The 144179-nt window shown below is 38.1% G+C and overlaps 4 protein-coding genes across 5 annotated transcripts; 3 read left to right on the top strand and 1 right to left on the bottom strand.

Moving 5' to 3' along the window:
- The first annotated feature begins 1392 nt into the window (after positions 1-1392).
- Positions 1393-1749, top strand: LOC149821940 (uncharacterized). The gene has a single exon (XM_089980195.1). It carries the CDS (start codon positions 1393-1395, stop codon positions 1747-1749), a length of 357 nt encoding a protein of 118 aa, XP_089836321.1.
- An 18047-nt stretch (positions 1750-19796) lies between these two features.
- LOC149821939 (peroxisomal membrane protein PMP22-like) lies at positions 19797-27535 on the bottom strand. 2 transcript variants are annotated; one of them, XM_089980710.1, is made up of 7 exons: positions 27316-27535; positions 25345-25443; positions 22735-22836; positions 22443-22518; positions 21617-21687; positions 21434-21519; positions 19797-19992 (listed from the first exon to the last, which is right to left on the bottom strand). In XM_089980710.1, exons 1-7 carry the CDS (start codon positions 27385-27387, stop codon positions 19941-19943), a joined length of 558 nt encoding a protein of 185 aa, XP_089836836.1. In that variant the 5' UTR covers positions 27388-27535; the 3' UTR covers positions 19797-19940. The 2 variants fall into 2 exon arrangements, with proteins under 2 accessions (XP_089836836.1, XP_089836835.1); XM_089980709.1 differs by lacking the exon at positions 19797-19992 and having other exon boundaries at positions 20556-21519.
- Positions 27536-42347: 14812 nt separating this feature from the next.
- LOC149821938 (E3 ubiquitin-protein ligase PRT1-like) lies at positions 42348-98477 on the top strand. Its single transcript, XM_089980167.1, has 8 exons — positions 42348-42516; positions 43904-43932; positions 44039-44218; positions 93389-93445; positions 93782-93889; positions 94018-94215; positions 96745-96851; positions 97963-98477. Exons 1-8 carry the CDS (start codon positions 42368-42370, stop codon positions 98164-98166), a joined length of 1032 nt encoding a protein of 343 aa, XP_089836293.1. The 5' UTR covers positions 42348-42367; the 3' UTR covers positions 98167-98477.
- A 13142-nt stretch (positions 98478-111619) lies between these two features.
- On the top strand, positions 111620-115760 carry LOC149821937 (uncharacterized). Its single transcript, XM_089981196.1, has 5 exons — positions 111620-111680; positions 113189-113261; positions 113388-113485; positions 114626-114942; positions 115251-115760. The coding sequence occupies exons 2-5, from the start codon at positions 113253-113255 to the stop codon at positions 115685-115687; spliced, it is 861 nt and encodes a 286-aa protein (XP_089837322.1). The 5' UTR covers positions 111620-111680; positions 113189-113252; the 3' UTR covers positions 115688-115760.
- The last annotated feature ends 28419 nt before the right edge of the window (positions 115761-144179 follow it).

The raw sequence follows: 144179 nt of genomic DNA, 5'->3' as shown, positions 1-144179 counted from the left end.
ACATACAGATTTCGGGTTCAGGTCAGTCTGGGTGATAAACTGCGTGGCACCATTTCATGTCTGGTATGAAACAACACGAATCCAAATGAATCTGGGTTTACATTCATCCTACCAAAAAACTGACATGTTTTTTTCAATGAGTTTATATTTTGGACTTTGTCCAAACCCATGGGTCTATTACTATCCCATGGAGTCCGGTCTAATCGGTTCGAGACATCGGGTCAGGTTGGATATACCCCACCCAATTACACCCCTATTTCGAATTATTAATATGAACACAAAACAGTTTAGGAAACGTAATTGCGACCACGGAATTTGACTGTTAAGTTGAACATGGAGGTGGAGTGCGGTTCTACCTGGCAGAAGATCCGATCACCCATAACTGGGAGTGGACTTTGGACATGAACACAGGCTGGGTCCATAGATCCAGAGACTGGACTCCCAACAAATATTCAGTACATAGATGAAATAGAAACTATTCTTCTTTAACGCGTTGACTGTTGAATAGCGTTGGGGGCAAGTTTTGGACCAAACCTGCCTTGGATGTCAACTAGGGAGATCACCGGCTGGCTGAGCCAAGGGGATATTGGACCGAGTCAGCCAGGTCGAACTCGACCCGTTCTTGGCTAAGTAAATCTTAATTCGAACTTTAAGCAGTAACCTCGGACCTAAATTTTGAGTTTTTTTTAAATATAGGTTGATTCCAAATATAAATTTTTCATGGTGCTTTCAGATCCGATAAGAATAGGTCCGAAAAAATGTATTTGCATGCCAAATTTAATAAATAGATTGGATTTTATCCGAAACCAAACACAGTCTTACAAAAAATGTCCGATCGAATCTGAGTTCAAATCCGAATAGAGATCGATCATATAAGTTTGAATCTAAACCCAAAGAAAAAAAAAAGTCCCTTTTCTCGTCCTTTCTAGAAAAGCTGGGGACGCTCTCCGTAACATGCCGAAACCAAGAATTGCGCCCTAGTGGCATTATCGATATTTTTCATAACTTGGGGGGCGTTCCCTAAGTACCCTATCTATAAATACTTCAACTTCCCTCATTCTTTCAGTCCCCCTCATCCCATATTCGTGTGCGTCTCTCTCTCTCTCTCTCAGTCCCGGGGAAACTGTCGGCGATCTATTTTCCGGCAGAAATCTCGCCGTTTCCCGGCTGATTCCCCCGGAAATCTGACGCTCACCGCTGGATCCACGTCGCTGTCGCAACCTCCCATTTGTTTTCCTAGCGCTCTTCTGTTCTCTTTTTTTCTTTTTCTTTTTCTTTTTCTTTTTCATGCTCTCTTTTTTTTCTGTCATGTTTGGAGGGTGAGATTCTCTTATATTTCTCTTTTTAAACGGGTGATTGTACTGCTGACGTGTCGCGTGTTCACGGTTGACGATGTCCAACAACCACCACGTGGATGGGAGAGCGTCAAAGAGGAGGAAATTGAAGGACGGAGTTGACGCCCTGGCGTCAAGAAAGAGCGAGCCCAGCCAACCGGCGCCCAAGCTGAAGCCTTCGAAGCAGCCGACCAACCACCTCCTGGCGTGCTACATGGCCCACGAGTTCCTCTCTCACGGCACCCTCCTCGGCCGCAGGTTAGACCAGCTCGGAGCCGAGTTGAAGACCGAAGCCAAGCCGTACGCCCGCCAGGTCTACGCCGACGTGTCGAGCCTCCTCAAGGACGACGGCGTCCACCTCCTGGGGATCGTCAATCCGAGTCAGCTCGCCAGGTGGATTGTATCTGACACGTAGGACAACGCGAATGTGGCACTGGGATCCATACGAGCGCAAATGATGATGATGGCGATGCTGTGATGATGATGATGATGTTGTTGTTCATTATTAATATATTATGCTGACGATCAATCATCATTAACATAGTGATTATCATGCTGAGGTGCTCCCAAAATGTTGATGCTTGTCTTGGGTGGTGGAGACTGGTGACCGATCATTTCAGAATAGTTTCTAACCATGAAACGGGAGACTCGGCCAGTCGTATCGGAGAAGATGGGGTCTCGATTCGCCACCCGACCTGGCCGAGTCTTGACTCGCTACTCTCAGTTGATCTAATGGGGCTGGCTCTAACCGCTCTACCAAGTTGAGCTTCGATGTCTTTATGGGTTTTTTTTTATATTTACACAGAGAAATCACCCCAGGATCAGAAACCTAACTGCCCTGGCTTTGCTTGCTGTACTTACCATCATTGTCCGTGTAATACCTTGTCTTTATGGTTGCACATGCAGCTGCATCGTTTTTTTTGTTTTGTTTTTTGGCTTGGAACGTTAGACAAATGTGATGTGAAAGGTGGGCAGCTAGTAGTACCTTTCATTCTTCCATCGATTCAACTCATCGTAATTTCGTTTCTTTTTTTCTGATTTTTCCTGAATGCATTGATTAACTTGACGTGATTTCTACAATACTTAATCTCACTGCTCAAGTATGTGAAACCAACAAATTTTCTTTCTCACGGGATTTTGTCGCAATTATTGTCTTGATTTTAAGCGTAAAAGCGGATATATATTCGTTGGTGCAAGAAATATAATGTTATAGTTATAAAGAAATTAAGAACAAGAAAAGTGTTAGGTGATTGACCCAATGAAGCTGAGAGATCTTTTAAGGACTCATCAAACACGTGGAGGACTCTCTTCGTCCACAGGTTGGAGTCTCTCTCGGCCCTTTATAAATAGAGGTAAATAGAGGTGAGGTGTAATCCATAAGGTAATGAGTGAGAGTAACCCATAAGAGGTTAGCAGTGTCTGAAAGAGAGATGAAGATCTGAGAGTCAGTATGTCGTGAGGAAGAAGGCGAGAACCTTTGGATTTAGGTTTATTTTTTCTTCTGTATTTTCTCCAAATGTATAGTGAAGCCTTTTTATGTGCTCTTCTTATAGACGTAGGAGTTTGACTCCGAACTATTAAATATTGTGTTCTTTGTGGTTTGTTATTTTTTTTATTTGATTCACAAGTAAGCGTTGTCGAGCCGTGAGAGAGTGAGCAAAGCTTTCGCTAGTTGTCGTTTCACTGTGTGATGACACTGTTTGCAAAACAGAAAGGAACACCCGAATTAAAGTGTTTTGGTTCTGAGAACCTACATCCACGATGAAAGGTTCCTCACTCCTCTCATGAGGTTGTGCAGTCTTCCTTTAACGTCTATATAGGAGAGTTTACATGAAACAGGACAAATACAGAATTACAAGAAATGTTTACAAACAAGAGATAATCATAATCACCATAAAATTAGCAAGAATTATCTCTTTGATCTGAAAACTACCTTCCTAAGTTCAGTTGTTGCCTTCATTAGGTCGATCTTGTAGAGTCTTTTTTGGATTAGCTGTAATCTCGTCTGTTTCATCATTTGAGTATCCTGGATTTTGATCACAAGCCTCACATTCACATCCAATGGGTGTCTGTTCCTTAACATGCCCCCTCAAGCTTGAGGGTCTCCGGCGAATGTTGAGCTTGCCACGAAGATCCAAAAATCAGGCAGTAGCAAGTGGTTTGGTCATAATAATAGCTATTTGGTCCATTAAAGAAAGATAACGGATCACAAACTGTTGTATAGAGATCCGATCTCAAGTGGAGATCAATTTCTATGTACTTACTCTTGTTATGGAACACCAAATTAACAGAAAGGTAAGCTGCACTAGTGTTATCACACAATAAGATCGGTAGTTGAGCGAGGTGAATCAGAAGCTCATGAAGTAAAGGGCGTACCCAAAGAAGCTTAGCGGCAGCATTAGCAAGCGCACGATACTCGACTTCCGTGCTTAACTGCAAAATAGTTGCTAGTTTACAATCACTCCAAGAGATTAAGTTAGAACCTAGATAAACAACTTAACCTCCCATAGATTTACGGGCGTCACAGAGAAGGCAGCGAGAGTGAGAGAGCTGCATTTTTTAAGGAGAATACCATGATCCATAGTTGCTTTAAGATAACAAAGAATGTGTTTAACTGCACCCCAACGAGTAATAGTAGGCCAATGCATAAACTGACATATTTAATTAACGGAATAAGCCAAATCAGGTCTTGTCAACATCATTACAGAGTACCAATCTTTTGCGGATAAAGAGTAAATCAGGAAAAAGATCTCCATCATACAAAGAGAGCTTGGTGTTGGCTGCAAGAGGAGTGGAAATGGGTTTAACTCCCTCCATGTTTACCCGACATAATAAATCTAATATATATATATATATATATATATATATATATATATATATATATATATATATATATTTGTTGTGATTACAAGATGCCATTTTGGAATTAGAAGCACTTCAATGCTTAAAAACTAACACAACAGATCCCAAGTCTTTAAGGGGAAACTCTCGCCCAAAACAGAAATAACCTTGAACAAACTTTGGTGAGCTTCCTGTAATTATTAAATCATCAACATAGATCATGTTGTAAACTGTGTGGGGACCATGATGATATATAAACAGTGAGGTGTTTGTGGGAGAGCCAAAAAATTTTAAGACATTGGAACCAGCCCCAATACAGTGCTTGTCGGAGCTTGCATACATGATGTGGTCGAGCTATATGTCAACAAAGCCAGGTGACTGTTGCGTATACACATCCGCATTTAGGTAACCATATAAGAAAGCATTGTAAAGGTCTAGTTGACGAATTGACCATACAGAGGCAACAACAATAGTCAGCACGGCTCTAATTGTGGGAGGTTTGATGACTATAAGTTTCAAAGAAAAAAACATCGTCACTGTCCCATATCTTTGAACTTATGCTAATTGCTAGGACTTCTACGTGTGCAAACTTGAGTACCACCACCAAATATCATGTAAATGTTTTTAGAGGTCTATTAATGCTTAAACAAAAATGTCATAATAGATTAATTATATATATATATATCACTTATGTTTTTATAAAGATTATTTTTCAAAAAAATTTATTTTCATTCACTTCAAATTTTTATTTAAAAAAGTGGAAAGATTTTGCTAACAAAATTCTTTAAATTATCATTAAACTAGCTACCTCCTTCACCTCTTGTATTTTCTCACTGCCAGTGGAAAGCATATGAGAGCAAAACGTCAAGGCCAAATTAGGTAAAACATAGCAACTAAATTAATCACAGAAGAAACAGGTAGGTTTGGGAAACTGAGAAGTAGAGCTGGGAAAAGAGATGAGCTGCTAGTTGTTGGGCTCATGTCTGGCTCGTAAAATGCTTGTTAGAACTTGTGAAATAGGCTCAAGAGCTCGAGCATGAACAGCCAATGTTCATCTCCACTCAGCTCATATAGACTTGTTTATTACTAATAAATATATTTTTTATGTTATAGAATGAAGATGGTTGAAGTATTTGGCAAGCAAGCTATAAGTTTAGAGTTTCAATCCTATCTTGCTTAAAAGTTTTATTTTGCAAATGAGCTAGTTTGAGCTTGGTTTAGTAGGTTTAGGGTCTAAATTTTGTTCTTTTTTTAGGTTTAAAATTATAGTTTTCATAAATGAGCTTGCTCATGTACATCTCATTTAGCTCAGACTTTTCATGAGCTCAATATAGGCTAAGTCTCAACACAAAAAATGAGTCAAGCTTGAACACCCTTTGTTCCCTTCATTCAGCTCGTTTACCAGAGCTGCTCGTGTTTTGGTTTGTGAAGAGCTTGTTCAAAGTTATAAATAAGCTTGACAAGCCAAATATGAACAATAGGTGTTAGGCTCGGTTTGGCTTGTAAGGGAAGTCATTTGAATAATTTAGGTAGTCATGTGAATGAATTTGAGTTGAGTTCGACCCAATAATTATCAAGTAAAGTTTTTGGTTTAAATCCATTTTAGGGGTTTGGTTTGGTTTGGTTTTTTTCCTTCAATTAGCATAATATATGATCTCTGTTAGGGCTTTGGATTTTGATATATTTTTTTCTTTAATATAGCATAAATGTTTAATTAGGGTTTTAAGGATTTTTTTTTTGTGTGTGTGTGTTTTTCACTTAGCATTATGCATGACTCCATGAATGATAAGTGGTTGGTTTTAGTCAGAATATCAAGGATTCTGTTGGACTTTTTTAAAACAAATTATTAGTATAATTTATTAGTAACCATATTTTCATTTTTATTGTGTGTTTGTGATTAAGGGTGTCAACAGGTTGGATCTTGTTTGGTCATAGATGGATCTGAACATGGATGTAGCTTTGAGGTGCTGGTAACAGGTTCAGACCTGAGTCTGATGGATACACTATAAGAAAAAACACACCAGGTTATAAGGATTCTATGAACTGGTAAAGTAATACTTTTTATCTATTTCACATTAAGGAAACAAGGACCGGATCTGGGTTTGGTATGAAATTTCATAAAACTATACCTAGCTCTATATGCTAATCAGATCCTTAAGATTCAACCCAGATTCTAACTAGACCTTCTTCTTTGTCACCAAACCCTGACTCTGTAAGGTTTGGCACGGGTTGGGTTAGGGTCAAACCCGACTTATTGACACCCCTACTTGTGCAGTTGTTCCCACTCTAACTTAGATTCCTGGCTCTGCCCCTGGTTTGGACCATACCTTGTAAAGACTCTCCTCAATCTAAACTAAGTTTTGCAATCCGACGACACTGTAGTTGTAGGACTTACTGCACCCTAACTCCTTGTTCAAAGACTTGGCCAAGGTAACCAAGCGCAGGGGTGCAGAAGAGCAAAGTGTCAATGCTAAGTGGCGGGCCCCATCATCAAGATACAAACCTAGGACACAAAATGGGACCGAATTTTTTAATATGCAATTTATCAAATTATATTATTTAATGTTTTAATAAAAAAATAGCCCAAAAGTACTACTACATGTTTGAGCGTGTCATAGCGTGTCGCACAATGTGTCTACGTGTCACGGGAACTTTTTTTCTATAAAGAGAAAAAGTTAGGGGAGCAAATGGATTGCATTCGGTTGGACCTCCGACCCAAATTTGACACATTGCTCTATGATATGGACCTTTAGTTAAGATTCAATTATTCATTCAGAATGCGTTCTGAGTTGAATGATTGGTTTTCGGATTCAGCATAATTCTTGTTGGATTTGCATTTAATTCAGATTAAGTTCGATCACTTTGCACTTTTTAAATGTAATTGTTGGACTTTTTTTATTGGATCCAGTATTACTATGCATGCAGACCTGAATTCGACACTACTACATTGGATGTAGCTCTAACCTGGATTCAGAATCAGACTTTTTGACCAATATTCAAAATTGGGTTCAGTTTTACCATGTTCCTAGGGGTCCAAATGGATATGATACAAGACAGAACATGCCAGATCCTAATGACATCCAAGCGGTAGATCTAAATCTGAATTTAGATCTTAATCATATATGATGAGGCAGAATAAAAAACCGAAGCTGTAAAGAAGATTTCTATTGGATTTTAAATCCACTGAAAAACTTTATTTGATCGTTAACTTGTTCATGCTAAATCAATAAAAATATCAGAAATGAAACTTGATGTGAAAGCGTACCTGAATCTATTGGTGCGCCGATAGATCTTTCACGAGTATGATCTTCCAAAACCTCTATACGTGGTCTTGCCTTCTTCTCTAAACCTAATGAGAAATGGATAGTTTTATTTCTTGATCATGGGGAGGCAAAAGAGAACATCCACTATCTATGGTTTGGGGACCATAACCTAATTGTAACCACTTTATGGTCTTTTTCTAATTCAACCCATTATAAAATTGAAAATTGACATATGAGAGTACATGAGGTCTTTGTACATAATAAAACCATACTACATGAGATATGATATGGCTCAATCGCATGTGATCACTTTATATGTACCTTAACCTTAGATAGCATATAAAGTGTGATTAAACATATGTAGGCCCACACGATTTATCTAACAATCTCTCACTTGGGCCACATATGTCACCTTACAATCATGCATTATAACCTTATGAGTTCAAAAACATTGTCTTATTAGATGACATCTCTAACAATCCGGTATATTGATCATGTCAACATAGAACCAAAGCGGTCTTCATTATAAACATCACAATTAGACCCATCAATGATCACGTATATTGACATAACCAACAACATAGATCAAGTATGAATATGAAGCATAGAAATTACATATAATGTGATCCAAACATGCCTATTTTCAACTGATCCTGCCTTATTCTTTAGTGAGATTACAACAAATGAGTACAAAATGAAACTAAAACCTGAACTTTATACTGAAGTAGTAAAATGAAACTTTATTATATCATAAAATGTCCAAATATAAACTCCCACTAAACCAGCATATCATTAAATGATATAACACTCATTCAAGCAGTATGCTCGTGAAAGACCTTGGATAGTAAACCTTTGGTAAGGAGATCCGCAATCATGGAGTTTGTGCCAATATGCTCTATAGATATCTGATCATTTTGCACTTTTTCTTCAACAACAAGGAACTTGATGTCAATATGTTTTGACTTTGAGGAGCTCTAGTTATTATTGAAATATAGTACTGCCAAATTATTGTCACAAAACAACTTTAACGATCATTCAACATTATCCAAAATCTGCAACCCAATGACAAAATTGTATAATCATATTACATGATTGGATGCCTCATAACAGTTTATGAACTCTACTGCCATACTGAAAGAAGCAATGAGTGTCTGCTTGGGACTCTTCCAAGAAATAACTCCCCCGGCCAACAGAAAAACATAACCTAACGTGGATCTGCGACTGTCTTGGCATCCAGCAAAGTCAGAATCTGAATACTTAATTATCTCCAGCTGATCTGACTTCCTGTATGTGAGCATGTAACCTTTTGTTCTTTGCAAACTACCACATAACCCATTTGATTGCTTTTCAATGATTCATACCTGGGTTACTCAGATATCTGCCTAACATCCTAATAATGTATGTTATATCCAGATGTGTACACATTTGAGCATACATAAGACTCCTCACAACAGATGCATAAGAATCTTTTTCATGTCCTTAACTTCAAACTGGTGTTTGGAGTACTGAGTGAGACTAAACTTGTCTCCCTTAACACCTGGTTTACAATTCTTCATGCCAAATCTATCAAGAATCCTTTCGATATAGCTTTTTTGCGATAATCTAAGAATACCTCGAGAACGATCTCGATGTATCTGAATCCTTAATATAAAAGAGGTGTCACCAAAATCTTTTATTTCAAAATTTTTTGTCAGAAATCTCTTGGTTTTATGCAATATACCTATATCATTACTGGCAAGTAATATGTCATCGACATATAAAACCAAAAAAATATATTTACCCCCATTGAACTTATGGTATATGCATTCATCAACCATATTCATCTCAAAACCAAATAAGAGGACAGTTTGATGAAATTTATGATACCATTGACGGAAAGCCTGCTTAAGTCCATGGATAAATTTTTTTAATTCACAAATCATTTTCTTTGCATCGTCTGAAACAAAACATTCTAGTTACACCATATATAGTGTCTCATCATTGTCACCGTTAAGAAATGTAATCTTTACATCCATCTGATGTAGCTTCAAAACATAATGAGCTACAAGTGTCATCATAATTCTGAAAGAGCCTTTCGTTGAAACTAGAGAGAAAATCTTTGTATAGTCAATACCTACCGTTTGAGAACATCCTTTTGCAATAAGACGGGTTTTATATCTTTCCACATTATCCATTGAATCTCTCTTGGTTTTAAATATTCATTTGCAACCAATAAGCTTTACACATTAAGGTAATGGGACAATATCTCATACGTCATTGTCTTTCATAGATTTAATCTCATCATGCATGGCATCTATCCACTTTTGAGAGTTAGAACTCTGTATAGTTTAATGAAAGTTGATTGGATCATCTTCCCTTAAGCGAGTATCACCCTCATGTTCTTAGATAAAAACAATATAATCATTTGGAATTGCCCTTCTCCACTCTCTAGTAGATTTTCTTAGTGGCACTTGTTCTTGAGTTACTTAGGTGTTTCTTGAGGTTGTTGAGTTTGTACTTCAAGAATAAAAGCTTGATTTTGGATAGAGAGATCTAAAGCATTGCCTTATTCTGGATTTATTAGAACAATGTCAGAAATAGAAATCTGGTCATTGGCAACAACAATTGTAGGAAGAGAAGTAGATTCTTTTTCAAAAGCAATATCTTTTACCTTATCACTCCCCCCAAACTCAGCATCTCAAAGAGACAGGCGTTTTTTGTCTCAAAAAATGATTTATTCACATGGTCATAAAAAATTATAACCCCTAGATCTTTCAGAATACCCAACAAAATAGTAGTTAACCGTTCTTTAATCTAGTTTCTTTTCATGTGGCCTATAAGGTGTAGCCTCAGCTGGACATCACCAAATATGAAAATGCTTCATGTTAGGCTTTTTGTCTGTCCAGATTTCATATGGAGACTTGGTTACTTCTTTAGTTGGTACCTTGTTCAGTATATAAGCTACAGTTTTTAATGCCTCTCCGCAGAGGGGTTCTGGTAAGGTAGAATGGAAAATCATACTCCTTACCATATCATTTAAGGTCTTGTTTCGTTTCTCAACAACACCATTTATGCTAGAAGTGTCTGGCATGGTGTATTGAGGGACGATACTACATTCATCTAGGAATTTAGCAAAGGGCCCTAGATGTTGTTCACCTGATGATCCATCATATCTACCATAGTATTCACCACCATGGTTAGATCTGACGGCCTTAATCTTTTTGCCAAGTTGAGTTTCAACTTTAGCCTTAAATGATTTGAACACATCCAGGGATTAAGACTTTTCATGAATCAAAATATAGGTACCCATAATAAGAATAATCGTCTATGAATGTAATAAAATATTGTTGACTATTTAAAGAAGTCATAGAGAATGACCCATAAATATTTATACAAATTAGTTCTAAGACGTCTATTCTTCTTTCGGCACCTAATTTTCTTATGTTTGTTCGTTTCCCTTTTATACACTTAACACAAACCTGAAAGTCGGTGAAATCAAGATAATCAAGAATTTCACTTGTCACAAGCCTTTCAATTCTTTGTTTAGAAATATAACCTAAGTACTTGTGTCATAATAAAGTGAAATTCTCATTTGTTAATTTTTATTTTGTAATACGAGAACTAGAATGCAAGGTTTCAATATATGAGGCAACAATATTAAGTAAATATAGGTTATCAACCACAGATAAAGAACCGATCACAATAAGATTTGAATCAAAAAACAATTTAAATTGACTATTTCTAAATAAACAAGAATAACCAGATTTGTCTAATGAGAAAATAGAAACTAAATTATGTCTAAATGACTGTACAATATATGTTTCTTTCAAAGCTAAATAACTATCAGTCTTTAATAGCAACCTAAATGTCCTTATTGCCTCAACTTTAACTAATTTGTCATCTCCCACATAGATGAATCTTTCAGCATCAATTGACGTTTGGCAACGTAGGCAACCCTATATTGACATATTTATGTGAGTGGTAGCACCATAATCCATCCAACAAGTGTATTTGGGTACATAAGTTAAATTAAACTTAGAACAAACCAAAATACCTTTCTTTTCACGCCAAGCATGATATTTGGTATAATCCTTCTTTATGTGACCCTCCCCTTTGCAAAAGAAACAACTGAACTTTGGATCCTGATGTATCCTATGTTTCTTCTGCGATTGAGACAGCTTCCTTATTCTTATTCTTTTTCTTAAACTTGTTCTTAAAGGTTACTGCCAAGTGAACACTTTTTGTCTTTTCTTACTTCATCATTTCTTCTTCTTGCACACAATGAAAAATGAGTTCATTAAGAGTCCATTTATCCTTCTGGCAGTTATAACTTACCTTAAACTGACTGCATTGTACAGGAAGAGATATCAAAACTAAGTGCACGAGCAAGTCATCAGACAACTCTAACTTTAATGCATTTAGTTTTAAAGCAAGATGGAACATTTTCATAATGTACTCCCTAATGTTTCCTTTACCTTTATACCTCATTCAAACAAGATTCGAACAGAGAGTGTTTGTCGCAGTCTTTTCGTTTTTAGCAAAACACTTTTTGATTTTCTCAAGGAACTTCTTGGCATTAACCTCTTCAGACACAGTGCCCTTGAAGGTTTTCAGAATTTCACGTTTCATGATCATAAGACTCATGCAATTGGATCGATCTCACCGCTCATGGTTCCTTTTATTCTCAACAAAACTTCTATCTGTAAGAGTAGGTGGTTGATCATCTCGAAGTGCAAAATCCAGATTCATGCATCCGAGAATAATCATAACATCATCTTTTCAGTTTTTGAAGTTAGAATCATTCAAAATAGGGATCGAATTTATATTTGCAGATATTGTAGAAGCAGAGGTATTAACTGAATCAAGAACAAAACAAGCTCACAATTAACATACAAATTCATATACAATAACATAAACAAACATATTTAAATTTTGGTGAATTCCATCACAAGATACTCAGCACAACATTGACATTTAATCTTTGGACAGAAATGTCAACTTGTAAGTAGAATTTTCATCACAGTAATAAAACATAGACAATTAATCATGTCAAACTATGAGTATTTGACTCATTGTTCACATAAAAAACTTGATAATCATCCTATATTTATTACTGAAAAAATTATATATTTGGCATCGGCTAAATAGTAATCTTCCTTTGGGAAGATCATTATTCGCTTGAAACCTAAATATATAAACATCTCAATATTTCAAACAAGTTAATTTCCACAATAGAGGTTACTTTGGTAACATGTTTTAATCAACTCAATTAGAATATCAGACCCTTGTTTTGAAAATAATACCATAGTTTAAATATGTCAACACATGCATATGAACAAAAAGAAAACATGATCATAATTCATATAGGGTCAAAAAGTAACCGAAGTCGACCCTCTGAGAGGACCCAAAATGCATACTTAATGGCCCTAAATTCAATAATAAAAGTCCTTAAAAAAATATTATAAATTTCAAGGCACATGCAAGGGTCTGGCCCATGAGATCGTATCAAACTCATCGGCAGATCAAAACAGGCTTGACCCATGACAGATCAGATGCCAACACAACAACTGGGTATAGGGCATGGGCTAACGGGCCTGGTCTTACCAGGATCGACGTACAAACGCACCACCCAACCCGATTCAGTCCCCGCAACTTATTAGAGATCAAACTGGGTCAGTCGTTCCCCAAGGAAATCGAAGCCGGCCCGACCCCAACTAGAGGCTGAAACCGGCTTGAATTGCAAGTGGAGGCTGAACCCGACATGGCTAAGGTCGAACTGGTCCAAGGCTCGATCAACTGGAGGTCGAACTGGAACCAGGCCTAATGGTCGAATCCCTCAGCCGGCTGAATCGGTTGAATGTTGAACCGGCCCAAGTCACCAGATCGGCTGAAGCCCGATTCAGCCGTGTACAGCGATACACCCACTGAAAGTTGAGTTGCCCGGGTCACTGAATCGGCCCCCATTCGCGTAGCATCAGCTGAAAGCCAAGCCTGAACAACATCTTGACTACCGCCGACCCCAAAACGTCTGACGACAGCCGATCCATGCACTAAGTGCCACCAAAACTAATCCCTGCTATCGCCGACCACGAACCGCCGACCACGATGCCAGACTTTGCCTTGATTATCGCTGACTCACCTGGTCTGAATGGGTGTCCGTCGTTCGGCCATCTGAAAACAGGGAGAACCCTCAATCGTCCGGCGATCTGAGAACAAAGAAAACCCTCGACCGTCCAAAGATCTCAAAAGGGTTTACCCCTAGCCGACGACAATCTGACACAGACGATAAGGAGAACCGGATCCCCCCCGTCTGATGGTCTAAAAATACTACAAAAAAATGTCAATTAGCGACGGACATTTGCGACAAAAATAATTTGCCGCAATTTTGTGATGGATTAGCGAGAGAAAATTAGTCGTCCCTAAAATTAGAATTAGTTGTAGAATTTGCAATGAAAAAATTATGTCTCAAAATTCATCCCTAATTAGCGACGGCTTTGCGACGAAATGTAATCAAACTCAAACTCTGTCGTAACTTCGCGACGAATGAGCGGCAAAAAAATTTTGTCGCTACTTCGTTCTAATTCACGATGAATTTTGAGACAGAATTTTTTCATCGCTAAATCGTCGCTAATTTCTCCAGTAAAACCCTAATGTGAGCCCCTTTCTTTCCCTTTTTGTTTCATCCCTCGCACGTCGTCTGTCACCTCCTCCTTCCCTCACTCCTTCTCTCTCATCATCGTGTGCCACCGTCGATCACTGTCGTGTGCCATCGTCGCCTGTCACCTCCTTCTTCCCTCACTCCTCTCTCATCATTGTGTGCCACCGTCGACCACCGTCGTGTGCCATCGCCGCCTGTCGCCCGATTTCTCTCCATCACCTCCTCCTTATCTCACTCAATCTCTCTCGATGTCGTATGCCATTGCCGACCACCGCCGTGTGCCGACCTCCTCTTCTTCCTCCCCCTCCCTGAGTCCTCTCCTCACTTCCTTCCTTCCCAAACTGTAGGCCGCTGGAGCTACGCCATCGCTGACCTCCTCTTCTTCCTCCCCCTCCCTGAGTCCCGCCCAATCCGTCACAGGCCGACCATCGTCGCCGCCATCGCCGACCTCCGATCTCCTCTTTTCCTCCCCTATTTTCTTTTGTCCACCCTACACCACCGTTGTCGTTGAGACGCACTTCGTCTTCCTGACGAGTGTCGACCCGGAGGCCCTCTACTGTCGTGGTTCTCATCGGTCGGTACTGAATTCCCCATTGGTCCTTCTTTGTGTTTTTTTTTCTTTTGCTTTTTCTTTTCTGCCCTTGTTTGTGCGAGAATAGCAACGAGCGATCGTGTACCAGTCGAGCTCCATCCATCTCGCTGGGCCTCTGACCTGTATCTATCAATTGTGAAGGTCTTTTCAAGTGACGATAAGCTGGTCGTTGTGTGTGTGTGTAGTTGTAGCATTCTCTCCTTGTGAGAGGGACGAGTAGATCATTTGGTATTGTATTTTTTTGTATATTTGTGATTTATAAGTACGTAGCTGAGCTAATTGCATGATGCTTAGTGCTAAGCATCGCATGCGGCTAAAAATACAATGCAAAAAGAAATAAGAAAAAAATATAAAGGCAAAAGCAATGCAAATCGGGTAAATACCTGTGGTGAGTAAGTGATGCAAACGCATCACATGTTATTTATTTTCTTGGATGCAATACTTTCTTGTTCACACACCCACTTAGTTGTGGATATTTAGGACTACTTTGCTGGAGTTCGGAGATCATGCTGAGCATGATTTAAATGTATGAAAATAGAAGTGCTCTTATTTTTGTAGTTCGGAGTTCATGCTAGTCATAGTGGTAGTTAGCGAGATATTGGAGTGTGTTTACTGCAAGTACATATTTGACATTATTGTGATATGAATGATTGAATGTATTGCAATGTTTGACGTGATTGTATTCATGCTTGCATGAAGTTATTTTTGAATTAATTATGCCCTCCATGTGAAAGTGTATTATGAAAATATGTTGAAAGTGAATGTATCGTGTTTATGAATGTGATTTCATCTTTCTAAATATCTTTGTGATATATATATCTAATGATTTGATATATATATATATATATATATATATATATATATATATATATATATATATCAAATCATTATAAGCATGATTTCATCACTATGAAAGTTTTTTGACTGCCTTATAAGACATATAAGAATGATTTCATAACTATGAAAGTTTTTTGACTGCCTTATAACACATATATGCATGATTGAATTATTATAAAAGTTTTTTGATAACCTTAGAACACATATAAGAATAATGTCACCACTATGAAAGTTTTTTTACTGCCTTATAACACATATATGCATGATTGAATTACTATGAAAGTTTTTTAACAACCTTAGAACACATATAAGCATGATTTCATCACTATGAAAGTTTTTTGACCGCCTTAGAACACATATAAGCATGATTTCATTACTATGAAAGTTTTTTGACCGCCTTAGAACACATATAAGCATGATTTCATCACTATGAAAGTTTTTTGACTGCCTTAGAACACATATATGCATGATTGTGATACATAACACATTTATTTGACAACCTTATAAACCATATATGCATGCTTGAATCACTATGACATTTTTTTGACAACCTTAGAACACATATTTGCATGATTGAATCACTATAAATTTTTTTTGTCAGCCTTAGAACACATATCTGAATTATGTTAATGTTTTTCACTTTATTGCTAGTCTATGTGTCATTCAGCAATGTTACTTTGATTTCCTTAGATTAGGTGCATTGCATATAATTTATTTCATTATATTTTGTTTATCAATACTAACATTTCGATTCTCTTATAGGATGCTGGAGATTATCAACGTAGAAGAGCTGATGCAGGCATGGATGAAGGGGCAGATCGAGACAATGAAGAGGATGATGCTCCAAATCTTAGCGATAATTAGATTCATGTGTTGAATTTGTTGCACGTACTTGTTGTTTCAAACGAAACTCTTTGTATATATTCACTTGTAACTAATTAGTAGTTGACGAGGATTATAACAGGTTGTTAAATTTGTTTCACTTATAGCTTGTGCTAAATTTGTTTCACCTGCTTTGTTTATGCCTTTTTTATGTGTACTTTATTTTTTTTACACAAGTTATATAAATTGTATAACGAGAAATTTTTTCTCGATATTTATATTTCAAATAAAATTTTTTTTTTTAAATTTTGCGATGGATTAGCGACAGATATTTTTCGTCGCAAATGTAGCGACGAATTAGGGACGGATATTAATCTATCTCAAAAACTGAATCAGTCAATGTTTGCTACAAAATGTAATCTGTCACTAAGCCGTGGTTAATTGAGCGACAGAATTTAATGACAAAAATGTATCCATCATGAAATTTTAGCGACGGATATGTATCTGTCACAAAACCAAATCAGTCCTTATTTAACGACGGATCATGGCATTCGTTAATACATCGCGAATTAGCGACGGAAGTAGCGAAGATCAGTTATGTCGCTAATTAACGACCAGGAAATTGCGATGGATGCTATCCATCGTCAATCCATCGCTAAACGGATTTGTGACAGATTATCGACGGATAGTGTCTGTCGCTAATCCACAAATTTCTTGTTGTGAAAAAGAATAACCACTATATATGGTTTGAAGACCATAACTTAATTGCAATCACCTTATGGTCTATTTTCAATTCAACCCATCATAAAATTAAAAATTAACACATGAGGTTATTAACACATCACATAATAAAATCACTGTCATATGAGCTATCATATGGTCCAACCGTATCTGATCACTTTATATAGGCCTTAACTTTAGACAACATATAATGTGTGATTAAACATATGTAGGCTCACACGATTTATCTAACAATTTCTACATATGAAAAACTCATTTGGATTGGTCTTTGGTCCTAAAATATTGATCTAAACCCAATTGTGACCAAAAAATATTCTGACAGCACATATGAATATCCTATCTGAATGTACATATAGACTAGGGAAGCAAATGGGTCAAAGATATGACTCAGGTCCAACCCATATTTGACCCACATTTTCATTTTGAGATGATATATCTGAATCTGGTTCAGACATACAACAAATATACTTGGGTCTATGCATATCTAAATCAGAATCAGATAGCACTATATGGCCAAGTCCAGGACAGAATAAGGACTGCTCTGACTTGTGATCTTTTCCACTTTAGAATCAGTACCTCTTTTTGCAAGGTTCAGTACTAGTACTACAGAATCCCACTTTTTCGCTGGATTCAGCACCCAATATGAGATCTAAGTTGGATCTGGATCCAGAGCCAAACTCACTCTTGAACATTCAGATCTAGTGTGATATCTGACCCATTTCTATTGCTAATTGGGACACGGTTTAAGGATCTGAATCCAGCAATGGCATGTTGGATTCGGATTAGGTATCTGACTATATGCATATCCAGCCACCAGCAAGGGGGTCATGGAGTCAATGAGCCAGATGAGCCGACTGCCTTTCGGCTCGGCTCACGATGCCGCCAACACCGGGGTGTCAAAACCCCAACTTACCTGGATGCCGATATCCACGTGGCACCCATAATTCCTATTTGCACTCGCATCGTAACGCTTGCCACGTCATCAACAATTCAATCGAGGCACCCATAAGAGAGAATAAAAAAAAATAGAGATATGGAATAAAAGAACGTAAAACGGTAAAAAAGAATATCTTAGTGTGGAAGGAACAGGCGAGTCGGTCACCGGGCAGAAACTGGTACAACGGCCATGGATTTTGGCCAGAAATGTACGGCATGGAGTTTTTGGTCGCCGGAGAGGTAAAATGGGGCGGTCAGAGAGAGAGTACGAGTGAGGTTAGGTGAAAGAGCATTCAGTAACTAATGCCCACGTCCTCTGACTAAATAACGGAACATCCACCGTTTGATTGTCCGCAGGTATAGCCGCACGTGCTCAGTGAAATGGCCAAAATAAACCCCAAGACCCAACCCAGATATTTTAGATGAGGAAATGGGTTAGGGTTCGAGTACGAGTAAGGGGTCCAGGGATACAAACGGATCGGATTTGGCTTGACATTGGAACTCTCTAGATCCAGCCTCGTCAGATCTGGGAGCAAGCAATAATAGGCTCGGACTCGAAGTCGAAGGCATACAGAGGGACCTTTTTCCTGAGCCGAATCCAATGGTTATGGATGACATTTTCATCATTTAATGTGTTAGGTCTACATTGGAATTGGAATTGGATTTGGGTTTGGAAAACCCATATCTGCTACATTATTTATCTGATTTGATTGTGTTAGGTGGTTATCGTGTTTGGCCGGATGGATTTAATCAGGGCTGGAAAATGGACGGACCTTTATCCTTCAAATTTTGGCTTTTTTAAGTCCTGTGTACGAGCCCAAGCCCAAGCCCGAGCGCTGAGAAAGAGCCTACCTCGCCACGAGTGCAAGATAAGTTTGACTGTTGACATTGGATTCAATGTGATTGCACACTTTCAAGTGTGCTGCCACACCTGATCACCCACCATCTGCTGTTGGGTCTACAGCTGACAAGCTGTATCTCAAAGATGATGGGTGATCAGGTGCAGCAGCACAAGACTCATGCCAGTGGCTTATATGCCATGTTCATCTTTGATGGTGCACGTGGGCCCAGAATGCTGCATTCTTGTCAAGCATTAGGATAGAACGCAGACTGATATCCCTGGTCATGTACAATCAAAGGGGTCTCATGAGAAAAATTTCTACATCACCCGGCCAGACGCCATGCCCAAAGCCAATTAACAGCCTTAACTAGGCATGCACAATGAACTAAGCCGGCCTGAACCTGGTTAAGCTTGTCCGACCATTTAAATGAGCTGAGCTTAGAATGAGCTTACGAACCGGGCTGAGCTTGGCTCGATAATCGGCACGAGCCAAGCCTGAACACAGTGGTTCAGGCTCAATTCGAGCTTGAGCTGAGCCTACACATTAACCTTTTTAGATGAGCCGAGCTTGTACCAAACCTACTCACTAAAAAATAGACTAGGATTTTTCTGTATCGGTATCTGCCCCGAATCGTTTGGCCACCGATTCAGCTGTAGCCAATAGTTCTGTATCGGCCCAAAACTAATAAAAAAAATTTATTATGTATCAATCATAATGTGACACGTGTTAAAACCATTAAAATAATTTTAAAATACTATTAAAAACTATTTTTTGGTATTTTGTTATATTTATTAAAAAATAGCAGGTTCAGGTTTGCAGCTTATCGATTTTCTGCCGATACTGATAACATTAGACCATCAGACAACATCTTATCATGCAGTATCCAGTCTTTAAGATGAGCGTTTGATCTACCAGTGGAAGAACAGCCGCAATAATGACCTGTATCACAGGCTTCACACGAAGGCTTGCCCAAAACTCACCCCACCAATATTCAATCTGTCAGAGCAAGAGTTACCTTAAGTATTTTGAGTGGAAGACCGAGTGAGTAGATGAGACCGCCCAAACTTTCTCAGCTTCCTATGCAACTGTTCTTTGTCATGCTTGCTTGATGACCAGAGTCCTGGCACGCAGGTTTAGATATATTCCCCTGAAAATACATCACCAACATAAATGTTAGAGATGAACATGCAATTATCATATAAAAGATCAATATTATTGCATGATCCCTATGTTCAGTTCATAACGTGCATGCGTTAATAGATTCTTCAGGAACGTCTCAAACTCCCTCAACTCCATTAAGGGTTTCATCCAAGATGACGTCCAGTCTGCAGTTCGGGTTATTTGGCCTGATTCTGATATTTTTTGGAAAGACGATTGTCGGGTAGGACGATAGGACTTCTTGGGAAAGAAGGTTTCTGATTTCTGTGTATGGTGGCAAACACAACATACTATAGGGAGCGATGACATCTCATCGTCTTTCTCTCCCATTTTGTATTGCTCGTTTCTTCTAAAAAAGCAAAAAAAAAAGTCCATATATAAGCCTCTTATGTACAGAATTAGATTTCTTTTATGTATTTCATGATGATTCTGTGCACGATCCCAATTGGGGTGGTGAGTCTCAACGTTGGAGACATGATAGTGACCAAAAATACTGAGAACCTCATTGTAGGACCATCTTTTCACAAGTTTGGTCCTTGGGAAACATCATTCTAGAGGGGGGCTACAAAGAAACCCTCTTAAGGTAAGGCAATCTCTTTAAACGGTTGTGAGGTTGTAGCATGAAAGACAAATTTGGTCAGTACAATAAATGCATAAAAAAGATATGTCAAGGTGAAACTCAAGGTTGTATCCTATATCAAGGTCTGAAGCTGTCACAGTTTTGACCCGTAGATATGTCTGAATAGATGGGAAAACCAGATCAAGTCTTAGCTGACCCTGTCCGAGCAAGGGCAAGGGCAAGTAATTCATTGAATCAATTCTTCACTAGATCAGCCAAATTCTCTTGTTTGCAATATTCTCCCACTCATATTCTTTCCAGATTGAGACATGTATCAGACAAGTCTGCATAAGTCACCTGAGTCAACCAGGGCCGAGTCTCAACTTTTTACCGAGCAACCAAGCTTGGATAAATCTCCACAGCTCCACTGAAGTCTGACTCGGCAAATGCCGAGCCTTGATAGGGTATTCAAGCTACCAGAGAAACTGAATTGATCGCAATTTTGGCAGCCTTCCCAGATCCTACTCTTTCTGAATGACTGAAAATATGCTTAAACTAAAGTCTTCCTATTATTTCTCTTGCCTGGATAATTTCTAGGTCTGAATGGATAATCTACTGGTTCTTAACACTGCAAATTGCCAACTTTGCCTGTGAGAAGGAAAAAATTTGGCTGCCAACTTGCAAATCGGTCTGCCATCTTTTGGGAAAAAAGCTGGACAAATTTGTCACAACCTGCGCCCTGTTCATCTTTAAAATGGTCTTGGACTCTGTTATCTGACAGAATACCCACATAATGCAGTGGCCGTGTGTGCATTTATGAGAAAAGATCTGTGAGAAAGAAGGTGGAACACAAGATAAGAAGGGAACATACCAGCAGGATGCAACAAAGCTATGGAAGAGGACTCTGAACTGCAAAGGCATATACTGATAGTTTACCCAACCCACTATAGGCCAAAACTGCATATCATTCATTGGACAATCTTAAAAATCAACGATAATTCAATAGCGTCTGTGTTCAGAAAAAAGAATGCAAGACATTATCCTGTTTGCATACCCTCCATGCAGTCAATTGTACAGAAGGATAGTCTCCTTTAACTTTATTCTTCACCAAACTCCACGGTCTTCCTATGTTGCCAAAACAGAACAACTGAGCACAATCAGATCGTTAACATAAGATCTAGAAATCTTGGATAGTTTTCTAAAATCATATTACCCTCCAGCAGAAATCGAACTTGAAAGGAAAAGTCACGAGCAGATGAAACTCTAAGCCACTAAAATTGCCAATTGATTGTAATGATGAGAGGCGTCAAACAGGCTTAGCATGCATACTTGATTTAACCAGATGTTGAAGATGTGTATTTGAACAATTTACCCAATTTCGGTCTCAAAAAATAAATATTATCCCCAGAGCAAGAGCACGTGCTTCATTTATCTCAGTTCAAGAAATTTACAAATACTTGTTTGTAAGAAGCTGCAACTTGAAAAAAACTTAGACGAAGCTATGCCTAACTAATTTCATCCATGAAAATTTTGCAATATACAAGGATTCTAAGATGTTACAACTTTACGTTCCAGAGATCAATTTTCATGTCTTCACAGGGTTTGGCATAAAGGTTTTAGGATCTGTTTCTCAATTTCCAACCAGAAAAAAAAAAACCATGATGGCCAACCAAAACAGATCAAGATACAATCTATTGATTGTCATGGAAAGTTTAAAAATAGGACTGCTGTATAATTCATATTGGCAATGCAAGAAGCCATTTCCTTGTCTCATAATTGATTAGATGAGATCAGAGGAACACCAACCAAACAATGAATTGCATGCTCATTACTGTGAGTCTCTTTTGTAAACTGTTAGAACAATTAAAGCTACATCTCACCTTCAACGACCAAACCATAGTACATCATGAAGACAAAGTTGTTCCAAGGTGAAGAAGTTAACTGTTCCAATATCACCTAAAAAAGAGAAAAACTGCAAGCGTCATATTGAGAAAACTGAATGTATGAATACAACATCCAAACATTGAATGACTGTTATGCACATTTTCCCATGCTGATATAAACAACTAAAAAACCAAAGGAACTATCATAAAAATAGATAAGGGGAAAAAATATAATTAATAGGATTTAAGAATAATACTAACCTATTGCACAAGTGTATGACTTCCTTACCTTCTTAAGCACTGTTTTACTGTCTTTCTTCCCTTTGAAAATGGCATCCATCAGCTTGTGCAAAAAGTGCCCAAAAGGCCCTCCATATGCAAAGCCATAGAGCTGAGATTTCAGAAAGAAAGCTATGATTAAAAATATAACATAATGTGACTAAATGTGTTAAAGGTAGTGCATATGGTTGGCCAATCCAAATATACAACCAAGTAGCAATATATTCAACTCCATTAGAAATGGATAAGTCATGCTCACCATCTACATGGTTGTGCCCATAATGAATCAGGCATATGGTCAAGAAAATAGCACATCATCCAAAATGAGATATGTGGTGAGACATGGTACCACTGACCTAAGTGCTTTTGAAATGGACCACAACAAGATAGCGTTTAGCTGAGCTTAATGCAAGTTTTATGATGAAAAAAATATCAAAACTCTTCGAAAAGCTTGGCACTTTGGCGTTTGCCGTAACCTTCAGTTGCTGTTAGTTGCCATTCTGATCTTTTGTTGCTCGAGAAGTCCAGTTCGGAAATTTTTCAAAAGCTTTGCAAAGTATTAGTGATTATAGTAAATCCTAAAGACAATCTTGGTGCCGTTAATAGGCTTTTTATTTTTTGTTGATTTTTCATTTTAACTTCAATCCACAAGGCTACATCAGTCATTAACCATAGAAAAAAAACATGTCTCTCATTTTCAGATTGATTCCAAAACTTTGATCGATGTGTTAAAAGGAAACTTTTATTTTGTCACATTATACAATTACTAATATCCCCCAAATTTTCTCATTTATATTGTATTTTCATCCATTTTGTCTAGACATACATTGCACACATCATCCAAGCAACCTAAAGCACTGAACCAGTGAAGAGACAGTAGTAGAAGAATAGACAAGATTAAATTCAAACTGGAAAAAGGTGGATTCTTCTCCATAACTCTTACCTTCTTTCTTATGCAAATCATGTTTTTTTGCATGGGTATATATATATATATATATATATATATATATATACATGATTTGTGCTAAATATGGCACGGTGCTAAATGAAACATTTTATTGGATTTTCAGTATTTTTTTCGAAATTCTAAGGGCACAGATGTGTTCAGCATGAATGATTTACTAGAAATCGACACCTGGATCATGCATTTTGGATGAAAAAATGGTATTTGGAGCCTCAAAATTTTATGAAAATTATAGGCCGTTGATTTTTGAAACCTTATAAAAACCTATCCATGCATCGGAATCAAATCCTCTAAGAACTGATTCCTATAAAAACAAGCATATAGATTGGATCTGATCTGTATGGTCAGAATTTCAAAAAAACACAGAAATCCGATAAAATGTTTCATTTAACACCATGTCATATTTAGCATATATACATAAAGATAGAGAGAGACATGCATGCATGCACACATCAACTTTCCTTGCATAAAAAAGTGATGTGCAGCTGATAAACGGGCAATTGAATCAAGGCAGGTTGGATAAATCATTGAATTTACTAACCTGGATATTCTAGTTTAGTAGTTTTACATTCTATTGTTTACATCTATCATCTATAAAATGGTAGTTAAGCACAGTCATGTTCTTTTATTTGCATCTGCCCTCATACTCCACGTGCTTGAATTCACTCTTTCCCTTTCAGTTTCAGCTAGGAGTTCCAATACTGGCTGTGCAATTAATAACAAAAGAAAGAAAAGATTCACTCTTTCCCTTTCAGCTAGGAGTTCCAATCCTGATTGTGCAATTAATAAACAAAAGAAAGAAAAAGAATATATCACTATAGCAGGGCTTAGATAGCCCAACTGGTTAAAGAAACTGTTTTCTCCAAACTTGTGCAAAATAAAAGTATTGTTTTTCATAGCTTCCCATTTCAAAAAAATGCAGAGGCACCATTCCTGTTTCCCTTGTATGAGAAGCAATATTCCAATAGCCAGGTTAATTCAATAACATATAACAGAGTATTTACAAGCATAAACAACCTTACAAACACCATGTACCATATGCACACAATGAGATGTTCTGTGAAACTTTGTGTCATTCTACAAGCTTTGCCTGAAGCAATCAAATTGCATAGACGAAGGTAGTCTGGATTGGTCCTCAATAATATCAGCAAGAGTTTTTCATGAAAGAATTTAAAAATAAATGATTTTTTTGAGTAGCATCTCAGAAGAATCTCAGGGGCTAGTTAAAAGTAGAAAGAAAAAAGAAATAGAAAAGTCGAAAGCATTTTTGAGAAAATAAAAAATTTCAAGAAAATATATGATAAAATTGCAATATTAGTATGATAATCTGATTTGGATTTTTTAAATTTATCCTGATATTTTGATTATTTTTTAAAATGGAAAACAATAAGTTAAAATAAATGTTTGTCATTGTATGTGAGCATTAGACATGCACATGCACATGCATAGAGAGGAATGCTTGGAAGCAAAAAAGAAATAAAAGGGAAAAAAGAAACTGTAGGCTCAAGACAACCAGTCCTATCATATAAAGCATAATGTTGGACCCAGAAACCTCTGCTTAGTAAAACAGAAGGATATAGATTTCCAGAAAAAAATCATCGTATATATCATCATCTTGCATAACAATAAATCTTTGTAATAAATCACAAAGCATACCATTATAAGAAGCAACCTCCGCAGCTGAATCTTTTGAATTCCAGAAATCTTTTGTGCTATAGCATCACTGAATCCAGCCAAAATACCAGCCGTCACCGCCTATAAAAATACAAAGAAAAGATTACGTATACCAGGAAGTTGATATTACATATTTAACCAGAAAAAATCATCATATAACCGCATCCCCAACATATATTGCATGTGTACAAAGTAACCATGGTGTGACATCACCCAGTGAGTGGAATGCCATCCACAGCACGTACTCTGAGCACAAATTCATGCAAAATCTTGTAGAAGGAAATTCATTTAATCGTTTACTCTCATCAAAGATTCACCTTTTATCATATCCACATATTTTTTACAATTTTTTCATAGACAGTCCTATGAGCTTAATATCATATCTGTTCTTATCAGTTTGGCGTCTTTTCTGCACATAAAAATCCCAATAATCCAAATACCTGAGATATGTTTTAATAGTGATAACAATTACAATCATAAAAAGACCTCATTTCTTTCAGAAAAAAGCATCATATAAAAAGTCTTCTGCTTAGTAAAACACGAGGATATAGATTTCCAAAGAAATTCATCATATAACCACATACCCAACATATATTCTATATCTACAAAGTAACCATGCTGTGACATCACTCAGTGAATGGACTGTCATCCACAGCACATACACTCCTAAATTCATGCAAAATCTTGCAGAAGGAAATCCATATAATCTTTTACTCTCATCAAAGACTAACTTTTTATCATATCTGCATGTTTTTACAAATTTTTTGACAATTATACGAGCTTAATATCGTATCTGTCTTATTAGTTTGACTGGCATCATATCTGCATACAAAAATCCGTTTCCACAATAATCCAAATATGTAAAATAAGTTTTTAACTTTTAATAATTATATATGATTAGAATCGTAAAAAGTCCTCTTTCTGTCAGAAAACAGAACAAAGTAAAAATACTTTTAGCAAATGAGGTTCCTGTCTGAAATAAGGAAAATGCAGCTATAACTAGTGGTTTTGACTTCTGTTTCATAGAAAATCATAGATATTAGATCCTCTGATGTCCCTATTTGATCTTTTATGCCTGTCCATTAATGATCGATTGCAATAATAGACTATAACAGTGATACTTTCAGGGTGGGAAACAGGGATTGGCCAAAAAATGGAGACGAGCTGGCCTCTATCCCTGCCGAGACCTAATACGATTTTTTTGTTTACAAAAAATCCTTAAAAGTTAAAAATTGAGATAGAAAATAAAACAAAAACTAGCAACGATCATTTTCTGTTATCCTTTTTTTTTTAAGAATTTCTATTTTCCTATTTCATTTTGACTCATTTTTTGTTATCCACAATGATCCGAATAAATAGATGATAAATAGTGGGAAATTTTTTTGCATGATCAGAACAAATATGAGATTGCAAAGAAATGTGCTGGAAACCAGTCAGGATTAACTTTCCGCTTGAGTGGATAAAAATCGGACTTCTTCACGTAATTAGAACCGTCCACATCATAAAAGAAACAAACAAAGCCGCAGCTAACTTTATTTCGCTTTATTAGTCCAGTTTCCACTTTCTCGAATGATCGAGGAAAAAGGAAAGGGCTATAGTGGCGAGCTTTTAAGAGTAAACTAAGAAAACACAGAATTGCGAGAAAAAACAGCAGAATCCAGAGCATGAGTATCCATCTGCTCTCGAAAGTACCTACAGTAATCCTTTCTATGTAATCTCAATCATTTCCATAAGTAAGAGATAAACTAGGAAAACTATGACCAAATAAGGCCATTTTGCAGTGATCCAACTCGATTTCGGTCGATTTTTCAACTTCCTGAGCGATCGGAGAGTGTACGAAGAATAAAATCGCCATAATCGCGAGAAAACAGAGAGAGAGAGGGAGAGGGAGATTGAACGAAATATAGATCAAATTGCAGCAAGAATCGGAGGAAATCGCGGTCAAGACCTGACCTTCGTTCTGAGAGGATGCGCCTGCAACTGGATCAAGTATTTCCTCCATGTTTCCTTCGCGATCTCAGACATCTCCCTCTCTCCCTAGGGTTTTCCAAAGGGTAATTTCGGAATTAGAGGAGCGGGAGAAGGGAAAGAAGGAGGAAAGAGTACGGAGGAGAGACTCCACGGCTCGGCGGGAGAAGACGGAGACTTTTACTTCCGCTCTTACCGGCAACCCCACTGTCGGTATTTAAAAAGGTCACGTAAATTACCAAATTCTCCTCTTATTGTTTGCTTTATTTACTTAAATAGTACTCAGCCACATTGGTTGACCTGAACTCCAGTTTGGAGTTTGGACTCGGGTTTCGGATGTATGATACCGGTTTTGGTTCTAAACTCAGTTTGGACTTTGGATTCAGTTATAGTAAAGCATAAAACAACAAGAACATGCACAAAAGCATGAAATGCTACAATATATTAGACATAAGAAAAGCTTGAACTTTTAAGCTTAAAACAACAAAGAAGGAGAGCCCTTATTTATAGGAGATTACATTGGAAACCTAGGAGGGGCTCCAATGTAATCGTTGGAGCCCCTCTAACAATCACAAATGTGACTGTTGGAGGGGTCCAACGTCTACATTAGGCTCCCCAAGGTGAAATAAAATAAAAAAAAGAATAAAATAAAATAAAATAAATTGTAATCATATTTCAAATAGAATATGCATAAAATATGAAATTATAGAAATACCATTTTTGGGTATTATATGCTATATATATATACATATATATATATATATACAACAAAATTAGGATTACATTTTAACACCCTCCCCCCCCCCAAACTTACGGTGTGATGACTGCAAGTGTGCCAAGAAGGAAATGAAATCTAGGCGAACAAAGTGTCTTAGTGAAGAAGTCAGCCAGTTGGTACTCAGACGTCACGTACAGGAGATCAATAACCTTTTTCAAGTATTCTTCCCTGACATAGTGGCAGTCTATCTCGATATGCTTCGTGCGCTCATGAAAAGTGTGATTCTTGGCAATATATATTGCATTTTTATTGTCGCAACATAACTTTGTTGGCTCTTTAATACAAACTCTCATATCTTCTAGAAGACGTTGAATGCATACAATTCTTATGGTTGTATATGTCATGGCTCTATATTCAGCTTCAGTGGAAGATAGAGAAACTTTTTGTTGCTTTTCATACTTCCAAAAGACCAATGATTCTCCTAAAAAGACACAAAAACTAGTGGTTGAGTGACGATTATTAGGGTCACCTCCCCAATCAGAGTCAGTATAAGCAATTAAATTTAACTCTGAAAATGAGGACAAAAATACTTTCTTATTTGCAGTTCCCTTTAAGTATCTGATGATGCGAAGAACTGCACTCATGTGAACCGATGTAGGGGCATGTTGGAACTGACTCGGAATGTGGATCACATGTGATATATTGGATCTGGTGATGCTAAGATACATTAGTGAGCCTACCAGTTGCTTGTAAGGAGTAGGATCTGTCAGAGAAATCTTGTCATCCATCTTCATTTTTTAGCCTACTATTTCAAGAGTTTCACAACTTTTGTCATCTGAGATTCTTGATCTATCAATAATCTCACAAGCAAGTTTAGTTTGAGATAAAAAATAATCACGTTGAGAGTAAGCAACCTCAATTCTCAAGAAATATGTCAGAAAACCTAGGTCTGGCATTTCAAAGTTTGAAGTCAATACGGATTTAATGTTCTTGACTCCTTTGACATCATCACCTGTTATTAACATGTCATCAACATATAATAATAATATAACAATACCTGCATCGGATTTTCTGGTAAATAATGCAGTATCTGTATAACATGAAGAAAAAATATTTTCTAACATTACATTGTTAAATCTGTCATGGCAGGCTTTGGGAGCCTATTTCAATCTATAAAGAGCTTTCTGAAAATGACGAACTTTATCTTTAGAAATTTTCATACTTGGTGGAGCATCTATATAAACTTCTTCATTAAGGTCACCATTTAAAAAAACATTTTTAACATTCATTTAAAAATTATTTTATTTTTTTAATATACGCAATAGTGATAAGACATCTGATTGTAACCATCCGTGCTACAGGTGCAAATGTCTTTTCATAGTCAATTTCATATTCTTGACCATACCCTTTCGCGACTAAGCGAGCTTTATACCTCTCAAGAGATCCATCGCTTTTATTCTTAACTTTAAACACCCAATGACAACCTATAGTTTTCTTTCTAAATGGTAGAGTTTGAAATTCCCATGTGTTAGCTTTGGATTCATTTTTCATAGCTTCTTGCCATTCTACGCATTCTTTGGCTTCTTCAAAATTCTTTGATTCAAAGTAATAATGAATGACACTAAGACAAGCTTTGTACTTAGATGAAAATGAGTTAAAAGAGACAAATCTTATTGAAGGCTTTCTATTTCTTTCAGATCGTCTAGGATTATGTGTGAGAATAGAATCACTATATTGCTCAATAGCACTCCTAAAAGTACTTCTATCTCTACGTGAATAGGTTATAGGATCATTTGATGCCCTATCTTCTTGAGCACTAGGTGAGTTGAAGTCATTAATGTCTACTTCATTATCACTATCATGGTTTGATGATATTTTATCATCACTAGACATATCATCCTTACTAGATAACAGGTCAAATAAAAAAGAGTAGTTTATATTTTTGGGATGAGAGTTATTTTTTAAGCCACTCTCATTTTCCAAAAATATCAAATTTCTTGAAACATATAACTTATCATTTTTAGATTAATAACAGCGAAATCCTTTTTGAGTCTCAGAATAGCCAAGAAAAATACAAAGGATAGCTTTAGGTGAAAGTTTATCATTCTTATCTGTAAGGACAAAGCATTTGCAACAAAAAAATCGCGGTCTGTTATAATCAGGTTTCTTTTTATATAATATTTCAAAGAGAGAGATTTTATCCAAATTTATAGATGGTAGACGATTGATAAGGTAAACTGATGCAAGAGTCGCCTCGACCCAAAAAAAAATTGGAATATCTTGAGATATGAGAAGAGTTTGAGTGGTTTCAATGATATGCCTATGCTTTCTTTCGGCCAACCCATTTTGTTGAGGGGTTTTAGGACATGACCTTTGATGAACAATACCACTATCTTCAAGATACTTCTTGAATTCATTGGAGAGATACTCTCCTCCGAAATTGGTTCTAAATATCTTTAGGTTGCTATTAAATTGATTCTTAATCATCAAATGATATGATTTAAAATATGAAAAAACTTCATGCTTATGTTTAAGAAAATATATCCAAGAGTACCTAGAAAAGTCATCCATAAAAATCACATAATAGGAAAATTCTTTATTTGAAACAACAAGTGCCGGGCTCTAAACCTCTAAATGAACAATTTCAAAAGGTTTAGAAATAAACATGGATCTTTGCCCAAAAGGCATACTTCTCATTTTTCCAAGAATAAAGTCATTACAAGAGAAAGTATTTTTACAAAGATTTTTAGCAAAATGTAAATAGAATAACTTTGTGATATTGGGATGACCAAGTCTTTTGTGCCAAACATTTATATTCTTATGTTAGGCAACATTAAAAAAAAATATGAATTTAAAGAGAGTCCATATAGTATAAGTCTCATTTTCTAGAGCCTTCCTCAATCAACTTCTCAGACCGGCGATCATGTATTAAACATTTATCAGAGAAAAATTTAATATCACATCCATGGTCCGAGAGTTGAGAAACAAAGAGAAGGTTCAAGTTCAATTTTTGTATAAATATAATTTTGCGAATGAAAGAGTCTTGAGTTTTAAAATTCTCAACGCCTTTAATTTCAAGAGAAGTGTCATTCACAGTAGAAACAAAAGATTGAGAGATATTTTTTGAATATTCGAAAAGAGAAAACATATTTGGAGACATATGAAATTAAGCACCTGAGTTCAAAAGCCAAGAAGTTTTACCTGGAGGAGAAAAAGTAGACACGGCGACTCCCGAGATGGCTCCCTTGAGGAGAGGTTGAAGTGCCTCCACAATTTGATTTAGGGAAAGAGATCCTTTTGAAGAATTATCCTCCTTTTCCGGTTTAGAGGTGGTGGTCATGGCTAACAACTTCTTCCACTTGGGACATACGGGTTTGATATGCTCCGGTTCTTTACAAAAATGATAAATAATTTTGCTATAATCATTTTTTCCACCTTGTCCACCATTACCTTCTTAGTTTTGATTTTTAAAATGAGGGGGCGATAAGCTCTTAAATTATTTCTGAGCCTAGACACCGCATTGACCCCATCATTCTCTTCAGAATTTGATGGAACCGCAAGCACATTTGACCCTTGCTTACTTATACCCATACGGGTCTCTTCTCCACTTAGTTTGGTGAGAACATCCTCAAGAGAATGGGGAGTAAAAGAGGACAAGAGAGAATACCTTGTTTGCTCAAATTCAGACCTTAGCCCATTCAAAAAATTGAAGAACCAATCTTCTTCCAATTGTTTATGACGAAGTTCAATCGCCTCTCCACTTTATTTTGGTTCGAGCATAGCAAGCTCGTCCCAAATGAAAGAAAGTTCGACAAAATATTTTTTAATGGTCATTTCACTTTGAAGAACAGTAAGGGCTTTTTTTAAGATAATATTTATGGGACAAGTCCCTTGAGGTTTACATTTTCTCAAGATACTCTCATACTTGAGAATCCTTTTTGAATTTGATAATATTCGCCTTGATTTTTGTCTCAATGGATGAAAAAATTCAAGACAATATTTTAAAATTCTTCATTTCTCATTCATCATGCTTCTTAGAATATTCTTCAAGGGCTTTAATTCTTTCCTCCCCTTCAAGAATCTTAATTTCATATTTCTCAATCAAGGTAATCTTCGATTTCAGTTCCAGGATTATGCCTTGTACATAACCTCAAAGACCTTTCTCTTTTATGTGAGCCTCTATGTTCTCGGCCCAAACGTGATAGTTGGAGCCATTAAGTTTAAATCCAAGAGAGAAGTGAGACTCTTTTTCACCCATTAGAGAAGAAAGAAGGAAGAAAAAATACATACCATAATAAAACTTTTAAGGCCTATTTCCTTCGATGGGCCAGCGCAGCGCGACGGTCCTTCCTTACCACCGCAAGCTTACTTATTGCTCGCTTGTCAGTCGTGGAAGCTTGTAATCAGAGTGAAAGGGAGCAAGAGAGAATAGAGGGAGAAGAATTGCAATCACAATGAGGGTGAACAAAAAAAAACTCAATGCATTTGATTCATCCACAAATTTGCCTGCTGGCTATTATAGTTCAAGTATATGGGCTGCCCCTTCGGGGTATTGATTCACCTGAACTGGGCAGCTTAGATCAGACTCAACAAAAGCAAAATAGATTCTAGATGCAACTTTATGATATAAGTTACAATGAAACAAAAGATAAGGGCCACATTGTGGGCCGTGGTGTGTTGCGTATAGATGGGCAAAAAATAAGGGTCATCCAGGAATGGGCTTTGTCAGGTAAAGTACCAATGTTGCAATCATTCCTTTGTTTGGCAAACTACTATCGACGTTACATCAAAGGTTATTCCCTTATTGCTATGTCTCTCACAGATTTGTTAAAGAAGAATCGGGTATAGCTATGGACATGAGTGTGCCAAGATGCCTTCAATGGCTTAAAGAAAGCCTTAGTGAGAGAGCCAGTGTTGCGACTGCGTGATCACTCAAAACCCTTTAAGGTCCACACAGACGCATCAGACTTTGCCATCGACGAAGTTATTATGCAGGAGGGTCATCTAATTGCATACGAGAGTCGTAAGCTAAAGGATGTAAGAGGCGTTACACGATGCATGAACGTGAGATGGCAGTCATCGTGTATTGCCTCAGGACTTGGCGGCACTATCTTCTGGGTGCTCAGTTCATCGCCAAGACGGACAATGTTGCCACGAGCTATTTTCAGACATAGAAGAAACTGACGCCCAAGCAAGCTCGGTGGCAAATGTTTTTGGCTGAGTTCAACTTTGCCTTGGAGTACAAGGTTGAAAAGACCAATGTTGTGGCGGATGCCTTGAGCCGCGGGGCTAAACTGGCAGCTGCGCGCATGGAGCCTTCTGAAGTGCATTTAAAGGGCACATTATTGAGTCGCATCCGCGAATGTATGCAGCAGGATCCGACAACACAACACCTTGTTTCTCTAGCACATATAGGGAAGACTCAGCGATTTTGGCTACAGGTTGGCCTCCTCGTGACAAAAGAGGAGCGTGTCTTCATGTCGCGGTGGGGAAGCCTATGTCGAGAACTGCTTAAAGAGTGTCATGATACACTATGGTTTGGTCATCCTGGTCAGGAGTAGACCTTAGCACTCCTTGATCATGGCTACTATTAGCCGCAGATGAGAGGGTATACGCGAACATGCCTCATCTGCCAGCAAGATAAGGGGACAAACCAGAAGACTCACGGTCTTCTTGAGCCTCTATCAATTCTAGAACGCCCTTGTGATAGCATCTCCATGAACTTCATTGTTAGTCTGCCAAAGATAGAGGGTCTCAGTTTTATTTTAGTTATGGTGGATCATTTCTCAAAGTATGTCACCTTCATCCCAGCTTCTAAGAAGTGCCCTGCAGAGTTGTTTGTAAAGCATGTAATGAAGTACTAGGGAATACCAAAGAGCATTGTGAGTGATCGCGATGCTTGCTTCACGGGCAAGTTCTGGAGTGAAGTATTTCGACTACTTGGCTTTGATTTACTATTTTCAATAAGCTTCCATCCGCAGACAGATGAGCAACAGAGCGCATCAACGGGATACTTGAGCAGTACCTTAGGCACTTTGTTAGTGCGAATCAAAAAAATTGGGTAAAGCTCCTGGATGTGGCACAATTTTGTTACAATCTGCAGAAGAGCGAGTCTTCAGGCCACAACCCGTTCGAGATAGCCATGAGGGAGCAACCACTGACTCTGCACACTCTTGTCGTGCAAGAAAAGGAAAGGTCATCATTCGTCTATCAGTTTGTTCGAGACTAACACAAGCAGAATGAGTTGATGAAGGCATTCCTACACAAGGCGGCAAAGAGAATGAAGAAGTGGGCGGACAAGCATTGTCGGCTCGCTGGGTTCTAAGTTGGAGACCAAGTATTGTAAAGCTTTATCTTGGTCACATAGGCATCTTCCACAGGCGGCACTGCTGACTGATAAGAAAGTATAAGGATCCATTCACCATCACAAAGAAGGTGGGCAAACTGGTGTGCAAGCTGAAGTTGCCCCCAGTTTTCAAGGTGCACCCGATGTTCTACGTGTGCAACCTCAAGCAGTTTCATCCAGACAATGGAGATCCAGAATGCAGCGTGCCACAACGCGCACCCATCATGCAAAGGGCCCCGACAACACAACGGGCTAAGAAGCACCTCAGTCAGATATTTTGTCACAAGGTCAACTACTTGGGCGAAGCAAAGAAATACCTAGTGTAGTGGGAGGAAACTGTGAAACCTACGTGGGAGCCAGCTTTTCGGATGAACAACCTCTACCCAGCTGAAGTCAAGGCTTACCATGAAACAGATGGCGCCGAGGACGGCGCATGATTTGAAGGGAGGAGCATGTTTCCTTGTGACTTACATTGTAAAGTTGCGCTTAGAGTCTGGTTTACTTTTGTTGAGTCTGATGTAAGATGACCGATTCAAGTTAATCAATACCCCGAATGGGGCAACCCGTATACTTGAACTGTAATAGCATGCGGGCAAAATTACGAATGAATCAAATGCGTTGAGCTTTCTTTTGTTCACCCTTGTTGTGATTGCTTCTTGTGATTGCAATTATTCTCTCTCTATTCTTTCTTGCTCTCCGATTACAAGCTTTTGCGAATGGCAAGCGAGCGACAAGTATGCTTGCGACGGTGAAGAAGGACCGGCGTGCCGCGCTGGCCTATTGAAGAAAATAGTTCTGTGACAGTCATAATGCCTTTCTAAAATATTAAAGGAAGAGAAGTCCACACTCCAATCTTCAAGAAGTCAAAAACAAGCTTTTCGAGGCACCTAAAAAATACAAAAAATCACACAATCTTTTATCTTCAATCAAGCTTTGATACCATGTAAAATTGTCTTTAATGAGATAATACACATACAAACACTAATTCCTCACAAAAAATATGCACAAAGGCACTCAAAGAACACTTGAACTAATATGCACAAAGGCATAAAATAATACAAACATGCACGCATGAAATGCCATAATATATTAGAAATAAGAAAAGCTTGAGCTCTTAAGCTTAAAAGAACAAAGAGGGAAAGCCCCTATTTATAGGGGATTACATTGGAAACCTTGGAGAGGCTCCAATGTAGTCGTTGGAGCCCCTCCAACGGTCACAAATGTGATCGTTGGAGGAGTCTAACGTCTACGTTGCCCCCCCCCCAAGGTGGAATAAAATAAAGAAAAGAAAAATAAAATTACAATTATATTTCAAATAGAATATGTGTAAAATGTGAAACTATAGAAATACCCTTTTTGGGTATTATAAGCTATATATATATATATACAACAAAAATTAGGATTACATTTTAACAATTCTTGCCACAAGGTTAAAGCTAAATACATTATTCAGTGAACAGGGAAGACTTCAATGGGTTTATCGTTGGGAAGCCTGCCAATGTACTATCAGTGATTGGAGCTTTTTTGGCTAGCCAAAAGAAAAAGAAAAATCAAATACTTAAAAGGACAAACCCTCGCGTCTCTTTTACATCTTATATTGACTCAACAAAGCAAAACTTTGAGGACACCTTTCCAAGCGAGAAAGACGTAGAAAAAAGTGATGAAAATTATAAAATTAATACAGATTTTTTTACTCTTTCAAAGCAGAGGAACTTTTTGGCTGAGAGTTTTTTCTAAAAAGTATATTTTTTTATAAAAAACCATTCTTTCATGAGGGCATAATATTTCCTATAAAGAGAAAATTTATTTTTACACTCCACCACCCATCTCACCACCACCACCCACAGTCTCACCACCACCACCATCACCATCACCTTAAGGCATCTAACCTGTTGTTCTTTCTTCTCTTCCCAGTTATTAACCCAAGACCTATTGCATAGTGTAGAAGGTTCACAAAAGCAGTTCCATTTTAAAGGTTTGCTCTTCTCGGTTGGGAGAGAATCAGAACTGAAATGGGGCTATTTGTGATTCTGATTAGCATGTCATATATATATATATATATATATATATATATATATATATATATATAAAAGAAACCTTCACGGAGAACCGGATCACTTAATAGGCCCACCTCCCTGTGATGTAAAACTCTCAGTTGTGGATTTCACGATCACTCGAACTTACATGCTCCAACCTAGGGGTGGCAATCGGGTCGGGTTGGCAGGTCAGCATACCTCAACACGAACCCGACCCATTTATTAAACGGTTAACCCGTTTAATAAACGGGTTGGGTAATGGGTTGGCGGGTAGGGTTTAGAGTTTTACATTGAAAAGTTTACGGGTTGGTGGGTAAACGGGTTGACCCGCCCGCCTAACCCGTTTATTAAACGGGTTGGCATACCCCTAACACAAACCCGACCGGTTTAATAAACGGGTTAGGCGTGTCGACCCGTTTGCGACACAAACCCGTTTAAGCCAAACCCGAACCCGCCTAAGAAGCGGGTTGGCGGGGTCGTGTCAGAAATTGCCACCCCTGCTCCAACAGTGATAAAACAATGGCAATCTCAATGCGTCGACAGAATTCAACCCTAAACTTTCAGCTTGACACAAGACTTTGCTGACCACATAGATAACCACCGCGGGGGTTCCTGATTTGCAGAAGTCGGTGCTTGTGCCAGTAGACCAAACGTACCCTTGGTTACAGAAACCAAACGGTTTATGAGTTCAATAAAATACAACCCTTAGTCTGACCGTTTTGCCTTTATACTAGTTATGATTTTAAAGACAACGAAAGTCCAGTTTCTGCAACTTGATCAGCCAAGCCTTTAAAACTGTGGAGTTAATTGACTAAAAAGTTGAAACTCCAGGTCCTTACCCAGCACGAAAGGGAGTATACTAAGCATCTTCCAGATATCTCTTAAGCTATGGGTTTCAAACATGCTCCAACCTATGGGTTTCAAACTCATGATGTTCTGTTTTCTTTCTTTTTTTTTTAAAGGCAAGCTGGGGTTAGGCAGACCCTACCAGATATCTCTTAAGCCTTATGTGGCAGAGGGATTCGAACCTGGGCCTTTAGCTTGGCACTGAACCCTACTTACCACATGGGATACCACCTCGGTGGTGCTTGAGATCCACTGTTGGGAGCATGAAATCAGTGGATTTGGCAACAACATCCTCATGAGGAGGTTTTTGAAATCCATCCATTTATAACACTCCTCCCAACTCTAACCAAAAGAGATGATTGGGATTTAGTGAATCCTGTCACTGCTCCCAACTGAGGTTCCCAAACAAAACCTTAGTGATGTTCACAAGTCACACCTGCCAGACGAAGAAAGCTTTGTGGGTAGCCAAACAGTTTTTATCTCTTTAAAAGTCCATCCAAACGTCATGAAATGAAATTTGTAAACTTTTGACAGATAAAGGTGCTTGGAAACAAGGGGTATGGGGAATGCCAAATCCATACATACATTATTACATTATTGAATTTCACAATTCCATCCCAAGGTATTGCCTCCAAAATGGAGAAGAATGGTAATTGGGCAGATGTTGTCCGCGAAATCCAGCACACTTTAAGGGGTTGCTTGTTGGTGCATGATTTGGGATGGCACGACCATAAATTACGCCCTCATGAACAAACAATGGATGCGGTAGACGCACAAAACTTGTGTCTGTCACTTCGTGGAACAGTGATTCACCGTTCTACCCCCGTGTTATGCTAGGGTTACCCCAACACCCTCTCATTTCTTCCTTCTTCCCTCCCCGACTCTCTTTCTCTCTCTCTCATGTGCAGCGACCAAAAACCAAAAGTTGCTCTCTCTCTCTTTTCCTTCTTCGTTCATCTCGGGTCATTTTTTTCTTAGCTTCTTTCTTTCTTCCCCATCTTAATTGTTATTCTCTTTCTTCTTTTTCTTCTTCTTTTCTCTCTTTATGATTAGGGCTCTTAATCAAATATTTTTTTAATTAGGGCTTTTTTTTATTACATCTTGAATCAAATTTCTTTAATTAGAGATCCTTATAGTTAATTTGATTTTCTTGTATTTCATTATGACTATTTTTCTATGATTTTTTTTATTAGGGTTTGAATTTATGCTTTATTTTTCTTGTAATTTAATTTTTTTATTTATGACTTTTTTTATAGTTAATTTGGATAAGGCTTTTCTTGTATTTGATTATGATTGTTTTTCTTTGATTTTCTTTTATTAGGGTTTGAATTAGGAGTTTTTATATATTTATTATAGTTTATTTATGGTTTTTTTTTATTTTATGGCTTATTTATAGTTTATTTATGATTTATTTTCTTGTATTTTAGGTTTTATAATTAATTTATGATTTATATATAATTTGTATATATATATATATATAATTATGAATTTTTATTTTTCTCAAATTATCCAAAAAAAAAGTATACTTGGATTCAGTTTGAGATCTATATTTGGGGTTAAATTCTATAATTTTTTTTGATAAACTTCATAATTAGATCCAATATGACACTGATTAAAGTATTTACATATAAAAAACTATTAATTCTTATTTTTCTCAAATTACCTAATTTTAAAATATTTTTTAGTTTTGAAATCTAATTCGAGATCCATATTAAGGGCTAAAATTCATAGTAAATATCTCAAAACATCGATAACGGTAAGTGGATTGAGTCATATAATCTAAAATGAAGTTATCCTACCCTTTATCCATGTGTGTCCAAATTGGACGAACAACATAAATCAAACAACAGACATAAGAAACACAACAAACCGCTTGACTAAGTGAACAAATGTCACCCAATGTTGTCAGTATGGGCCCTGAATCATTTGGCCAATGATTCCGGTAAATCGGTCTATACCAATTCTCAAGTGAATTATTCGGCTAAAAGATATTTCATGTCAATCAAAATGTGACTCGTGTAAAAATTATTAAAATAATATTAAAAAAATTTAGTTTTAAGATTTTTTTATTTATTAAAAATAACCGCTTCAAGTTAGTATCATATCGATTTTCTGAGGATACAATACTTATCGGCCGATACGCACCAATATTGACAACATTCACTGGTTCCCTCCCACCCGTATTAAATAAAAAGGGGAAGGAACCAATGGGTCCCTGCAGGACCTGTTGGTCCCCACGTGTTAAACACGGGCAGGGATTCGATCCTGGGCCATCAGCTTGACACAGGACCCCGCTTACTAACAAAGAAAGTTACAGCTGCATAACTATTCTTTCATAAAAAAAGTATGTTGACACAACCTTTTTAAAATGCTCGGTAGTGTGTCGCCAGGAGTCCGGATAAGGTGCAATCACATATCACAAAATTTGTGCATTAAGCATTCATCTGATCTTCCTCCATCAGGCCTTGGCCCCACAACTGATAGTCCCCGTCCCCAAGATGGAGGGTGATCAGGTGCTTAATGCATAAATATTTGTGCAATCATATTGCACTATGGCCCACAATTTTTTATTTGAAGTCTTGGCGATATTTGGCTTTCATATATATTTTTTTAATGAAAAAAATGATCTAATTTTGTTGTTAGAAAATAGACCATGTTAAAACGCATCTGTGAGGTCTGATTTGCAAAGCACGCCTTCTAAACATTGAAAAACAGTGCAACCTGAACTCCACCGGAACCAATTTTCCTGTGATAAATCGGAGGTGTTTTTGTGATGCAAATCGGTTGCCCCATTTGCAAGAAAATCTACGATTTACTAACTATTCTTACATTATTTTAAAGAAAACTAGAAATCTAATGGAAAATATACAGAAATTAAAGAAAATACTCAAAAACCCATTCATTCATTTCTCTGAAAAATAAAATGCTCTACAATTAATATTTATAGATCCAAGATGAAACCAATGCCTAACTATAAACAAAAACCAATCCAATATCCAATATTCAATTTAAATCTAATAAAAAATTTAAAAGAAATAAACATATCCAAATGGATCCAGAACCATGTCGGCCATACTCCATTCCTGCATCATTTTGCAAATTGTTCATGAATTTCCTAAAAACTTGTATACTTTACCCACTTATCTAGATAAACAAGATAACATGGGAAATTGCATTATGGAGCAAGACGCATTCCCCCCCGCCCCGCCTATCTTGTTATCAGGATAAGTGGGTGCATCTCCAAACACCCCAAACCTAGGGGTGGCAATCGGGCCGGGTCGGTGGGTTGGTGGGTCAGAATACCTCAACACGAACACGACCCATTTATTAAACGGGTCGGATGTGGCAAACACGAACACGACCTATTTATTAAACGGGTAACCCGACACAACAAGGTTAACTCGTTTAATAAACATGTCGGGTCGACACGACATGATTACACGACACGACGACTCGTTTATTAAACGGGTCGACCAGATAACATAGACACGATAACCGCAGAGGCGCACACCACCACTGGAGAGGAGAGGTCTCGGGCTCTCAGCTACGGCTGGGTAGGAAGGAGTTAGGTGGCTGACTAAAGTGTAAAGTTAGGAGTTAGGGTTAGATAAGTTAATATATATATATAAACGGGTTGCGGGTTGACGGGTTCGTGTAAACGGGTTGACCCACCCGCCTAACCCGTTTATTAAACGGGTCAAACAGGTTGGCGGGTTGGCATACCCCTAACACGAACACAACCTGTTTAATAAACGGGTTAGGAGGGTCGACCCGTTTATGACAGGAACCTGTTTAAGCCAAACCCTAACCCGGCTAAGAAGCGGGTTGGGTCAGATTTTGCCACCCCTACCCAAACCTAATTACAGCAAATTATAGTCTTACTACGTGAAAGTTGGAAATTGGAACACGAAGAAAAGGACAGGCAACGAATGTGCTATAGCGACGCTGCAGCCTGCGTAGGTGTATTGTGAAATTTTACAAACCATACTCGGTTCCATATATTAATCGAACTCTTTGAGTCAAACTCACATTCTAATCCAATCTTCTTGTTTATCACCAAACCCTAATTATAGGGTGTATGGTACCAGTTGAGTCCCAGTAAAACCCGACCCATTGACAGCCCTAGTTTTAAACAATGATGTCAGTATTGGTGTGTATCGGCTGATACATATTATATCAACAGAAAATGGATACGCTCCATCTCTGAATCAGCTATTTTTAATAAATATAAAAAATTACTTACTTTTTTATAATATTATTTCAATAGTTTTAATACGTGTCTTATTCTGATTGATACTTAATATTTTTAATTATTTAAAATTTGGCCAATTTAAAACGATTCACTCGAGTATCGGTATACGCGGCCCTGAATCGTTGGCCAAACGATACAGGGCTTGTTTTTAAGTTTTTAACGCATAAAATGGCTACATACCTGAGGAGATTTTCTCTAATTTGTATGGCAGGAGCAGTTAGTGCACGTCACCCAAGTTCGAACGGTATCGTTGTATAACTGGTAGTGGACTGCCTAACCCCTAGGGATGGCAGTGGGGCGGGGCGGGCGACAAGGTCTCCACCCCTGCCCTGCCTCAAGATTTTATCCTCCACCCCCGCCTCCATCCCCGGCGGGGAATGGATTTTATCCTCCACCCCCGTTTCATGTCCTCCATCCCCGGTTCAAACGGGGATGAGGCGGGGCGGGGCGGGGATGAGGCAGGGATCGTGGCGGAGCGGGGAAAAGTGCACGTCCATCCCCGCCTCCACCCCCGGACGGGGATGGATTTTAACCTTCGTCCCCGCCTCCATCCCCGTTTCATACCCTTCATCCCCGGTCCAAACGGGGCGAGGCGGGGCGGGGCCCCGCTTTCCCCCGGTCCACTGCCATCCCTACTAACCCCAGCTTTCTCTGTCGAAAGGATGAAAGAATATCTTTGTACTCGACTCGATTACCTAACCACGCACAATTAGAACATCCCGCCCTTGCCACGTGGCGGGACGAATCCCTCGGCCGGACGCCAACGGTGGCCTCCAACCTCCTATACATACGGAAAAAGCTGCAGTCGCCATCATATCCATCCAGTCCAGAGAGAGAGGATGCCATCGATGGAGGTGGAGGAAGGGACGAAAGCAGAGCCGATGGATATCGAAGGACTAGGGGAGAAGGCCGAAACTCTAACCCTAGAGCCGACCGATTCAGGGAACGAAGAGGAATTCCCCGAAGGTCTCCAGTGTTCCGTTTGCCTGTAAGCGAAATTTGTGCCACTAAATCCCGAAATCTCTTGTCTTCAGAAGCTCCCGATGTCCTATTCTGCTACTAAATCCTGAAATTTCTTGTCTTCAAATGCTCTCGATGTCGTATTCTGCTACTAAATCCTGAAATTTCTTGTTCTCAAATTATCTCGATTCCCTAGTTATCGCTTTTTTTTACCGTTTTTTTTATCGATGATTTTAATTTTTATGACATTTCTGCATTTTTTTCGTCCATTTGGAGGCCGTTTCGCCATTAGTTGATTTCTCTTGATGGCCACCATTTTTTTGTTCTGGGATGATTTTCTGGTCGATTTGGATGAAAATGCTTCTTAGTAAAGATACCGAACGAAAGCAAATGATTGAACGAATTGTAATTTTCTTCGTTTTTAAATTGTCAAGAGGAAAAACGATGACGGTGTTGTGCCTGAATTTATTTTGTATTCATGTGCTAGTTTTCGAACTGTAATGATATTGTCTGTTTCTGAATATTTTGTTTTTTTGAAACTTTTCCCTTTTTTATTTTTAGTTTCTACTAATAATGTTCTATTCTTCATCATTTCTTATGTCAATTGAGCTTTTGTAATGAGAGTGGAGGCAAAAAAAGAGGTTTTTTTTTTCCTATTGAGAAGTATGTGACGGTCGACTGATTAAGAATTTTGGTGGTTATGGTTGATAGATTGTGCTAAAGATTGTTTGAGCATGTTGAGTAAGTCTTTCACAGTATAAATTAGAATACATGTTACCTTTTTAGTACATGAATAACATTCAGGAACTGCATAGATGGAACACGGTGAGATGATGTTGAATGCTGGAACAATTTGCACGGGAACATACCAGCATCCCGACCGCATTCATGCACATGGGAACACTCATGCAAACACACAATTAAGTGATTTCCTTCAACTTCAAGAGTATTAGGCTTTTTTTTTTGTTCTTCGGAGGCAATCTTTATTGCAGAGTGTTATAAATTCAATGTTCTCAACAAAGTAGAACATCAATTTTGGAGTTGGTTCTTTCTATTTGAAGAATCCAATTTTCTGTTTTCTACATTCCCATTGGCATAATCTGCATTAGTGGTTGACTTTACATGCCAGCATGCATACGGTTTTTAAATGCTTTTCCAAGTCGACCATGTTTAGGACTTGAAAAGACTGTAATCTGTTGATTCTTTTGCCGCAGATAAGTTTCTATTTTGAAGAGGCAAAAATGCATTGCATAATGCTATAAATGTGACATCAGTGATATATTTTTGGTGCACTTCTTTTCATTTTTCTGGATATTACAGCATAGTTGTTTGTGGACGTGCCCATGAATATGTAAGCAATTGCAAATTTTCTTCTTTCTTTTGTTTTCCATCTAAAAATGTTTTATATTTTTCAGGGATCTCCTTTACAAACCAGTCATTCTTGGTAAGAACTCTTCTGCTATGTAAAATTGCCAGTTTGATCTTAGCAACTTTGCCAGTATGATCTAATAATTTTGAACCATTTGTATTCTGTTCTCTTGTTTGTGCAGCATGTGGTCATATTTGTTGTTTCTGGTGCACTTATGGATCTATGAATGCCTTAGGTGACTCATCATGTGTACTTTGTAGAAACTCTTACAATCACTTTTCCAGTATATGCCCAACATTCCACTGTTTGATTCAGAAAAAGTTTCCTGTGGCCTATGCTAGAAGAGAAAAGCAAATGCTAGGTAAGCTTAATTATTTTCACCAAGGAACAATTTGTTATGTGGCTTTGCTGGAATTTAGATCCATGTTAATTTTGGTAATAATCAACCAGATATTATTCTTTCCTATTTATATGCAAAAAATTCTGGCTTTAATAATAATTATTTTTGTTGATGAATCTGTCATCTGTCTATTTCTTTTGTGCTATGTACATGTGAGTGAGTTTGCTATATTCAATGGTAAGTTTTTCTAATGATCTCTCAGAAACCAATTGCATGAAAATCTTGCAAATCAATGTAGCCTCTTTTCATTTGGCATGTTCTGGTGTTGTTAGATACATGATACACTTGCAGTAAACTAGACAAATTTGAAAGTATCTTGATTTCATTGCTCATTAGAAAGCCAATTACTAAATACCCAAACTTGTTCTGTGTGAAACACATAGAACATCAATTACTAAATGTCAAATGTGTTCTACATGTGAAGAGAACATTGATAGTCTTCGCTGTACGATTGTATGCCTGACATGCCTATAGTAATGGAAAAGAAAAAAAAGGTTAGCTGGGCCTTCTTCAATTCATCGTAGAGGATGCAATATTGACTATATGGGATTATCACTAGTGATGAGGATTAGAGAAGATATAAATGTCAACTAGATGTGTGTATTTAGTTGTTGGAGGGCTTCCTAGAATGTTGTATGGCAGCCTTTGTAATCTCCATAAAATAGATGACCTTAAAATATATTGTGGTCCAGCAGTTACCATGCACACATATTTGTTTTTGTCTTTAGGGCTGCATACATGCTGAGCCATAACTGAGACGGGGATGCTTGAGCTCCGTTTGGTACTGCTTGTACCAGGCTTGAGCTTGACTCACCCAGCATGTCCATACTATAGGAAAAGATGAAAAATGGTCCTTAGCATGGGCCTCATGCCTCATCTTCAACTCATTGTGGAAGGATAAAATATTGGATATATATGTGGGTGCAACTCTTTTGGTAGGGTTTAGTGAGGATGTAGACATCAATTGCATGTATAATCTTTACAAAAATAGATGATGTCTTTTTAGACTGTTGGCGATCATTTGACAATGATGTAGCTCTTTTGGTTGGGTTTAGTGAGGATGTAGGCATCAATTGCATGTATAATATTCACAAAAATAGATGATGTCCTTTTAGACTGTTGGCGATCATTTGACAATGATGTAATGGTATCAATAGTGTTGTGCTTGTTAAGTTTTATATTAACCTGTACACACACGCACACACACACACACACACACACACACATATATATATATATATATGTGTGTGTGTTTTATAGGTGTTATAATGTTGTAATAGGAAATACCCTTTAGGGGTATTTTAGTCTTTTCACTATATTTTAATAGGTTGTGCCCATTAGGGGCACAATAGTTTTTTGTATTTTTTCTCTTATTTTTATATGTTATTTATTTAACTTAGAGTTAAGGGCATGTATCTAAAAGGTACATAGAGTCATTGGGAGTCTGGGACCTCCCCAACGGCTCTATTCCTAGCCGTTGTGGAGTGTCCCAATGGCTCTATGTGAGCCTTGTTGTGTATATGTTTCCCTCATAAATTCTATGCTTGTCTCAAGCACTTATATGAAATTCATTTATATTTTTTATGCTCTCTCTCTCTCTCTCTCGCGCCCATTAGTGGCTTTATGCTTGTATTGACCCATAAGTCCTTGGTTGTGTGTTTTGTAAGCCCATAAGGGACATCTACTTGTGTTTTTGTATTTCATTACATGGTATCAGAGCATTGATGCTCTCTTGTTGTAATTTGTATTTGAAGATTGCGTGGTGGACCGTGAAGATCAGAGGATCGTCAGTTCGTTGGTCCGGGAAGTGTGCTATCAACTTTCTTCAACCTTTTTTCCTCTCCTTCCTTTCTCTATTTTTCTTTCTCTTTCTCTTTACTTTCATGATCGACAACGAAGTTGTAACCATTGTTCTCATCAAATTTGATGGGAACAACTACATGTGGGCCACCACGGTAAAAAATCCTAGGGAAAGAGCTATGGCACTTGGTTGATGGTTCTACTCTGGAACCTCAACCCATTCTTACTAAAGATGTTGTGGGAAAGGATAAGAGAGAGATAAGGCTCTCTTGGAGTACAAAAATGCCTATAAAGCATAGGAAGTAGGCCATGCTAAAGTTCTATCACTTTTTATGGGGAGCATGTGCAAGAAACCATGTGAGAACATTTTAGAGTTTGAGAGAGCGGATAAAGCTTGGACTTTTATTAAACCAAATTACACTAAAAAAATGCCGCTCATAAATGAAAAATAAATAACAAAATCCATAAATGTACACAAGGTGATAAAAGTATACAAAAGTATTATGGAGCCTTAAAGAGACTTTGTGACCAAATAGCTAAATTTGAGCCTATTTGGGGTATACCTAATGATGCTTGTAAAACCCGAATTTTTTTGTTACAAAATATTTTAAAATATGCAAATTGGGCCTAGATCCAAATTGCAGATCCAGGACCCATAAAGGGGTATTTATGCTTAAATAATTGCGTTATATTAAAATAATTTTAATATTAGTATTAAAATAGAAATATATATATATATATATATATATATATATATATATATATATATATATATATATATATATATATATATATATATATATTAAGCGAACTCGAGGATCCACAGTTGGATCCACTTGGATCCAACTTGCGGATCCATATTGATGGGGGTTAAATTATAATGTTAAATTCAAATTAAATAAATAATTAATATTAGTTATAAATATATATATATATATATATATATATATATATATATATATATATATATATATATATATATCAACAACTGTTGGACCCACAGTTGGACCTGCAAGGATCCAACTGAAGATCCGTTAGCGTTTGGCGACCCGGATCCAGTTGTAGATTGGATTTGGTATTGCGGGTCGCAGGCTCGGACCCGGACCCGAGTCCAGCTTTTAAAGGAAAGCTTGAAACAGAATCGTGCTGCACGATTCTTGTTTCAAGAATCTGAAAACAAAAGCAGAAAGGGGGGGGGGTGTTAAAATATGTAATCTCATATAATATCTCATATGTAATGTTTTATCTCCTTTCTAGTTAGGATTTTTTGTTTAATTAATTCTAGTTAAAATACAACTAGAATTAGCCAAACCAGTCCATCATTGGACTGATTTGGCCTTTACCTTTTTGACTAGTCAAAAAGGTACCTTTTTGACCAAGTCAAAAAGGTAAATCCAAAAAGAGCTGTTGGACTCCCCAACAGCTCTATTAGAGCCGTTGGAGAGTCCAACAGCTCTCTTAAGGCTTCTCTCTACCTCTCTATAAATATGGGGCTATTCCCCTTGTAAATACTTACTCTTGTTTTGGGTTTTTATCTCAAATCAATAAAATTGTTTATTTTTCATTTTTATACCCGGTTCGGGTTGTGTGTATTCTTAAGTTCTCTTTGTGAACCTTTGTGGTTCTTATGATGTATTTGTGAGAACTTGTTGAGAGACATTTGTTGTAGCGTATTTTTCACTTTCTTACATGGTATCAGAGCAAGGTCGGTGGACGTGTATTGGGAAGCGTGCCATGCAACTATTCTTCAAGAAAGTGAAGTCTCTTTGAAGGAGTGCTCGTGTGTAGCCTTGAAGGGCGTGGAAGGCTACTTATTTTCGATCTTTGTGGCTAAAATATTCCTCTTCCCACTTGCTTTTCTTCTTCCCCTCTCATTCCCAAGCTTGTAAAATGGATGACAATGATAATGTCACCATTAAGTCCATAAAACTCAACGATTCAAACTATGCAACATGGGCTTCAATCATGAAGCATCTTATTTGGGGAAAGGGTCTATGGGGCTTAGTTGATGGAACCGATAAGGAACCTAAACTAACGCTCACTAAAGAAGAAGGTGGAAGAGAAGTACCTCTTTTGGAGGTGGAAAAAACTAAGGCCATCTCCACATATGAAAAGGAATGGAAAGAATGGAGAATGGGTCACGCCAAGATCATGTGTTGGCTAATTTCTAGTGTAGACATAAAGAAGTGTTCAAGTCTCGCAAAATTTGAACATGCTAATGATGCATGGGAATATCTTAAGAGAATGTATTCTCTTAAAGATATTGCTCATATATGTAACTTACAAGAAAAGGTTCGGAATATGGTTCAAGGAGAGAGAAGTATTAGAGAATACTACAATAGCTTATCCGAACTATGGGAAGAGTTGGTTCTTTTTGAACCAAAGTGGCATTGTCCACAAGACATTGAGCTTCGCCAAAATCAAGTAAATGCGGAGCATTTTTTTCAATTTATAAATGGGTTGAGACCCGAATTTGAATCAACCAAGTCCGCTCTTCTACATCGGGGAAATGTTCCCTCTATTGAAGATACCATTGAAGAGCTAAGTATGGAAGAAAATAGACTCAAGAAACGAGTCGACAAAAGCGATGATGATACAGTTTCAGCTGTATCTAGACCAGGTAATCACATTCGCACATACAAACCTCCACATATTGGGAGAATAAACAATGAAAGGCAAGGAGGTGATTTTGAAAGGAGAAAAGTTATTTGTTATTACTGTCATGAACCCGGACATGTTAAAACTTACTGTCCAAAGTTGAAAAAATCTTATGAGAAGAAGGCAGCTGTTGTTGAATCAAAAGAATCAAATGAGACATCCATTGGAAACATGTCCCTGTCTCAGCTGGTGGAGGCTCTACAACCTCTTCTTAAAGGAACTTCTCCCTCAGTTGGAGTTGCGATCTCTTCTATTGGCACCTCCGATCCAGGTAAACCCCTATGGCTTCTTGACTCTGGTGCTTCTTTTCACATGACACCAAATTTAAAATTACTGTCGCATTGTTATGACTTAAGTAGATTGAGTGTTTTTACTGCGGATGAAACATCCCTTGAGATAAAAGGAATAGGAAATTTCGAAAATAACTCTCAAAACTCAAAAGGATTTTGTGTTCCAAAGATTAGATATATCCCCAAACTTAATCTAAATCTCTTATCTGTTTCTCAATTAACTGATCATGGGTATAATGTTTCCTTCTCTTCTCATAATTGTCAAGTACAGGATCACCAGTCAGGGAAGCTGATTGGGGAAGGCCATAGAGAAGGAGGCTTATATTACATGGATTTTTTGGAATTACCCAAGAAAACATTATGCTGCAATGTTAAAAAAGTAGGCTTGGATATTTTACACCAAAGATTTGGTCACCCTTGTATATCCAAGCTTCAGTACTTTCCAAACATGGAAAAAATTTGTAATTTTGAAACTTTCACTTGTGAAAAATGTATTCTTGGAAAAATGAAACAACTAGCATTTCAAAAAAGAACTTTTGTCTCCACTCGACCACTTGAATTAATTCACTCTGATGTTTGGGGTCCTGCACCAGTTACGTCAAAAGGTGGGTTTTTATACTATGTAATTTTCGTGGATGACTTTACACGATATACCTGGATTTACTTTCTCAAACACAAATTTGAAGTGCTCTCTTTTTTTCAAATATTTCATAATATGGTCAAAAATCAATTTAAGAATGATATTTCGATATTTCGCACTGATTCAGGGGGAGAATTTTTATCAACTGAATTTAAAGAATATTTGAACTCACATGGAATTTCACACCAAAAATCTTGTCCCTATACCCCTCAACAAAATGGGCTAGCTGAGAGAAAACACAGACACATTATAGAAATAACTAGAACACTACTTATCACACATCAAGTTCCTAAAGTTTTTTGGGCCGAAGCTATTTTAACTTCTGTGTATCTTATTAATAGGATGCCCTCATCCTCAATAAAGAATATTTCTCCTACTGAAAAGCTTTATAAACAAAAACCTGATTATTCTAGACTGAGGGTGTTTGGGTGCAAGTGCTTTGTTTTTACAGATAAGAATGATAAATTCTCTCCCCGTGCTATACCCTGTACTTTTTTAGGATATGCAAATAATAAAAAAGGATACAGATGTTTTGACCCTAAAAACAACAAGTTATACGTTTCAAGGAATGTATCCTTTCTAGAAAATGAAAGTTTTTTTGAAAACAAAAATTCTACTGAAATGGATGAGTATTCCTTCTTGTTGGATCTAGTTCTAAAGGATAGTGAAAGAGAAATTGATCTAGATGATCAGATCGATGTGATCGATTCTGATCCTCATAGAAATAGTCAAGATTGTATTCAATACTCTAGACGAGGAAATTTAGAAAGACATTGTGCCCTAGATAAATACACAAGGGAACATGAATCTGCCTCTTCATCTAGAAAATCCACTAGGATCTCGAGGGTTCCTGCAAAGTTTGTGTCATATCAGTCTTTTTCACCAAAACATCAAGCCTTTATTGCTCTAATTCATTCCTATGAAGAACCTCCCAGTTATGATATAGCCAAGGATCAACCAGAATGGGTCAAGGCTATGAAAGTCGAATTAGAAGCCTTAGAAAAAGCAAATACTTGGACCATTCAAGACCATCCTCCAAACAACAAGAAACCTATTGGTTGTCGCTGGGTGTACAAGGTGAAAACCAAGAGTGATGGCACTCTTGAAAGATTGAAGGCCCGGTTGGTGGCAAAAGGCTATTCTCAAGAATATGGAATAGACTATGAAGAGACCTTTGCCCCATTAGCTAGAATGACCACTGTTAGAATCCTAATAGCTCTTGCATCAATAAAGGGATGACATATCTTTCAAATGGATGTTAAAAATGCTTTTCTAAATGGAACTTTAGCTGAAGAAGTATACATGGACCCACCACCAGGAATGAATATACCTAAAGGGAAAACACTTCGCCTAAACAAGGCTTTATATGGTCTCAAGCAAGCTCCAAAAGCTTGGTATGATAAGTTTAGTAAGGTTATGCTTGATTTTGGTTTTCGATTTTGTCTTACTGACACAACTTTGTTTGTTAAGAATTCTGAAGCAGGTATTATCATCCTTCTACTCTATGTTGACGACATGATCATCACTGGAAGTGATAAACAGGGAGTTTATGATATTAAAAAATTTCTCAAAACACATTTTGAAATGAGTGATTTGGGTTTTTTGAAATATTTTCTTGGTATCGAAGTTGCCTACTCACCTAGAGGTTACTTGTTAACTCAATCTAAGTTTGCATTAGATATTGTTGTTAGGTCAGGTATTTCAGATGAAAGACATGTTGATATTCCTGAGATTGTGAATGTCAAAATGAAGATTGATGATGGAGAGCCACTCGAGAATCCGACTCCGTATAGGCAACTTGTTGGGGCTCTATCGTATCTATCTATCACAAGACCTGACATTACACATGCGGTCCATACAGCCAGTCAATTTCAACATGCTCCAACTTCTGTTCATATGGGAACAATTTTGCGTATTATTAGATATATCAAAAATTCTATTTTTCGAGGATTATTTTTATCCGTTTCCTCTAACTTAGAATTGCTTGCTTATACTGATGCAGATTGGGGCGGTGATCCAAATGACCGCCACTCAACTACAGGTTTTTGTGTCTTTTTAGGAGAATCCTTGGTGTCTTGGCGATGTAAGAAGCAACAAAAGGTCTCTCTCTCATCAACTGAAGCTGAATATAGGGCAATGGCTACAACTACTATGGAATTAGTCTGGCTTCGACGTCTACTTTCCGATATGGGAGTTGAAAGTCCAAAAGCATCAAATCTGTGTTGTGACAACAAGAGCTCTATCTATATTGCAAGCAATCAGACATTTCATGAACGCACCAAGCATATAGAAATGGATTGCCATTATGTTCGAGAGGAATTTTTGCGTGGCACCATCAATCTTCCCTATGTTGCTTCAGAATATCAGCTGGCCGATTTCTTCACCAAGCCTCTCGCTGCTCCTAGGTTTCACTTTCTCTTAGCCTAACTTTCGGTTATCCAACCGTAAGTTTGAGGGGGAGTGTTAAAATATGTAATCTCATATAATATCTCATATGTAATCTCATAGACATGTAATGTTTTATCTCCTTTCTAGTTAGGATTTTTTGTTTAATTAATTCTAGTTAAAATACAACTAGAATTAGCCAAACCAGTCCATCATTGGACTGATTTGGCCTTTACCTTTTTGACTAGTAAAAAAGGTACCTTTTTGACCAAGTCAAAAAGGTAAATCCAAAAAGAGCTGTTGGACTCCCCAACAACTCTATTAGAGCCGTTGGAGAGTCCAACAACTCTCTAAGGCTTCTCTCTACCTCTCTATAAATATGGGGCTATTCCCCTTGTAAATACTTACTCTTGTTTTGGGTTTTTATCTCAAATCAATAAAATTGTTTATTTTTCATTTTGATACCCGTTTTGGGTTGTGTGTATTCTTAAGTTCTCTTTGTGAACCTTTGTGGTTCTTATGATGTATTTGTGAGAACTTGTTGAGAGACATTTGTTGTAGCGTATTTTTCACTTTCTTACAGGGGCAGGGGGGTTACGCAAAGCGTAACGACCCCGCGCCTATCTCGGCAGAGGAGGGGGGGGGGTCTGGGCCGATAAAAGGAGTGGAGAAGAGGGGTTTTCCCTCTTCACTCGGGCTCTCTCTCTTCCCCCATCTCTCCCCGTCTCTCTCGATCGCTCGGTGCGCACACGCCGGAGGAAAGGAGGTCACCGGAAAGCTGCGACAGCCAGCAACCATCAAAGGCCACATCGAGTACTCCCTTTCTTCACAACAACAGTGAGTTGCGTCAGCCACGATTGTCTCCGATCACCGGAAGGATCGCCGGATAAGGTACGGTGCTTCTTGGATTTTGGGTGGGGGATCGAACCTGAGTTCGATTTCGGGTAGCGATTTGAGAGGAGGGGTTCATGCTGTCGGAAACCCCCAACCCTTAGAGTTTGGGGATTTCGAAACCCTAGTTGATTTGTTGGGGATCTTTCCTAATGAGGGGTGCGGGCTATCCGAAACCCCAATTCAGTGGATTTGGGGGTTTTCAGTTTTTGTTAAAGGCATATACCCTGATAACCGTGACCCCCAAATTTTATTCCTCTAATTGATTCCTGAATTAGTGTAAGTTCTGAAATTTTAATACTTAGGATGTATTAATGTGGTGATTTGTTTGATTATCCTGGATTTTGCTGTATTAGATAATTGCTTGGAGCCAACTATATGAAAATTGAGTGCATCGGCTGTCCTATTAATTAAAGTGTATCCCTGTGGCACTGTGCACTTTATTTGTTCTTTCAGGCATGAACTGCTTTAGCAATCATCATGAGTAAAACTGTACATAGCTGTAATCTTGAGTTGGATATTCTTTTAGTCAATTAATGATTTCAGACTTTTGATGGTTGCTTGTTTACAAAGTACTTTTTGTGATTCCTTATCCACATCAGCTTCATTCAGGGTTTACCTTTACATAAAGTTAAATTATCATCTGCTATATTAAGCTTGAATCTCGGGTTGAGAGCATACAGAACTGATAATTATAGTATGTGCCTTTGCTGGAATGAAGTTTCAAGTTGAGTGAAGCTTGATTAGGGTGTAACGGCAACCCTGCTTATAATAAGATTGCTTTATACTTCACCCATGTGGAACAACGTCCTTGCATACATTTCAGAGATTTTGATCCATTATCTTTTAGGTGTGTTTGTTTTCCTGTTAAGGGTTTATCTATATGTAAGGAATCCTGAAGGAGTGGTCTTATAGTTACTGTTTTTGAACAAAAATTTCTGAGCCTAATATTATCATCCAATACTTTTGTCAACTTAGACAGAATAAATCGATATGAATGAGTAGTCTCAAAGCTTTTAAATATCATCCAAATTAACTGATTTTAAAGTTAATGGTAATTGACATTAAGGCTGGGATTGAACTTGTGTATCTTTTTAGAAACAAAACTATTTTTTCCTTACTGAATAGCTTTAATAAAAATTTTGCTGGGAATGGACTAGTTAGGAACCCACTTATCTTTGGGCTGTGTTACTGCCATATAAGAATAAAAATTCTGTTGTAAAACAGGAAGTTGTACGAATGCGGCCATTGGGATATGAACCGCTTGAATGGTTGCTGGTATACCTGCATTAGATTAATTATGTTCGAAAAGGGTCAGTCCTATGTACCATGCAAATTGTATGTTTGACATGCTTGCTTTACCTGCTCAGGCCCGAGGGTTATTAATTCTGTCCCTGTATATGTCCTGATTTCTATTGGCAGGGCTGATCTCCATATGTTTTCGTAGTTAGCCGAATGATGTTAATCGGACTTCCTATTTTCATAAATGAATATACAAAGTCCTAAACCATTAAAACATGAATATTGTAATACACTGCTGTTAGGTTCATGAACTGTTAAAGGCCGACAGAATCTTGCATGCATTACCTAATGTGATGCTGTAGGCTGTCTATTGGCGTAAGATGGTGCTTGAGTGTGGTTAAGCTCAAAATTTGTAAGATGCAGCGTGGGATCATTGAAACATAACCTGAAAATTTTCAGTTGTGTATAATAGTGCTCATGTTACACTGTTTAGGGAGGATGGATACATAAAACTGAAATTTTATAATGTATCTTGCTTGGATGTCTGTAGCTGAACATTATATTTTTGTCTAGAATCCATGTGTTACTTAAAAGCTTGTGTATTGGATTGTATGGAAACACTTGCCGTGGAGGTTTATGCTTTCACTTGACTGTTATGATTATGGTACGCATGAATGTGAGCATGATTCAATCATTAGTAATTCTTCTTGAATATGCACGCTTGATTATTGTGTGAAAGGGTACATGTACACTCACACACTCAAAAGAAGACATGGATTTGGTTAATGCCCATATGTGATGTAGGTAACACACACATATTGATAAAGCATATGAATGAATTATGACATGCATATGTTTGAGTTTATGATTTCATAAGTGCACATGTCTTTGGCACTTTGGCCTAGTGTTATGAATGAAACACTAAGTGGGTTTTATTATGTGATGCACCGATGGCCTAATTGGACCATCACCGGCCTGGAGAGCCGTGAGTTTGATTTTCTTTTATTTATGTTTTTAACTGCATCACTTAAACCACATAAGATGGTTTGGCACATTACTACACTGTTCTAGTGGTTTGTACGGGCTGGAGTTCCGAATGGGTCCCTGCAAGGTAGGATACAGGTTTTTTCACTTTACTTTTGCATATGGTGTTGCAAACTTAAAGAATTAACTTTAATAAAAAGAATAAGAACAATGTAATATACGTTCTGGGATATCTCATCTGGAGTATGAGAATCTTGGATATCCGGTTTTGGGGAGACTGTGAGGATACAAAAACTCCGTGTGCGTGAATTTGGTCCCCAGAACCCGATATTGAGGTTCTTTCTCCTGGCCACGGTTTTAGGGAGAGTCCGCCACTTTACCCGGGAGTGGTGTGTTTGACACAGCTGTTGCTTATGGTACCAAAGAAGTGGTACTTGTGGGCGTGGGGTGTCCCTTGTGTCCTCGATATTAGATGTGGAGGTCTAATGTTCCGATGGATGGTGTTGTTTCCTGATATCGGTCGAGGGCTAAGTGGGAACCCAGTAATAAAATACAAATTGTGTGTTAAGCTACCCTGGGAACCTATTTGACCTCGGGTTTTGTACCCGTTTGGTGTATCCGCGGGCAATGGTAATTAAAAAGAGGAACTTAAGGTTGTGTGCATCTAATAGGGCATGCATATGGAAAGATGAAACTTAAATGAAAGATAACAAAAAAGGAATCATGCATTGCACAAAATCATGCATTTTTCTGTTATGCATTAGATCATGCATGTTTGAATCATTCATGACATGATTTGATAGTAGCTTATTTAGTTCTTGATATATGACACTGCTTTACTGTTCTTGACTGGTGAGTATATGCAATTATTGGTAGTTATGGATATTTGAATGTTACAAATTTTATATCTGCACTCACTCAAATCACTGCATGAAATCTTATTCACGTTCTTTTTTCTCACCTGGTTTCTTTAGAAGTAGCTATGCTCAGAATTTCGGTTCTGACACCCTACTTTGTTGGTTTTTCACAGGAAATGATGAACAGTGAAGTTGGACATGCATCTGGGATGGATAAGAGTCATATTTGAGCTTGACGGCTTCAGCAGAGGACAGAGTGACTCTATTTTTGCTTCTTTTAGTTCTTTTAATTTCTGTAATTGTTACTTTACTTTCAGTTGAAGAAAACCTTGTCTTTGAAATTTTCTTACTCATTAATAAAAGAGTTTTAGTTGGTTGATATGGTGATGATTGCAACTTCGTTTGTGGTGGTTGGGCTATCCAATGGAAAGTGGAACTGTGAGGACCCCAGATCTCTGAGAAGGTTTCCGCAACTCTTAGAAAGAAAAAAAAAATATTCTGCATTTTTAAAGGGTATGGATTGGGGTCGTTACAATGCTCGTCTAAGGAAGAAACAAATCTTGAAAGAACAAATTTTTTCAATTTATTCAAGGACTTCAAGACCTGGAGTCAACACCTAAAAGCCTTTTCATTTTACCAAGTCCAATTTTGAGAGGCAACGTTGTGACGAAGGGAGAAAGAAGATTGTTTGTCACAATTGTGGAGAATTGGGGCATATAAAGCCTTATTGCCCCAAATTCAAAGAAAAGGATGAGCGCGGAGAGTGACAAGTGTAGATGCATCATAAGGGGATGACAATGAGACCAATGGATATTCAAAATCCATTGGAAACATGTCATTGTCTCAACTAGTGGACTTCGGTGTTACGGTCTCCTCTTCTTCTCCTCTATGTAAGATTTCTTGGCTTTTGGACTTCAGTGCTTCTTTCCACGTAACCCCCAATATTTCTTTACTCTCTTAATGAGAACTTCAATTTAATATTCCTAGTGATGAAAACCATGTAGTTGATAGACTGAACTGTTTAGTATTTTGTATAAAAGAAGAAGCATTGATAGTGGGCCTAGTTCTTTAGAAAAATATTCCAACCTTGAGATCCAGGAATCTAGTTCCTTTAGAAGCTCCTCTAGGGAATCTAGACTTTCCAGATAGATTTGTATCCTATGAGTCATTTTTCTCTCAATGTAGAGCATGCTTGCAAAATTTTTTTCTACTTCAAACCCAATACATATAAACAAGCCAAAGATCAACCCAAATGGATAGATGCTATGAACATTGAGCTTGAAGCTTTAGAAAAATTCAGTACCTGGACAATAGAAGATCTTCTTAAAAGAAAAAAGACCACAAGATGTAGATAGGTATATAAAGTAGAAGCTTTAGAAAAATTCAGTACCTGGACAATAAAAGATCTTCTTAAAAGAAAAAAGACCACAAGATGTAGATAGGTATATAAAGTAAAAACCAAATGTGATGGTTCCTTAGAATAATATAAGGCCAGGTTAGTAGCCAAAGGTTATTCATAAGAATATGACATTGATTATGATGAAACCTTTGCCTTAATAGCCCGTATAACCTCAATTAGAACCCTCATAGCTATAATTGCTATTCAAAACTAGCATATTTATCAGATGGATGTCAAAATGCTTTCTTAAATGGAGAATTGAAGGGAGATATTTACATGGATCCACCACCAGGATATGAAATTTTAGTAGCAAAGGTTATTCACTTAAAAAGGCTCTATATGGTTAGAAACAACCCCCCTAAGGTTTGGTATGATAGATTTAGTTATATTATGATTAAACTTGAGTTCATATCTTGCTATACTGACACTGCTATGTTTATTAAGAAATCTGATGCAAGTATCATTATCTTTCTTCTCCATGTTGATGATATGATCATTACTGGATGAGATAAATAGGGAGTTGGTTATATCAAAAATATTTTAAAACAAAATTTTGAAATGACAGATTTAGGTAACATTCTACACGTTACTTTCTAACTCAATCCAAGTTTGCTACTGAGATTATTGACAAGTCAAGCATTACAATTGAAAAGATGGTGGATACTCCTGAAGTCATTAACGCAAAGATAAAGATTGATGATGAAACACCCTTAAAAGACCCTACTTCTTATAAGTAGATGATTGAGGCTCTTACTTATTTGTCTATTACCTGACCTAACATTTTTCACACAGTGCATACAATGAGCCAGTTTCAACACTCACCTACAATTGTGCATATGAGTGCTGTTATTCATATTATTAGATATTTACCAAATTCTGTCTCTAAAAGAATTTTATTGTTTTCCTCCTCTCCTGTTGAATTAATTGCATATATTGACTATAAGTGAGGAGATCCTAATGATAAACATTCAACCAAAGGTTTTTATGTGTTTATAGGTACCCTGAAAATGCAAGAAACAACAAAAAGTGTTTCTATCGTCAAATGAAGCAGTGTATTACATCATGGCTACCACAATGTTTAAAATTGTGTGGTTGAGAAGATTATTTGTAACGACCCCAACTCATATCCTTTGAAAATGCGAAATATTTTTTTTTTGTTTTATAACATTGCAGAAAACTTCCCAGAGACCCGGGGTCCTCACAGTTCCAATTTCAACTGGATAACCTAAACACAACAAACGAACTTGCAACCATCAACCATAAGAACCAAAACAATTTTTTTATTTATGAATAAGAGTAAATTTCAGAGACAATGTTTTATTCGACTAAAAATAAAGCAACAACTGAAAAAGCAAGAAGGACTGAAGTAAAAGAAAGAGTCACTCTGTCCGCTGCTGAAGCTGTCAAGCTCAAGTATGACTCTCATCCATTCCCAGTAGATAGTCCAACCTCACTGTTCACCTTGTCCTATGAAAAACCAACAAAGTAGGGTGTCAGAACCGAAATTCTGAGTACAACTACTTTTAAAGAAACCAGGTGAGACAAAGAATATGGATAAGATTTCATATAATGATTTGAGTGAGTGCAGATATAACAATTTGCAGTGTCTAATTCATACATGCGACAAATTTCATATATTCACCAGTCGAGAACAGTAAAGCAGTACCATATATCAAGAACTAAATAACCAAACCTTGCAACATGCTTTCAGGAGGTAAATTACATACCACCACCATATCATGTCATGATATAGAGAATAATTCAAATATGCATGATCTAGTGCATAACAGGAAGATACATGATTTCTTTTTAATGCATGAGTCATTTTATTATCTTACCTTTAAGTTTCATTTTTTCTTTGCATATGCATGCCCTATTAAATGCACAAAACTTTAAGTTCCTCTTTTTAATTACCGTTGCCCGCAGATACACCAAACAGGTACAATCCCCGAGGTTAAGTAGGTTCCCATGTAGCTTAACACACAATTTATATTTTATTACTGGGTAAGTTAGCCCTCGACCGAATCACCTTCGGAACATTAAACCTCCACATCTAATGTCGGAGACACAAGGGACACCGCAGGATGGCTGCTGGTAGTCGGAGTTCGCCGGCGACAGAACTTCTTTTTCCGGCGTGCGTACATTGACAGAGAGAGAGAGAGGGAGAGAGACGAAGTGGGAGAAAGAGATGAGAGGTGAGAGAGCGAGACTCCCCATCCATCTCCTCTTTAACGAGCTGAAGCCCCCCCTCTCTTCCGAGAAAATCGGAGGGAGTTGGTTACGACTTTCGTAACCTCCTCCCCCTTCCCTTCTTGCGCTCTCCAAGAATTGTGCCCTAGGCACGATTCTTGTAATCGGGCCCCCTTTTAAAAAAAATGTCGGGTTCGGGTCTGAGCCCCCCCCCCGACCCGTAATGCCGCTGGATCCACCTTTAGCGTGGATCCGGGTCGCCCGTGAATGACGGATCCTCAGTTGGATCCTTGTGGGTCCAACTGTGGGTCCGACCCTTTGTACCAATTTTTTTTCTTTTTATCTTATAAAAAATATTAATTATTTATTCAATTTAAAATTAATATTATACGTATAATTTAACACCTATTTTGTGGGTTATTTATGGATTCGAGTATCGGGTCCTAGGCCCAAATCAACTAAATATGCGTATTTCTTCCGGTTATTACATTATTGGAGGACATGAGGGTGCATCTGCAATCACCCTCAAGGTTACACTGTGACTAGGGATGCACATGAGTCAAGCTTGAGCTGAATTTGACATGTTTAAGCTCGGCTCATCCAAGTAATATAGCGTACAGGTTTGGCCCGACTCAGCTCGTGCCGAGTATCGGGCTGAGCTGGGCTCAGTCTAGGCTTAGCATGCAGAGAGAGGGGGAGAACGAGAGAGAGAGAGTCTGATGCAATGGTACGGTGTGGACTCGGTACACACCGATCCACGATCCAGGATCCAAACGTACGCGGAAGCTTAAATGATAGAGAGTCTGGACAAAACTCTGAGAAACGGGCTTTCGGAACCCGAGCACTGTACTTTGACAGAAACGGTCCAAATGAAAGTTGTGCGCGACTCACACAACTTTCCAACGAATCCGGAAACACCAGATTCGGAGCAGGAATGTCCGTTCCACGAACTCGGAATCGGGACTGTTAAACAAATCCAACACAGACTATCGAATTCCACGGTCAGACTGTTCAAAGTGGTTTTCGACCCCTCAAACAATAGAGTTTGCTGAAACTCACAACTGAGCAATCGAAGATTAGGTCCAGGTCTTTCCAAAACACTAAGAATAAGAATTTTCTGATTTTTCCACAGCCCTCTACGAATGTTTGAATTTATGAAATCATATAAAATATTATTGTAGGAATTAAAATTCAAAGATTCGACAACAACAAAAATTGATATTTTTGATGAACAAAGATAATGACTTATTGAAAACTCAAAACATGAAAGATGTGTAATGAAACAAGGTACAATGAAACAATAGTGAAACAAACACAATGCCAACAAAGGGCTTTAATAAACTCACTTAAGGTTGGTCACTAATGGATCAAATACAATCTCAAAAGAGATAAAAATACCAAACAACACAAGAGGCATACAAGCCTATAAGATGGAAAACAACTCTAGAGAAAACCCTCAAATACTTCTAAAAGCATTGAGGAATAACAAGGGAGTTTATAGAGCCTCACTCCAGCACATGGGAGGCAGTCCAGCTCTTTGGATTGCCTTCCAACAATCATTATTATGACTGTAGTTTATTTAAAACAATGCTAAATTACATTTCAATCCCTAGTGGATTATACTATATGATAAAAGACAAAAATACCCTTATCGGGTATTTGAATACAATTTTATTTTTCACACTCCTCAAACTTATGGGGAAATCACCGAAAGTTTGTTAAGAAGATACAAAAATTGAGGTAGTGGAAGAGCTTTGGTGAAGAAGTCTGCAATCTGAAATTCGGACTGGACATATGTCAATGTAATAGTCCCCTTCAAATATTCTTCGCGAACATAGTGACAATCCATCTCAATGTGTTTTGTTTGCTCGTGAAATGTGTGATTAGATGACACTTTTATTATCACAACATAGCTTTGAAGGTTCTGAGACATCAACACCCATATCGGAAAGTAGTGCTCTCATCCACACAACTTCAGTGGTTGTGGTAACCATTGCCCTGTACTCAGCTTCCATAGAGGATAAAGACACTTTCTGCTGTTTTTTGTATCGCCAAGAAATGAGAGAATCACCTAAAAACACACAAAAGCCAGTAGTTGAGTGACGGTTATTGGGATCTCCTCCCCAGTCAGAATCAGTGTAATAAATAAGACTTAAAGATGAGGAAGAGGATAAGAATAGTCCTTTAGATATAATTTTTTTGATGTATCGAACTATTCTTAATACTGCACTCATGTGGACGGTTGTGGGCGCATGTTGAAATTGACTTGCAGAATGTACGACATGCACAATATCTGACCTTGTAATGGACGGATACATCAACGATCCAATAAGTTGTCGATAAGGGGTTGGATCATCTAATAATACTCCATCTTCAGCTCGCATTTTCGCATTTATTACTTTAGGAGTATCAACATATTTGGTGTCAGTGATTCCTGAACGCTCAACAATATCAGCTGCAAACTTGATTTGAGATAAAATGTATCCTCTTGGTGAGTAGGCTACTTGAGTTCTTAAAAAGTATCTCAAAAAACCAAGATCAGTCATATCAAAGGATTTTTTAAGCAAAATTTTAATATCTTCAATTTCCTTTTGATCATTCCCTGTGATGATCATATCATCAACATACAAAAGAAGAATGATCAATGAGGTACCTGTAGATCTCACAAAAAGAGCAGTGTCAGTGTAACAAGATTTAAATCCAAGTTTTAATATCGTACTACTGAACCGAACCGATCATACCATGCTTTAGGGGCTTGTTTAAGCCCATATAGGGTTTTTTGAAGACGGACCATGCCTTTTTCAATAGACAGACCAGGGGGAGGATCCATGTACTTCTTCATTTAAGTTTCCATTCAAGAATGCATTTTTAACATCTAACTGATATATCGGCCATTTTCGAATGGATGCTATAGCAACTAGAGTTCTAACTGTAGTTATACGAGCTACTGGGGCAAAGGTCTCTTTATAATCTATACCATATTATTGAGAATATCCTTTTGCAACAAGTCTTGCTTTATATCTCTCAAGAGACCCGTCACTTTTTGTTTTAATTTTAAACACCCATCTACACCCTATTGTCTTCTTTCCGATAGGAAGATGTTGAATTGCCCAAGTGCGAGCCTTGTGTAATGCATCTAATTCAATTTTCATGGCTTCAACTCATTCATTTATATTTTTGGCCTCGTTATAATTGGATGGTTCATGATAGGAATGAATGGCTAAAAGACATGCCCTGTAGTTTGGTAAGAAGGATTCGTATGAGACAAACCTACTTGGAGGCCTATGTGTTCGTTCTGACCTTCTAATACTAGTTTCTTCAGTATTTGTTAGTTGATTATATCTATCAAGGGGGCACATGGATGCTCCCCAGTATTTTGTCTAGAGTATTGAAGAAGATCTTGAGATGGTTCACTACTTGATTTATTAATAGACTCAAAGGTTTCAATATCATTACTAATACCTTTATTGGGTAACAAATCAAATAATAAAGCATACTCGGATTCTTCCTTAGGAACTTCAAAATCAAATCCATTATCATTTTCTAGAAAGGTAATATTTCTAGAAACATAGAGTTTATCATTTGTTTTATCATAACATCGATATCCTTTTTTATTATCAGCATAACCAAGAAAGACACATTTTATGGCTTTAGGAGAGAGTTTGTTATATTTTTCAAGAAGCACGAAGCATTTACAACCAAATACCCTTAGCCTTTTTAAATCAGGAGAAATTTTAAAGAGTTTTTCAATAGGAGACTTGTTTTCTAAAGTTTGAGAAGGCATTCTATTTATTAGATAGACTGCGGTTAGGGCAGCTTCAGCCCAAAATTGCTTTGGAACTTCTTTTGAAATAAGTAGAGTTCTAGTAGTTTCAATGATATGACAATGTTTTCTTTCAGAAATCCCATTTTATTGATGTGTCCTAGGGCATGATTTTTGATACACAATTCCATGACTTTTTAGATATAATTGAAATTCATTTGAAAGAAACTCTCCCCCAGAGTGGGAGCGGAAGACTTTAATATTTGTTTTAAATTGATTTTAACTAGATTATGAAAGTTTTTAAAACATGAAAAAACTTCGGATTTGAGTTTTAGAAAGTAAATCCAAGTATGACTACTAAAATCATCTATAAATGTAATATAGTACGAATAACCACTTTTTGACATAACAGGAGCGGGACCCCACACATCCGAATGCACTAATTCAAAAAATTTATGTGTCACAGAGGTTCTAGACCCAAAAGGTATCATTTGCATTTTTTCAAGTATATAATCTTTACATACAAATTTTTTATTTTTACAATTTTTTTTCAAAAATGAAAAAAGAGATAATTTGGATATACTTGGGTGTCCTAATCTTTTATGCCAAAGATCTATATTAATGTCTTTGACATGATTACAAAACGAGTATTTTGGTAAACACAGGAAATCCATGTAGTAAAGGTCTCCTTGTCTATGGCCTTGCCCAATCAGCTTCCCTGACTGGAGATCCTGCACCCAACACGCCTTAGATGAGAAGAATACTTTACAACCATAGTCAGTAATTTGAGAGACCGAAAAAAGATTTAAATCCAGTTTGGGAATGACTCTCACTTTTGGAACAAAGAATTTTTTTGAAATATCATCAAGGTTTCCTAAGCTTTTGACTTTTAAAGAGGTACCATCGGCAGTTGACACACATGAGAAATATGATTTAGTGCAATCGGATAATAGAGACTCATTATGAGTCATGTAAAAAGAAGCACCTGAGTCTAGAATCAAAGAGGTCTTACCTGGAGGAGACGAGGAAGAGATGACAACTCCGGATGTAAAAGGTAGCCTTAAGAAGTTGTGAGACGACTTCTGCTATTTGAGCAAGATTTAATTCATTGAAGCTGCCCCCTTTTCTTGATTCTTGAGGTTCTTCACTTAAGACGGCCATCTTTTTAAATTTGGGACATTTTGGTCTTATATGTCCGGGTTTTCCTTACAATGATGACAAATAAATTTTCCTTTGTATCCTTCCCCATTGAACTTCTCAAAGTGAGGTGGTTTATATGTTTTCACAAAATTGCCGGGTCTTGCCATGGCAAGGGCCTCATCATTAGACTTGTGCATTCCAAGTCTTGTCTCTTCTTGACAAATTTGAGCAAGGGCCTCACTGATAGAAGGAGAAGTGGTCCTATGAAGTAAGGAAGATCTTGCTCAAATTCTGGTCGAAGGTCATAAAGAAAGGAGAAAAGATTTTCTCTTTCGATTTGGGTCCTTCTCATATCAATAGCCAAACCTTCCCATTTTGGTTCCAACATCGCTAATTCATCCCAAATAGGAGATAAAATACCGTAAAAATCTCTTACGCTTTTATCTCCTTGTTTTGAATTACGTACCTTGTCTTGGAGATAATAAAGTCTAGCCATATCCTTTTGGATAAAGGTACTTCTTAGAAAGCTCCATGAGTCACATGCCTTTTTGAATTTGATGATATTGGTGGCGATCTTGAACTCCATGGTATTCATAAGCCATGAGAGTATTTGTGCATTGCTTGCCTCCCAGTCTTCCAATTTATTTTGGTATTCTTCCAAGGCCTTTTCTTTTTCTTTTTCGGACAAGGCTTTGACTTGATCTCCTTCTCTTTTAGTCAATTTGAGTTGTGGTTCACTAGTAGAACCACTAACAAAACCCCACAATTTTTTCCTTTGATATGATTCTCCATAGCCGTCGCCCACATCAAGTAGTTGTTTTCATTGAGTTTGTAGGTGATGACTGTGTCAGACTCTCTTTCTCCCATAATGAATACTTGATTTTAGAATGGAGGAGATAGAGAATGATCAATGATCGAAGAACACTTCCTTCACGAGATTCTCCTTCTTTTAAGAGCCTAGCTTTGATACCATGTAATGAAACAAGGTATAATGAAACAATAGTGAAACAAACACAATGCCAACAAAGGGCTTTAATAAACTCACTTAAGGTTGGTCACTAATGGACTAAATACAATTTCAAAAGAGATAAAAATACCAAACAACACAAGAGGCATACAAGCCTATAAGATGGAAAAAAACTCTAGAGAAAACCCTCAAATGCTTCTAAAAGCATTGAGGCCAGCACATGGGAGGCAGTCCAACTCTTTGGACTGCCTTCTAACAGTCATATTTTGACTGTTGTGCCTAAAAGTCATAAATATGACTATTGGGCAGTTTATTTAAAACAATGCTAAATTACATTTCAGTCCTTAGTGGATTGTACTATATGATAAAAAACAAAAATACCCTTATTGGGTATTTGAATACAATTTTATTTTTAACAAGATGTAGGTCTAGATCTTAGCTTTCCACAGAATAAAAAAAAGTGAAATTTCATGCAGGGAATCTTCAGATAACAAGAAAATACCGACCACAACTACGATGGTTCTCTAACAAGAATGTAACAGTGGACTTCCGTCAGTCCGACACCTTGACAGTCATTTTCAGAGATTCAAATGAACGAATCATGAAAAACTTTCAACTACAAAGTTATAGGAAATCGTTTTAGCTTTTCGGGAAGCTAAAGAATGCGAAAATCCGTTCAGTATTGAGTCCGATACAGATGTTTTATCAGGGACACCTCTGTTATCTCGCAACAGCGTTTTGGTCTTTTTGATAGGGTCCGAGTTCATTCACACACAACAATAATCCAAAAGAACTTAAGACCAAATGAGACAAATTTTAACACAAAACTCCTCTAAGCATATATTCGCAACTCTCTAATGATCTAATACAACTTAGCAACGATAAATCATGAACAATCGCAAAACAAATGCAAATAAGAGTATCAAAAGACTAGAATGAAGAACCGATGGTGATATCCGGGTTAGGATCGATAATGGCCACCGTTGGAAAGCAACCGACGCCACAAGATACACCCGAACAGTAGGAATGGATTCCAACAACCACGAGCAAGTTGTCACAACCACCACGAGAATGACTTTTCAAAAGCTCGCTCTCCACACTCACAAGATGATACACGGTTTCACCTTCTTCTCCAAGCAATCTTCCACACTCACGAAATTTCTCACAAGCACCAACCAACCACCAACTCATGAATTTTCAAAATGAAGAAGGAGCCTCCTTTGCCTTGGTCGACCTTCCCTAATTAAAGGCCTTTGTGCTTGGGAAGGGCCATATTAAAGAGGCCATGGGCCTTCCCAAGCCTTGCGCCAAAATTGAGTGTGCATGGGCCTCATTTTTGCCAAGAGCTAATAAATCTCCAACATCTTTGACTTTGGGCTAGTCAAATTAATTTGAATGAGGTCTAAGATGGACTGAAATGAAATGGGGATCTTCGAAACACGAGCTTTGATTAACAAGAGCAAGTGTCAAGAATGACACTAAAGCATAACCCTTAAAAAGGGTATAACTGGAAACAAAATAAAAATAAAAATGTATTCTTTATTGATATGAAAAACCAATTGCTTAAGAAGCATTGGAGTGAAATACAAGAGGGGCTGCACCCCTTTATATACACAGCTGAAAGAGGACTCAATAGAGCTGTTGGGCACAGTCCAACAGCTCTATTTAGAGCTGTTGGAATGTGTCAGTCCAACAGCTCTATTAAGAGCTGTTGGACTGTGTCAGTCCAACAGCTCTATTGCTAGTCAAGTCTGGACAGGACTTGACTAGCAACAGTCATTCTAGTTCAAACTGAACTAGATGACATAAAGACAAAAAATAAAAATAAAGGAAAAAAAATACAGAAAAGAAAGAAATTAAAAATGTATTTATATATATATATATAATAATATAATATTATTATATATACATATATGTACAGTTTTACATTTTAACACTCCCCCTCAAACTTACGGTACAATGAGCGAAAGTTTGTCTAAGAGAAAGTGAAATCGGGGAGCAGCGAGAGGCTTTGTAAAGAGGTCTGCTAACTGATATTCTGAAGTGACATATGGCAGATCAATTATCCCGTGTAGATATTCCTCTCTGACGTAGTGACAATCCATTTCGATGTGTTTGGTGCGTTCGTGGAATGTTCTGTTACTGGCAATGTAGATCGCACTTTTGTTGTCACAACACATTTGTGAAGCCTTTGTTGCTTCAACTCCCATGTCAGCAAGCAGTCGTCGGAGCCAAACTACTTCCATGGTCGTGGTTGCCATGGCTCTGTATTCAGCTTCGGTGGATGAGAGAGATACCTTCTGCTGCTTTTTACACCTCCACGAGATTAATGATTCCCCTAAAAAGACACAAAAGCCAGTGGTTGAGTGTCTGTTATTGGGATCACCTCCCCAATCAGCATCAGTATATGCAATTAAATCAAGAGAAGAGGAGGAAGATAAGAAAAGTCCTCATGAAAGAGAGGACTTGATGTATCTGATAATACGCATGACTGCTCCCATATGAACAGAAGTAGGAGCATGTTGAAATTGACTTGCTGTATGAACAGCATGTGCTATATCTGGTCTGGTAATGGATAGATAGGAAAGTGCCCCAACAAGCTGTCTGTAAGGAGTAGGGTCTGCAAGAAGTTCTCCATCATCAATCTTCATTTTAACATTAACAACTTCTGGAGTGTCAACTTTCTTATCATCAGTAATACCAGACCTGAAAACAATATCAAAAGCAAATTTAGTCTGAGATAATAAATATCCTCTAGGAGAATAAGCAACTTCAATGCCTAAAAAATATCTCAACAAGCCCAAATCAGTCATTTCAAAATGAGATTTAAGAAGTGTTTTGATTGTTTCAACTCCCTGTTTATCGCTTCCGGTGATGATCATATCATCCACATAGAGAAGAAGCACAATGATCCCTGCATCAGAATTCTTAATAAACAAAGCAGTGTCAGTTAAACAAAATTGAAAACCAATATCAATCATAACACGACTAAACCTATCATACCAAGCTTTTGGTGCTTGTTTAAGTCCATAAAGAGCTTTTTCTAAGCGAAGGACTTTACCCTTAGGAATACTTAGACCAGGAGGGGGTTCCATATATACTTCTTCAACTAGCTTTCCATTTAAAAAAGCATTTTTGACATCCATTTGAAAAATAGACCATTTTTTGATAGAAGCTAAGGCAATTAAGGTTCGGACAGTAGTCATACGAGCCACCGGAGCAAAGGTTTCTTCATAATCAATCCCATATTCTTGAGCATAACCTTTGGCTACTAAACGGGCTTTATATCTTTCAAGAGTACCATCACTCTTGGTTTTAATTTTATAAACCCATCGACATCCTATAGTTTTCTTCCCTGGAGGAAGATCTTGAATATTCCATGTAGAAGCCTTTTCAAGTGCATCTAATTCAACTTTCATGGCTTCTATCCATTTGCTATCATTTTTTGCTTGAAAATATGTGGATGGTTCTTCATATGAGTGAATTAATGCAATAACTGCCCTATATGTGGGTGAGAAAGACTCGTATGATACAAACTTTTCTGGAGGCCTCGAGATTCGGGATGATTGTCTAGTTGGAATGTTAGAATATTTCTCAAGTGCACATGGAGTATTAGACTCTTGTCGCCTGGAATATTGAATACTAGTATCTCTATGAACTTCTTCATTTTCAACATTAAGATCAATAATTCTTGGATCATCATCAAAGTTACAATCAAGGTCATATTCATCAGATGTTGATGTTAGATCTAGCAAAAAGGAGTACTCAGTGACGTCTTTTAATTTTCTAAAATCAAAGAAGCTCTCCTTTTCAAGAAAGGAAACATTTCTAGACACATATAGTTTATTATTTTTGAAGTCAAAACATCTATAACCTTTCTGGTTTTCAGCATATCCTAAAAAAGCACAGGGAATCGCACGAGAGGAAAGTTTATCATTTTTGTCAGTAAATATGAAACATTTGCACCCAAATATTCTTAATCTAGAGTAGTCTGGAGAAATGTTCATAAGTTTTTCAATGGGAGTGATATTTTGTAACGAAGAAGATGGCATCCTATTAATGAGATAGGTGGCAGTTAAGGCAGCTTCTGCCCAAAAGTCTTTAGGGACTTGATTTGCTATTAATAAAGTTCTAGTGGTTTCTATAATATGGCGATGTTTTCGTTCTGCCAGTCCATTTTGTTGAGGTGTATAAGGACAAGATCTTTGATGTGTGATGCCATGCAATTTAAGATAATTTTGAAAATCTGTGGATAAAAACTCTCCCCCTGAATCTGTGCGAAAAATAGTAATATCATTTTGAAATTTGTTTTTAACCATATTATGAAAAGTTTGAAAGTATGAAAATACTTCAGACTTATGTTTGAGAAAGTACATCCACGTATGTCGGGAGAAATCATCCACAAAAATAACATACTAAACAAATCCTCCTTTAGAAATTACTGGTGCAGGACCCCAAACATCCGAGTGTATTAATTCAAGTGGTCTTGAAGAGAAAAAGGTTCTGTTCTGAAATGGTAATCTTTTCATTTTGCCGAGAATACAATCTTTACAATCAAATGATTCAGAGTTACAAAATTTCCCTAGATTTGGAAAATGTTGGATTTTGGCTATATGTGGGTGACCAAGTCTCTTATGCCACAGTTCCAACTCTATTTTTTGAATATTATAACAAAAAGCTTTCTTCGGCATTTCCAAAAAATCCATGTAATAGAGTCCTCCTTCTCTATGGCCTTCCCCAATCAGCTTGCCTGACTGGCGATCCTGTACCCAACAACCATGAGAAGAAAAAGAAATATTACACCCATAATCAGAAATTTGAGATACAGATAAAAGATTTAAATTTAATTTGGGAACATGTCTAATTTCTGGAATAAAAAAATTTTTTGTTTTATAAATTTTTTCAAAATCTCCTATTCCTTCTATTTCAAGAGAAGTCCCATCAGCAGTAAAGACCTTTGACACACTTGTTTTATTTTTAACACATTTGGATAGACTTTGATTATTTGGGGTCATATGAAAAGATGCACCAGAGTCAAGAAGCCAAGAAATTTTACCTAAATCAGAAAAAGATGAGGCTGCTGCGCCGGTTGAAGCTTCAGATGAGGAAGAGGCACCTTTGATGAGAGGCTGAAGGATCTCCATTAGTTGGGCCAGGGAAACTGGTGCATCCTGATCTTTAGGCTCCGATCCAGCAATTGCAGCTCTTTTTTCTCTCAGCTCCTTAAGTTTGGGACATTGTGGCCTGTAGTGTCCCGGTTCATGACAGTGATGACAAATAACTTTCTTCTTATCATAGTCACCATTTTGTCGGTTAAAGTGAGGAGGCCTATATGATCGAACATGATTCCCTGGTCTAGACACGGCTAAAACGGAATCATCTTCAATTTTTAAAGAACCTTTCCGGAGACGATTTTCTTCCATTGTTAACTCTTCAATAGTTTCAACAATAGAAGGAATTTTTCCCCGGTGAAGTAGGGCCGATTTAGTGGTTTCAAATTCCGGCCTTAATCCAGTGATAAACTGGTAAAAATGTTCAACATCGAGTTGTTTCTGACGAAGCTCGATGTCTTCGGCACAATGCCACTTTGGTTCTAAAAGGGAAAGTTCTTCCCAAAGTTCGGACAACCCATTGTAATATTCACGAATAGTTTTGTCTCCTTGTGTCATCATTCGAACTTTTTCTTGGAGGTTGCACACGTGTGCAATATCTTTAAGGGAATACATATTCTTAAGGTATTTCCATGCCTTATCGACATGATCAAATTTGGCAAGACTTGAGCATTTTTTAATGTCAACGCTATTGATAAGCCATGACATTATCTTCGCATGAGATATTCTCCATTCTTTCCATTTCTTCTCGTATGAGGCAATAGCCTTGATTTTCTCTTCTTCCGATAGAGGGACGTCTTTATCTCCCTCCTTTTTAGTAAGAGATAGCTTAGGTTCCGAATCGGAACCATCCACAATCCCCCATAAGCCTTTTCCCCATATATGGTGCTTCATGATTGAAGCCCATGTTACATAGTTCGTATCGCTTAGTTTCATAGGCATGATGGTGACTTTATCATTGTCATCCATCGATTACAAGGAGAGAAAGAATAGGGATAGAAGAGAAACAAGAAGGAAAATGAGAAAGAAAGAAAAAAAAAAAACAATACAACAAGATGTGAAATCTTCTCCAATGAAGTGATAAAACACTTCTCTTCAAGTGGCGAACACTTTTGCAAACAGGCACGGAAACCGAGGCAGCTTTTCCTCAAGATTTAGTACTTCCGCGGCTCTGATACCAAGAAATGAAATGGGGATCTTCGAAACACGAGCTTTGATTAACAAGAGCAAGTGTCAAGAATGACACTAAAGCATAACCCTTAAAAAGGGTATAACTGGAAACAAAATAAAAATAAAAATGTATTCTTTATTGATATGAAAAACCAATTGCTTAAGAAGCATTGGAGTGAAATACAAGAGGGGCTGCACCCCTTTATATACACAGCTGAAAGAGGACTCAATAGAGCTGTTGGGCACAGTCCAACAGCTCTATTTAGAGCTGTTGGAATGTGTCAGTCCAACAGCTCTATTAAGAGCTGTTGGACTGTGTCAGTCCAACAGCTCTATTGCTAGTCAAGTCTGGACAGGACTTGACTAGCAACAGTCATTCTAGTTCAAACTGAACTAGATGACATAAAGACAAAAAATAAAAATAAAGGAAAAAAAATACAGAAAAGAAAGAAATTAAAAATGTATTTATATATATATATATAATAATATAATATTATTATATATACATATATGTACAGTTTTACATTTTAACATGGACTACACCCATGTGGCGCTAATTAGGATCCCTCATTGAATACGGATCTCGATCCAGATCCAGATCGTGTAATTAAATGGATCCTGCACCAACACATTAGAGAAGCGAATATGCCAAAAACAAAAAACTACCAATTTAACTTTTTCCATAATTGTCGCCAAAAATGTCCTACAAATTTAACATCTCTATTTGAAGTGCTAGTTTTCGGAATGCCATGAAATTTGTAAATTTTCTTGAAAAACAAATCCGCAATATGAGATACATCCATGGTTTTTCTACATGGAATAAATTGAGACATTTTTGTGTATCGATCGACAACCACAAAGACAGAATCAAGACCATGAGAGGTCTTAGGTAATCCTAAAACGAAATCCATGGTTATATCTTGCCAAGGTTTCTCAGGAATAGGCAATGAAAAATATAACCCAGCATTTGTGATATTTTCTTTCGCGATATGACATGTATGACATTTTTCCACGAATCTATTCACATCCTTTCGTATCTGAGGCCAGAAATATGTTGATGACACTAAATGCATTGTCTTGTCTCGACCAAAATGTCCCTCATTATGTATCTCAGAAGTCAAACGTTGTCTCAGGGAACAATCTGGGATACAAAGCAAATTGCCTTTAAATAAAAATGCTTCAACCAGGGAGAAACTGTCATGAGGATGACTATTCACTTCATTAATAATTTTCGAGAAATAACTATCTGACTTATATAATGATGCGAATTCCTCAAAACCCCAAACAGATGATTTCATGGTTGACAGAAGAATGGTTTTCCTACTTAAGGCATCAGTGACAACATTATCCTTTCCTGCCTTATGTTTCAGAATGAATGTAAATTCTTGCATATATTCGACCCATTTGGTTCTACTGGCATTCAGCTTATGCTGACCATTGATGTATTTGAGAGCCTCGTGGTCAGTATGGAGAATAAATTCTCGATACACTAAATAATGTCTCCAGTGCATTAATGCTCTAACAATAGCATAAAATTCCTTATCATAGGTACTATACTTCAGTTTGACTTCATTCAGCTTCTCACTAAAGTAGGCCACAGGTTTACCTTCTTGACTCAACACAACACCTATACCTACTCCACATGCCTCACATGATAATTCGAAAGCAAGTTCGAAATTAGGCAAGACTAACACAGACGTCAAACAAAGATAGGATTTCAAACGCTCAAATGATTGTTGAGCTTCTGGATTCCATTGAAAGGTTTTACCTTTGATACAATCAGTCAACGGAGCAACGATATTGCTAAAATGCGGAATGAACCTCCTATAGAAGGAAGCTAACCCATGGAAACTATGAACGACAGTAATGGAGTTTGGCACAGGCCAATCTCGAATCGACTCAACCTTTGAAGGGTCAACAAATATACCTATCGTCGAGACCACGTAACCAAGGAAGAAAACTTCAGTGGCCCAGAAGACACACTTATCTATAGATGCATAAAATTGTTTTCTTTTGAGGATATCGAACACTAAACGTAAGTGTTTTAGATGTTCAGGTTCAGTTCGACTATATATGAGAATGTCATCAAAATAAACGACCAGGAATTTACCGATGTAAGGTCAAAAAATTTGATTCATGATTCTCATGAAGGTAGATGGAGCATTGGATAGGCCAAATGGCATTACGAGCCATTCATAGAGACCATCACTAGTTTTGAATACGATTTTTCTTAAATCGCCAGGCCTAACTCAAATTTGATGATATTCGCTACGCAGATCTAACTTAGAAAATATCTTTGAACCAGTCAGTTGGTCCAACAGATCATCTAATCTTGGAATGGGGAACCTATACTTGATGGTTATTTTATTGATAGCTCGGCTATCAATGCAGATCCACCACGTTCCATTCTTCTTGGGTACAAGAAGGAAATGAACCACACATGGACTAAGACTTTCATGAATGTGACCCTTAGTCAACAATTCTTCAACCTGTCTACGAAACTCTTCGTACTCCGTAGGACTCATGCGATAATGCGGGGCATGTGGTAATACCGCGCCAGGATGTAAATCGATATGATGTTGGACTTCTCGTAGAGGGGGTAATCCATCCGGTAATTCATCGGGAAAGACTTCACGAAATTCCTCTAACAGGAGTGTGATTCTAGGATCCATAGTGTCAGACTTTGACTCACCACGCAATGAATCAAAATCAACGAAGAACAGAAAATAACAAATGCTAGATTGACTCTGAGCCTCTTGGAGCTCATGTTTAGCAATAAAAGCACTTGAAAGCTTAACTTTCGAAGGAGCAGGTTTGGCTGAAGTGGGGTGGAAAATTTGGGTGGAAGCAGGAGTACGAGAAGATAGGGCAGATGAAGATGTCGAAGACAAAGGTGGTAAATCCTTGGACGACTTCAAATGAATCTTCCGTCCTTCAAAGGTGAACGAGTATGAGTTAGATCGACCATTATGTATAACAGAACGATCATACTGCCATAGTCTTCCGAGTATGATATGACTAGCATCCACAGAGTTCACATCACACCAGACTTGATCGAAATAGATGTTTTCAATTGAGAATTTGACCAAGCATTGGCGGTCGACACAAACATCGACGCTCTTTTGGAGCCAAGACATCTGGTAGGGACGAGAATGAGTCTTACAACTCAAACCTAACTTGATCATGGCTTCAACCAAAATGACGTTCTTACAACAACCTGGGTCTATGATGAACCGACACACTTTCCCATTGATGGTATAGGTAGACTCAAAGATGTGAGTTCTTAGCCATCGATCACTCGTTTCTTGTCTCAGGGCTAAACAAACTCGCCTAGTGATGAGTGCTTCACCTCTATCAGGTAGCAACACATCTTCATCCACAAATTCTTCTTTTGGTTCTTCTTCAAAGGATTCAACCTTCGGGTCATAAATAGAGTCAAACTCGGGATTGAATTGAGCATCATCTTCTTCATGAATTCCTTCAACGAATAAGGCCTTGCCATGACATTCAGTGGACTTATGACCGGGTTTCCCACAAGTATGACACTTGATGGGGGTGCTCGAACTAGAGGCTCTAGTCTGGTTGCCTACCAGGCCATTCTGGCTCGTAACCCTAGGTGGGTTTGACGTATTGGGGTAACGGTAGGTTGTGACAACTTTCACATTGGGGACCGTAGGAGCCTGCGCTGCTGGTCTAGTCACAGGACTAGGCCTAGCCAAGGTCTTTCTCTGGGTGGACCTCTCCTATTGACGTGCCTTTTGATGTGCTTCTGACAAAGTCCAACACTCTACGAAGTTCAACATATCTTGTAATTGGAAGTTCAAACCTCCAATATACTTTGAGACTAACTGTTCCTCACTTTCACGGATGTCGTTCCGTGCAACGAGATCATGCAATTCTTCGGTGTATTGGTCCACCGAACGAGTTCCTTGCTTAAGGCTTTGGTATTTCTGATAAAGATCTCGGTGATAGTTCAATGGTAAGAATTGAGCACGGAGTTTCTGCTCCATGTGCTCCCAACGGTCAATCGGGGCACGACCCTGATGTCTGCGCGTTTGCTTGAGCTGTCGCCACCAGGCTGCAGCTCGACCCTTTAATTTGAGGGATATCAATCCCACACGATGAACTTCAGGGACTTCCTTAAATTCAAGGATTTCGCGAACTTTGCTAATCCAATCTAAGAATTCTTCGGGAGTTGTAGTTCCCTTGAATTTTGGGATATCAAAACATAAGCCCGAATCCCAATGGGATCTCCTAGGCTGTAGGTTATCTCTCCTCTCTGGACTTCGTCGGTGTGACTCGAAGTCATCATCAGAATCATATGAATGAGTTTCACGAGTTCCTCGAGAACTGTGCGAACTTCGTTCATCTCGCCGATTGTTAACTCTAGCATTTTTGGCCATTTGACGAGTTAAATCTTTAACTCGGCGATTAGCCTCGGTGAGTTGTCTTTGCAAATCTCGCACCTCATATCGATGGTCACGATCATCGTTTTCTCTATTAAAATTATTTTGACCTCGATCGCCCGTTCGACAGGCCATGGTGAGTGGTTCCTAATTTTTTTTTACTCCCACTGCACCGGGAATCGTGTCGGATTGAAAAATCCAACAACCTGGCTTTATACCAAAATGATGCAATAGTACGATGTGGACTTGATACACACCGATCCATGATCCAGGATCCAAACGGATCCAAATGCACGCAGAAGCTTAAATGATAGAGAGTCTGGACAGAACTATGAGAAATGGGCTTTCGGGACTCGAGCATAGTACTTTGACAGAAACGGTCCAAATGAAAGTTGTGTGCGGCTCACACAGCTTTCCAACGAATCCGTAAATATCAGATTTGGATCAGGAATGTCCGTTCCACGGACTCGGAATCGGGACTGTTAAACAAATCCAACACAGACTATCGAATTCCACAGACAGACTATTCGAAGGGGTTTTCGACCCCTCAAACGATAGAGTTTGTTGAAAATCACAACTGAGCAATCGAGGATTAGGTCCAGACCTTTCCAAAACACTAAGAATCGAAATTTTCTGATTTTTCTACAGCCCTTTACGAATTTTTGAATTTACGAAATCATATAAAATATTGTTGTAGGAATTAAAATTCAAAGATTCGACAACAGCAGAAATTGATATTTTTGATGAACAAAGATAATGATTTATTGAAAACTCAAAACATGAAAGATGTAGGTCTAGATCTTAGCTTTCCACAGAATAAAAAAAAATTGAAATTTCATGCAGGGAATCTTCAGATAACAAGAAAATACCGACTACAACTACGATGGTTCTGTAACAGAAATGTAACAGTGGACTTCCGTCAGTCCGACACCTTGACAGTCACTTTCAGAGATTCAAATGAACGAATCACGAAAAACTTTCAACTACAAAGTTATAGGAAATCATTTTATCTTTTCGGGAAGCTAAAGAATGCAAAAATCCATAGCAACGATAAATCATGAATAATCGCAAAACAAATGCGAATAAGAGTATCAAAAGACTAGAACGAAGAACCGATGGTGATATCCGGGTTAGGATCGATAATGGCCGCCGTTGGAAAGCAACCGACGCCACAAGATACACCCGAACAGTAGGAATGGATTCCAGCAACCACGAGCAAGTTGTCACAACCACCACGAGAATGACTTCTCAAAAGCTCGCTCTCCACACTCACAAGATGATACACGGTTTCACCTTCTTCTCCAAGCAATCTTCCACACTCGAGAAATTTCTCACAAGCACCAACCAGCCACCAACTCATGAATTTTCAAAATGAAGAAGGAGCCTCCCTTGCCTTGGTCGACCTCCCTTTATTAAAGGCCTTGGCAGTGTTGTGAAAAGCGTTGAGGGGTAGCGAGGAGCTTCACCAAAATTTGAGGCGAGGCGTAAGCCTCGAGGCGTAAAGCGTAAGCCTAAAAAAAAAATTTTAACTTAAAAAACTATAAAAAATATCTAAAATTATAAATAAATAAAAAATGCTTTATTGATGAAGCAACAACCAACAAGAAATAAAAAATCTCAAATAAATACTGAAAAATATGAAATTAACATATAATCCAATGAATTCAGATTCATATTCAATAAGATTTAACATATATAACTTGGAAACTAAGAGTATACAACTTCTTTTCTCCTTCTAATCTCTACTACAAAAATAATAAAATTTTCCAAGCCATACAAGATTTATACAATCTCGATATTGTACTTGCCAAACAATTCAAAGAGCATGGTGCTTAAACTTTTAAATGAACAAAAAAGTTATTTCAAAGTCATGCTTATGAGTCCAGGAAATATTAAAGAGTATACAACTTTTTTTTGTCTTGAATAACTCTGTTTCAAGTGAACTTGAAATCCTGTAATATGTGAGCAGTGAATGCAAAATTAAAGATTGCTAATAGGGTGCTTCGACCCACCAACTTTATTACTATTGTTGCTGAATTCACCTTCTGGGAAAAAAGTGCTCGAGCTGTTGAAACCATAAAAAGAAAACATCATACTACCTCTGCCACTAAGGTTATCTTGAAAGGAAATATTGTCGTGGTATTAAAAAAAGTGCCAGATAATTTGTGATGCAAGGCTCCAAAATCTTTTTGGGAAGGCTCGTGTTGGGCATTTTGAAATGTTAAAACTTATCGAGTCTCACATTCTTATAAAGGAGACCTCTTCTCAAGTGTCGGTGAATGAAATCTAAGAGTATACAACTTCTTTTCTCCTTCTAATCTCTACTACAAAAATAATAAAATTTTCCAAGCCATACAAGATTTATACAATCTCGATATTGTGCTTGCCAAACAATTCAAAGAGCATGGTGCTTAAACTTTTAAATGAACAAAAAAGTTATTTCAGAGTCATGCTTATGAGTCCAGGAAATATTAAAGAGTATACAACTTTTTTTTGTCTTGAATAACTCTGTTTCAAGTGAACTTGAAATCCTGTAATATGTGAGCAGTGAATGCAAAATTAAAGATTGCTAATAAGGTGCTTCGACCCACCAACTTTATTACTAATGTTGCTGAATTCACCTTCTGGGAAAAAAGTGCTCAAGCTGTTGAAACCATAAAAAGAAAACATCATACTACCTCTGCCACTAAGGTTATCTTGAAAGAAAATATTGTCGTGGCATTAAAAAAAGTGCCAGATAATTTGTGATGCAAGGCTCCAAAATCTTTTTGGGAAGGCTCGTGTTGAGCATTTTGAAATGTTAAAACTTATCGAGTCTCACATTCTTATAAAGGAGACCTCTTCTCAAGTGCCAGTGAATGAAATCCAAGGAAGAAATGTAGATGATGAGACTGTGCAAGTGGAGATTGAGGGAAGTGCAATGGCTAAGACAGGGTCAGATAAGAAACGTAGAACTAAGAAAAAGACCGAGGAGAGTATACCACAGGCTAATCTAAGTGATTATGCAGCAGTGAATGTGCACAACATAAACTTAATTTACTTGAGACGGAACTTGGTGGAGGATTTGCTAGATGATATGGAGAAATTCCAGGACAAAATTGTTGGTTCATTTGTGAGAATCAAGATTTTTGGTTCGGGTAATAAGCAAGACATGTACAGGCTTGTACAAGTTGTAGGTAATCTTTCTTTCATTTGTTGATTATCCATTTTATAATTGTTTTATGTACCTAAAGAGAACATGGCATAATTGTTGATGCTGTTGCTATAGGTACTAACAGGGCACCCAAATTTTAACGATAAAGGAGATTAGAACTCAATCGAACTGCAGACTGAAATTTCGCACAAAAAAATAACAGAAAAGAAAGATATATACAAATATATAAAACATGTACCTCTCTTCTTCTTCTTCCGAAACCCAAGCTGAGGTTAGGTTGACAGACGAGACGAAGAGAGGTGGGAGACACCGAGACGAGAAGTGGGAGACGAGTGAGGGACTGTGAGAGAGAGATGAGTGAGAGGCGAGTGAGGGACTCCATGCGAGAGAGAGAGATGAGCGAGAGACGAGAGAGAAACTGCAAGAGATGAGAGAGACGACACATCTAACTATTAAGTGTCGTGTAGTGCTATAGTACTGGACCCAGTTTGGGTCTGACCCAGATCCAATCTGGGATTGTGCATTGACGTGTTTATTGGGGCACGGATGTAATATTGTAACTTGTTATAGGACAATCATGTCCATAAGTTGTAACCTAATACCTAATGCTTAAATACATTAAAAAAGCCACGATAATGTATGAAAAATCGTGAGCCTGTGTGCAGCAAAAATGACTCAGCGTCTCCTCTTTCTTCTATCTTTATCTTCTCACTTTTCCCACTTTTGCAGATCAACTCAGGTGGAAACTGATGTTCTAACATGGTATCAGAGCACGGTTGGACCTAGGGCTCGGTATTGATTCCAAAAGGTATGACCTTATAGAATATCTGATTTCGGTCAGGAAACTTTCCCTCTTCCACAATCTGTGTTATCGTATTTTCTCTAAAACCAACGATCTCTTCTTCTCATCCAGAGTTTCTTTTTCTTGAAAGCATTTTCGTGTTTTCATCTGAAACCTTTTCTTGAAACTCGTGATTTCCTCTTTCTTCCATCATCTGAAAACACAATTTCTTCTTTCTTACTTCTCTAAAATCTGTTTTCTCATTCTTTTATCGCTGATTAATCTGAAAACACGATTAATCAACATCTCTTGAATCGCCGCTTGTGCCTTCTTTTCTTTTCTTTCTCTTGAATCTGTTTTCTCATTCCTTTATCTGAATATTCATCGTTGATTAATCTGAAAACTCGGTTAATCAATGTGATCTGACACTTGTTCACGTGATCTGATAACTTGAATATTCACAACGTTGATTAATTGTACTTTGGCTTGATTCATAAATATTGAATTGATAATTTAAATACTCTCGTGATCTGTTATCTAAAAAAAAGGGGGCAGATCCGAGTTCTGTTATAGCCAGTTCTCTTCTGGACTGATTTTAAACAATCACACTATCTTGAGTTTTAAGTAGTCATTTGATTGCTTCTTTCTTAGAGTGCTTTCCATTTTATATTCTTGTATCTCATAACCATGGACTCTTTTCCAACCCAGTCCGGTTTGTCATCAAACTTCCTTAGTCAACTCGTTTATGAAAAATTAAATAACTCCAATTTCCTGAGTTGGAAGAGACAAATAGTTCCTTTTATCAAGAGCCAAGATCTCTTTGGTCATCTGGATGGATTAATTCCAGTCCCACCAGAGTTCATTGCAAAGGAGGAAACAAACGCTCATGAGGCTGCATCTACTCACCTTGTTCGCAACCCAGATTATGTCTCTTGGATGAGAAAAGATCAGGCATTAGTTGCCTACATCACGTCTACCTTGTCTCAGGAAGTACTAGTTGCTATCCCCGACGACTGCACAACGATGAAATTGTGGAACAGGTTGACACAGACATACTCTCAGATATCTGAAGCAAGAGTTTTATTCTTCAAGCGAGAATTTGAGCTTCTTAAGAAAGGTGGTCTATCTATCATGGATTACTTGAATAAGATGAAAACTATTACAGATCAACTAGCCATTATTGGATGTGAAGTGTCGGACAAGGATAAAGTGCAACAAACATTGAATGGTTTAGGCCCAGATTATCATGTATTGGTGACATCATTATTATGCTTGCCCATGCTTCCCACATTTGAAGACCTCCGAGCAAAACTTCTACAATACGAAATGTCATTGAAAGGCATCGCTGAAGATTTCAGTGCTCAATCTGACTCCCAAGATGTCTTAGCCATTGGGTTCTCCTTTGGTCGTGGTCGTGGAGGAAATGGCTTCAGAGGAGGAAGAGGTCGTGGTAGATTTGCAAGTCCAGGTTCGCTTCCCACACCCAATATGTCGCTCAACTCTAATGCGAAGAACCAAACTCAAAGAGTTGTCTCGACATGTTACCTGTGCAATAAAAAGGGACATATTAAGGCAAATTGCTGGTTTAATCCTCAAAATAAAGGCAAATTGCAAAACACTAAGAGCAAGAAGGAAGATAATGTTACCAAGTCTGATGGGGAGGTGAAACAACTTTTGTTGGCAGCATTGTCTGGGTTACACTTGAAACAGAATGATCAAGGATCATGGTATGTTGATTCAGGAGCAGCGACCCATGTTACAGGCGATATTGGTAAGCTCTCGAACTCGGTTCCTTATTTTGGTAAAAATAGTATTGTTACTGGATATGGATCTCACCATCACATTTCTCACATTGGAAATGCAATCATTCCTCTATCAAAATCGTCTCTCAATTTGTCAAATGTTGTTCATGCTCCTAACATAAAAAAGAACATCATCTCTGTGTCTAAACTTGTTGATGATACACATTCTTATGTTGAATTCACTCCCTCTTCTGTGTATGTCAAGGATCTTTAAATGAGGGAGACAATCGCTGAAAGGGAGCAGAAAGGAAATATGTACATCTTCAAGGAAGATCCATTTGCGCGTACCAGTCCCGTCTTGAAGCCCTTATTAAAGTCTAAGTCTTTTCAGTCTGAGTTATCTAAGTCAGGTCCTAAGTCTATTTTTAGTCTTTCCAAATATAATAAGCCAAGTCTTTGGCATGATCGTCTTGGTCATTGCAGTTATTCTTTTATTGAGAAACTTGTATCAAGCAAATTAATTCCTAAATCAAGCTTAGCTCTTGAGATCAGTAATAAAAAGTGTCCCAGTTGTCAGATGCGTAAGAGTCATGTACTTCCTTTTGATTCTATAAATAAAAGAGCTTCAAGATCCTTTGAAATTGTTTATTCAGATGTTTGGGGTCCTGTGCCCGTATGCTCTTCTTCTGGCAGCAGATATTATCTCATCTTTATTGACAGCTACTCTCGTTATACTTGGATATTCTTTATGAAGCATAAGTCTGAAACTTTTTTCATATTTCGCAACTTTCATGCCTTTGTTCAAAACCATTTCTCTACCAATATTCTGCATTTTCATTGTGATGGAGGTGGTGAGTATACATCGAAGGATTTTACTGATTTTCTCCAAAGTAATGGAATAAAGCGTAGAGTGTCTTGTCCATATACGCCACAACAAAATGGGGTCGCTGAGAGAAAGCATAGGCATATTGTTGAAACGGCCATGAGCATGATGCACAACAGTAATCTTCCCATTAATCTGTGGATAGAAGCATTCCATTCAGCTGTCTATATTATAAATCGTCTGCCTATGACAATTTTGCAAAATAGTTCACCATTTTGTTCTCTTTTCGGCATTCAACCCGATTATAATACTCTGCCTGTGTTTGGATGCATTTGTTATGTTCATATTGATGATTCTCTCATGAACAAATTCCAACCAAAGGCTTCCAAGTGTAGATTTGTGGGATATGCTGATGATTATAAAGGTTATCAGTGTTATGACCCCATGACTAAGCGTGTTAAGATTTCCAAGAATGTTGTGTTTGACGAGAATAATCTTGGAGATGTATCATTTAATACCTGTCAAAGGATTCCCAGAGAAGAAGTTTATCATCCGTGGATGAATGCAGAATTATTTGCAGATGCTTATGGTGATTGCTCACCTCAGTGTACTCAAGAAACAAACTCGGCTGACCAAAATAATATTAACTCAGGCCAAGCATGCTTACCTCAATCTGGTGATCAGGTCATTGGAGCTTCACACACTGAAGAAGGGGCAGACCCACAATCGCATCCTATTGACAAATTTAAAGGGTATGTGTATATGTGAAGAGAAAAAGGTACTCCCCCTGTTCCTCACATTGGATCATATACTTATGTGCATGTTGGAAACCTGAGGAGTTCGAATAGAATCAGACATCCTATTGACAGATGGGTCAGGTACAATAATTTTTCTGTGGATCTTCAACTTTTTCTGTCTCAGGTTGATAAGCATGATGAACCCACAGGGTTTCATCATGCTGTGAAATCAAACAAATGGATTAAGGCCATGAATAAAGAAGTGGAAGCGCTTCATGAATGTCAGACATGGGAAATTGTTGCCAGACCTCCTAACATAAATGTTGTTGATTCCAAGTGGGTTTATAAAATCAAATGCAAACCCGATGGCACTATAGAACGATACAAAGCAAGACTTGTTGCAAAGGGGTTTACACAGGAATATGGCCAGGATTATGATGAGACTTTCAGTCCCATGGTCAAAATGGGGACAATAAGAATTATATTGTCTTTAGCCGTTAAACATGGATGGACATTGAGTTAGTTAGATGTCAAAAATGCATTTCTTCATGTAGACTTGAAGGAAGAAGTTTACATGGAACAACCTCCAGGATATGCAGAGGGAGACCTGAGCACATAAAAGACTAAAAAGAGCCATATATGGTTTGAAGCAGGCTCACGCTCGTGGTTTGAGAGTTTCTCCTTAGAAATACAGAGGCATGGGTTCTGTAGATCTCTCTTAGACCACTCCTTATTCATCTTCAAGGATAAAGCATAACCACCTTGTTGTTGATATACGTTGATGATATTATAGTTACAGCGAATTCAATGAATTCCATTGAAGAAATAAAAGGACTATTAAGTCAAAGGCTTAAGATGAAAGATTTGGGAGATTTGCGTTATTTCCTTGGGGTCGAGGTAGACAGGAAGGATGGTTACCTGACCTTGACACAACATAAATACACACTAGATTTATTGAAGAAATTTGGTATGCAAGATTGCAAGCCTTTGTCTACATCGAGTGTCTTACATCAAAAGCTCAGTTCACAGGATGGAGATTTGTACCCGGATCCTACAAGATATCGAAGTGCAGTTGGCATGCTTCAATATCTTACCTTTACTCGCCCAAACATTGTTTATTTTGTCAATCAAGTGTTGCAGTGCATGCATGAGCCACGAACAGGGCATATGGATGCAGTCAAGAGGGTGTTGAGATACTTAAAAGGTACTATTGGAGATGGGTTGGTGTATCAGAAAAGTTGGAAAAGAGGAAGCATGCATGATGTCATGGTCTACAATGATGCGGACTGGGCAGAAGATCCTGATGAAAGGAGGTCGGTTTCCGGATATTGCATCTTTCTTGGGGAAAACCTAGTATCCTGGAGCAGTAGAAAACAAAAAGCAGTAGCTAGATCAAGTACTGAGGCTGAATATCGATCAATGGCTGCTGCAACTGTTGAAACTACTTGGACAAGGCATTTGTTGAATGAATTGGAGGAACAAATTTCCAAGTCTATTTTGTTGTGTGACAATCAAAGTGCCATTAATATATCCTTTAATCCTATTTTCCACAGTAAGACAAAACACATTGAGATAGATCAACATTTCATTCGACAAAAGGTTGAAGACAAAGAGATTGAGCCTCATTTCATTCCTACAGAAGACCAGGTGGCGGATGTATGAAAAATCGTGAGCCTATGTGCAAAAAAAATGACTCAGCGTCTCCTCTTTCTTCTATCTTTATCTTCTCACTTTTCCCTCTTTTGCGGATCAGCTTAGGTGGAAACTGATGTTCTAACACTAACTTTTGGTCAAATGGGGGCTTTGACCCCCATTTGACCAATAAAAAGAGGCGCATATGCCTCACATTGAGGCGCATTTCGCCGCCGAGGCGTACGCCTCAAGGCTTTTACGCTTTATACTAGCGCCTCAAGGCACAAAGGCCCTCGCCTTGAGGCGAGGCGCGCTTTTAATAACACTGGGCCTTGGTGCTTGAGAAAGGCCACATTAAAGAGGCCATGGGCCTTCCCATGCCTTGCGCCAAAAACGAGTGTGCATGGGCCTCGTTTTTGCTAAGAGCTAATAAATCTCCAACAACTTTGACTTTGGGCTGGTCAAATTAATTTGAATGAGGTTCAAGATGGACCACACCCATGTGGCGCCAACTAGGATCCCTTATTGAATACGGATCTCGATCAAGATCCGGATCGTGCAGTTAAATGGATCCTGCACCAACACATTAGAGAAGCGAATATGCGAAAAATAAAAAACTACCTTTGGACCCCATACACCCTCTAGTACTAAAAAAAAATTCTACAGGGTACCAGAACTATCCGGATCCGTAGAATCCGGCTCCTAAAAAAAATACATGACATAACTATTGCTGAAACAAAGTCCAAAAATATAATTCCACAATGGAATCAAAACAATAAAAGGAGCACGACGAGCATCGACTAACTGGGAGATCCACTAGGACCAGGGATGTCCTGCAAGCGTGTGGATCGCCTTGGGTAGCGATGTCTGGATCGGGTCTAGAGATTTGGATTGGGATCCAAATCCGCTTCTGTCTCAGGATGCTCTGCATCAGTCTTTCCCTCTCTCCTCTCATTCGGGAAGGAGAAAGAGAAAGGGGAAGAACGAGAGAGAGAGAGAGAGAGAGAGAGAGAGAGAGAGAGAACACCACGCAATGGAGCACCACAATCATCGAGCGTGAAAGAAGAAGATTTGCATGCCACCACGTAAACGGAGCCACCGTCGTTGAGTAAGAAAGGAGAAGAGAGAGAGAGCGAGAAAGGGGAAATAGAAGAGTCTCAAGAAAGAGAGAGAGAGAGAAAGGGGGAAGAGAGAGAGCGAGAAAGGGGAGAGGGATGTGACAGGAGAGAGAGAAGGGGGAAGGGCTCCATATGAGAGAGAGAGGGGAGAGAGGTGGGATAGAGGGACGGGATGGGAAAGAGAGAAGGGCGCAGGGCTTGAGATGGGGGAAGGGGCTCGAGAAGAGGTGTTTTATCAAGGCGGGTTGGGACGGAGCGGGGTGGATTTGAAATACCCACAAGCCTTATCGGGCCTACTGAGCCTACCAAGCTTTATCGAGCTCGGTAGGCTGATCGGGATCAACTCATTTGCTCGGTCCAAGCCTAAGAGCTTGTACAAGCTTAGCTTATTTACGGCCCGAGCCGAGACCGAGTTGGCTCGTTTCGTAGTGCATCCTTAGTTGTGACAACAAAATCGTCATGTATATAGCCGACAATCACACATTTCATAAATGTGCCATGCATATCAAGATGGATTGCCACTACGTGAAGAATACCTTAAGACGACCATTATCCTGCCCTATGTAGTGTCGGAGTTTCAACTAACTGAATTCATAAAAGCACTTCATTCTCCCCTGTTTCATTTTTGGATTGACAAACTTTTGGTGATTACAACGTAAGTTTGAGGGGGAGTCTTAAGTTGTACATTAAGTTGTGTGTGTGTGTGTATATATATATATATATATATATATATATATATATATATATATATATATGTGTGTGTGTGTGTGTGTGTGTGTGTGTGTGTGTGTGTGTGTATTTTATAGTTGGTATTAATGTTGTAATAGGAAATACCCATTAAGGGTATTTTAGTTTTTTCACTGTATTGTAATAGGTTGTGCCCATTAGGGGCACAATAGTCTTTTGTATTTTTCTCTTATTTTTATATGTTATTAATTTAGCTTAGAGTTAAGGGAATCTATGTAAAAGGTACATAGCGTTGGGACTGTGAAATTGTCTATGAAGAGACAATACTCATATAAGCACAAAATACTAAAAAACGAAGTGCACGAAAGCACTCTCACAACACTTGAACAAAATATGCAAAAAGCATATAAATAATAAACATGCAATAATGCATGTATTTCATAAATAAAAGCAAATGCTTGAGACTCTCAAGCTTGAGAATTTACAAGGGGGAACACCCCTATTTATACAAGAAATGGGAGGTGCTTGGGGGCTCCCCAAAGGAGTCGTTGGGGAGCTCCCAACGGTCACAATTGTGACCGTTGGGGGCTCCCCAACGACTCTATTGGGGAGACCCCCAAGGCACCTTTTTGAAATTACAAAAAGGAAAAGTAAAAAAATAAAAGAAATTAAAAAATAAAGAAAAAGTTACAACATATTCCAAATGGAATATGCACAAAAGTGTAAAAGGACTAAAATACCCTTTTCGGGTAAAAAGGGGAAAATGTATAAATATATATACTTATATATAGAGATACGTATACATATAACATATGTATACGTATCTCTAGGTATATAAGTATATATATTTATACTTACAATCATGTTTTTGAGTATACATTTTAACACCCCCCCTCAAACTTACGGTGTGATAACCGCAAGTTTGTCAAGAAGGAAATGAAATCTAGGCGAACAAAGTGCTTTTGTGAAGAAGTCCGCAAGTTGATACTCAGACGTCACGTATGACAGATCAATGACCTTCTTCAAGTATTCTTCCCTGACATAATGGCAGTCCATCTCTATATGCTTTGTTCGCTCGTGAAATGTGTGGTTCTTGACAATGTAGATTGCACTTTTATTGTCACAGCAAAGCTTTGTTGGTTCTTTGACAACTACTCCCATATCTTCCAAGAGGCGTCTAATCCATATTATTTCCATGGTGGTAGATGCCATGGCTCTGTATTCGGCTTCAGTGGATGATAAGGAGACCTTCTGTTGCTTTTTACATCGCCATGAGATCAAAGATTCTCCTAGGAAAACACAAAAACCAGTATTGGAGTGACGGTTACTCGGGTCACCTCCCCAATCTGAGTCAGTATAAGCAAGCAATTTTAATTCAGAAGAAGAGGATAGGAATACTCCCTTATTTACCGTTCCCTTTAAATATCTGATGATGTGAAGCACAACACCCATATGAACGGTTGTAGGAGCATGCTGAAACTGGCTGACTATGTGTATAGCATGTGACAAATCGGGCCGAGTAATGCTGAGATACATTAAAGAACCTACCAATTGTCTGTAAGGAGTAGGATCGATTAGAGGAACACCGTCGTCAATCTTCATTTTTGCTCCCACGACTTCAGGAGTTTCGCATACTTTGTCATCAGAGATGCCGGATCTGTCAATAATCTCACAAGCAAGCTTAGACTGGGATAAAAAATAACCACGTTGCGAATAGGCAACCTCAATTCCAAGAAAATATGTCAGAAAACCCAAGTCTGACATGTCAAATTTTGAGGTCAAGACAGACTTAATACCCTTGACTCCTTGAACATCATCACCTGTAATTAACATGTCATCAACATATAGTAATAATATCACAATCCCTGCCTTAAATTTTCTAGTAAATAGAGCAGTGTCAGTATAACAGGAGGAGAAACCATTTTCCAGCATTATACTGGTAAATTTGTCATACTAGGCTTTGGGGGCCTGTTTCAAACCATAAAGGGCCTTTCGAAGACGAATGACTTTATCTTTGGGGATCTCCATGCCAGGTGGAGCATCCATATACACTTCTTCATTAAGATCACCATTTAAAAAAGCATTTTTCACATCCATTTGAAAGATATTCCAATTTTTAATAAATGCAATAGTGATAAGACATCTAACTGTAACCATTCGGGCTACAGGAGCAAAAGTTTCTTCATAATCAATCCCATACTCTTGCCCATATCCTTTTGCAACTAAGCGAGCCTTATACCTTTCAAGGGATCCGTCGCTCTTAGTTTTAACCTTAAAAACCCATCGACAACCTATAGTTTTCTTTCCTATAGGTAGAGTTTGAAAAACCCAAGTTTCAGCCCTTTTAAGAGCATTAAGTTCATTTTGCATAGCTTCTTGCCATTCTATACATTTCTTTGCTTCTTCAAAGTTTCTTGGTTCAAAATAAGAATGAATGACACTAAAACAAGCCCTATATCGGGGTGAAAATGAATCAAATGAGACAAAACGAGTGGGAGGTCTCCTATTCCTCTCAGACCTTCGGTGATCGAGAACAGGAACAAGTTCACTATATTGGTCAATAGCACTTCTAAAGGTGTCTTGGTTTCTACGAGAGTATGTTATAGGATCATTTGAAATCCTGCCTTCTTGTTGGTTATGCTCTTCGACATTATTCTCAATGTTCTCATCATGGTTTGATGATATGTCATCATCACTAGATGTATCATCATTACTAGACAATAAGTCAAAAAGGAAGGAATAATCAAAATTTTCTTGTTGAGAAACATTTTTTTCAAATCCACTTTCATTTTCCAAAAAAGTTACATTTCTATAGACATATAACTTATCTTCTCGAAGATCATAGCATCGAAATCCCTTTTGAGTTTCAGAATATCCAAGAAAAGCGCAGGGAATAGCCTTGGGAGATAGTTTCTCATTCTTATCTGTAAGTATGAAACACTTACACCCGAAGACTCGTAACCTATTATAATCCGGTTCGAGTTTATATAAAATCTCAAAAGGGGATATTTTTCCTAATATTCTAGAAGGCAAGCGATTTATCAGATAAACGGAAGCAAGAGCTGCTTCGGCCCAAAAATTTTTAGGGATGTTTTGGGAAATAAGAAGGGTTCTAGTGGTCTCAATGATATGCCTATGTTTTCTTTCGGCCAAACCATTCTGTTGAGGGGTTTTAGGACACGATCTTTGGTGAATCATTCCTTGATCTTCAAGGTATATTTTAAATTGGTTGGAGAGATATTCTCCTCCAGAATCACTTCTAAAAATCTTTATATTACTATTAAATTGATTCTTGATCATTAAATGGAAGGTTCTAAAGCACAAAAAAACTTCATGTTTGAATTTAAGAAAAAAGATCCATGAATATCTAGAGAAATCATCCACAAAAATAACATAATAAGAAAAGCCTCCTTTTGAGACTACAGGTGCGGGTCCCCAAACATCGGAATGAACAATTTCAAAGGGTTTTGACGAGAACATAGTTCTTTGCTCAATAGGTAAACTTTGCATTTTTCCGAGAATACAGTCATTACAAGAAAAAGAACTTTTACATAGATCCTTTGCAAAATGTAAATAGGATAACTTGGTGATATTAGGATGACCAAGTCTTTTGTGCCACACATTTATATCTTTGTTTCGGGCAACATTACAAAAAGATTTTGAAACTTGAAGAGATTCCATGTAGTATAAATCGCCTTTTTTAAAGCCTTCCCCAATCAATTTCCCGGACAGGCGATCCTGTATTAAACATTTATCACATGAAAATTTAATATCACAACCATGGTCCGAGAGTTGAGAAACAGAGAGAAGATTTAAGTTAAGTTTAGGTATAAATCTAATTTTAAGAATAAAAAAATCTTGATTTTCAAAATTGCCTATTCCTTTAATTTCAAGAGAGGTTCCATCCGCAGTGGAAACAAAGGATGGAGAAATATTTTTTGAATAATCGGAAAGTGAAAACATGTTTGGGGACATATGAAAAGATGCACCTGAGTCCAAAAGCCAAGAGACTTTACCTGGAATGGAAGAAGTAGATACGGCGGCACCGGATGTAGCTCCCTTGAGAAGAGGTTGAAGGGCTTCCATTATTTGGTTCAACGAGAGTGACCCACTTGATGACGCCTCTTCCTTTTGTGGTGCACCGGTGGTGGCCATAGCGAGAAGCTTCTTCCATTTGGGACATACGGGCTTGATATGCCCCGGTTCTTTACAAAAATGACATATAGTCTTGCTATAGTCCCTCTTTCCTCTTTGTCCACTATCTCCTCATTGATTTTGAAATTTAAAATGAGGGGGACGATAGGTCTTTACATTATTTCCGGGTCTTGATACGGCATTAACCTCATTGTTTTCTTCATGATTACAAGGAACCATAAGAACACTTGGTCCTTGTTTGCATAAACTCATACGAGTCTCCTCACCACTTAATTTGGTGAGAACATCTTCAAGAGAGGGAGGAGAAAATGAGGATAGAAGTGATGACCTTATTTGCTCAAATTCCGGTCTCAACCCATTCAAAAAATTGAAGAAATGATCTTCTTCAAGTTGCTTGTGGCGAAGTTCAATTGCCTCTCCACTCCATTTTGGTTCGAGCATAGAGAGCTCATCCCAAATGGAGGAAAGATCGGCAAAATATTCCGTAATCGACATTTCACCTTGAGTAAGGGAGAGGGCCTTCTTTTGAAGGTAATACTTATGGGATAGATCTCTTGATGTATACATTTTCTCGAGATAACGCCAAGCTTCCGAAGCTCTTTTGAATTTGATAATGTTGGCATTAATCTTTGTTTCGACGGATGCGAAGAACTAAGAAAGAATCTTGAAGTTCTTCATTTCCCATTCGTCGTGTTTTTTGGAGTATTCCTCAAGAGCTTTGATTCTTTCCTCTCCCTCAAGAATCTTGACTTCGCTTCTGTCCATTACGGTTATCTTGGGTTCCGGTTCCGGAATCGTTCCTTGCACATAACCCCACAATCCTTCTCCTTTTATGTGGGCCTCCATATTCCCGGCCCAAATACGATAGTTGGATCCATTCAACTTGAAGCCAAGGGCAAAGTGAGACTCTTTCTCACCCATTAAGGCGTAAAGAGAAGGAGAAAAAAGACGTACCAATACAATGTTTCAACTTCTACTTTGCAAAAGATCCTTCTAAAATATTTGAGAAGCAAGATCCACCACTTCAATCTCTAAAGATCCGAAGGCACGGTTTTCGAGGCACTCGAACAAAAGAGGATCCCACGATCTTCAATCACCAACCGAGCTTTGATACCATGTGAAATTGTCTATGAAGAGACAATACTCATATAAGCACAAAATACTCAAAAACGAAGTGCACGAAAGCACTCTCACAACACTTGAACAAAATATGCAAAAAGCATATAAATAATAAACATGCAATAATGCATGTATTTCATAAATAAAAGCAAATGCTTGAGACTCTCAAGCTTGAGAATTTACAAGGGGGAACACCCCTATTTATACAAGAAATGGGAGGTGCTTGGGGGCTCCCCAAAGGAGTCGTTGGGGAGCTCCCAACGGTCACAATTGTGACCGTTGGGGGCTCCCCAACGACTCTATTGGGGAGACCCCCAAGGCACCTTTTTGAAATTACAAAAAGGAAAAATAAAAAAATAAAAGAAATTAAAAAATAAAGAAAAAGTTACAACATATTCCAAATGGAATATGCGCAAAAGTGTAAAAGGACTAAAATACCCTTTTCGGGTAAAAAGGGGAAAATGTATAAATATATATACTTATATATAGAGATACGTATACATATAACATATGTATACATATCTCTAGGTATATAAGTATATATATTTATACTTACAATAATGTTTTTGAGTATACATTTTAACAGGGACCTCCCCAACGGATCTATTTCTAGCCGTTGGGGAATGTCCTAATGGCTCTATGTGAGCCTTGTTGTGTATAAATAGGGGTGTTCCCCTCCATGTAAATTCTATGCTTGTCTCAAGCACTTGTATGAAATTCATTTATTTTGTTTATGCTCTCTCTTGCTTAGTGGCTTTGTGTTTGTATTATTGTATTGACCCATAAGTGGTCCTTTGGTGTATGCACACTTGTGTGTTTTGTAAGCCCATAAGAGGCATCTACTTGTGTTTTTATATTTCATTACAGTGTTCTCCATGAAACAAATGACCTTAAATTATGCTATGGTTCTGTAGTTGTCATTACCCATACACGTGTATATGTACATGTGGGGTTGCACATGACCTGAGCCAAGCCCAAGCCTAAGCTTTTTTGATCTCATGCTTGTGCAACTTGTGAGGGGCTCAAGCTGGAGTGAAGATAGTGTCTAACGTCTTCAATCTCACCTTGGCAAAGCTAGAGCAAGCTGGAGTCTCTCTGGTAAGCTTGAGCCATTCCCTTCGCCCCACCCGCCATCTTCATCTTGTTCTTTTTCCAACTTTGTTAGGTATAGATGAAATGTAGAAAGCATTTTTTTTTAAATACAGCATTTCACAAGTTTGAGTCTGCTTCTACTTCATTTTAGGTTGTAGTTCTGTTTCTCATATTTTGGCTTTCTTTGCTTTATTTCAGAGGAAGAAGAGGAAATGTGCTTATTCTCGCCACAGTTTAATGAAACTGCAGACTGTGGTAAATACATGCACCTCTCTCTCTCTCTCTCACACACACACACACACACACACACATGCGCGCGCGCGCACACACACACAGAAGGGTTTACGTAGTTTGTTTCCACCCACTCCTTCTCTCTCTCTCACACACAGAAGGGTTTACCTGGTTCGTTTTCACCCACTCTTTCTCTCTCTCTCTCACACAGAAGGGTTTACGTGGTTTGTTTTCATCCACTCTTTCTTTTGCAAGAAAAAAAAATTCTTAGCTTTTGAGAGAATACTTGTCACTTAAAATTCAACATGATTAACCTTGATGCAAGTCTAACCTCATAGGTTCCAAATTATAAATTACCAGATAATGGAGCCAATAGTGGGACTGCTCAGAGACTCTCTATCAATGATGCACTGTGCCCCTTGTGCAAGCAGCTTCTGTGTCGGCCAGTAGTTCTTAATTGTGGCCATGGTGAGCTTACATGCCCTTGAATTTGATCTGAAGTGCTTCTTGGCTGTATGTTTGTTGTTATAAGTTAAAGAAAAAGAAGGAAGAAAAAACTAACCTTTATCCAAAATGCTATATTTGAATTCATGCAGTTTTTTGTCAATCATGTGTGATGAATCTGTGGAATGGGACTTTAACCTGTGAAGTTTGCCAAAGTCCTCACCCTGGAGGATGCCCAAAAGTGTGCTTGGAGTTCGATAGATTCTTGGAGGAAGAATTCCCTGAGGCATATGTTCAAAGAAAGGAGGCTGTCAGACAAGTAGTTTATATGCATGGTGGTTCATCAACCTGTACGTGTCCTATATTTTCTCAAGTTTCCTTTTTTTTTCCTGTGTGTGTGTGTGCAGTAGTTTGCTAATGTCGATTCATGTCTGTGTTAGTGCAAGTGAATGAGTGTGTGTGTGTGTGTGCGGTAGTTTGCTGCTGCTGGTTTATCAACTTATATGTTTCCTATATTTTCTCAAGGTTTTCATTTTTTCGGTTTCATGTGTGTAGGCCTTTTTTGCAGTGGTTCCTGTTTAAAAAATGTGGTGAATGAACCCTATAGGTGTTTAAGGGTGGGCAACTAGCTGAGCCTCTTTTGTGATTCCCATGCTTAGCTAAGAAAGAGCACAGCTGGAGCTCTCTTGTCTAATAAATAACTCAAGCTCGATCTTAGTTTTGTTTTATGGGCTGAGCCCAAATAACTTAAGAGGACAAGAACTTGGTAAATTCACTAACATGTTGGCCCTACATTGACTGATAATGTTGGCAACCGAATGAGCTTCATGGTAATTGCTCCACCTGTATGCAGCACATATCTTCTCAAGGTTCTGTTCTTTTCTTTTTCCTTATGTGTGTGTGTGTGTGTGCGCGTGTACATGGTTACAGTGGTTCACCATTTCATGGCTGTGGTAAATTCATATGGGTGTTTCACTGCCAAGGGTGGGCCACTAGTCAAGCCTCCTTTTAGATACTCAGGCTTGGCTCAGTAACAGCTCAACTGAAGTCTTCTTGTTTAGTAAATGAGCCTAGTTTTAGCACCTTTAGTTTTGACTTCCAAGCTCAAGCGTGGGCCCAGGTTTGTTAAGGACCCAGTAAAGGACTTTGTATAGTTGTTGAGCAGCCATTAGAAAAAGTAAAATCTATGTAGGGTTGTCTGTTGGTTGGGTCTCACCCAATGATACCTGATACTTAACAGATAATTCCTCTCAAACATAAAAAAATCTGACCCAATAGCATTGGCAACCCATCAAGTGGGCCTAAATAGCTGATTGGGTTGGACTCTTGGTAATTGGTATTTGAATGTTAAGCACTCATATCTGGTTTGGAGTTTATAAACCAGCCTGTGACCAGAGATCCCTTAAAGACCTGGAAATTTTACAAGTAAATTATTAAAAAAGACAAAACTGGGTGTTTCAGATTAACCTGCATCTGGTTCTTGAGCTGATGATAGTGAACCTACTGAGCTGGACCAAGCTCGAGCATGGTGCAACCTGAACCAAATGGAGCTCTATTGGTTCAACATCTTGCTATTTATGAGTTTGAGCAATTAGCCTTTTGCGTTCAAATGCTTTGCCACCATGACTTGTCTATCATTATTCTCAATAGCATTAACAGATTGAAGAATTTTACTGTGTTGAAATCTGTTGTCAGTGGGAATCTCCATGCTTAGGCTATGTTAACTATTTTTAGATAAAATCATCGACATTCTACTATAGTTTTACAGATTGAAGAATTTTACTGTGTTGAAATCTGTTGTCAGTGGGCATCTCCATGCGTAGGCTATGTTAATTATTTTTAGATAAGATCATCGACATTCTACTATAGTTTTACAGATTGAAGAATTTTATTGTGTTGAAATCTGTTGTCAGTGGGCATCTCCATGCGTAGGCTATGTTAATTATTTTTAGATAAAATCATGACATTCTTGTTAAAATATATGGATATCATATTTATATATATGTGTGCACATTTTATATATATATATATATATATATATATATATATATATATATATATATATATATATAATGCCCACTAGGGGCAATTTAGTCTTTTTCTCTATGTAAATAGACATGTCCACTAGGGACATTTTTTGTCTTTCTTTTTCTTTTTCCCATTTGATTAGGGGTAAGAGGGTCTTTCCAATAGAGCTGTCCCAAAAGGTCACAAATGTGACCGTTGGGGAGCTCCCAACAGCTCTATGGGAGCCCCCCTTAATCCCATAATGTGTATAAATTGGGGGTCTTTCTCCCCATTATTCTCAAGGCTTCTATGAGCATTTCAGTACATTGTTCTTTTTATTTTTAAGCTCTCTCTCACATTCTGTGTGTTTGGTGCTTAGCCCTATGTGGCTTATTCTATTTTGCCCATTAGTGGCTTTTTGTTTATGTGCATGTGCATTCGTTGTTGTCACTTTGTGACATTGCTCTTTGGCACTAGTGTTTCATCATTACAATTCTACAATAGTTTTACGAGATTGAAGAACTTTATCTTTAACTCTTTATGCTTCCTTGTATTTTGATGACAAGATTAGCATTGTCTTTGTTATGTTAACTGCATGTTTGAAAATCAAACATCATCTGATTTCAGTGTGACAAATAACCCATTGATCTTCTGGAAATTAAAGATTACTGAGAACTGCTCTCTTTTCCATAGGAGTCTGTTGTGTTGTGACTTATGTTATCTTCCTCTTGGCTCTTGTTTGTATTTTGACCTCTTTCTTTAACTAATTCCTGGGATTCACATAAATATATGAATGCATGACTTATATCTTTAGCATTTATTATGCTGGACTTTGTGGGTGTTCTTGTTAAACTTGACTTGTTTATGCATAGGTCCCAGTCAATCTGAGAAGCAGGTTGTCAAGATAGCATCAACTCATGCCAAGATGGAAGAAAAGCATTATTATGTTCACATAGGAGCTGGATGCGACACTTGTGGGGTGAGGCTCTTTCTGCCACTCTGATTCTATTGGCAAATAGTTGAAATTTAAAAAGCATTGGCCATGCTAGTGTATGCTATTGTTTAGTAAGGAATCTCCCATATGCCTCCCCCAATCCCCCGCCCAACCAAGGAAATAAAAACTCACTTTTCTTGGTTGTTACTGGCTTCAACCAATTTTAGTGCTTTGTGTTGTGAGCTTTCCTTTGATGAACTTAATTGAAGCTCATACATGATCCACGCTACAGGGATTCATCATTCCACACCATGTTTGGGCACATTCTTAACCTTGGTCACCCATGTCAATCTCAGTAACATCTTAGTGAGGCAATTGCTTCTGTAGTTTAGGTCTTTTTGCAAGCGTTGGGAACTTTCAGCTTTTATATATAATAAGAAAAGATAAGACAATGAATCATGTTTATATTGCATAAATGCATAAAAATATAGAGATTAATCACTTTCCTATTTGTATTGTAATATTGTAATATTATAAAAAAAATCACTAATATTTATGCATATGATGGTCTCCTGGTCATGCACGTAGCTGCTGCTTAACATGCTATTTTTTTCAATCTCCCTCTGCTAAAGAGCTTGTATAAAACATCCTTACTCACAGTCCATAGAACCTGCAGCCTTCCGGACTTTGTATTCATTGTTTTGGAAAGAAGGGGTAAGGGATCTCTTTTTTTCTGATGCTCGTGCTTTAGTTATTGTTTCAATTGCACGTTGATTGGAACAATGTTAATAAGTCATGTGCAAGTCATACTTTCCTGTTGCTTGAAGGTGCTTGTGCCTTGTGGAGGAAGCTGCAAATGAAGAGAGTTTCTTGTGTGATATAAAACCATAAGCAACTGAAAGTTGATACTTTTAGTTTGCTGCTTCTATTCTATAACATATTTCTTTACTGCATGGTCCTATCCTAGTTCCTTCTTTTCTTTTCTTTTTTTTTGCCGCCCTCAGTGAGTTTTTTCTTTGATGAGGTCTTGGCCTAGTTTATGGATCAAAATGTTCGATAAGATAAAACATTGTCTTTATTATTTGGTATGTGTTTTTCAGTTTCTGTTTGATGCATTTTTCAGTGCGTGATTCATTTCATATCTCTGGTTGCTCAGGTTTTTCCAATTATTGGGAAAAGGTACAGATGTAAAGACTGTACTGAACAAATGGGCTTTGACATGTGCGAGGCGTGCTACAACTCAAAGTGCAAGCTCCCCGGGCGGTTTAACCAGCAACACACGCCTGAGCATACATTTGAACTCGTGTCACCACGCCCCCCCAGGTACAACATTATGAGGTTCATGGATGATGAAGTCTAGTTAGCTGAGATAACATGGATGCCAAGCTTTAGAGTGGTGCATTAAAAATCACACAAGGCTTTGGTTTGGACATTTATGCATCGATCATGCAAACCATGTTCTCGGGTAAGTTTGTTCCCGGGGAGATAATGCAGTTTGTACAAGTTAAATGTATATGAGTTGCTGATTCTCAACCTTTCTGTGTTCCATAAAATTTGTTGCTTAATGTTCCATGGATCACTAAATCACAGAATGTCTTTCTGCATTTAGACTGCTGGATTACTGAAGAGTGTCTTCTCTGCACTTACTGTTGAAAATCTCACATTTTTCAATGATTGCAGTCAAACACCCCTCAGTCGTGAACATCTATTTTATTTTTCTGGTAATGTTATTTTGCAAATTTATCCTAAATCCCCATTTGAACTGCATTTGGCTATGCGAGGCTGGGAAAACCGTCCGATCTCAGGTGGAACTGCCAACTGTTCTTCATAGTTGTTTCGAAGCAGGGTGAATTTCCCAACTCATCCAATTCCAGAGAGTTTCTGGCCTTCCCAACTCCATGTTTAGTTGTGGGGTATGTTTGGTTGTGTTTTTAAAAACTGAAAATAAATCACATGAGATATGGAATCTCATGTGATTCCAATTCCCATGTTTGTTTAGTGTGAGGAAAGGAATCTCATTTGTAATAGATTCAGTTTTTGGGTTACCGTTTGTGGCGAGGTGGAGCTCAGTGGACTGCCACCTCTGGCGAGCTCCCTCCCGACTACCATTCCTCTGGGTGGCTGCAACTGAAAAAAGAAAGATATAAACCGAAACAGGAAAGGCGCCCCCTGTTGGGTTACAGAGCAGGTGGTGGAGCTTGCCGGACCCCCTGCTAGGCTGATACCAGTTAATCGCATGGATGCAGCACAAAAAAAAAAGATAAACAGAAACAGGGGCTCTCCGGCAGATCCCCTTTTTGGGTTCCAGATGAGGGATGGTGGAGCTCGCCGGAGGTGGCACTCTGGCAGGCTCCCCTTCCACCCCCCCCCCCCCCCCCCGGCTGTCATTACTGGAGTTGAATCATAAAAAAGAAAACATTACTTGGATCCCTGCTAGAGCTCCACCTCTAGTTGGCTTGCAGGGAGGGCAATGGTCCTCACCGGAATTGAGGTTCGGTGAGCTCCACCACATTACAACTACTTCCTGTGGTTGCAGCATTGTAGCAATGCAAAAAAAAAAGTCATACCTGCGAGCTCCACCACTTGACTCCCTCTTCAGGGTGTTCATTGATTCTGGCGAGATGCAGGTGCTTCGGTGTGCCATTGCATCTCTTCTTCATACAGGTGGCGGAGGAGGAGAACGATGGGGTTTGAGGTTGGAAACCCCATCGTTCCAATGGCAGCCTTTCTGAGGCTCGCCAATGTAATTTCAAATCATGTGATTCAAAACCTCACGGGTGAAGTGATTTCGAATCTCTTCAAATCACATGAGATTCTAAATTACTTCAGGCCCAAATCTCATGTTTGGTTGGGCTTGAGATTTGGGGCCATATGAGAATCGCTCTCATTTAAATGAGAGTGAATCTCATGTGATCGAACCAAACATGCCCTAGTGTCACGTTTCAAGGAAGTTTAATCAAAGGCAGCATTTGATGGAATTTTCAACAAGCAGCGCACAGCAACGCATAAAATTCTTACATGTTTGCATTTTCCCAGCTTTGTTATGAGGAGTAATTAGTCTATCCTAACAATCTGAGCTTGGATTGATACGAACCATATCAGTTTTTTCGATCTTGCTTTGCGTATTATGTAATAGCTTATTTAATTGGAAACAGTTTTTGGGTTAGAGTTATGTTTAGACAGGTTTTCAAAAGAATCTAGCGTTTGATTGCATGAGCCGCGGACCCACGTCCACTGCATCCCAGGAACAATGATTCACCGTTCTACCCCTTCTGTTATGCTGAGAATGGGATGTGGGTTAAAAAAAAAGAAACTGCAACCGGGGTCTACCTCCCGAGACTCTCTCTTTTCTTTCTCTCTCTTTCTTCCCCTTGAATTAAGGCCTTTTTTGAGTTAGGATTTTGAATTAAGGCTTTCTTTGATTTTAATTTTATGGTTTGAATTAAATATAAAAAATAAAAAATTCCTTTGATTAAGTCCTTGGATCAAATTTTTTTAATTAAGGCTTTTTATATTTGATTTGATTAGGATTTTTTTCTTTGATTTTTTAATTAGGGTTTCAATTAAGGTTTTTATATTTAATTTTATGATTTATTTTTCTTGTAATTTAAGTTTTTTTTTTAATTTATGGTTTATTTTCTTGCAATTTAGGGTTTTATGGTTTATTTATGTATTTTGTATTTGTAATAAAAAATATAAATTCTTATTTTTTCTCAAATTACCCAAAATTTAATCATTTTTTGGTACTTGGATCTAGTTTAAATTTCATATTTAGGACTAAAAGTCATAATTTTATGATAAACTTTTATAATTAAATCCAATATGATACCGATCAAAATATTTATATATAAAAATATCAGTTCTTCTTTACCCAAATTTTAAATATTTTTGGCATTTGGATCCAATTTAAGATCCATATCCGAGGCTAAAATCCATAATAAACATGTTAAAACACTAGTATGGTGGTGCGGAGCAAGTCATACAATCCGAAACAAAGTTATCCAACCCATTATCCATATTTATACAAGCTGTTCACACAACATAAATCAAATGCCGGACTACTTTTTTTGTCCAGTCAAAACAAACATTGAACTTAGTACAAATGTTATAGAAGAGACAAAACATGTGTTTTATTTATTCTATTCTACTGTTCTATCCAAGCTTGAATAAGCAATCAAACCCTCTCTAAGGGAACATTTCTTACACCCCCTCCCAAGTTGCCCAGAGAAAGTGCTTCCGATGCAAGGTGTGGACCCATTTTGATAGGAAAGTTGCCTTATTGCATTAGGTTCAACCACATCTTTCTTCTCGACATGTTTTGTTTCATCCTTCTTAAGAAAGAGGCGCTCTTTCATATGAAAGAGTGTCTCTTTCATATGAAACGGTAAGCTTTTTTGGGAGCCTAAGCACCATTTTTATGTGTTGTCAAAAAACATGGTTTTGTCAAAACATGGTGTATGAATGTTGTTGAAATGTGACGTTAGGGTTGCAAATACCACTGCTCCCAAACAGTCAAAGAGCATAAGAGCACTGGAAGAACCACAATACACTGATGGATTGATTTTAAGGCTTCCAAAACAATGTGTAGAAGTCAAGGGGCTGTCTTGTACTAAAACTTGCAATGATAGAATCCAAAAAAATCAACTGCCTTTATTACTCTAGAATTTTGTGATGAAATTTTTGGATTTTTTTATCGAAACAATTTGATTTAAATAGGCAAAATAAATTAATCAGAAATCAATTGTTCTGACTCATAAGGTATAAGATGCGTCCTTTTCTAGTGTGCTCGTGGACAAAAGGACGAGCTCTTGTTCAAGGAACCCAGCCAAGAGAACCTTGATTGAGTTGATTTTGAGTTTTGTAACACTTATATACTTTTTTTTTGTAAAATTCTAAGGGAAAACCCCCCACCGCACCTTAGCTGGCCTCCTGTTGGTAAAACCCTTATTAAGGTCCCCTCTGCCCACCGGGGAGTACATCCAGCTTCGATCTTATTATGACAAGGGAGTACATCCTGTCAACTTGGTAACATTCACAAGTGGCCCCTATCAGATGAGCGAAGCCTTTGTGGGCGTAACACTGTTATATACATGGTACTCGGAGGCTTGGAAGGCATCTACCTTGGACTACAATTTGTCGGATGGTTCAAATTTGGTCGAGAACTGGTTTGTCCATCTTTGTCTCCATTTTTGTGTGATATTTTCCTTAAGAATGGTACATGAGAGGACACCACACAGAGTGAATTGGAGCATCCCTATGTCATGGTTTTGATCATCTCTTTTTTTTTTTTTCAAAATTCGATTTGTGCGATTTTGTAAAGGGGCCACCTGTACCAGGCCGGTCAGGTCATAGCGAATAGGGACTGCTCTTTCTACACTCATAGGTCCCGAACCTCCTAGCAGACAGGTTGACACCACTAAATCTGACCCTATAGATGTGTTCGACATGGTTTGGTTTTGCTACACATGCTTTTCGAACCCTGGTTGAAATTCATAGCGGCAAGCCGTGTTGACCAAATTTGTGTTCAGTATGGTCAGTTTAGTACGGATCAACCCTTGTGTTGCGTTTTTCTTATGTAAAAATACGACTTTTTACAAAGTTTGATATGTTATATATCATTGATCTTTCAACTCCATCCCACCTTAGTTGGGGTGAAGCAAAACCGGGGGCTAGGGATGCACAACGAGCCAAGCTAGCTCGAGCTCGGGCACTTGACTAGTTTAAGTTCGGTTGAACTCGTTTGTGAACATAAATGAACCGAGCTTGAATACAATTTCAGGCCCGGTGTGTGCATAAATGAGCCGAGCTTGAATACAATTTCAGGCTCGGTGTGTGCATAAACGAGCCGAGCTTGATCAAGCTGCTGAACTCGGATAGGCTGTAAAAGCTCAATTAAGCTCGTCATAAACGAGCCAAGCTTGATCAAGCTGCTGAATTCGGATAGGCTCTAAAAGCTCAATTAAGCTCGTGTTATATATATATATATATATATATATATATATATATATATATATATATATATATATATATATATATATGTGACATATTTGCAAAAAAAGTCAAAAGGTCATTGTTACCCTCTTATTCATAAGGTGCTGTTAAGATCGAATGCCTCTCCTTACACTCTTTCGTTGCATGAATTTAGTGCATTTTTAGTACTGATGAAGATAAGGGAAGTTGGCAACCATTGTTTGCTAAGTTTCCTAAAACCTTTCTCTCTTCCTGTTGGGATAAGATTGAGTTTCATCTTTCTTCTCCTAAATATCCTCTTTCGGTTAATTAGCTTCACTATAAAAATCAAGATGTACCTCATATGATTTCATTGAAAGAAAAATAAAGAGAGTTATAGTGGTTGCCTATTGTGGACGTAGGTCTTAAAGACCGAACTACGTAAATCGATGTGTCTGCAAATCGTGATAGTTACAAATCGTTGTGCCAGTAAGTCGTGATGCCTGTAACTCGTAGTGCATATAAATCGCAATGCCAGTAAATCGTGATGCCTGTAACTCGTAGTGCTTATAAATTGTTGTGCAGCTAAATTGTGGTACCTGCAAATTGCTACCTATAAATCATCATGGTATCAGAGCGGGAGCTATGATCCTATCGTCCGCTTCGTGCTAATCGTCGTGCGTTGCCTGCTTCGTCATGGTCAACACATCAGAAAAGATTGTCATTCAGGAGCAGGTATCTCCTTTTCTCAAGATCACCTCTATCTTACTCAATGGTTCCAACTATATTTCTTGGGCCAAATCAGTGACTTTATTCTTGAGCAGTAAATCCAAGTTAGGTTTCATCAATGAAAAAACTCCCAAACCAGATAAAGATGAAACACAAATCGATGAATGACAATCAGCCAATGACTTGGTTATGTCTTGGCTTATTAATTCTATGAAGCCTAAAATCGTTGAGAGTTTTTTGTTCCTCCATACCGCTGAGAAAATTTGGACTACGACTAAGGAGTTGTACAGTGAGCAAAATAACATAGCTCACATGTATCAACTCACCTAGACCCTACACGAACACAAGAAAAACAACTCATTCATGAGTGAGTATCTTGGAAAACTCAGGAGTATATGGGATGAATTGAACTCTATGGCCGTGTCTTCTTTAAATGTTTGCACTATTCAAAAACTTAAAGAACAAGGATTTTTTTTTCAGTTTTTAGCCGGGCTTGAATCAGACTATGAAATTATTCAAAGTCAAATTCTCTTAGTGCAGGAATTATCACCTCTTAGTAATGTTTGCTCTATCATCTTGAGGGAAGAAAGTCGTAGAAAAGTAATGATGAATAGTACCAAACCATTCACCAAAGAATCGGGTGAGAGAGTTGCCTATAACTTGTACTCCACACCTCAAAATACGAAGAATGAAGATCGATCGAATAAACACAAAAGAAAATATCTCGTTTGCTCTCATTGCAAAAAGGAAGGGCATCATAGAGATAAGTGTTGGTTTCTTCATGATAAACCTAACAACTATAGGGATGAAATGAAAGACACTACTAGAACTAAAATGACCTATCTTGCTAAGAATGATAATTTGTTCTCTCTGGACTCTTTAGGAGATTTTTTGAACAACATCGAGGGAAGCAAGAATGACGCCCCTACTGTTGTTGTATCAGCTGTCACGTCTGCCGAAATAGGTATGTGTTCTTCCTCCTAAAAAAACCTCGAATATTTGGGTTAGAGACTCAAGGGCTTCAGATCATATGGTTCAATCTGCAACAAATATCGAAAACATGCGACCAGTATATGAGAAAGGTTCAGTAACCATAGCCAATGGATCCTCCATCCAAGTCGGGGGAAGAGGAGAAACATATTTGTTTGACAAAAAGATTTCAGTCCTTCACATGCCAGAGATTTCTTTAAATTTATTATCTATCTCTAAACTGACACATGAACTAAATTGCAATGTTGTATTCTCTTCATACAATGTTATTTTTCAGAATCGTCTGACGCACAGAAAGATTGGTGAGAGGCGTCTTGAGCAGGGCCTCTATGTGATAAATAAAGAAGACTCGGCTATGATCTCCAGTCGAAGCATGAATAATGGTTAGAGATGGAATCTCAGGTTGGGACATCCTTCCAACAGGTCTCTTTCAGCCTTGGTTCCTGATGTTGCTTTTGACACTCATATGTGTGATGTTTGTCGATATGCAAAGATGACTCGACCTCCATTCCCAATATCTGATAATGTTGCTAGTAAATGGTTTGATTTTGTTCATTCAAATGTCTGGGGTCCTGCACCCATGACGTCACATACTGGTTTTAAGTATTATTTAAAATTCATTGATGATCACTAAAAAATGACATGGATATACTTGCGCAAATCCAAGGATGAAGTTTTTGAAAGATTTAAGAATTTTTATAATATGGTTTACACACAGTTTGATATCCAGATTAAGGGTTTGAGAACCGACAATGGGACAAAATTCAAAAACAAGAGTTTTGAAGAATTTGAAGACCAAAATGACTTGGATCATCAGTTTACCTGCATAAAAAACTAGGCATCTTCTCGAGGTAACTAGATTCTTACTCTTCTAAACTCATATGCCAAAAATATTTTGGAGTGACACTATCATGACAACATGCTATATTATAAATCGCCTCCCATCGGTAAATCTTCAAGGAAGATCCCCATGGGAACTGCTGAAAAGAAAACAACAGAGTGTTGAACATTTGCGAGTTTTTGGTTGCATCGTGTATATGTTAATCCCTAAAAGTGACCGAGACAAACTCAGTCACCGAGCTCGAAAATGTTTATTCTTGGGATACTCCACGACGAAAAAGGGATATAGGTATTATAATCTAGAAGAAAAATGCTTGTACATCTCGCGTGATGTCAACTTTGATGAAGATATACCTTTCTTCAATATGTCTCTAGCGAAGATTGTCGTGAGGGGGAGGTGGTTCTCCCAAGTATTGACGCCTATGATGATCTGTTGATAACCAAAGTTACTAGATACATTAGTGAGCCCCAAAGATCGGATTATCTGCCTCCAAATATTACAGGTCAAACTTCCAATGAACAGGTAGTGGTCCACCATTCAGATGTAAGAAGATCTCAGCGAGTCTTTAAACTTCCTGATCACTTGAAAGATTTTATTACCTATACGACCACTAAACATCCTATTGAAAAACAAATTAGCCATGGAAATTTGCCAAAGGCTTTCGTGGCATTTCTCAGATCTATTGATGCCAGTCATGAACTTACATCATACGAAGAAGCAAAAAATGAGCCGATTTGGGTTAAGGCGATGAAAGAGGAACTTGATGCTCTGCATAAAAATAAAACATGGGAAATTGTTTCCCTTCCAAAAAAGAAAAAGATTATAGGGTGTTGATGGATTTTCAAAAATAAATTTAAAAGTGATGGATCTATCGAAAGACACAAGGCAAGACTTGTTGCAAAGGGATACACTCAGACCCAAGGGATCGATTACGAAGAAACGTTTGCCTCGGTTGTGAAAATGAATAGTGTACGCATTATTTTATACATTTCTTGCAATTTAAACTGGCCGTTGTATCAACTTGATGTGAAGAATGCCTTCTTGCAAGGCGACCTTCAAGAAGAAGTCTATATGAGCTTGCCGTCAGGTCATCCTCAAGAAAAAGATTCTTTTCTCGCCTGCAAGCTTCACAAATCCATATATGGATTGAAGCAATCTCCAAGAGCTTGGCATCTTAAATTGAGCAATGTCATTGAAAAGTACGGGTTTGTTAAAAATTTTGCGGACAACTCTATATTTTTCAAAAGGGAAAATGACTCGGTGGTTATCATGTTGATCTATGTTGATGATATCATCATCATCGAGAATAATGTTAAAAAAATTACTGCTACCAAAGAACTTCAAAAACTATTTGAAATTAAAGATTTGGGTAAGCTGAAATATTTTTTGGGCATAGAGGTGGCTCATTAAAAAAATGAGACATTTCTGTCTCAAAAAAAGTACACTCTCGATTTACTTAAGGAAACCAGAAAACTTGGAAGTAAACCTGTTAATGCTCCTATAAAAACCAAATGCAATTCAATGAAAGATCAAGATGAACTAGTTGCAAACATCACTCAATATCAGCGAATTGTTGGAAAGTTGATATATCTGACCGTTACTCGTCCGGACATCACATATGCCATTAGTCAGGTGAGTCAACATATGCAAGCTCCTTGCCAAAGTCATATGAAGGTTGTTGATTGAATCCTGAAGTATTTGAAAAAGGTGTCTGTATAAGAATTATGGTATAAAAAGAATGACAACATAGACATAAAAGGCTTCTCAAATGCTGATTGGGCGGGTAGTCAGGATCATAGATCTGCTATAGACTATTGTGTATATGTCGGAGATAATTTAGTATCATGGAAGAGCAAGAAACAAAGTGTGGTTTCTAGATCCAGTGCTGAGGCAGAATACAGAGCCATGACCACCACTACCAGTGAATTCATTTGGGTCAAAAATCTTCTATCTAAGCTCGGGTTCAATACAAGCTCATATATACCTATGTATTGTGATAATCAAGCGGCTATTCACATTGCAGCTAATCCTGTCTTTCATAAAAGAACTAAGCATATCGAAATTGACTGTCACTTTGTCAGGAAAAAAGTTCAATGTGAAGAGATTTGTACACCTTACACAAAGAGTATCGATCAAGCTGCAGATAAGCTAACAAAAGGAGTCACACAGGCTTAACTCAAGGACATGTTAAACAAGTGGGGATGTCATGATATTTACACCCCACTTGAGGGGGAGTGACGAAGATAAGGGAAGTCGGCAACCATTGTTTGTTAAGTTTTCTAAAACATTTCTCTCTTCCTGTTGAGATAAGATTGAGTTTCCGCTTTCTTCTCCTAAATATCCTCTTTCAGTTAATTAGCTTCGCTATAAAAATCAAGATGTACCTCATATGATTTTATTGGAAGAAAAATAAAGAGAGTTGTAGTGGTTGCCTATCATGAACGTATGTCTTAAAGATCGAATCACGTAAATCGATATGTCTACAAATCGTGACAGTTACAAATCACTGTACCAGTAAATCGTGATGCCTATAACTTGTAATGCCTATAAATCGCAGTGTCAGTAAATCATGATGCATGTAACTCGTAGTGCCTATAAATCGTTGTGCAGGTAAATTGCGGTACCTGCAAATCGCTACCTATAAATCGTCAAGTACTTGTAACTTTTTCTGGACCACAGTAATCAAAACAAATGTTTTAGCATAATGGTGGGTCATTTGTGCAAAATCCAGTTTATCAAAAGCCAGGCACCGTAACAACTTTTTGGAATACTGTTTAAGCTTGGGTCGGCTCGAGCTCAAAATTGCGCTAAGCCTGGACAATGTTGTTCAAGCTTGGCTCCAAACAGAGTCATTTTGAAGCAAGCTAAGTTCAAACAGCCCGGCTCGAACTCGGCTCATGTGTACCCCTCCTGGGGGCTTGTTGAGTATATGTGATTTATTTACCATGTTCATTCTTCACAGCGCCCTGTTTGGGAGTTGGAGATGGGGAGGGGACATGAGGAGTTAATAAATGCGACCCCATTTATCCTCATTGCTTGGAAGCCAGATTTGGGAGATGGGAAGGGTGACAAGAGAGTGGAGATGGGCCTTTTTCAACTCCATACTCTCCCAAAGATGTAGTTGACAACTCCACTCTTATCACTCATTTTTCTCCTCAATTCCCATCACCCCTCTCATCTCCTCTCCAACGCCGTCTTCCAACTGGGAAGTATGTGGGCCCCACCCCCACGGTTCTTAAGTGCGATCCAAATCTACACTCCTTCAACCCAACCAGATAGTTTTCAAACACAAGCTAAGTAGTCCAATTAGGTCTGAGCTTGTATCCGAGAATATTGCTTGGTAAAAACGATCAATTTATTATGGTACATTTGGGTACTCTAAGCAGGAGATCAGTGAGTCCCAACCCAAGTCCAAACCTAAACAACCCATGCTGTTGAATCCAGGTAATTGATATCCAATTCCAGGTTGGGTTTAGAACAAATATCTGGCTTTAGCCGGATTCGGGTCAGAATGGGTAAAAAAATATGGTAGGGGCGACTTGTGAATGTCACAAAGTTGACAGGGCATCACAAGTTCGAATCTCACAGGTGTCCTTACAGTAAGGTCGAAGCTGGTGGGCATGGAGGACCTCAAAGGTTTTACCAACCAGAGGCCAGACAATGTGTTGTCGGTGCTGTATGTTTTTTCCTTGGAATATAAAAAAAATATAGGTTGGGTAGGAATAAGGTCTCAGCCACTTTTCTAAAGAAATGGATCGATATCCGGTTTCAGCAGGTGCAGTACCACATTGGCTTAGATCATAACCAGTTTGAGAGTAAATGATAATATCTATGTTGGATCCAGATCTGGAGCAAAACCCACTTAAGTTGGATACGGTGTTGGTTCAATATGACCCCCAAAAAATATCCAACCCGTTTCCATCCCCAAACCTGGGGAAAAATTCTCATTCTCATTAAAACAAGAAAATTTCATTGGGATTTCATAGGAAAGCAACAAGAGAATTCATGTTCCATCTTTTGGATTTCTCATGAAGCGATGAGACATCTTAATGTGGGTTGGGCCTTGAGTTGGTTGGACACGGGTAAGGAGATAGTTTTAAATCTTAATTAGGTCCATTTTGAGTGGCTTGAATTCCACCGGGGCAATCCACAATATTTGTTTGACCCGGTAGACTGGTATGAGACAAATTGGCCTTATTTGGATAGGTCCAATTTAGGACCCAAACCATGGGCACATGATTGGAAAAAAGACGTGCATAAGAAGAAATCGGTTTCCAATATTGGATGTGGACCCTTATACATGACCCGATACAGTTCAGGGCATTGTTGTCCCAAACACATAATCTGATTGGCATGCTTCCAGTCTTGCATCATTAACGTTTTGAACACCATTGATTGGTTTGGGTTGGATCTGACCTAGCCCATGCCGTAACCTGATATTTTACCAGGTGTCACATGGAGCCCAATGACTACCCCAGAACATGTGAAATACATATGCAAGGAAGACAGATCCATTCTACTACTAAGGTTCGAACAGTAGGATATGGGCTAGGTCATAGCACATCCAAATATGAACTATAGCATCATCAAGTAGATTTAAATCTGGATCTGAAATTTATATTGCAATAATGTATACATTAAAATTGGTTGAAAACAAAAAACTTTACATGTAAAACGTGCATAAGATCCAGAGGTAAATGCAAAAGGAATTATGATCCAAGTAAAACCTTGGATTGAGGAAAAGTCCGATTATATAAGCGTGAAATTTGTTCCATATGCATATTTGGATCTTACTTTAAGATCCATATCCTAGAACGATGCAGCAGATTCTAATAGAAGGCCTTGGACTAAATTCAATCCATTTGCCTCAGTGGTTGGTGGGTCATGGCTTGTAAGGATGTTAACGGTTTGGATTAAACTCGGGTATGACTGAATTCAAATCCATCGGATTCAGTATAAACAACACTATTTGATTAATAATTGGATTTAGATTCGGTACAAGTATGACATTCGAATCTCAAGCTAATCTGAATCGGGCTGATATCAAAGAACACTTTTAAAAAGCAAGTTATCAAGTTAGTCGGATCCAGATCAATTGTTAGCATTGCACATTCGAACATGAACCTGAGTCCAAATCCAATTAGATAGGATTCATTGCAATGCAGCCTTTTACACCCCTGGTCATCGGTCCTAGTCCTTGAAGTCCTACTTAGGAATTTAGATGGATCGGATTTCGTTGGGGTAGTTTCATTCATCCCTTTCGCCATACTCCTTTGTGATCTCATTGATGCCAGTTTTAATCAAATCGGACTCTATAAATGTGATCTGCATCATCCATTTTAGTAAAGATGGACATTTGAATCACCAAAATCCAACTTGTATGCATGATTTTTTTTTAGCAATTCAACAATTAATGGCTTTAATATCTCCAAATTTGTGATTTAAAAAATCACAATTTTTCATAAAAAAAAATACAATCTAAAGGTCAATTGTTATTAAATGGACCATATTGATCAAAACATAGGGGATGAGTGCAACCGATTTGAAACCCAATGTTGTCAGTATCGGTATTGGCCCAAAATTAATAAAAAATTATTACGTGTCAATCATAATGTGACACATGTTAAAACCATTAAAATAATATTAAAATTTTATTTTTTGGTATTATTTTATATTTATTAAAAATAGCTGATTCAGGCTTGCAGCATATCGAATTTCTGTGGATAGGTTGCGTATCGGCCGATACTGATAACAATGAGGAATCCTACCCAATCGGGTATGCCCTAATCATATTCAAATTCCGATAGGAAAACTACTACTGAAACCGATCCGATTAGCTTAAATAAATATTCGGGTATGCATTTTGCAAGTAACACGATTCACATATTAGTTGAATTCGGGCAAGTAACATGATTAAGATATTGGTTGAATTCGGATGTAAAACTATGACCCGAACCCGAACCCGAACCCGATTGTTGGTCGGCTACGATAATTAAACCGATTAAACGGATTAGGATCCGGTGGTGTACCCGACCCAAATCCGAAGACTTGCCAACCCCATGTCCTCGTCGCGTTGCCGAGAAACTTCTAGAAGGTCTAGAACTTCTTCGGTTCTTCACCGAAGGCGGGAGGAGGAACACCAATTGCGGATGGAGGTTCTAAAAATACCCTAAAACTCATAAATACTACAAATTTACCACATACCATCCTCCGAACAACTAGGGATGAAGGGCATAACCGTTATTCTAACTAAATGAAAGACTTCTTTCGCACGTCTGGTATTATAAAAGGATGGATCCCCCCGAGTCTCCAACCGTCCCTCCATATTCACGCAGAACAGAAACCGTCGTCCCCTCCCGAATCAGGTACGCGTTAGAATTCTGAGTCTTTTTATTCATTTTCTTTTTCCGATTTTTGCTTAAATTTGCTAATAATTATTTCCGTTGATTGAATTTGGGTATATGATTCCTTTGGTAGGAAGTTGATATTTTTGTGTTCTTTTGTTGCAATTTGGATGCGATTTGTTATTTATTGTTATTGGAGTGATTCCTGTGCAATTAGGTTGACTTCTCTCATGATATCGAAATTTTGCAATGTCTACGAACATATTGCGATGTTTTATGCATAAATTTCTTTAGTTCCCGTTTGCGGCAGGAGGCTTCTATGGTGCCTTTTTGCACGAAAATGTATATGGATCTGGTAACTTGCAGAAAGTGGTTGGTAGTAAGCGAAAATTGCCCGAATCACATGAAATTCGATAATGGAACTGTTAAATTTTAGGTGGAAACTATAGGACATCCATAGAAGGAGAAAGCAAAGTCCTTTTTCCTCTTAAGCGATGAATTTCTGTAGATATTTTCTTTTGTCAAACCGTCCGTTGCTTGGTAAATTCAGGAGTAGAGAATCTCTATCGACATTTTCTTGCATCTATAGGAAGAAAAATTAGTGTGTAATGTATGCTCTAACCTCGCGGGAAAGCTGTAAATGGGCCGCTTGCCAAATATAAAGTATTAAGGCTTAGAGTGGTTTGGGTTTGAAAAGTTGATGATTGGGAGGGGAATTGTATTTTGTCTTTTGATAGAATGAGAAGCATAAATCAGGCGAGAAACAGAAAAGAGGGAGGTGATATTAACTCCAATACTTGGTCCTGTTCTTTTCTTCTTTCGAATTCAGTTGCATTGTGCAAATGGGTCTTTTTTATTTTCTTGTGTATTAAAAGTATGTAAATTTTCGCCTTTTCTGAGAGATTTTCAGTAAAAAGAAAATATGAATTTAGTAAATATCAGCGAAGGGCATTCCTTGTGGACTTGATTTTTATTATTCTTCTTTATAAGAGAATGGAAAATGGTAAGTCTATCTGATTTTGCATGTAAAGCCTGTTTTTTTACATTTTATATGGCTATTCTGCAAGTTTTTGCTGGTGGATAGGAAGGTTTTGAAGAGGCACTATTTCACTGCTGTTATGTCTTATGTGTTCCCTGTTGCTGTGTTCCTTTTGGATGATGCTCTCTCTCTCTCTCAGATGAATATGAATGTGAAATTCTGCCTCAAATGTATGAATGTTTTCAGTTGAGCCACAAATACAAGCAGTTGCCTTCTCGCTCTTCTTGTTGTGATTGTGTTTTAGTAGTGTATTACATGATTTGGAGCCAAATAAAGTAGTTTCATCCATTTGTATTTGAACTAAATAAATACAGCGAGACTTTCTTTGTCTGCCCTCTCACTTTTTGTTAATACATGGATCAATTGGATGCCTTCTTGCTTTCCTGTAGGGACTGTGTTGCAGTAGTAAGACATTGCTTGTTAGTGGTTATTCCCATGGGATGAGACTTACTCTTACTCTCTTACTAAAGTCTTTTCCCTTGATGATTAGGTCTACTTAGCAAATACTACAAAGCAACGTGTACATTGGAGTTAGATCAGTCATACAATAACAAATGGCTGAGGTAGGCATGGTTCTTTTCCTTTCATAAAAGAAGGGAAATTTTACAATTGATAGTGTGAATATTTGAAATCATGTTTCTATGCATGTTGCTGTCTATAGCCTAAACATCGCCTGAATTTGTGTGTAGGATGGTTACAAAGTTGCACTGAATGTATATGATCTGAGCAAAGGACTCGCACGGCAACTTTCAACAACCCTTTTGGGGAAAGCAATAGAGGCGATATGGTATGTGAGATGTTAAGAGGTTATTCCTTAGTTTTTGGTGTTGAATTCGTATAAAGCAGGTTATTTCATTAATGGTATCTTAGGATGTTGATAAAGATACTACTAGTGTTGCTCGAACTTTATATTGCATAAGAGTAAATGCAGTCATAGAATAATAAGATAAAATACAATGAGTTTGAATGCGTATGTACTTGGCCCTGATGTTTTTAGTGCAAGATCAGTTGGTTCTCCTTTCTGCCTATTATGGAAGCAATAATGATAATCCTTTAAATGATGGAATGCCTACTCATTTATTTGTTGACATGGTTGGTAGAATGTCTACTTGTTTATTGGTTAGAATTCGAAGAGTTCTGATTCATTTATGCAAAGCACCTTTTAGGAGAATATATAGGTACTTTTCTGATAATTTGCTTAATCTCTAAATTGTCCTAATGGATATGCTATTTTCTACAGTGCCGTACTGGTAAGTTACCAACATACTTATCACAACAGTGCTAAGTGCCATTGCTGAGGTTGGGTGGTGAGCTGGTCTTGCCACATCGACCTTTTTGAAAAAAAGGAGGAAGAAAGTTGTTTTTCATCTAAATCTCACAATTATATTAGCTATTTATCATATTTTTCTCTCCTGTTTATGAGATGTACCAAGAATTTGCAGTGTAATATTGTAGTTATAATGCCAAGAAACGAAGGGATGTTCAAACCCCAAAAAACACAAAAATACTGTGGACGATTAGATTAAGAAAGTGCTGAAGCTAAAATTATTGCAACTAATGTGATTTTTTCTTCAGCCTTCACACATAATAAGAACTTAAATGTGTTTTGGATAATTAGATATTTTTAATCTACTTAGTGTTTGGACTTGTTGGCCCTACAGTTGCATGGATTGAACCAATTAAGTAGACCGGTTTTAAAGTTGAAGCATGTTTGATACATTTGCTGATTCTGAGAAGAAAATGACTTGTGCCCGGTGGATTTAGGTTTCTAAATTTTATGAATAGGGTTTCAATTGTTGTATGGTGGGAATGTGAGCTCTGGGCATGACCTGTACGGTTCCTTTGAACAAACTCATTAACTTCTTCCTGAACTTTGAATATTCAGAATCCTTTGTTAAGGCCCTTCTTTTTTGTGCTAAATGAGCAGGCACACAGGGGTGGTTGTTTATGGAACTGAGTATTATTTTGGTGGAGGCATCCAGAAAGAACCTGCCGGAACAACACCTTACGGGACTCCAATGCGAATGATCAATTTGGGTGTAACTCATGTTCCTAAGGAGTTGTTTGAGGAGTATCTGGAAGATATAAGTCCCCGTTACACAGCTGAAACTTACAACTTGTTAAACCACAATTGCAACAACTTCAGCAATGAGATTGCTCAGTTCTTGGTCGGCGCTACCATACCTGATTACATTCTTCAGCTTCCCAATGAAATCTTGAGTAGCCCAATGGGTAATTTGATTTGTGAGTTTCTCTCCTTTCACCAGATTTCCTTCTTCAAGCATGCAGAACAGAATCAACTCAGTTTGTTCTTTTGAAATTTGATACCCTAGAATCTGTCACATGGGCACTCCATAACATATATATTTAGATTATATTCAGTTTATTTAAATTTATTTTGTATTTATGTTATATATATATATATATATATATATATATACAGTCCTGTCCCCATACTCACAGTTTTTGGAATTGCTGAGTCTACCCTCCGTACCTGCACCCGCACCCAGGCGACAGCATAGAATCTAACATAGGTGTGTGTTTTGATCCAGTGCCGATGATTCAAAGATTGGAGATGACCCTAAAATCTGGAGGTGTACCGCAAGTTCCTCAGTTCATACCGTCAACAGTGTCTACAAGCCAGACTGCATTTGACCCTTCCAAATTAAGCACACCTGCTACGTCCAATGGGGAAGCAAAGAATCAGAAAGCTGCTGGAAGCCCAAAGAAGAATGTCGAACAGCCAGCTTCTAGCGATACTGAAAGGTCTATTAGAGTGACTGGAAAAACTGATGCTAAAGCAGTCAATGGAACTGCCAATGACACAACTCTAGAAGCTCGGAAAAGGGTGCAGGAAGAGATCACCAGAGAATTTACAGCACTAATGGCAGCCGGAAACTTGAGGGCAAGTGAGGCAGCGGCTCTTGCTACAAGGAAGGTGATGGAGCGATATGGCATGCACAATGTGTCAACCATGCCACAGAGTTAAGATGTGTCTAAGAGAGAATTATTATTATCATTTTTTTAACCTTGAACGATCTGAAGATGTCAACTTCCTTTTACAGAGTTAGAATCTTCTTCACGTGAATCTTCTCTCTTTATTCAAATCCAGTTGACATATAATCTGGGATTTTAAAATCCCAAAAAAAAAAATTTATTTTGTTGTCCAGCCTGCTGTGCGACAGAAAATCTGTTCATTTCTTTGCTCTCATTTGCCTTTTCTGGTATCATTTTTGTTCTGACTGTTACTAGTAGGATTCATGAACGATCTGTGGTTTATGAACAGGACTATCTTATTAAAAAAAAAGGGTCGTATCATCATTTTCGTTGGGGTCATATGGGCTGTATATGGTTTTAAACGTGACACTGCGATTTTTCCTGAATTGTTGCAAGAGGGGGACATGGGTGGCCAAGTTGAACAAAGGGACCCTCTAGCTGATGGTTAGCTAGAAGGGTCAGTTGGGCAGAGTGCCAACATAAAGGATAGATCTTTACTAAAACATATTGCGGGATTTCTTCAGCTAAATGAAATTTTGAATGCCCAATTATCTGATTAGCAAAACCCGGGATAAGCTGCCCACAAGAACTCCCCCCATCTCCTAAGGGGGACTTGTGAATGTCACTAAGTTGACAAGATGTCACAAGATTGAAACTCACCGGGGGTAGGGTGTATGTTGGAAAAAATAAGCGCAAACCGAATGCAACCACTTCTCAAACGAAAAGTAGCTAAAATAAGAACGCTTTTATGCCTTATGTGATATAAAGAATAACTATAAATGGGCATACACAATGTCTACTCACAAATTACCACAATAGAGAAACATCAAAGCAAATAAAGAGGTGAAAGTGAAAGAATATCACCTAATCAATAGTGATGACCTTCCCACAACAAAAGCCTTCTTTCTCTTGTCCTAATCTTTACAAAACAAGAAGGGGCTAAAAAGAAGATGAAGAACATCGACAATCAAAGTTTTTTTTCTTTCTTTCTCCTTCTCTCCCACTCTCTTTCTCTCTTTCTCACAATCTTGTGAAAGTCCCACACAAAACAAGAGGAAGAAACTTTATTTCCTCTCTTTCTCTCTCTCTTTTCTTCAAAGAGCAAAACCCAAAAGGACTCTACCAAGCATACCATCCATTGTGCCACTTTTCTCTTTTTTCATTCTTTTTCACTTTTTTAATATAGTCCCTCACTTCTTGTTATTTTGCTTTTTTTCAAGCCTAAAAAAAAATACAAGGTGAAGTGTGTCTCTTCACCTTCCTTGGATTGGGTCCTCCACATGGAGGGGACCCAAATCCAACCCATCTTCCCCTCACCGACTATGTGGAGGACTTCGCCAAACCGGCGATAGAGCAACATACTTTAAGCTTACCACGAGACAACTCCTTGGTCATCATATCTGCACCATTATCATCTGTATGAATCTTCTCAAGCTCAAGTAGCTTTGCATCTAACACATCATGTATCCAATGATACCTCACATCAATGTGCTTCGACCTTGCATGAAAAGTAGAATTCATGCCAAGATGAATCACACTCTAACTGTTATAATACAAAACATACTTCTCTTGAGTAAAACCAAAGTTCTTGCATAAATTTCTTCATCCACAATAACTCTTTACTGGCCTTTGTCACTGCAATGAACTTTGTCTCTGTAGTCGATAGTGCCACACATTTCTGAAGTCTCGACTACTGAGACACTGCATCACCTGCTGAAGTAATCAAATATCCAGATATAGACTTTCTAGAATCAACATCACCTACCATATCTGAATCTGTATAACCTACTAAAGTAGGTTTCTGCTCACCAAAACAACGACACAAATTGTTTGTGCCTCGAAGATATCTCAAAATCCATTTCACAACATTCCATTGCTCCCTACCAAGATTTGAGAGAAATCTACTAACAACCCCAATTGCATGAGCTATATCTGGCCTCGTACACACCATTGCATACATCAAACTGTCAACTGCTGAAGCATAGGGAATCTTTTGCATATCCTCTTTCTCTTTATCTGTAGAAGGACTCTGCTTCACACTCAACTTGAAATGTACTCCAAGTAGGGTGTTCATTGTCTTTGCCTTGTCCATGTTGAATCTTTGAAGTATTTTCTCAATGTACTTCTCTTGTGATAGCCATAACTTATTTACCTTTCTATCACGAACAATTTTTATGCCCAAAATTTGATTTGCGGCTCCCAAGTCCTTCATGGCAAATGATTTTCCCAACTCTTTCTTCAAGTTAGCAATTCTTGAAGTGTTCTTGCCCACAATGAGCATGTCATCAATATAGAACAACAAAATGACAAAACCATCATTAAAATTTTTTTTTTTACAAAAAATACAATGGTCTGAAGTAGTCTTCTTGTAGCCATACTCTCCTATAAAAGACTCAAACTTCTTATACCACTGTCTGAGAGCTTGTGTCAAACCATACAAACTCTTTCTCAATCTACAGACATAGTCGTTCTTTCTTTTCTTTTCAAACCATTCAGGTTGCACCATGTATATCTCTTCCCCAAGATCACGATGGAGAAAGGTTGTCTTCACATCCATCTGCTCAACTTTCAAATTAAGACATGCTGTCAAGCTCAAAGCAACTCTGATAAAAGATATTTTAATAACTGGCGAAAAGATCTCTTCAAAGTCAACACCTTTTTTCTGACAAAAACCTTTTACAACCAACCTAACTTTATATTGTGGGTGTGACGAGTTCTCATCTCGCTTCACTCTAAAAACCCAACGATTCTTTAAAGCCCTTTTTTTTTAGGCAACTGTATAAGCTCAAAAGTATGGTTGTCATAAAGAGACTACATCTCATCTTTCATTGCTTCAACCCACTTCTCTTTCTGCACATCTTGCATAGCTTCATCATAGCTCTCAGGTTCTCCAACATCAGTCAACAAGACACACTCATGTGCAGGATATCTAGTGCATGGTTGTCTCTCTCTACTAGATCTGCAAAGTGGCTCTGCAACTAAAGAGGAACCTGTCTCATGTTGCTCAACACCATCACCATCAGACATATCTGACCTGTCAACATTCTGCTGTGAATCTTCAACACCCCCATGTGTGTCATCTTCAATTGAATTTGGAAAAGATGACAAATGAACAAGATTCATATCAATCAAGCTGTCACTGCTCTGAGATTTTTCATTCACCACTTTCTCAATGTCTTCAATGGTTTGGTCTTCAACAAAGACAATATCTCTGCTTCTGACAAGCTTCTTCTTAATAGGATCATACAACCTGTACCTAAACTCATCCTGACCATATCCCAAGAATATACATTGTCATGTCTTTGCTTTCAACTTTTTCCTTTCATCTTTAGGAACATGCACAAAAGCTTTGCACCCAAAAATATGCAAATGGTCATAGGAAACATTCTTTCTAAACCAAACTCTGTCAGGAACATCACCTTCTAAAAGAACATGAGGAGGCAAGTTAATAAAATGAGCCACTATGCACCATGCTTCACCCCAAAAAGGTTTTGACAACTTTGCCTCTGACAACAAACATTTAACTCTTTCAACAAGAGTTTTATTCATTCTCTAAGCTACACCATTCAACTGAGGAGTCTTTTGATGCCTTATACCATGCATCTTACAATACTCATCAAATGATCCCAAATATTCACCTCCATTGTCAGTTTGAATGCACTTCAACTTCTTCTCTGTCTGTCTCTCAACAAGAGCATAAAATTGCTTGAATGCATCAAACACTTGGTCTTTTCTCTTCAAAGTATAGACCCACAACTTTCTTGAATGATCATCAATGAAAGTCACAAAATAAAGTGCACCTCCAAGCGAACTCTCTTTCAAAGGACCACATACATCTGAGTGAACCAATTCTAAAATTTTCTTCTTTCTTGATGGAGGACGACTCTTGAAAGATACTCTCATTTGCTTCCCAACCAAACAATGAGTACATCTTTTCAATTTCTCTTTTTTCACTCCAATAAGTAAATTCTTCTTTATCAAACATTCAATACCCTTTTCGCTCATATGACTCAACCTCTTGTGCCACAATTCAACTGACTTCTCATTTTCAGTCGCATTCATGACATCCTTTGAAATCAATGCCTGCAAAACATACAAACTGTTGCACTTCTTTTCACGAGCCATAACCAATGAGCCTCTAGTGAGCTTCCACTGTCCATAATTGAATGTACTTCAAAAGCCTTCATCATCAAGCTTTCCCGCTGAAATTAAATTCAAGCGAACATTTGACACATGTCTAACATCTTTAAGCATCAACATAATTTCATTGGTGGTTTACAAATTTACATCACCAACACCAACAACCTTAGACAAACCATCATTGCTCATTCTCAACACTTCAAAGTCACCAAGAGTATAAGTAGCAAAGAACTCCCTATTTAAAGTAACATGGAGAGAGGCACCACTGTCTATCACCCAACTGGTATCATGACTAGTCAAGTTCACCACATCATCATCATAGACAACAACTAACTTAGTCGAAGTAGTCGCGGTGACACAATCACCATTATCATTATTCTTCTTTTTTTTCTTTTCACAATTCTTGTTCTCTCTCTTCAACTGAAAACAATATTTCTTAATGTGCATTTTTTTTTTTGCAATGATGACACTCCATATTTTTGTATCTTGATCTTGATTTGCTTCGGCTTTTATCTCTACCCTTCTCACCCTTAAATTTACTTCTCCCCTATTCTCAGTGACAAATACCTCTGACTGTGGAGAATAGCTTTGAGATTTCCTTCTCATCTCTTCATTGAGGACAACGACTTTAACAAACTCCATAGAAACAACACCATTAAGAGCGAAGTTGATGAGTGAGACCCTAAATGTCTCCCATGAATCCGGTAAAGTAGCAAGCATCCAAAGCTCTACAACTTCATCTTCAAATTTAATACCCATGTCAGACAACTGATTAATAAGCCGTTGAAACTCATTCAAGTGGTCGGCTATAGAGCTTCCTTCTTTATGCTTGAGTTGCATCATCCGTCTAAGCAAATATAATTCGTTGTTGCCGGTCTTTGAAGCATATACATTTTCAAGCTTAATCCACAATGTCTTTGCATGATTCTCATGTTGAATATGATTGTAGACATTCTCATCAATGAATTGCCGAATAAAATCACATACTTGCTCATGCTCAAATTCTCATTCTTCATCACTTTTAGATTCAGGTTTTTGAGTAGCAAACACCGGAAGATGCATAACCTTAACAAATAAAAGATCTTTTATTTTGTTCTTCCATAAATTGTAAATTGTGTTATTCAAACTAATCATTCGACTTATGCTTATATCCATTCTTGAACCTGAGGCTCTGATACCACTGATGTTGAAAAAAAGAAGCGTAAACCGAATGCAATCACTTCTCAAATGAATGCGATGACAACAAAGTACCTAGAAGAAGAACACTTCTGCGCCTTGCATATAACACATAGAATAACTCTTTTCACCCGAACTTCAAAATAAAACCCTTATCATCCAAGGGAGATCACACAAATATATATACTTCGATTCACAAGAGCAAGGGATAATAAAAAAAATAAAGAACACAATAAGAAAGAGGCACACACTAATTTTAATAAGAGGTAAAAAATACGAGATTGAGAGCAACCTAACAACAAATCCACTATGTGATATAAAGAATGACTACAAAGAGGCATACACAATGTCTACCTATAAATCACCACAATAGAGAAACATCAAAGCAAATAAAGAGGTGAAAGTGGAAGAATATCACCTAATCAATAGTGATGACCTTCCTACAACAAAAGCCCTCTTTCTCTTGCCATAATCTTTACAAAACAAGAAGGGGATAAAAAGAAGACGAAGAACACCGACAATCAAAGTTTTTCTTCTTTCTTTCTCCTTCTCTCTCACTCTCTTTCTCACAATCTTGTGAAAGCCCCACACAAAACAAGAAGAAAAAACCCTCTTCCCTCTCTTTCTCCCTCTCTTTCTCTCTCTCTCTTTTCTTCAAAGAGCAAAACCCCAAAAAGACTCCACCAAGCATACAATCCATCGTGCCTTCTTTTCTCTTTTTGATTTCTTTTTCACTTTTTCAATTTTAGTCTCTCACTTCTTGTTATTTTGCTTCTTTTCAATCCTAAAAAAACACAAGGTGAAGTGTGTATCTTCACCTTCCTTGGATAAGGTCCTTCACATGGAGGGGGGTCCTCCACATGGAGGGGACCCAAATCCAACAGTGTACTCCCTGGTAGGCAAGGGGGGGCTCAAAGGTTTTATCAACAGGAGGCTTGATAATGTGTGGCTGGTGAACTAGCCAAGATCAAGAAAAAAAAACAAGAAACAAGAGATAACCTTGCAATTTTAAACCTTCGACACCTCAGTTATGATAGTGTGACCCAACCATCCAGCTATCTCAGTTGATTTTCATCGACCTCACAGGGTTGATAAACTAGAATTCGATTTCTATAAACCAAAACTATATGTTTTTAGGCTTCTCATTCTCTTCCAACTTCATGTAACTTTTGAAAAGGATCAGTAGCTACATATTTAGGGCTGCAGTCAATTTCGCCCTCTCCAACCCAACCTTTGTTACTCTCATTGCCTTCCCATGGGTGGTCCATTGATAGACTCTTCTCTTATGTGCTTTAGAAGGCATATCTAAAGTTGATTTTGATTGAATCCTTGATAGAGCATACCATAGTTACCAGTGCTAAAAAGCAGTAAGAAACGATAAATGGGATACAATTATGAAATGATTATGCAAGTGCATGAAGAATGAAAAAAAACACACATATAAAGCAATATGAAAGCCAAGTATGAGCAAATAAGAAATAATGTGAATAAAAATATAATATAAAACCAATATTTTAGCTTATTATAAAAATATATATAATTTTCTAATATGAAATATAAATAAGTGAGAGTGGAATAACAAGAAGCAGAATGAAAACTTTAAAGAGGTGAAAGTGAATCGATTTGGGAAACGAGGAGGAAGCGGGCTTCCTAGTAAAAGGAATCGAGTTGAGGGTTGGTAAACGAGCTGAATGAACTGATGAGCTTGAACTGTTCAAGGTTGGCACATTCCTATGGCTACCCGAGCCAAGTTCTAAGCCCGAGTTAAATAAGCCGAGTTCGATCTAGCTTGTTTATAGAAAAAATGCATTCTTTTAAAATACATGTAAATTATGTATAAAATATATTTAAAATATATTTCTTACTACCTAACAAACTTCTATGAGGCGAGCTGAGTTGAGTACCTAATGTTCAAATTCAACTTGCCGAGCCTATTTTACGAGTTTGAACAAGCACTTTATGTGTCAAACATGAGCGGAGCGACAACCGGCTCGGCTTGTTTTCCATCCCTAATCGAGTTTTTCATATTTTAAAAATGTGTGAAGATGGGTTGGATGAACCATCACCGTTGATCGCGTGTGATCAAACGATTACCTCTCATCATTTTTTTTGCGTACTCCAGACATTTAGCTGTGGTCTTGACCGCCGCTAAATGTCTGGAAGGAAAAATGACTTTTAGCGGCGGTACAAAACCGCCGCTAAAAGTCATTTTTTTGAAAAAAAAAAGTGCAGCGTAGTGCACGCGTTCGAAGGTGTTCAAAGGAAAACCCGTATGAATATACATGTTTTTTTGTGTGTATATATATATATATATATATATATATATATATATATATATATATATATATATATATGTGTGTGTGTGTGTGTGTAAGGTGCTTCAATGGTGGTATTGTACCACCATAACTTATGGTTGTACACCTTTGATATATATAGATTTACCTTCCAAAATCAAAATCTAAAGGGGCGATCATGTTTAGCATGTGTAGTTACTATTTTCATGTGTTAAAGTTGACTGAAAGATAATCTTTTATATTATTTTTAAACTACCCTTATTTACATGAATTGTGAGCTGTTGATTTTTTACTGTCTCAAAAACAAATCTTGTTGTATATGGTATCATGGCATAGAACTAATTATATATATATATATATATATATATATATATATATATATATATATATATATATATATATATATATATATATATATATATATATATATAGAGAGAGAGAGAGAGAGAGAGAGAGAGAGAGAGAGAGAGAGAGAGAGAGAGATGCCTAGCTACCACCAGTGAGTAGGAGTTTTAAGGTTGTTTTTTGCAAAGCTATCCTGCAGATCTGGGTGTGATAGAACGTTTTGCTAGGAAATGACACTTGAATCATGCTTTTTTTATAAAAAAGATGATTTTTAAGTATTGAATATTTTTGAAAATTATATGCCATTGATTTTTAAATCTTATAGAAACCTCACTACATGTCATAATCGAACTATCCAACAGTCGATTCTTATAAAATCAAGTATGTAAATCACATTTGTATGGTCAGATTTTAGAAAAAATAGAAAAAAAATCTTTTCAAATAGGCTGGTGTTAGGCTAGAAAAGTAGTAGGAAACTTACGATGGTACATGCTTGATTTACATAGATCTAAGCGCCAAATGCTAAATCTAACCATTGGATCATGTTTAACATGTTCAGTTTACTATTTTCATATGTAAAAGTTGACTCAAATGTGATGTTTTATTCTATTTTTAAGTCACCCTTACCTTCATGAATTATGAGCCGTTGATTTTTTCACCATCTGAGAATAGAATCTTGTGGTATATTAAACATGATAAAACCTTTTAACACAGTAAAGTAAACAGACCATGTTAAATACATCTCTATGGTTAGATATATCATTTGGTGGCTATATTCATGCAAACAAGAGGGTGGACCACTCAATGAGTGGTATCGTGGTACATAACCACCGTAATATATATATATATATATAGCGGAGAGTAAGTGCCTTTCAAAGTTAGGAGTTTATAGCGAGCTAACAGGAGTTTTCAGGATATTTTTTATAAATCTGACCGTGCAGATATGTTTGGTATGATTAATTGGCTGGATTGTATTTTTTTTATGAAAAACGTGGTTCTTTTGGCTTAAATATTTATGAAAACTATACAACATAGATTTTCAGACCTTATAAAAACCACTCACGTGTCTCAATCGATCAATCCAAGAGTCCATTCTTATAAATCAAGAATATAGAACATGTCTGTATGGGCAGATTTAAGAAAAACATAAAAATAATCTTTCAGGAGCCCAGTAAACAAGTGATAAGCATGGACCAGAGAGAGTAATGGTGGACACCAAATACGTCTGATGCGCTACCACATGCCACTTGTATTTAAAAAGCCTCTTTAGCGGTGGTCTTTGGCCACCATTAAATTAAAGAGTTGGGCAAAAAAAAAAAAAAACTTTAGCAGCAGTCGTAACTACTCATAATGTGTGCACTGCTGGTTGCACATGTCTCACTGACAAAACTCTCTCTCTCTCTCTCTCTCTCTCTATATATATATATATATATATATATATATATATATATATATATAATGAACCAACTGAGTGATCATACCTGCACTAATGCACCAGATCCTATCAGAACTACAAAGTTAATCGTGAAAAACTTAATAAAAAAAACAGCTCAAAATTTGGCTAGTTTAACTCAAGCTGATCATGAGCTTAAGTTCGGCTCAACTCACTACGAAAACAACCCGAGCTTAAGCACCTCATTTTCAGTTCTCAATTATCAGCCCCATCTGAAAAATCCAAAATTCCAAACTCTACTACTTGTGCCAAAAATGAGTTCGGATCGGGTGCAATATGATTGCACAAAATTTTGTGCATTAAGCACTCCATCGCCCTCTATCAGGTCTTGGGTCACCCTGTCCCCAAGATGGAGGGTGATAAGGTGCTACAAATATTTGTTTAATCATATTGCACATGATCTTTTCATGCCAAAAAACAAACATGTGCAAAGGGTAACTAAAATATGTAAACTGGTATGAACTCAGATTTTTATAGTTTTTTTTTTCTAAAATTTCTCCGTACATCTAATAGTTCGATTACAAGCAAATGGACAACCCCGAATGCATTTTCAGAGTTAGATTTGCAAAAAAACTTATAAAAAATCTCAGTTCATACCAGTTTACATTAGTTTTCTCACCTGCAAAAGCATAATAAAAATTTAATTTTACATATTTGATTTCACACGTGCATTTACAGGATGCCTGCCTGAACTAACCAACTAACCATGAAAGCAGGATCCCAAAGAAACCAAACGAGTGGAGTGGCCCCTTCTCCCTTACTATGTAACCGGCCTGGTGTCACACGTGTCATCCACCTCTAATTGACAGCCACTTGTCAATACCTGGGCCCTTAATTCCCCCTATATGAAACCCAGAAAGTTAACCAACATGAACATCGCATAGTTGCTGATCTTCAATTCCATAGGGACACGAGAGAGAGATGGCTCTGGTATCAAAACTGCACCACATTGCTGCTGCTTCTTCTCTGAGGGTTTGCTCCAAGAATCCAAGGGCCTATTTCAGTACTGGCTCAAGGCCACTACAGGCCGCTGCGCCGAACACCACCCGCGAGGTGAGGGACAGCACGCCGAACCTGTCCAACAGGGCTGCGGAAGCTATGAAACGGGGGACTAAAGAAGCCAAGAGAACAGCTGAGGATGTCAATGATACGGCTTCCTCTACAATTGCTCAGGTTAAAGCTTTATCCATGTTGGTGGATGTTTTATCATATGGCATTGTTTGGCATATGTTTTGTGTTATATAAAAGGCCAATTCGATCTACATTTAGTGGGGTTGTTTAGGTTCATCTACATATCTAGAAAACTGCCATAAATTGGGAGAATTCATTATGCTTCATACTACAACTTATCCAAGCTTTCTTCGTAAGTAGTTGCATTCAGAATTAATCCTTAAGGGCATGTTAGATGTAGGTTGAATAAAAGAAATGCTTCTTTCTAGCCTGTGTTCCAACTTGATGGCCATAGCCTTGCATAGAAGCTAAGGTAAGATAGAAGGCCTAGGCTATGGCGCCTATATCACTGTATGAAAGCATTTCTAATAACATAAGAAACTGCTAGGGATGACAGTGGACAGGACAGAATGGGGCCCCACCCCGCCTCACCCGGTTTGGACCAGGGATGGAGGACATGAAATAAGAATGGAGGTTAAAATCAAAACCGGTGCGGGGATGGATTAAAGCTTTCCCCCACCCTGCCTTGCCCCGCCTAGCCCCGTACCCGTCCCCGATCTCCGTTAGTAAAATGCTAAAATACTCTTTAGAGATGGCAATGGACCGATCGGAAATAGGACGCCGCCCCACCGCGCCCGGTTCGGACCAAGAATGAAGGACATAAAATGGAGATGGTGGCGGAGATGGAGGTTAAAATCAAAACCAGTGCAAGCATGGAGGGCAGAATTTTGAGACTGGGCGGGAGTGAAGCCCACCCCCTGGTCCACTGTCATCCCTAGATACTTCTATGGCGCCTATATCACTATATGAAAGCATTTCTAATAACATAAGCACGTACATGCATGGAGAGCAGAGATCCAATACTCAGCCGAACACCTTTGCAAGGTACTTGGCCCATTTGGCTGGATTGCCTCTTGTGCGCATGCACGTGCGCGAGATTGTGTGTGTGTGTGAGAGTTGGATCTAAACATGAGCAATCGATCATATCACCAATCACATAGGTGTTATGGAGCCCATGTAGTGTGGTAGTTGTGACATTGCTGATGATTGGATCCTGTCAAAGTGTGTATGCGTGTGGGACCGCGGATGCATGCATGTGCGTGTTTTTCCTCTTGCATGTACACATGCACACATGCACGCTAGTTGTGGCTTTAGGCAAATAGTGATCAAGGGACTGTTAAGTCAGCCTCAGGTTGGCTGAATATATTCTTCAGGGCGCTACTAATTACAGGAAAAAATTATGAGCAGGTGGGCCAAAAGACAAAAGAAGTAGCCAGCAAGGTAAGTGAGACGGCTCAAGATTTGGGTGAGAAAACAAAGCAGACGGTTCAAGGTGCATGGGAAACCGCAAAAGAAACGACCCAGAAGATCAAGGACACTGTTGTAGGCAAGGCTGAAGATGCCAAGGATGCTGTCAAACAAGAAACAGAGAATGTGAATCGCTCCATGAACTCCAAGATCTAAGCGCTTTAGGTCGTCATCTTCGCCATCGTCATCTTCTTCTTCTTCCACCAATTTTATTCACAGCATTTTTCTTCCACATGTTTGTTGCCTATGTGGGGAGCCTGTAGGTCTCCTGTTTTCTTCATAAAGGACTTAAACGCATCACGTGTCCAGTGTCCTGCTGCAGCAGCAGTTTGTTCTAGGAAGATATTAGTCAATTTTGAATGAATAATTGTGCTGGTTGTATGTTGGCTTCAACACCATAAGATTCCTTTGGAAGCTACCTATATATAGGCTTTCAGCTTTGTCTGTCTCAAAGATAAGCAATTAGGAGGCACCAATGTGGACTTTATGTTGTTGGATATAGCCAGTTCATAAACAAATTAGAGTTGGTTTTAGATACCCTTCTGCAACCATGTTCAGGGTTGTGTTAAGCTTCGATTTTGCTCTCCTTTGTTTTTGTAATAAATGTGCTTCTTTTAAGATATTTTATTTTTGTTTTATGGGATCATTTCTGTGCTAATTTCTTGTGTTGTTGAGATTTGTTGAAGAAACGATACTAAGGTTTGTATTGTCAAGCTGGGGGTTAAATTTGTGGGATTCGAACCAAGGACCCTCAGTTAGAAAAGTGTTACTTAGCCATCCTGCTCTCTCATTTCACCCCTCCTAAAGGTATGTCTTTTTTTTATTTAACAAGGAGAAATGATGCAAACCCGTTGCCGTATTTGCAGAAAGATCTACCAAACTACCGCTACCATTAATACTTATATAGAAATATCTACCATTATCTAGAAAATCAGGAAAAGGTAAGAAATAAAGAATTTTAAAATAACGAAATTTTTCCATGTCTAATGCCAAGATTTCTCATCCACTTATGGATGAGAAATTTTCAATTCGGATAAACTCTATATAAGATAAGCCTCTTAAGGTAGATATGCATTCTAATTAGATAGGGATCAAATATATATATAGATCTCATATCCAAAATACATTCTATGAAAAAAAATCCAAATTAAAAGTGTGGATCCAAAATGATCCAATACACCCAGATCATATTCCACTCCTGTACCAGCATCAAGAAACCACCACAATGGTTTAGAGGTCCCATTATAAGCAAAGGGGTGTGATGTTCATAGACCTGAGCTTGTGCCCACAATATAAAACTCCACAGGGACTCCCCTTCTGGGAATAGTTTCTCATTTGGTTCAAGTCTTGCACCAAAGGACACACACTTTCGACCTTCTTCAACTTCAAAGCCTTAGGCCGATCGGCCTAGCAAGGTATACAGAGCCCTTGTCAGCTCCTAGAGGTGTGACTTAGTAAGAGAAGAAATGACTAAATAAATGTTGGATTTAATCGCGGTTGAGATTTGACACAATTTGCATGGCATGCTTTTGCATGAGATGTAATTATTGTTTGTCAAAATTAATGTGCCAAATCATATTTTCCTTTCAATAAAAACTTTTCTGCTTTCATTAATTAAAAAAAATACTGTCTAATATGAAGAAAAAAAAAGTACTGTGCCAAGATCAACTTTGAGATTCAACTTAATCTAAAATTGGTTGAGTTTACACCCACCCCAGTGGCAGCGGGCTTGAGGTGAAGGTGCTGACCCCTTCATCCCAGGTTCAACTCCCACCGAGTGTGCTGGTGCCTTTAACTGGTGGACTGCGTAAGGGCTTAAGGGCTTGGGTGTGGGTGACCCCACCTGGGTTTACCTCGTAGGGGTCCGGCCCATTAAGCAGTATGGTTCTTGGTGAGAGTTTCTCGTCATCCAAAAAAAATGAATGAGTTTGTCTAGATGGCTTGACATGGGTTGAACTTGACCTGAGCAATAATGGTCCAATTTGTGTACAGAAAAGTGCCATACTTAGGAAATGGGTTCCACTCATCCCCTATGTCATCCCTATCTTCATACCCCTCCCAGGGACTTCATTAATGCAAGTTATTTTGATCAAATCGGACTCCATAGATATTATCTGCATCATTCATTTAGTGAATTAGATCAACAGTTAAATGGCGAAAAATCTGACCTGTATGCAGGATTTTTTGGGGATTCAAAAATCAACAGTTGACAAAACATGAATTTTTGAGAGTTAAAAAAATCATATTTTTTTTTTTCATTGGAAAATTACGGCCCAATAGTCTATTCTTATTAAATCGATCATGCTAAATTCATCTAGAGGGACAGATTTGATCAAAACAACTTCAATCATAAGATTTAAGGGGGTGTGAAGATGGGGGATGACATAGGGGATGAGTGGAACCGAACTCCATACTTTGTACTGTTCCATAATCCTAGGGACTAGAGAAGGACACTTGAGAGTCGGTACTAGATCTTTTGATTGTCCTCAGGACTTGAATCTGTGTGCCTATGCATTGCACCAGGTAATGACCCTGATCTAATTTGCATTGAAATATAGGTGTTTTCAACCCATATGGAGAAACTTTAACATAATTACTAATTAACACCCTGTACAGCTTCTCATTAAACCATTTAATGATGAATGAACCGAACAGAGGGTGTCCCAGCTCGATCGGCTTGTTTCTTGTCTCGAGTAATGTTTCTTGTCTCGAGTAAAGCCCGAGCTAAATAAGCTGAACATGAGCTAGCTCATTTACCGAATATATATATTTTTTGCAGAGTTGAAGATAATAGAATTTGGACCTAAACCTACTAATTCAAGCCCAAATTGATACATTTCTAAAATAAATAATTGTTTCAAAATTGTAAGCAATAGGATTTGAACTCTAGGCTTATTGCTTGCAATCCAAACACTTTAACCATCTTCACTCTATGATATAAAATATAAGTAAAACATATTTATTATTAATTGATGAGCCTATACGAGCCAAGCTAAGCCAAAACAGTGGTTATTCATGCTTGAGCTTGCCAAGCCTATTTCATGAGTTCAACCAAGCTCTTTACAAGCTGAACATGAGCCGAGCCATGAACGGCTCATCTTGTATCAGCCCTATCATTATGTGACCCAGCCATTGATCACATGACAGCATTTTGAGTGGGGCTGCATTCTGTTGTTGTGGGGCCCGTGGAAAGATGACATGTGATTGAGGGCACATATGGGATCACTTAAGAGATCCCTACATCCCTTCTATTATGGCACCATCAACCATGTGTAGGGATGGCAGTGGGGCGGGGCGGGGGACAAGGTTTCCACCCCTGCCCCGCCTCAAAATTTTATCCTCCACCCCCGCCCCGCCTCCGCGGCGGGGATGGATTTTATCCTCCACCCCCGCCTCCATCCCCGTTTCATACCCTTCATCCCCGGTCCAAACGGGGATGAGGCGGGGCGGGGCGGGGATATTGCGGGGAAAAGTGGTCGGGGCGGGGTTGGGGCGGGGATGAGGCGGGGCGGGGAAAAGTGCACGTCCACCCCCGCCCCGCCTCCGCGGCGGGGATGGATTTTATCCTCCACCCCCGCCTCCATCCCCGTTTCATACCCTTCATCCCCGGTCCAAACGGGGCGAGGCGGGGCGGGGCCCCGCTTTCCCCCGGTCCACTGCCATCCCTATCCATGTGGCTCAATTTGGGCCGATGACTGAGCCAAGGAGGTGGCCAGCACCCACGTTCATTGGCAAAGACAGAGAAAAACCATTGGTCAGTAAAACGGATCCGATTTAATCGGATGTAAGCTTCACTAAATCCAACCTAAGTGGATACTAGGGTTCAATTGGAAAAGGTTATTATTTTATTTGGATCCCAATAGCTTCAGCCAGATAATCAGAAACACTTTTACACGTAATTGGATTTGGATATTTGTTGGATTCAGCTGCAAGCAATATTCTCAACTTTTACCGCAATTATTTTCATCTTTGTCAAACATGAGTGTTGCGTTCCCCTTTTAACTTTAAATATTTTTTGGCTAGCGATATAACCGGGTCATAGTTGGTTCAGATCTAGGCATTACTGAACCTGACCAAATCATGTTTAGAATTTCGACTCAGATTTGGAGTCGGATAGGGAAAAAGTAATACCAAATCTGAATCCAGATTAGCTAATCGGATATATTTTATATATAACTGATCAGCTAATCAGTAGGGTACGGATTTGGTTCGGACTTTTACCTAATCTGACTAATCGGATCTTACACACACACGCACGCACATGTGATAATGTAATAGTGGGTGTCAAAACCTAGCTACCTTGATCATATCTTTCTTGGGTAAATCTTCGTGAAGTACAGTAAATTAAAAAAAAAATAGAAAAAAATCCTTGGAAACATTGGCATATTTAAACGTAAAAACATAATGATTTTAAAAAGATTTTATTGCAACTATATCGTGATAAAATATAAGATTTTCAAAACCTGTGATATTTTAAAACATTGCATTACATTCGCTAGCTATTAAAAATATTGAGTGACATTTTCAAATTGTTCCTAGTATTTGTTAGGCAGATCCATTCTAGGTCAGTGAAGAGTGATCCATCATATGTTATGTTATTTTGCACAAAAACATTCTATTCCAATTCACTAGTTCATGAAAAAACTGAACTCTTGTATTTGAAAAATGCTTCATAAGGTATCTCTAAAGTCGATGTTATTTGATAGAGTAGTACTTGATCATAATTTACAGCACAATTACTGCGTCCAAGATCAAACTTGTGATTAGTAGTAAAACATCGATTTTCTGATATTAGAATGTGTAAGAAGGATTTTCAAGCTACAAAAATCAATTGCCAACACACCAACATTTTGCATCTCAAAAGAGTATGTTTTTACTTCAAAAATATATGATCCAAGGTATAATCACTACTAAATAAATCACGCTAAATACATCTATTGGACAGATCATCGACCCAAGGTCACAATAGGTGCACACTTCAAGTAGAGGCAGACTTGCCAATCACTCTTAAGAAGAACTAGGGCTGGTAAATGAACCTAACAGCTTGTAACTAATTAAGCTTGGTTTAGCTCATCACAAACTTGTTCATGATCGGCTCATATAGCTTACAAGCCAAGCCACAAGCAGCTCATTTAGCTTAAGAAGTCAAGCCCGAACACAGTATGTTAGGCTTAGCTGTTCAAGATCAACTTGGCCAGAGTGAGCTCTTGTGTGTGTATATATATAATTCATAAAGAGAAGGATGCATGGAAATTGTGAACTATTGAATTTAATATATAAAAAGTCTGGTAGGAGCATTTAGTGCACGCCACCTTGTGTTGGGACATTGCAAGTTCAACTCCCAATGGTATTGTTGTATATAGGGATGGCAGTGGACCGGGGGTAAACGGAGCCCTGCCCCGCCTTGCCCCGTTTGGACCGGGGATGGAGGACATGAGGCGGGGATGGAGGTTAAAATCAAAACCCATGTAGGGATGGACTTATGTTTTCCCCACCTCGTCCCTGTCCCAGTCCCAATCCTCGTCTTACCCCACCCTACCCCATCTCCAATTCTTCTTTAGGGAGCAATGGACCGAGGTGAAATGAAGCCCTGCACCACCTCGCCCCCGTTTAGACTGGGGATGAAGGACGTGAAATAGAGATGAAGGTTAAAATCAAAACCATGCGAAGATGGAGGCGAGGATGGAGGGCAGGATTTTGAGACGGGGCAGGGGTGGATACCTTGTCCCCCGCCCCGGTCCACTGCCATCCCTAGTTGTATAACTGGTAGACTAACTCCACCTTACCTTTCAAAAAAAAAAATTGGATATAGAAAATACATTTTTTTCTCTCAAAAAAATTTAATATGTAAAAAGTATATATTTTAAGTGCAATATTTAGAAAAATATGTATTTCATGTATAAAAAATGATTTTTTTTTGTACGAGTCAGCTCGGCTAAATATGAGCACAAGCTGAGTCACAAGCTTAATCTACTGTTTCGTTTGGCTTGTTCAACAAGCCTAAAAAGAGGTAGACTTGTGGGTGCCCTACAAAACGGTAGAACTCGCCATTTTCTCCTAAAAGCGATGTGTGTTTGTCACTATATTTCCTCTCACAGACACACACACAATCATCATGTGCCTCACTTTCTCCCCTTTCTTTTTTTAAGGCAAGCTGGGGTTAGGCAAATATACAACTATACCATTGGGATTTGAACCTGCAACCTCCCAACACAAGGACAAGCAACATTTGTCTGAGATTGGATCGTGTCAATACTGCTGTTTTGTCATTCTCTTAGAACCTAGAAATGGCTCCCAGAGAGCAAGAGTCGTATTCACAATAATTATCCCATCTTCCCAAAATTAGGATAGGTCCCTTTTTGTCACCAATATTCCTGCCTTCACTTTTTTCTGAGGAAAATATACCTCTCGTACTTGACCATCCCAAATGGGTTGGACCATCATATCTTTGCCTCTCAGTAGTAAGGGAAGATTAAACTTTCAAAAACAGAGAGAAAAAACAATGAAAAGCAAAGATTGTGAGAACTTAGACTGTTTTGACATTCTAGAACAAAAATTTATCAGTAAAGTAGTAGTTATTATACCAATGTGCCAAATGGTTTGGGACTTTGTGGCAGGTCCACAGCTGGGGCCTTGTTTTGAAAATATGGACTGTAATAAACATTCTGTATATATGGGCATGGTGCATGTCAAATTAGGGATGACAGTGGACCGAGGGACAATGGGGCCCCACCCTGCCTCGCCCCGTTTGGACCGGGGATGAAGGGCATGAAACGGGGATGGAGGTGGGGATGAACTTACGCTTTTCCCCACCCCACCCCGTCCCCATCACAATCCCCACCCCATCTCCAATCCTTCAAGGAATGATTATAGATCAAGGGAAAACGGGGCCCCGCCCCACCCCCGTTTGAACCAGGAATGGAGGCAGGGGTGGAGGTTAAAATCCATCCTCGTGGAGGGATGAAGGTTCGGATTTTAAGACCGGGCGAGGGTGGAGACCTTGTCCCCCCCTCGTTCCACTGCCATTCCTATGTCAAACTGGCCACTGTCAAGCTTTAGAAGACACAATGTACCAAGGGTTTGATGGTTAAAAAAAAATACAGGAACTTATAGGGCCAACATATAAAAAGAACCCTGCACCATTTTGCCTAGTATGTCATTAGAGCAAAATATTTTTTTACATAAAATGAGCCAGCTCGTAATAAGCTCGGGCTCAGGTCGGCTTTTGACGAGCTGATAAACCGAGCTCGAGCTGGGGGTGTACCCTTAACGAGTCTAACCCGAGCAGCCCAATTTCGGATAGTTTTCAGCCCTATTTTTCACAAGAGAAAAAAAAAAAAAGAATAGTGTTACTGTGCAAAAATGACCCCAAGATTGCAGTTTGGTGGCGCACCCAAGGCCCCATGTATTATTTATAAATTATTATATATCTGTGAGTGTCCTTTGAGAATCGTTATAATATATTTTTGGGAATTATGAAGATACATTTTTTATTTTTCTTATGCAAGGAGTGCTTTTGCCTTTCCCTAGATGACAAACCCCATTCCCATTTGCTGACTTGAACCTTCAATCATCATACTTTTGCATCTTTTTCTCATTGGCTTCTTCTTTGAAGCTGACTGCCTCCAATCCAGGGCTCAAATCGATGTGATAAGCTTCAATAATAAAGTGGGAATCTTCGTATCATTAAAGTTAAAATCCGTATCCCCATGCCCCCCTCTCTCTCTCTCTCTCTCCACAGACACGTGTGCATCTGAATCTCTCTCCACAGACACGTGTGCATCTGAATACCATGTTTTTTTTAAAATGAACCCTGCACCATTTTGCCTAAAAATACAGGAACTTGCAGGCTCTAATGAGGAAAATTTGGATGAGAAAGTATTAAAAACAGTACTTCACCTACCTGATAATGCTTAAACAGGATTATGTCTTTTTTTTATGACTAAGCTTGGGTTAGGAAGACCCTTAACAGGTTATTAGAAAAAAGAATGATGTGTACAAAGTGTAGTTATTACACTTGAGGCCACCAATTATACCAATATCTTTGCAACATAGGTTACTTGTCACAGTTTGGCTAGAAAAAATAAATGTTATCATAATTGAATCGAATCGGTCCATTTTCAATTCAATGAAGGGATGGATTCAAAAACCCCTTATAAATCGTCCAATTCAGCTTATTCGACCCGATACCATATTTGTTTGGCTTTTATTTATTTTTTTAACTTGTTTTATAATGGGTCGGTTCAATTCGATTCGATTCGGACTGATTTGGGCTTTTCCCTTGGTAAGATGATTCGGCTCATAAACCGATTCTGACTACATTGAGAAACACTCATCTTTTTTACCAACATGATTTTTTTTAATTAAATTTTTAAACCGATTCTGACCATATTGGGCTAATGTCTCATGAGTTTTTTTTTTTTTTATTTATAACACGAAGAAACCACACCCAACACCAAGACCTGGTCATGCTGGCTCATCCTATCATACCTACGGTGGTCGCCGTGCCGAAAGTATAAAACTCCAAAGCCAGGACTTCTGCCTCCTGGGCTTATGCTATGCATTGGCTTGAGCAGAGAGGCAAAGACCATGAGAATCGAACCCTAACTGCCCTTCAATCAGCTAAGGCCCCCACCCACTAAGCCAACCCCCCTTGGGGCTAAAGTCTCATGACTTAATAACCATGCTTAAGTTTTTTAAAAATATCCTGCTTTTCTGCCAATACTTTTATAAATATCACAATATTTGTCAGATAGCTCATAGCCTTCCAGGTACACTACACACGTGAATATCTTCAAGCAACATTTCAAACTTTCCAATTTTGATGATTAGCTATTTTGCAATCTTGTGCTTTTAGTTCGTTTGATGTCATAAGGGAGGATCCTTGTTTTTGTTACATTTTCAACACGTCATCTCGTCACATCACCTACCACAAAAGCGAACAACAGCATTCTTTCACAGGAATAAGAGAACGATTGTCGAAGCGCGATTCTTCATATTCAATAAGGGAATATTTTATTTATTTTGATTTTCTCCAAGTTTTAAGTTTTAGTAAAGTTTTCACTTTTATTTCATGCCTGTCCTTTTCTTATCCAACCAAGATAGTTAGATGTCTTGGCAAGCAAAACATTTGCTTATCTGTTGAGACAACCCAATTAGCTCAAAGTTAGTATACAAATAAATCCCAAAGCCAAGAACTTAAGGGCATGTTTGTGTTACATATTTTTTATTTGATACTCCAAGGGAAAAACCTTTCATCACCCAAAGCACATTGGCTGACCTCTACTTAATAAAATCATAGTTAAATGGATACCAGAAGCAATGCGTGAAGCAAAGGTAGGGAAGCAAGTGTTACAAAGTAGTATAAAGTGGGAAGCAAGATACAATTATCAAGTGATTATGTAAGTGCATGGAAAAAAAGAAAAGGAAACGATATGAAACAAGAGGAGGAGCAAATAAAAAATTAACCTAAATACAAATATAAATTGATATAAAATCAACATGTAAGCTTGTTATAAACAAAAAATTAATTTTCTAACATAAAAAATGCAAGAAGTGAGGAGGAAGCGAGTGAAAAGTGACAAGAAGTGATAGAAGAACATCAAGAAAGTGCAAGAGAATTTATTTATGAAATGAAAAGGAAGCGACCTTTCCAATTAAGAGAACCGACTTTCCCATATTTCAAAAGCGAGTTTTTCAAAGCTTCTCCTCTTTTTGGAGAAGAGAGTTTCCCCATGTAGCAAGAAACTTTCGGTAACTCTAGGTAAAAGCCTAGAGGTTCCTCTGCCCACAGGGGAGTACACTTAGCTTCGACCTTGTAGCAACGGATACTACTCATGGGTTTCAAACTTGTGACATTCAATCAACTTGCACTACAAGAAAATTGTTAATTAGCGACGGAAATTTGTGACGGATTTTTTCCGTCGCGAATTAGCGACAGATTAGCTAGAGAAACAATCTGTCGCTAATTCGCGACGAATTAGGGAGGAAACAACTTTTATCGCTAATCCGTCGCTACTTAGCGACGGATTAGCGACTGCAATTTTTTGTCGCTAATTCTTATTACAAGAACACCATTTCAGCGATGGATTTAGAGAGGGAACTCTGTCGTCGCGAATCCGTCGCTAATTAGCGACGGCTTAGCGACAGAGTATATTCTGTCACTGTTTTGGTTTTTTGATTTACGACGGCTTAGCGACAGAATTATTCCGTCGCTAAATGTCGCGTAAATCCCTAATCCCATCCCTCTTTCTCTTTTTCCTGTTTCGCTGTCTTGCTCCCGCCCGCCGCCCTCTCCCTACCGCCGCCCGTCGGCTCTCGCCACCGCCCGGCCACCGCCGCTCGCCTGCCGCCGCTCCCCGTCCACCGCTCGCCTGCCGCCGCTCCCCGTCCACCTCTCGCCAGCCGCCGCTCCCCTTTCCTGGCTGCGCCCTCTCCCCACTGTTGCTCCTCCATCGCCAGACTACCGTCATCCTTCGCAAACCCTGCTACCTGCGAACCATCTTCCTCAAAACCCTCTCACCTTCTCCTATCCACCTGATCCCTTCACCATCATCTTCCTTGAAACCCTCGAATACCCAAAAGGACGATCCCGTACATGATGCAAGATCGTCGGGGTTCAAGTTTTGCTCGATAGGGGTTTGAGCGACGGAGTTAGATCGTCAGGTTTCTATAGTTCTTGATCGACAGGGGTCTGAGCGATGGGGTTTGATCGATAGGTTTCGTCTGGGTACTACAACGAGCATCCAGTGTTGCCTTAGCGAGGTAAAGAATTCTGTCATCTCCCTTCCTTCTGTAGCTTCCTCTTTCCCAATCTCTATCGCCTTTTCTTTTTTAACCTAGCCGTTGTGCTCTTTCAATCCCTCAAACACTACTGGAGGTGGGAGATGTTTTAGGGTTTCTTTTAAAGGGATAACATGCATCATGATCAGATGCCCTGTTAATTAATTGTTGAGATGGTATTGGAAATTTTTACTTTTCCAAGTGTTTGTTGGGTACCATATAAAATAGTAGCCATTATAATAAAAACCTCTATGAGTTCTCAGTATGTTGCACCAGCTTGTTCTCGTGTGTTATCTGTATGCCGTGTAACTATTGGATAGAAGATTGAAACAAACCGAAATTTTAACTGTTGTGGAAATTCTTGTATTCTCCTGTATTGTAGCAATGTTTTACAATAGCACATCAACTTATTTCTTTGATGTTATGTGTAGATTTAACCTCAGTTCCAATTAATGGATGAGATTGCAATTCCTTTGCAACACATTGACATTTCTTTGTCTGTTGTCTAATTGAGACATTTTAACCCTGATTCATTGCGGACTTGGGAGTGCTGTATGAACTTTATGATGCTTATAACTGAGACATCATAAACTCCTGATTCATTCCTGATTTGGCAGTATTGCATGAACTTTATGTTGATTTTCGTATTTTCAATGTCGTTCAATATGGCCAGGAAAAAAAGATTCATCATGCAGGATATTGAAATTTTGAGATTTGTTGACTGTATCTGCTCATTGTTAGGTGCCTTCTAATTGTATTTGTGCTATATTTAAGATAAGTCTGCTTCTGCTACAATTCGTGTGTTTTTCACTTTAACATCACATTGCTATATCATGCAATTGTGGCATGACTATGATTTAAGCAATTTGTTTGTATCTGTTATAAGCAATCTTACAATGGGCACCCATTCCCATTGTCTTCTTCATCTTGATAGGCATCATTTCAGCCTTCACATTGTAACAGATTTGAGCACCGCATGCATATTTATTGTTTGAACTGAGGGTTTGTCCATTTTTTTCTAGCACTCTAGTTTGTATCTTTGGCATTTCAGACAAGTTATCTTGGTGGTTTTAATTTCTTCAAAAGAGTGTAAAGAAAGTAGCAGTGATCATAATCATCCTTTTAAAGTTCAAGTTTTGATATTGGGAACATAATTGTCATTTGTACAGTTTGATTGAGGTCTGAGTACCAAACAACTAGATATAGATTGAATATGGTATCTGGGAGTTTACGCAGGGGGAGCATTGTGAGCTTTGAAAAATATTCATTTTAACACAGTGTTTTTTGCAGATTTCTCAACGGAACTCGCTTGTGCCCCGCCACCCGTGATAAGTAAGTGACAAAAACACTTTATTGTTCAGTAAGTGCCCCGTGGTAAGTAAGTGCCCCGTCATCCCTTCACATGTTATTCAATTTATTAAGTATAACACTTTATTGTTCACACACTCACTTAGTTGTTGATATCTAGGACTGCTTTGTTGGAGTTCGGAGATCATGCTGAGCATGATTTTAATGTATGAATATGGAAGTGTTCTTATTTTTGGAGTACGGAGTCCATGCTAGGCATGGTAGTAGTTAGTGGGATATTGAAGTGTGTTTGCTGCAGGTACATGTTTGACATTTGTTTGATATGAATTATTTCGATGTATTGCAATGTTTGATGTGATTATATCCATGCTTACATGTAGTTACTTTCAATTTGATTATGTCTTCCATGTGAAATTGTATACTGAAAGAATGCTTCAAATGAATGTATCGTGTCATGAATAATTTGCACATGAAAATATTAAGTTATCAATACATGCATCATAATTCTTGTGATTGTATGACATCATATATTGCATGATAAATTTGATATTTTCTTCATCATAGCATTCTGATGGTTCTCTTTTAACTGGTTAGGATACTATTCGTAACATCATACGACAAAATGGCTGCAAACTGTGAATGGATGTACCGTAGGATAGTGGACAATGAGTTATCGCATGAATATATGGATGGTGTTGACAGTTTTATTGAATTTGCAACGGCAAGTGTCAGTACAGTAGATCCCACAGGTCGGATTAGGTGTCTCTGTAAGATTTATAAGAATAATCGATTTGTAGAACCTCATGGCGTTAGACATCACCTATACAGAAAGGGTTTTATGAGTGATTATCAGAACTGGACGTTTCATGGAGAAGAATTTAGAAACGATTTTGATGCACGTGTGAATGTGGTGCACGATAATCCATATACAAATTTGATATTTGATGCCGCAGGAACAGAACTGGGTTCTGCTATGAGTTCTAGTGATGTAAGAACTGCCGTAGATGAAGAATCATCAAACGATGCAGCTAGTAGATTTTATGATTTACTTAGAGATGCTGATGAGCCACTTTGGAACGGTTGTGAGAGTCACACTATCTTGTCTGCAGTTCTTCAACTAATGAATTTGAAGTCCGAGTATAATTTGAGTCAATCATGTTTTGACCGTTTGTGCATGATTGTGAAGAGTATGTTGCCCAAAGATAAGAAATTGCCACAAAATTTCTATCGTGCGAAAGTTATGGTCAACGCTCTAGGTATGGGTTACAAAAAGATTGATGTTTGTCCAAATCACTGCATGTTGTATTTCAAGGAGCAGGAAAACAACATATCATGCCCGTCATGTGGGCATCATCGGTTCAAGCCAAAGACAAGAGGCAATGGTAGCACGAGATCAAAGGAAGTTTCATACAAGTCGCTCCGCTACTTTCCTATTACTCCTAGATTGCAGCGATTGTATATGTCTTCAAGGACAACTAAACACATGAGATGGCATGCAAATAAAGTTCGACACGATGAAAACAAGATCACGCATCCTGTTGATGCTGAAGCTTGGAAGCACTTTGATCGTACTCATCAGAACTTCGCAATGGAAGTGCGAAATGTTAGACTCGGTCTATGTACAGATGAATTTAATCCATTTGGGGGTAGATCAACTCCATACTCATGCTGGCCAGTATTTGTAACTCCATACAACCTTCCACCAAGCTTATGTATGAAACGTCCAAATCTTTTCTTGTCTCTGTTGATCCCTGGTCCGACCTCACCTGGCCAAAATCTTGATGTATATCTAAGGCCATTGATTGATGAATTAAAAGTACTGTGGGATGACGGTGTTACCACGTATGATGCCCACAAAAAACAAAATTTCAACATGAAGGCCGCTGTTCTATGGACAATCAGTGACTTCCCTGTATATGGTATGTTATCTGGTTGGAGCACACATGAGAGGTTGGCTTGTCCGTACTGCATGGAGGATTCCAAAGCTTTTAGATTAAGGCATGGAAGGAAGCCTTGCTGGTTTGAGTGTCATCATCGATTTCTACCCAGCAATCATCCGTTCCGACGTCAAAAGAATGCATTTAAAGCAGGCACAACTGAAACAGAAGGTCCATCCTCAAGATTGTCCGGCATAAAGATTCTAAGAAGATTTCGATACTTTCCAGATGTATTAACAGATGCCCGCAGTCCTACACCCTTCTGTGGATTTGGGAAGGATCACAATTGGACGAAAAAATCTATTTTTTGGGAACTACCGTATTGGCCGACCCTATTGATACGACATAATTTGGATGTGATGCATGTAGAGAAAAATGTGTTTGATAATGTGTTCAATACAGTAATGAATATTTAAGGAAAAACGAAGGATAATCCGAAGGCTCGTATGGATTTAAAATTAATATGTAAAAGACCAGAATTGGAACTCAAAGAGTATAATGGCAAAGTACTGAAACCAAAGGCAAAGTACGTGCTCGGACCTGATCAAATAAAACATGTATGTCAATGGTTGAGACAACTGAGATTTCCAGATGGATATGTCTCTAACATTGCTCGGGCTGTGAAGATTGACGATGGACAGTTATATGGGTTGAAGAGTCATGATTGTCATATCTTTATGCAATGATTGATACCCCTAGCATTCCATGATATGTTAGACAAACCTATATGGGGGGTATTGTCTGAGTTGAGCGGATTTTTCAGAACATTGTGCGCATCGGAGGTCGTTGTATCAGATGTAAAGAATCTCGAGGACTTTGTCATCACCACTGTTTGTCTGTTAGAAAAGATATTTCCGCCAACATTTTTCGATGTTATGGAACATTTGATCATACATCTGCCATATGAACTAAGGGTTGGTGGCCCTATGCAATATCGATGGATGTACCCATTTGAAAGGTATATGTTTTTTTATATTTGTCTCTTTAATGACAGATATTTAAAATTTGAAATGTATATTCTTGTCAGATGCATGTTCGACCTAAAAAAAAAGGTTCGTAATAAAGCAAGAGTAGAAGGCTCTATTTGTGAGGCGTACACTTTAGAAGAGATTTCAAATTTCTCATCTATGTACTTCGAACCTCATATTCCAACACGTTACACATGCCCGCCCCGTAACGATGATGGAGAACAAGTAACTATAGCTGACAAGCTCTCGATATTTCAACCACTTGGGCATGCATTTGGTAGTTGTCGATCAAGGCTATTGACAGATCGAGAGCAAGATGCAACACACATCTATATTCTTTTTAATTGCTCAGCGATCGACCCATACATCAAGTAAGTATATGTATATGCAACTCAATTATAAATCCTTTTATGTTCTATATGTGGATACATGGCTCGGTAATATAAGTATTTGTGGTTTGCAGACGATTTGATCTGGAGTTGCAAAACGAAGTTTCACATCTCACTGATGCAGAAGTACAAAAAGAACGTGAAACTAAGTTTGTGGAGTGATTGAAACAGTTGGTAAAGAAGCTAACATAAATTTTGTACTTATAAACAACACTAAGTTACTTAATTGATCGTGATCACAATAATTGTTTATGTCTGTGCGTAGGTTTGCCATGGTGATGTTAAAGATCAAGGAATATGTGATTTAGAAAATGGTCCGACCAAAGTTGTGCAATGCTACAACGGGTATATCGTAAATGGTTATCGATTCCATACAAAAGACTACGGTATAAACAAATCAACGATAAATAGTGGCGTGTGTGTCAAGGGTAGCAGCTACGGTGAAAATGAACATGATTACTATGGTGTTATAGAGGAAATAATGGAGTTGACTTACTTAGGCATGAATAACAGGGTTACGATATTTAAGTGTCATTGGTTTGATCCAACTGCAACAAGACTCGACAAAGCTTCAGGCATTGTGGAGGTGAATCATAAATCCAGGTTTGGAACATATGAACCATTCATATTAGCCTCGCAAGCTCAACAAGTTTATTATACTTCATATCCGAGTATAAAAAAATCAGATAGAAATGAATGGTGGGCAGTTTGCAAGGTGAAATCCAAACTATACCCCGAGTATGATCAGTTACAGGAAGATGAGTTAGCTGAAGACAGTGATTACTATCAATCAGATGATGTCTATGACTTCGCTTATGGTCACGATGTTGCGCATGATATGCATGTCATATCTCCATTGGCCGATGAAACATTCATAGAAGAATGTGATCCAAATGATGTACCAAGTGGATAGGCAAACAATGAAGGAGAAGAAGAAGAAGAAGAAGAAGAAGAAGAAGAAAGTCAAACTAGTGACGAGGAAGAATTCTCAAGCTAGTGAGCAAAATCTTATACTACAAACCTCTATTTAAATGCATTGTAATACTTGATGTGAGTTGTATTGCAATACTTGATGTGAATGATTAAAAATTTTATCTGAATGTATTGTAATACTTGATACGAATGATTCGAATGATTCGAATGCATTGTAATACTTGATGTGAATGATTTCAATTATCTGAATGTATTATAATTTATGCAACGAATGATTTGAA

Source organism: Nuphar pumila, chromosome 11 (assembly GCF_984573655.1).
Source record: "Nuphar pumila chromosome 11, dmNupPumi1.hap1.1, whole genome shotgun sequence".
Classification (NCBI taxonomy): domain Eukaryota; kingdom Viridiplantae; phylum Streptophyta; class Magnoliopsida; order Nymphaeales; family Nymphaeaceae; genus Nuphar; species Nuphar pumila.
The sequence above is the reverse complement of the archived record's forward strand: the minus strand, read 5'-3'. Positions and strand labels throughout refer to the sequence as shown.

Bases quoted from the DNA above. Each gene is read 5' to 3' on its own strand.
- LOC149821937 (XM_089981196.1), top strand. The intron at 113,486-114,625 runs GTATGTGAGATG...CTAAATGAGCAG, and splicing joins AAAGCAATAGAGGCGATATG to GCACACAGGGGTGGTTGTTT. The intron at 114,943-115,250 runs GTGAGTTTCTCT...GTTTTGATCCAG, and splicing joins CCCAATGGGTAATTTGATTT to TGCCGATGATTCAAAGATTG.
- LOC149821940 (XM_089980195.1), top strand. From the start codon at position 1,393: ATGTCCAACAACCACCACGTGGATGGGAGAGCGTCAAAGAGGAGGAAA.
- LOC149821939 (XM_089980709.1), bottom strand. From the start codon at position 27,387: ATGTCTGAGATCGCGAAGGAAACATGGAGGAAATACTTGATCCAGTTG. The intron at 25,444-27,315 runs GTCAGGTCTTGA...GTATTTTTATAG, and splicing joins CGCATCCTCTCAGAACGAAG to GCGGTGACGGCTGGTATTTT. The intron at 22,519-22,734 runs GTAAGGAAGTCA...TCTCTTTTTTAG, and splicing joins GTAAAACAGTGCTTAAGAAG to GTGATATTGGAACAGTTAAC.
- LOC149821938 (XM_089980167.1), top strand. From the start codon at position 42,368: ATGCCATCGATGGAGGTGGAGGAAGGGACGAAAGCAGAGCCGATGGAT. The intron at 44,219-93,388 runs GTAAGCTTAATT...GCTTTATTTCAG, and splicing joins AAGAGAAAAGCAAATGCTAG to AGGAAGAAGAGGAAATGTGC. The intron at 96,852-97,962 runs GTGAGGCTCTTT...CTGGTTGCTCAG, and splicing joins CTGGATGCGACACTTGTGGG to GTTTTTCCAATTATTGGGAA.